Here is a 144,179-nt window from a genome sequence, read left to right on the forward strand (position 1 = left end):
GTTTTATTGTCTCTGTAAAGTCAACCTTCGTACTTTAAAATTGTTGGGTAATAAGAAATTTCTGATTACATCTTTAAAGTCTCTCTAAACTAAGAAGCCAAACTAAGCTTTTTTATACAAAGAGAACAGATTCTTATTGAACCTAGGTAAGTACATATATTGTCATGAAAACAAGAATATTAAGAATTCCTGAATTCTGGAAGAAGAAAAAGATAAATGTTTCAACTTCTGTTTACAAAGTATATTTTAACAAATTGCTGTAAGTTATAGAAAGCTTTAAAAGAGGAGAAATGAGGTCCTTTAAATCTGGAAAAGAAAACATTAAAGAACCAGCAATGAAAAAAAAAAAAAAAAGAACCAGCAATGTTTTAAATGAAGTAATAAATATTATAATTCTTCTCATCAGTTCATTCAGTCTTCTGTAATTCTTCTTTTGCTTCATCTTGGGTTAGCAGCTTTATGAGTCAATTGGTTTCATTTAGAATTTCAGAAATTCTTATCTAGTTCAGTGTAATGATCTTAAAGTTATCAGAGATCTATATTCTAAATACTTGTCAGGATCCTTTCCATTAATCTTGAAGATGAAGCATTTTTATATGTAGTTCATTGTAAATGCTTTCAGAGAAGAATTGAGAGTAACACGAGTGTCTATGAGTGACAAAAGACTTAAAAATAGCCCTGATTAAAGATCTGTTGAGTTCATACACACACATACACACACACACACACACACACACACATACACAATGATGCAATTGATAGTAAATTTGGTTGTTTTGTGTTCTACAGTATTTCAAAATAATAACTGGAATTATGACTGGTAATATTACATCAGGACATTGAAAGTTGAAGAATTTCACATAATTTTTAAATTATATTAGTAATATGTACTCATCTAAATATAATCTAAGGGTTAAACATTACTTTTTATTTGACAATGTTTCCCATGCAATTCAATGTATCTACTAAGTGTAAATAAATCAATCTCTATTTTATAAGGAGAGAAAGCAAATCTTTTGAGCTTTTCCAGAGCCCCTCTGGAAAGGTCTAGTTAGTTTGAGGTCAAGGAGATGTCATCCAGAACTTGATTTGGGGAAGGTTGTCAAAAATTTCAAAAGATTGAAGACCTTTGATCAAACAGAAGCATAAGTCACTGTAAAACAAGACTTAGTTATCCAATCAGTGACAATAAAAAGATCTCATAGGCAAGTACAGAAACCTTTCACATAGTTGTAAAAAAATCTTAACTCATTTAGTATTAAAAAGATTTCATTTTTCTAAGTAATCAAAGACCCGATAAAGACAATGTGGAGCACAGGAAATATTTTCTAAGGCACAGAATCTTTGTTTCCTGGACAGGTTACCTTAAAAATAAAGAAAAACTTTCTCTAAATTTCTAGTGAGTAGACCAATAATGTAAAAACTGCATGGCTTTAAAAGAAAATTAAATTCTAGTTTTGTATTTGCACATTATTCAGTTCATTTTAAAATGAGCTTGAAAACCCTTATAAAATCTGTTCAATTTAACCAGCTTTGAACTCACAACATAAATTTCTTTTCCACAAACCTGCAACTTTCTGTATTCGTTTAGGATTTGTCTTATTTTCCTTCTTATTTTAGAATAAGGAGACATTTTATTTTAGAACTTACTCTCTTTTTCCTTAACAAAAATACCTCTTCTCTTCCTTGAATACTCTTCATATAGAAACACATCTTGTTTTCTTACCATATTTTGCATATAAAGTTGTTTCCCTTCACTCATTGTTTCTAGTAGTTCTATTTTTACATGTTGATCATAAATTTTAAATATTTGTAATCTTTACTTTCCAGTGAAAACTAGGAAACAGGCAATTATCTGTTTATTATATATTAGCATCTATCTACCACACTCTAGCAACATATTGTAGATTAGTAAATATATACATAATTAAAAATTTGTTTTAAAGATTTTATTTATTTATTCATGAGGACACAGAAAGAGAGAGGCACAGACACAGGCAGAGGGAGAAGCAGGCTCCATGCAGGGAGCCCGACGTGGGACTCCATCCTAGGTCTCAAGGATCACACCCTGGGCTGAAGGCAGCACTAAACCGCTGAGCCACCTGGGCTGCCCCATAATTAAAATTTCTAATACTTTTAGAGCCATGTTTTTCATAGTATAATTTCTTTTAATGTGGCAAAAGACATTTAAAGAGACCCAAATATTTTTGTTTCTATGTAAATATTAGGAAGCTAAAAGAAAATTTAAATTTATGTTTAGCAAACAATGTCTCAGTATATTATCATCTTAGAAAAGATCTGGATATTCAATGAATATTCATTATTTAGTTTGTATAAGCTTTCATTTCCTTTCTCTCTTTTTTAAAAGATTTTATTTATTTATTCATGAGAGACACAGAGAGAGATAGAGAGATGCAGAGAAACAGGCAGAGGGAGAAGCAGCCTCCATGCAGGGAGCCCGACGTGGGACTCGATCCTGAGTCTCCAGGATCACACCCTGGGCTGCAGGCGGCGCTAAACCTCTGCACCACCAGGGCTGCCCATCATTTCCTTTCTCTAAATTATCTGTTTTTAACAATTATGCTTAGATTAGACATCAAATAGCTAACCATGATTTTTTTTTTTTTTTTTTTTTTTTTTTTGCTAACTATCATCTTAAGTTCTTTTTCTGGCTGATAAATTTTGAAACAGAGACAGCATGAGCTTATTTGACTAGTAAACCCAGGTAGAAAAGTTGCATGTTTGCACTATATTTAATGTTGACAACTCAGAAGTCATGTCTGCTTTTATTAAATCAACAGACTTAAACTAGGTTTTATTTATTGGCAATTATCCCAGATCATGTGACCTTGAAAATCATTTGGGTCTGTTTCTATATTTGAGCATTTTAGGAATACTTACATAAGTGATTATTTTCCTTTAAGCCAATTAATAGAATTTTAAAAAATATTACGTATATATGATAGACATATGGACAGACACAGAGGTCTTGTAGCTCTCATTTTTAAATTTTAGCTATGCCTCAGGTACAATAATTGTAAAACTCAGCAAAATAGCTGGATTTAAATTGTTTCTGGCAGATGGACTCTGTCAAGGTTACCTGCTCAGAAGGCCAACATTCTTTTTAACTGAAGATTGATTATTTGCATGCTGTAAAAATCCTTTCAGAGCTATTTTTGCAGTTATCTTGTTTTTTAAGAGTGGCTACATAGCAAATAATGTGTTCCATTGTTTGCGAGGTTTGGGATCCTCACTTTTCAAGGGTGCCCTGTAAGGTTGACTATCTTATCTAAGTTAAATGTTTCCCAAAGTAGCTGCTACAATTCCAAATTATCCAAAATTTTACCCATTTTGCTTACATGGCTTATGTGGTTTTGTCTGCTCTGAGAATTCTCCAGTCCCGTTTCCTTTTGTCTTTAATACTGCTTAGACCAGAGCTCCATTTTCCAGCTCTTTGCCTCTGGGGAACCATGGCCTGTTTGGTTAAGAAGCTTGTCACTGGGAAAAAGCATTTAAGTAGGAGGTGTTCCTTCTTTTTCTGGGGCTAGATGCAAAGGACCCTTAACTATAAAGTATGGAAAGCTTTGATTCCTGGATCACAGTCTGGATAAAAAAACTTCTGCTGACCAGGAACAGCTGTAATGGACTGTTATATAAATAAGAAAAAAACTTTGCATAAACTGCTGATGTTTAAGGATTTAGTTGTTAAAGCAGCCACCATTATTTCAGTTGGAGGTATTATCTGCCAATAAATTCCCATTTGTGGTATATCACTGGAAAACTGGCTGGAAACCTCCTTCCCTCTTACAATCTTTTCATCTCTTCAGGAAATTGCAGGGGCTTCTTCAGATCTTTTTGTGAAGTAGCTCTAGTAGTTATCCTTTTAAGCTCCTTTAATCTTCTTGCTGCTGCAATCTCCAAAGACCCCAAAAACTCAGGGAACACCTTTACTAAACTCTGAGACTACCAAATATTTCAGATCTTTGCCTTGGGACCATGGGAAGAGACTGCATTATGGAATTATAGATTGGAGGAGGAAGTGATACTGTTTTTACCTCCTTAATGTTCAGATGCACAAAGTCCCAGGATTAAACATTTACATCAAGCCTGCTTTTCTGGTCTCCTGACACCCAGAGCCATGTCCTCACACTGTGCTGCTGAGTCTTCATCATTCTGGATGTTTCAGAAAGTGTGTGAATGTGAGCATTCATTAATTGACTACACTGTGATTGGGGGGCAGCTCTACAGGAGGTTGTGATTCAAACAATTAATTTAAGACAAAATACTGGGCTCTCAAAGCAAGCAGTCAGCGTATAAGGACTTGTGGCTAGAGTGGTCTGTGAACACCATTCTCAGCTTGCTGTCTCCTTTAGAGCCAAAGTATGCTCTTGAAGATAACAACGGGAACTAAAAGAAGATGAGTCCTTTTCCCAACTAAGTTTGGGACATCCTGAATTAAACAAGTTAAATGCATTTGTTATGTTTGACCTTATTGGAACTTTGGTTAATATATTTCAAAGTGAGAACTGCAGTATGCAAGTTTCCCAAATATTTTGATAATGGATTTGCATATATACATGTATATATAAAATATATGAGATTGGCATATCCTAGAAGGGTTTTGAAAATTACGTGGCTCATGATGCTGTTTTTTAGGAGCTAAACTTCTAGCTGGTTTATTATTCACCTTGCTTTTTTTCTCCCTTTATTAAATGATTTCAACTTAATTGCTTATGTATTCTGCAAATGTTGTAAGCAAAAGGGAAAGTAGAAACACTCAGGACTTCTCCTGGTTTACTGTTTTAGCTTGTCGAGGGTTGCAAAAAATGTTTTAAATTTAAACAGTCATACCCATGTTTTCTTGAATCTGGCATCTCCTTGCACAATCCAGAGACTAAAATGAGAATTCTGGTACTGGGGAAAACTTCTTGGAGAAAAGATATCTAATGAGGAATTGAGTTATGTTTCTGTGGGGTGGTGTTTAAGAGAATTTTTTTCTATTATTTCCTTAATAAATCCTAAATAAGAAATTCATTACTCTAGATGTGTGTTAGCTCAGGCAGCTGTAACAAAAATATGGCAGTTTGGGTGGTTATCTTAAACAACATAAATTTACTCTTCACAGCTCCAATGGCTAGGGAGTCCAGCAACAAATGCTGACAAACTGGAGTTCTAGTTTGCAAATGGACACCTTTTTGTTGTATTCTCACAAGGCAGAGAGAAAGAGGAAGCAAGCTCTTAGACCCTTATCACCTAATTATCTCTCTAAGTCCCCATCTCCAAATACCATCACACTGGAAATTAGGGTTTCAACATGTGAATTTTGGAGAGACACAAACCTTCAGTCCATAGCAAGGTGAGTTGTACAGGTGCATCTATTTTGGCTTTATGATGATGTGATGATTGATGACTCAGGTTAAGCAGAGACCACCCAAAAAAAAACTCTCATATGGGTACTGCAGTAAAGATGGGCAGTATGCCAACATAGAAGTCAGGAGCTGGGAGTGCTAGTTTATATTCTATCAGCTGAGCATGCTGAGTGACTCTGGGTCATGGCTTTTCTTTCCATATTGTGGGAATCTGCTTGCTATAGTGATGTAGGAGATTTCTGATTTAAAGATCAATGTTTTTTTTTTAAAGCTTTGAGAATGAAACTGACATTAACATAAGTATCAGACTCAAAACCTATGATACACCCAATTTATTGGCAATCACGGTCTTATCATAAAGATGGATTGTTCTACTGAAAATATGAAAGTCCTGAATCATGCCGGTTGTACAGTTGCCAAAAGAACTCTTCAGAAAGAGTAGCCATGGAGACCGCACACCAGATGTCTCAAGGGGTGTATAGAAACATCTAAAAACTAACCATCAAAAGGATTGCTTAGCAAACACTAGAAAAGGTAAGAGTCTGTGCTTACCTTGTGGGTGAAATAAGAATCTTTTTGGTTGTTATTGCTAGTCTTGACAGTTTAAGCAGATGGCCTAAAGGCAAAAGTCCCAACCTCAGAGCAGGCTCTCTGTGACTAAGTTACAGCTGACATCTGTGGTCTGATCTGTGAGGATCCTGTAATGACCAAGAATCTTTAGTCTGAGTTTAGTGACAGTACCATCTCAGACATCCGTAGTGGCATGAAATGCTCTGCTGCCATCAGTTACGTTATTTGATGGTAAATCTATCTAGTATAACTTTAGAAAGACTGTACAGAGCCTTGCTAATAGTTTCATATGATCAGTATACAAAATATTTTCAAATGAAGCAACTGCTTCAATTGAAGCAACTGCAGATCTATACCAGAGAGATTTTCACTTTCTATATCCTTCATTCATGATTTCCATTATTGTCCAATCAATCTGGTTATATTAAATCTTGTTAAATTGAAAAATCCCAGCACTTATGAAATGATAAATATTTGTTGAACGAATTGTTCATCTATTAGAAACTGAGGCTTCTAATCTCTGGAAAGGAGAGTATTCATATTAAAAATCAATATTGAGGCATGTAGGTGAGTCAGTTGATTAAGCTTCCAACTCTCATTTTTGACTCTTGTCATGATGTCATCAGGGTCTTGGGATTGAGCCCATGTTGGGCTTAGCACTCAGCATGGAGTCTGCTTCAGAATCTCTCTCTCTGCCCCTCCCCCTGCGCCCATGCACACGCACTCTCTCTCTGATATAAAGGAATACAATCTTTTTAAAAAAATCAATATTAAAAGCTGTGCTACTCCTTGTCTCAAAATCCCATACTTGCAGTGTGCTCCTCCACTTCTATATAATTCTTCCCTACCATATTCCCTTTCCTTTATTTCCTTCCATTACATTGCTGATTTATTCTGATTTGTTCTGATTCAAGATAAACAATATCTGATTTGTTATGATTCAAGATAAACAATATCTGCTATCTAGTAGCAAGAAGCCAATGTGTAACTTCTGTGTCAAATGACTCCCTTCCAGATATTAAGGGTCCCCATTGCCTATTTGCTAAAATCAAACTGTCCTACTTATATGCGTAATCTGACTCCACCCTGTCCAAAATCCTCTCAATTCCTCTTTTTCTTCTATCACTAGCCTTGGACCATTCTAACCTTCCTCTTTATCAAATAACAGGTATGTTGGGAACTTTACTGCTAGAGTTCTTCCAGTCTTTCTCCTGGAATCACTTAGGCCTCAGCATAAATATTCTATCCTCCGAGAATATTGCTGTCTTTTCTGAGTTCTTATTCCCCTATTATTTTCTAACACTTCTTTCTCTTTGTTTCTTTCAAAGTTCTAAAGTTTCAAACTGCAAATAGGTCACAGTTCATAATTTTTTTGTTTTGTCTCCTTTGTTCATTTTTTGGCTTCAGTTTCCATGTTTGTCTCTTAATATTCTCATATACAGCTACTAGTGTGTGTTTTCGTATGTAGTTGATACTCATAATGCTTAATGAATAAGTTAGTAAAGAATGGTTGGATGTTCTATTAATTGTCCTGTAAATTTGAATTTATAGTTTCCGGGATATAACAGTTAAGGATTTTAGTTTTATAATGACAATAATTGAGATTTTGATGCTTTGAATCCCTATGTGTTATGATTTACTTTAGCAAATCGTCAGTTAGTTCTCATTTTTCCATTACGCAAAATGTTACTCTTTATTGATAGGGGACTTGTTTGCATTTAACCAAACACGTTTAGCCATTAGTCAATCATCAGAAGCCTAATCAATAATACTAATACGCAAGAAACTCTAGAGGACTTTCAGAGCCCACAAATTTTCGTTATTATATAATGCTATCTTTTCTTGCCAAATAGTAATTCCAGAACTCAGTGTCATTTTTAAAGACATTTTAAAGATAGTAGCTTATCTTTATTGCATTAAAGTAGAACGTTTTGAAATAGGACACTGACTCAATCAAAATTTAAATAAATGCACCAGAATATAAGGTTTTCAGTAATATGACATTATGCTAAACCTGAGTGGATCATAAATTAGTATTTAAACTGTCTTATTAGTACAGTTTAAATACTGATAAGACAGTTTAAAGGTACAACATTAAATTATCATGGATAAAGAATTGGATTCTATTTCTTCGAAGGTTTTTTTCTCATTGCCAGGAACTCTTAATTACTTTGAGCTCTAAAAAATCCCATCTGCATCAACATTTCCCTGATGGCATTCCTATTTTGAACATGTCTTCTGAAATTATTTATTAAAAGATTGTTTTGAGGGAAGTAAAATGCAGTCTCAATCACAGCATAAGTAAATATCTCTTAAGAATGTTTAATCATTTAAGATTTTTTTTTTGCAGAAAACAGAGGTTCAAAAGAATGCAATATGATTACTATATATCAGCATAAAAATGGATTCTACAATCATAAAAAGTATCCCTGATCAGGAGATGATCTTACCAACATATTTAGCCTTTTGCTCATTATTTCCAGAATGTGAAATAGTGCTATTACTGGAACCATTCTGGAAAGTATTTTGCAGGGGAAAAGGAAACGGGGTGCTACCAAACCTCTCATAATAATGATTGTGACGATAATAAGAGTCAATAGTTCTTGAGGGCTTGCAGTGTGCTAGACAGTGTGCTAACTAGTTTATATGCTTTGGTTAATTTAATCCATACCACAGTTATGGAGAAACAGTGATCCCAATTTGTGAATGAGAAAACAAAGGCTTTGAGAGGCAAACTCTTGCCTCACCACATCCCCAGCCAGTTGGTGACTGTAGCAGTCTGCAGCTAACCAGAGGAGCTGAAATGGTTGGGAGAAGGAGACATAACTCAAAGCTCCCTCACTCAGCAGAAAAAGACAGAATCCCTGAGGACAAGTAACAGAAAGGAGAAAGAGCAGCTCCAAAGATAATGTGGTCTTTTAGAAGAAAAAATAAATGAAAAATATTGCTTTTTAAAAAATTTTTAGACTTTATTTATTTATTCATGAGAGACACAGAGAGAGAGAGAGAGAGAGAGAGAGAAGCAGAGACACAGGCAGAGGGAGAACCAGGCTCCACACAGAGAGTCTGACATGGGACTGGATCCTGGGTCTCCAGGATCACATCCTGGGCTGAAGGCGGCACTAAACGGCTGAGCCACCCCCGTTGTTAAAAAAATTTATTTACTTTATAGAGAGAGAGCGAGCAAACATGGAGGGGAGGGGCCAAGGCAGAGGAAGAGAAACTCCAAGCACACTCCACTTGGAGCCCAACTCAGGGCTTGATCTCAAGACCTGAGCTGAAACCAAGAGTGGGTTCCTCAACTGACTGTATCACCCAGGTGCCCCAGAAAGCATATTGGTTTAGCAGAGGGATGGCCAAAGAAACCCAGAAAGACGGTGGGCTCTTAAATACTGAGAGAATGTGTCCCACCTACATTGTTTTTATTAGTATGTGGGGAAACAGCAGAGTAGAAATGGGAAAGGCAGGTATGCTTATACCCTGGTTGTATCCTGATATGAGGTGAATTCTGGGAAGGCATCCTTCTTGAAATGGTAAGAGAAAAATGATGGGGGAAGAAGGTGGCTCAAGGGTATAAATAGGAACTGTTTTTGATTTGACGATTGATCAAGACATAATGGCTAATTTTTACTGCACTATGGATGAAGTTATGTAATAATCATTATAAATTTTGCTGCCAGGACTATTATCATTATTTTATAAAGGAGAAAATAGAAGTGATTTACCTGAGCATCCACAGCTATTCTATGGTAGGACCAACAATCCAACCCTGGGAGGCTGATGTCACAGCAGTACTACCCATCATCATGTTACAGTCTGCCAGATCATGGGGAGTGAGATTCTGAGAAGAGGCAAAGATAATGTTGCTGTTTTTAAACCTGCATAAATGGCCAGTGTGTTTATTAAACTGGAAAGACCTTTATGTTCATTTTGCTTTGACTTTCATTTTTCAAGATGGGACTGAAGGACCAAAGAGGTAAAGTAACTTGCCTGAGGTCACATACGGAGCTCCTGCTGTGTGATAGAAGGAGCAGAGATTCCAACTTCATGAGACCAGCCAGGTCCAAGGCTTAGCTTTACCAGGTACCAGCTGGAAGCCACTTCTTATCCTTGGATCTCAGCTATATCATATGAAGGTAGCAATTCTGATATCTACCTGATCAGATGTCATTCTACCTGGAGCAGAATTTAACATGATACTAAGAATATAAGCTTCAAGATTCCTCACTACATAATTCCCTTTTAGGGATCCATGCCTAATTTTGTATTCACAATTTTAATTATTTTTTTCCACCAGAAATATATAAGCTTCACACAAAGGTTGGATCTGTTCTGGATCTCTTATTACTGGGGTGGTTAAGATGGCTTTGTTTATAAACCTGAGCTAAAAATCAAGATGATCTGACATCCAAGCCAGATTTCCTTCCATAGATAACAATGGATGCCTCTTCTCTCCTGTTTCCAAATTTCTGGAGCTCCTCTCACAATCCCTTCCTCTCACCCTACCTATCCCCTTTTCACTAATATCTGAGCACCCCAGACAACACACCTAGATAGTTTTATTGGCTATAAAAATAAACCTTTCCTACCATGAAAATACTGCAGGTGCAATCAAAATCTTCCTTTTCATTATATTTTCTTAATTTTCTTAATGTTAAATATCTTTTAAAGCCAACATGTGCAAGACAAATGCTGCCAAGTTTTAAATCCCATTTTTACAGCTTAGAAGAGGATATTGATTAAAACAAAGGACTAAGAAAATATGTAAAGGTGGATTTTGCAGCTGCTGGGCTGGCTCCTGACTTCCTGCACAGCCAGGCTCCCACTCTAGTCCTGTTTGGAATCTGAGGATGGAAGTTGTACCCCACGAAGCCTGGCAGACATTACTTGGGGAAGTGAGATCATAGTCACTAAAATTGATTTACTTCATAAATCTCAATTCTGAAAAAAATGTTTAGCCAAGGTTGTTAAAATGAAATATGGAATTATGAGCTATGTTTCAATTTTCATGGTGCTTCAGTTGAATTCAACAGCAGTTAAAATTTTATACCTTAAAAATATTTGCATATTTCACAAGTATAAATTCATCTCTGGACGGCATAAAGCAGACTTTCTAGTTAATGAAGTATTTCAAATGCATTTAGTCATCTCATAAAATAAAGAAAAATCAAATTGTTGAGTTTTAATCATCGTCAAGGATACTTGTCCAATATAGTTTCTTGCAGATGGTTAAAATCCCTTTTCCCGTAATGCCTATTGGCATTACAGCAAGAATAGTCTTAAAGTATGTTAATTATTTATATTAATTATTCAAATATGCTCCTCTCCTAAATAATAATTTGCCAAGTATTAGAGCAGTTACTCTGGATTTTCTGCTGCATATAAATGAGCGCATGAATGATTTAATTCCAACTCATTTAACTTCACTGTGATACTCATAGTGTTGAAAAGTTTAAAGAACAGGGTTTTATTTTGTTTCTTAAATCATGATGTGGAGAAGATGAGTGGGTAAGTAATATAAACATGATGCAGACTTAAAGTAGAGTGCTAGAGGGAATGTGTGTTGTGGTGCTTGCTGTTTTTTGGATGCCCCAGAGAAATCCGCATGTCTTCTGAGATTGTCTTCTCCTCTCTCATCGCTCATCTTAGCTCTGTGGGGTTCAGAGGTCAAACTACTCTGTGACTCCTGATTCTCACATCTCTTCAGGTCCTACTAAAAAACAGGGGACCAAAACAACAAAAAAACCTGTGCCTAGCTGGATAGATTTTTTTCCTTTCAGCCTCAAGCCATCTGGCTGAAAGTCTGACTAGCATACAAACGAGAAACGTTTTCAAACCAATCAGTCCATAATATACAAATGTGTTCTGGTGTCCAGAGATTTCATTACAAGTTCCCAAAGCAAGGCAGTCATGACTTTCCTGAATCCCCACCCCCAGCAGCCTATGACTTCAATAATGAAGGATAAGATAGTCTTTCTTCTAATCTAGGCACAGCCAGAGTGCTTCCTGACAAATGTAAATAGATCCTATTACTGTTCCCCTTAAAACTCTACTTTGTGCTTAGAACAGAATTTAACCTCCTTAGCTGTCTCATAAGTTACTTCTCTAATCATGCTCCTCTAGTTCCACCTCATCCCAACTCAATTCTCTTCCTTGCTCACTTTATTCCCTTTCCTTAGCTGCTACCATTTCTGGGGAGTCAAGCTTTCTCCTTGCCAGAGGTCTTTGCAATTGTACTTCCCTGGGTCTGGAATCCTCTTTCTTGCCTCTGCACAAGTGGACATGCCCAGCCAGCTTCATAGCTCTTTCTTCCCCATCCAGTTAGTCTCCTTGGCAGCATCCACTTTCCTTCTCCTACACCCACCTCTGATTTATCACAAATATTCTCTTGTTTTTGTGACTTGTTTGTACTTTATTGTCCATCTCCCGTTGAGGTTCTCTTTAGCACTTTGGCACCCAAAACAGCTCCAGGAACAATATATGTATTCACAAGTTTGTGCTGAATCAATTTAAAGAATATTTACAAATGGAGAGAATAAAGGAAAGAAGAAAGGGCATCAGTGAATGACATGGTGAAGATTAGCCTTATCCCAAAAAACTGTAATATGGACACAGCAAAAAGCTCATTAGAAAATCAGAAAATATGCATTACATAATAACACTGAAGTATCCTTTTCTACATTTATGTTATTCTATTCACTTTTTCACAGATCTTTTTTTTTTTAATTTTTATTTATTTACGATAGTTACACAGAGAGAGAGCTAGAGAGAGGCAGAGACATAGGCAGAGGGAGAAGCAGGCTCCATGCACTGGGAGCCCGACGTGGGATTCGATCCCTGGTCTCCAGGATCGCACCCTGGGCCAAAGGCAGGCGCTAAACCGCTGCGCCACCCAGGGATCCCCTCTATTCACTTTTTTAAAGCAATCTAAATATTGAGTAAATAAAATGGGTTTTAGGTGGGCTCTCTGCAATGTTTTTCTAAGAAATAATTCATTGTAGAACTTGGCCAAATTGAATCTTAAAATATTATAAACTCATCTCTTTGTTTCTGAACAATACAATTTTGGTCCAAGTTTTAAATATTACATTTATTTCAATTTTTTGGTGATGGATGTTACATGTACTTTTATATTTTCCTAAGTTTTGACTTTTAACAAAGTTCGGTGCCATATTCATGCTCGGAGGGAAAAAAAAAGTTAAATATCTTTTTGTTTTGTTTTGTTTTGTTTTTCAAACTCCATCCTGTCTTCTTTTTAAAAGAACTTGGTCAAATAGGTCTTGTATTACTTATGACATAGGCCAAGCTGTTCCAACAAAGAGATAACACAAATTCAGCTGCTCAAATAAGATAAATGTTTGCTCTTCTCTCATTTCATGGTCCAGAAGTAAGTGGTTCGAGGCTTAAAGGGAAGCTCGGAAAACCTCAATACATCCAAAGCAGCTTCTCCAGTTCTTTTCATCATGAAACCTGAGTCAAAGAAGGATTATATAGATGGAATTAAATAGACAAGGAAGACTATGTTCAAGTGAACAATGCTGATTGTATATTGAAAAGTTGCTAAGAGTAGATGTTGAAAGTTCTCATCACAAGAAGAAAAATATGTAACTATGAAATGATGGATGTTAACTTGCTGTGATGATCATTTCACGATATACACATATATCAGATCATTGCATTATACACCTTAAACTTATATGTTCTATGTCAATTATATCTCAATAAACCTGGTGGGAAATGCTATTGCATTAGGAAAGAGAGAGAGATTGAAGGTGAATTTTTAAACACTGGGGTGAACTATTAGAAAAGTACTGGAGGTTAGAGGTGGGAGTGTTGCTGATCAATGTGATTAGACCATCTGTGTGTGCTAATTGGTGCTTACCCAAGTTAGGCTGCTACCCTCCCACAGAGCCTGGGGAATTGGGAACTATCTTTCTTGATGGTTACATTTCTAAGGGAAAGTCTTTGAGAAAGACATTCCTAAGTACTAAAGCTGGCAAGAGGCTGGGAGATTTACAATTCAAAAAGGCAGAGAATTTACAAGTTTTTAAAAGAAAATGCTTCATATAGTTTATCTTCTATCACTAGAAGAGCATAAAACTTCCAGCTTTCTAGCCACCTCTTATCCAATCAACATGATGTCATATAATGGATTAATGCAATGTTCTGAGAAACTCAGACAGTCTGAATCTCTTCAGACTGTATTATGACAGAGGGCAGGAGAGTTAACATAGCCCTGAAGCAAAAGCATAAATGAATGTGTTTGTGCCAGTCACGTAAATGCAAACTATGTCTGATCCTCTTATCTGACCAGAATAGGAAAAATGCATTCAATAAATCAATGGCTGCATACCATGAGAACATGAGGCTTTTTAAATCTGTTCTAGCGATGATACTACATTGAGCACAACAACTGCACTCAGGGTTTCTACTTGTATGAGCTTGAAGCAATCTGTACTATAGTCATTCTCTAGTGTCTGTCCATTTCTGCAGGAGCCAGACTGGCAAACTAAACAAAAATGGTGTAGGAAACACCACTCCAGCATCCTTTAGGGAGTTAATGGTGACATTAATCTCTGCTAATCCCCACCTGAGTATAATATTAAGAAGAAAATGGTTTACAGCAATTACAGGAAAAAGATACAGTAAATTGCTAACTCATTCATCAGAGGAGGAAGTATAATCCATGGAAAAAATACAGGTCAGAAAGACCAAGGCTTGAATGTTTTAGCCACGTGGCCTCATTACTCTCTCCATGACCTGCTATAAATTATTTAGCTTTGGGTCTCAATTCATCTACCTGTCCACAGGCTTAGTAATTGTCTCCAATCAGTGTGAAAGTATGGGAGGCTATTAAATAAACAGAATATAGAAAGTTTCCTTAAGAATGGTAGATATTGGTGCCGTGGAAATATATTGGGTGGGCTACCAAGACCTGAAAAGGAAATGTATGTAATTCAGTAGGAGTGGATAGGACCTATTACTGACATTTTATCTGTGCATTTATGTGAGCTACTAAAATAATGGTATTAAAACCTTCAACCATGTGATTGTGAATATTTCCTTTTCTCTGGGCAACTTATCCAAATTCGCTTTATATATTTTGAGGTTATGCTATTAGATACATACAAATTTAAGATTTTTCTTATGAACTAACCTTTTATGATTATGAAATATCAGGTTTTTTTTTTATTACTCTCTCTTGCTTTTTAAAAAGATTTTATTTATTTATTCATGAGAGATACAGAGAGAGAGGCAGAGATGTAGGTAGAGGGTGAAGCAGGTTCCCCACAAGGAGCCTGATGTGGGACTTGATCCCGGATCCCGGGATCAGGCCCTGAGCTGAAGGCAGATGCTCAATTGCTGAGCCACCCAGGCAACCTCCTCTCTTGCTTTAAAGCCTATTTCATCTGGTATCTATATATCCCCAGACAATCTTGTCTATACCTAGTAAAGTCTTGTCTATTCAGTAATATGTCTTGCCATAAAGTCTAGTTTTCTAATATTATTTTACTATACTAGCTGTCTTGTGGCTAGTGTCTGCATGGTAATTACTGTGATAAGTGCTATGAAAGAAATAAAAAAATTTGCAATGAGATAGCAATCAGGTGCAACTTTAGATAGAATGTCAAGGAATACCTCTGTCCTAGGAAGAGAGAGCTAGATATTGAGAAAGTACCAGCCAATCAAAGATCCAGAGAAAGAACATTCCTTATAAAGATATCAAGAAATCCCACATGGCATAAAGCACTAGCTCTAGTCCTGTAATAGGAACAAGGCCTGTTGGTGAAGAGTTGTAAGTGAGCTAAAGGCAGAGTAGCTAGAGAGAAGTTCAGAGCTAGGTAGGAAGTAGATAGTGCAAGACAGTATAAACCAGGACCAACAAACATTTTCTGTAAAGGCTCAGATAGTAAATATATGCTTTGCACTCCAAATGATTTCTGTTGCAGTGACTCAATTTGCCACTGTAGTGCAAAAATAATCCTAGATTATGTGTAATTGACTGAGCATGACTGTATCTCAGTAGAACCATTTACAAAAACAGGCAGTGGACTCAACATGGCCTGCAGGCTGTAGTTTTCTAACCTTTAGTATGAACCATGGTAAGGATTTGGATTAGTCTAAATGCATTGGGACATGTTTAAGGAGGTATCTTTGTTGCTATTACCTTTGTTTTCTTGATTGTTTAGTATGAGAGTCTGGTATACATATTTTCAATTGATAAAATATGATGTTTCTTATTTACAGTCCTACCAGTGTGTCTTGATTAAAGAGTCTTACTTGGTAGCTAGAGATTGGGTAATAGGAGAATAAGTGGAAGCAGAAAAAGCAGATAGGGAATTATTATAGTGCTCACTTAAGATGTAAGATCACTTAGATTAGAGTAGCTGAGAGTGGACCTAGAAATCCAACATATAAACTGATGAAAGAAGAGAAAGGACTTGATGATGGATTCTATTTTGGAGGTGAGGAAAATGCATACATCAAAAATGACTCTTTAGTAGTGGAATTAAATGACAGAGAAAACAAAATTGAGCAGGATAAAAATTTTATCTTACACATGTTTTATGTTTGAGATGCCTATTAGACATCCAGTGGATATGTCAGGTAAACAGTGGATATGGAACTCAGGAAAGAGGTTTTGGTTAGAAATATTAGGCTGATATTCATCTCATTTTCACTTATTTACAGAGACCCCAGTTTTTACATGGTTCTATCTGGTATACCATTTGTAATTAGGCAAAGAGAAAGTTTAGGGGAGAGAAAATAAGAATAACAAGCACAGACACCGACCTGAGGCCCACCAACTTGTAAGGTTCAAAAAGAAGAAATGTCAGCAAGGGAGACTGAGAAGGAGCAGCCAGGGAAGTAGGAACAGAATCTGGAAAATGCCCCATAAGCTGGAGAAGAGAGTGCTTCCAGAGAAGCCATGACATATGCAGCTGAAGGACAAATGGTTGAGTAATACGAGGAGGAAGGCCACTGACAGGGGAAATGGAAGAAACAGAAGCAGATCAGAATAAGTTAATGAGTGAGAGGTGACATTGAAACAGTGTGTATCAACAATTCTCTTGAGATGTTTCACTGTGATGTTCAAAGCTGGAGGATGATGGGGATGTTATACTTGGTTATTTGTTAACATCACAGATACAAAAGCATAGCTTAATGCCGCTAGAAGTCATCTATTAAAGGATGTAATGTGGATGATGCAAAAATAGCCAGGTGCCTGAAGGGGGAGAGAGTATTAAGTAGGTGAAAGTGAAGGGGGCCAAGCAAAACAGAGTAGGAACTGAGTTATCCTGAGTTATCCATTCTCTAAAATCTGGATTTCAGTTCTTAAACTCCCAGCCCTGACAGATGACATTAATTTTGCCATTCACCAACAGGAGGATAAAGCAGCACATATCTAATAAGAAAGTTTTAATTCTGAAAGAAATGAAAATATAGGACCAGGGAGCACAGAATTTGGAATATATTGTGAACTTGGCTCCTGTTAATATTGGCTCCAAGACGAAATAAAGAGTTCAATGTATTCTGGTCAGTAAAGCTAGACAGGGAAGAATTGCTCCACTTTGAGAGGAGAATATAAATGGATTGTCACTAAACAAAATCATATTTCAGTGTGATCTAAGAGAAGAAGAGGAAGAAGAAAGAATTTGAGGCGGGGGGAGGGTTGTGTGTGCAGTGGTTAGAATTCCACTTATACCACTAACACAAGGCGCTACCAAGAAAGACTCTTTAACCAAGACACACTGGTAGGGCTATAAATAAAAATGTAAATATTTAAGGAACATATCATATTTATCAATGAACAGATCATGCCCTCAAATTTCTCTAGAGCTCTCCTACCTACTCTAGCTCCCTCCACAGTCCTTGTAACTTTCCATTATCTGACAATGAAGGGGTTAATGCTTAGCACAGAAGAAGATCTGGGATCCCAGCTACCTTTACTGTAATGTTTTTTTCCCATATCCTTCTCAAACCACCACTGCAAATTAAGCAGACAAACACTAAGGTAACAAGAAGTAGCTCTCTTTCCTCATTGTCCCATAACACATCCCCCCTCCTCTACAGAGCTTCTCCCAAGGCCTACTTAGTGCCTTGGTTTAAATGCAGGCCGGCACATATCCCTCACGGAGAAACCAGAGTCCAGCAAGCTCAGGGGGGCAGTGGCAGTGCATGACAAGGAGGTCTAGATTAAAATGGAAAAACCGGGAATGTGGAGAAATACAAAGTCATCCAGTGTCGACTGGAGCACAGATGACATGGAAGCTGCCAGGAGCTGATGGCTGGGGCAAGAGCAAGCCAAGAAGGACTGAGACTATTGCAGGTAATTTGGTGCCAGATTGCTTGGTTTAGGATTCTGACTTCTTTGTGTGACCTGGAACAAGTCTTTCAGCTTCTGTGCCTCAGTTTGCTTCTCTGAAAAATGGGAGTAATAATTATGCTCATTAAGAAGATTACAACATACTCAGCAGAGTGCCTGACCACAGTGAATGTCCAATAAAAGTTAGCTGCTATGATTTGGTGAAGAGTGGTATCTTATTTTAGTAAAGGAGAGCCCATGGCTGGTTTCATGGGAAATATGTGTCTTTTAGTGACTAAATATAACTACTTCTGATGTCATCAAAGCATAAGAAGTGCATGCTGCAAACTACTGCAAAATGATCCATGACTCCTCAACAGAGAGTGGGAGGTTTGGCTGAGTCACAGGAAATGCAAAAATTAAGGCCTTCTAAAAGAAGTTCATTAACATCCAGCTGGCCCGGTATCAGTACGGGACAGTTTGTTTATGGTTTATGACATTGTTTTCATGCTTTATGACACAGTTTGATTGTGCTTTACAGTTTATGACTGTGTGATGCTGTTTGCAAAGCTCTTTGGTAGAATCTCTTTTCATTTTCTATTACAAATCCCTCAGAATAACTTTTATTTGGGATACAGTCCAATCCATAAATAAATTTTGCTGCTTGGAAAATAAAAGTTCATACTATTGATGGTTTAATAGGAATGACATTTTACTATTTGGCACAGATTGATGAATATCGGCTTAGAGAGATAGGCATGGTACACCCTTTCCAATAGCAGTGGATTCTTTTAACCCCCAAGATAATTTGGTAGCAAGAACTGCAATGCTAAAATTTGTTCAGTGCTAGAACAAGAATCTATGAATGGTGACCAAGGCTTTTTAGAAGATGAATGTAAATAGGGGCACTTGGCTGGCTCAGTCAGAGGAGCTTATGACTCTTGATCTTGAGGTCATGAGTTCGAGCCCCATGTGGGATATAGAGACTATTTAAATTAATAAAAACTTTAAGGGACACCTGAGGGGGCTCAGCAGTTGAGATTCTGCCTTCGGCTCAGGGAGTGATCCCAGGGGTTCGAGATCAAGTCCTGCATCGGGCTCCCTGCTTCTCCTTCTGCCTGTGTCTCTGCATCTCTCATAAATAAATAAATAAAATCTTTAAAAAAAACTTTAAAAAGAAAAAGAAAACGAATGTAAATACAGTACGTATAAGTATCCTACAAAAATTAATTCCATAGAAAGTCCAAAAGCAAAGCCAGATCAATCAGTTTATTTTTTGACACTAAATAAAAGAGAAATTAATACAATTTTTCCACTTTATCCCATATCTGATTTTTTAGTTTCATTGTAATAAGAAATCGGTTTACTTCTAAAATTTTGATTGATTTATCATAGACACTCACTGAGTTTATATATTTAAAATATAACCTAATGCCTTAAACTTACCCAGTCAATATTTAGGTGAGTTCTCCAAAATTTTCTAGAGAGAAAGGGGAAAGATGAGTATCTATACACAAGCTTCCCTATTCACAAACTGATTTTTATTGTTGTAAGATCGGAGGACCAGCTAATTTGTTGTCAGGGTCTCATCAGCCTGGGCTGGTGTCCTATGATTTCTCTGCCATTACAATCTCCTGAACAGAATGTTAGATAGGCGCTGATAAATAGTCCCATGAAATAGAAGAAAAAGAAAAATCATTCACTACCTCTCAATATTTGTAATCTCTGTAACATGTGGCATTTAAAACAAATGAACAAAAGATCATTTTATCTCCATCTTGTACTGTGAACTTATCAACATTGCTTTAAGAAGGAGTAGTCAATATCCTACACTACTGTGAGGATAGTAAAAACATACTGAAAGAGATGACATGCTAAAGGCAGCATATGGATCTTCGTTGAGAATTCAGTGGTGAGGTTATTAGCATTGTACCTATGTGTGAGAGGAAGGGAAAGATTCAACTAAATCCTCTGTTTACAAATCTTAGAGTACACAGCTAAAATACTTGCTAGAGTATAATGTCTACAAACTACCAGATTTTTTTAAATTGCCAGAGAAATATTTGGACATTAAAGGAAATTTATAAAATAAAAAATATCCATATGTTAATTTTATTTACTTATTCATGAGAGAGAGGCAGGGGCACAGGTAGAGAGAGAAGCTGGCTCCATGCAGGGAGCCCGATGTGGGACTCGATCTCAGGACTCCAGGATCACACCCTGGGCAGGAAAGGCAGGTGCTCAACCGCTGAGCCACCCAGGCATCCCTAGTTTATTTTTTAAAGTCCACATTGCTTTATATTCTCCATAAGTCTATTTTAACTGTTGCATAATATTCTGTCCAATTAAAATTCTCCATCATCTCTTCTGTATTACTAAATTATAGATTGTTTTCTCTATTTGTGAGGCTAAATAATAAAATGACTTAGAGCATGAAATCTACAGTCTGATGTCTGCTGCACTGTGGCATTTCACTTAAACACTTTGCACCCCAGTTTCCTCATCTGTACAACAAAGAGCAGGCCTGTAAGGATGAAATGACTACATAAAGCATCTAAAGCATCACTGGCACAGGGTAAATATTACATAAGTATTGGTTGTTATGAGTACTATTGCCCTTTCACTACATAGAAAATGTTTAACACACATCTCCATATGGAGATGGCATAAAAATTATGTTTTTAAGAATACCTTTTGAAAATTTTATTTGCTTGATCAAGGGAAGACAAATTTGTGACTTTTGACCTACACATAAACTACTCTCTAAAAATTCCATACTAATTTCCAATTTCATAAAAATATATTAACAATCAGTTTTGAAACTAGTGTCAAAGATGTCTTATCATTTTTAAAAACACCATTCATAAAAATAAATTTTATTTTTTGTCAAGTATGAGGTTTTTAAAGTATGTTTAAAGTATGTTTTTCTATATAATCCTGTGTGAAGTCTTTCATAATATTCTAAACAATCACATAATCAATGCATCCCACTTTTGATAATACAGAAGTAAACCTACAATTCAAGAAATACATTGAAATTGGCAAACTCATTAGGAACAGATTTTTCTTGGTCTCTAGGATAGAATTATAAATTACAAATTTTCAAGGAGCCCATTGAAATTTAGTATGTATACGACTATGTGTGTCTTCCTCTAATTCAGTTAAAAATAAAGCCAATGACTTGGTAGGTCATTTAATTCCCTCTACTAAAGAAAAATACCATGATTTGGGAAGAACACAGTATATTCTGTTTATTAGCAGTGTGAACTATTGGTAATATTTTGTGCTGTAAGTTTAAAATCTGTTTCAAACTTTAAGTTAATTTTCATAATAACGACTCACAACAATCATTATGATGGTGATAATGAAACACCTATTAGTTACTGAGCATCAAATATATGTGATACATTTCACCAGATAGTTGACATTAATTATTCCTAATCCTCATAAATTCTCCACAAACTATTTGGCAGATAAGGCAATTGAGCATCTGAGGGCAAAATGACTTGCCCAACACTAAATGAAGAGTAAGTGTGTATATAATAATTCTGCACTAGGAGCTGCCATTTTTTAAGGTAACCTCCAAAGATTCATTTCATATAAAATAACAAAAAATGTGAAATTCTATTTTGCTCTACTGGGAAATACTGTAGTCCATTTCCTGTCTCTTTAAATACTTAAAGTTATTTATTCAACACAAAATAGAGACATACCTATTTTTTCACCCTGTGAAACAAAATTATCCTTCTTTGGAATTTTGTTTTTTATTTATATTGGATGTGAGCACTAAAAGTAAATTTCCATCACTACCTTATGCTCTGTGTGCCTTCAGAAATTTCCCAACTTAATAAGAAGTTGGATAATTTATTTTCTTTCATAGTTTCATCATGGATTCAATACACAGGAAGACTATGTCTCTGAACATCATTATTTACTCTGGGTAAATTAATCCCTAGGAATTAGTGGCTAGTTTTCCCAGATAAACATCAAGATTCTGAAAATAAACACATTGTTTGTAGAGACACATAAACTGGGAACCTCATACAACCTTAGAGCTAGCCAAGTATCATTTTCTTCATTCATTCACAAACATGTATCAAATGTGCAAGCACTGCACTTGACTTTAAAAAGAAATGAAGATAAACGGAAAATAGACCCACCTTTGATAATACAGGAGTAAACCTACAATTCAAGAAATATGATAAAATTGTGTTATTATGGAAGCATTGAGGAAGGAAACCGAGCCCAGCAGAAACCATAATCTTCTTCCAAGACTTAGGCACAATCACGTGTGGAGAGGAAGCTTCTGAGTCACACCTCAAGTTCCAAGACTCCCTCATTTATCCCCAAATGCTGCACAGTGTGTTGTGAAATGGACCACAAAGCTGAACAAGGCACAAACACCCACTGCCTCGCAGCACGTATTCTTGCAGGGAATAGAAACGTGTATACAAGCGTTTGCTACAATGCACTGAATCTAGTCATACAGGCCTTGGTGATGCCTCTGTTCCTCAGTGTTTAATCACTCACATGCAAGAGTTATTTTTTGCCATGTATCAAGTCGCTAAATATTTTTCTCTACTACATACCAATTCTTCATGAAGAGCACACCTTTATCTTCTATTATTCAAACTTGTGACAGAAAAGTTGGTTACTATCCCCCACTGACTTGAACCCAACTCTATGGCTCTAAATAAGGAAAACAAAGACTTACAATATAAGATTCTGGGGACTGAAACTAACATCTACACACTGTGATTCTAATGGGAATGATCCTTTCAAATTTGGAGTGTGAATATAGCTGGGACCTCAGTGGAATAGAATATTGTTTTTGTATTTAAATTCTCTGTGCATCCCTAGAGAAAGAAAATATATGCTTTAAGGTACCTAGGAGAGGACTTTCTGCTGAAGATGACTTACTTGGTCTCTGTATAATGATCTATTCTCATTGAATCGGTATGTTAACATCAACCAATTTTTTTTGAGCACCTACAATGCATACTGCATTCCTCTCAACATTTTGAGAAAAATTCAAAATCCAGCTTGCAATCTAATTTAAGAGGTTATAAGTGTGTGTGTGTGTGTATGTGTGTGTGCATATTATATATTTGGAGTTACATATGAAGGTACAGGGTGATCTAAACTCTGATACAATACATATATCTATATCTATATCTGAGCAGTATATAGATAAATATATGTGTGAAATAGAGATAAGCTATATCTACTTTTATATTAAAAATTCTATATAATTTGAATTATACATACCTTTTTAGGAATATATCTGATCCATAAATCAGCAAACCTATACTAAGAATAGTCCTGTACATTTCTATACATGCTTTTCCTCTCCAACATCAATGCTTTATATAGCACCTGACATTTAGGAGGTATTTATTCAATGTTTCAGAATTGATTAGTATTTCTCTGACCAAATATCAGCCAAAAGTGATAACAATAAACAAAGCCAGCTATTCAATTTTTTTCATATTATTGTAAAAAAACATTTAGGGGGAAATATGAACATTTTGTAGATTCCTAAATTGCTATTTTCAAAACTGGGCTTAACCTTCACATCCTGGAGTTAACAAGCATTTGGTAGCCAAAGGAAATATTAGCTCATCTACAGTGGAGCTAAAGCCTTCTTCGTTGCTTTACAAATGGTACAAAATTTACAAAACTGAAAAACAATTGCTTATGTCACTGCTAAAGCCCCAGAGAATATCTCTTCTAATTGACTAATCTTTCTTGCTTCTCTGGGACTATCCAATGAGGCTAATCTCACATGCTTTCCATTGACATAATTTTTCATATTTGTTTCTGGAAATATTGGAAGACTTAAAACCAGCCAGGAAAAAAACTTTTCAGCAGCATTCAGGCATTTATTTCTTGTAAAAAAGAAAAAGAAAAAGAAAAAGAAAATCCATTGGAATTTGTATAACCTCAAAACAGATTGAGACCTCTTTTTATAAGCAGCATCCTAATCTGTCCTGAAAATGCTTAGATCTAGCAAGAGTGCTGGCCTGTTATTAGGGCTTACCATTTTTGTTTGTTTTGTTGTTTTCAGATAGTAAAGGAGGAAATAAATCTCTGGTGAGTTAGCATGTTTTCATGGGTGGCTGTCATGCTTCCCTGCACATTGCCTCTGAGCAATCATACTTAATGTCTGGGCAGAGAACCAATGTCTCATGAGCAGCAACCTGTAGGTCTGATTAAAGAATGGTCTGACAGTTCCCATAGAGATTTCTATCCAATTTCCTTCAGCCTCCTTGTTGGTGGATTTAGAGGGGAAAAAGCATGATGGCAAAGAAGGAGGCTGTTTGGGGGAACATGGAAAAACACTATAGAATGATGAGTGGTCTAAAAGAAATACCAGGAGGCATTTTTTCTCCAGCATGAAAATAAATGTGAACTTTGAGTTACTGTAACAGGCTGTAGGAGTTTTCCAAATAGAGGAGGCTGTATTTACAAATGAGAACCACAGACTGCTTGATGATTATGAGAACCGGGAATTCAAATGTACTTTGTCACTATTGCCAGTTTCATGAGAGAAAGATGGCCCTGGTGAAGCACAGATGGCATGTTTGAACGAAAAGCTGATTATGCCAAGAGGTTAGTATGCCTGAGAGCAGAGCTTATTGATCTGTGAGTAGGACGCCAGAAAACTAGCGATGAATATTGATCTGTGAGTAGGACGCAAGAGAGCTAGTGATGAAGAAGAATGCGTGACTCTCTAAAGCACCTGAGAGAATCAAAGCAACTTGAAATACACATCTAATATAGGAATTATTTTTAATTCCCCTGGTCTCTTCTTTTCTCTGTCTTAAAATAGCTGGAAGAAAGCCCATCTGTTTAAAATGCAGCACACAGAAATTAAAAACATGGAACATTAGAAACTAGTGTCTACTGGAGAAATATTTGCATGCAGAATTAAGGAAAAAATATGCAAGAAGCACAGGAGTAGCAAGGAAAGGAAATCCAAAAGAAGATTACAGCCAGATTTGCTTCAGGAGCAAAATCAAACTGTGATACACTAAGTGTGGGCTTTCACTGGGCTCACTTCCCTTAAAATGACAGTCTCTATTTTTAGAAGTATTTGGCCCGTTTCAACTCTGTCTTACTCAGTACTTGATGGAAACTCAGAATTACAAAGAATAGAAAGAACTTTTGCTGTAACTCTGCCCCACCTGAATCTCTGATGTTCTCCAGGAAGCAAGTTAAGGCTCTCTGTCAACAAACCTTACTTTGAGGGCATATAAACTTTAATAATATAAAATTCCTGGGTTTTTTTTTTTTAACTGAGCTTCCTAAGGCCATAAATATTTTTAGATTTCTTGTCATTAGTAATTAAAATTCACTTCACAATTCTGGATATGTTGTTACATAAGATAAAATATAAGTTCTTGATCACACATACAGTAAAATCAACTGACTAGAAAAATGAATCTGAGAAATTTCATTTAACTATACCTGCAAGGGAAGTTTGTTTATTTAACTTTAAAATGTGAATTGGGATATGTATTTTAAAATATTTCCAGGGGCATCTATCTGGGTGGCACAGTCAGTTAAGCGTCTGGCTCTTGGTTTCAGCTCAGGTTATGAGATCAAGCCAAGCCCCACAGAGCCCTAATGCACAGAGCCTGCTTGAGATTCTCTCTCCCTTTGCCCCTCCCACTCATGCTTTCTCTCTCTCAAATAAATCTGAAAATATTTTCAAAGATTATTTTTCATTCAAATCTCCCTATCTTGTAAACCGTTTCCCTTTTGTTGGCTCACTGAAACAGCAATGTCAAACCATGGAGCTATGATTATGTAAACACCATGGCCATCCAATGGAGAGAGTTGTGCTGAAATATTTCACTATGAAATATTTGTCAATTTCCGTATTTAGTTCTGCCTATTTTCATTTTATAAATTGTGAGGCTATGTTGTTAGCCTTCTTAACACCTTTTTTAGGATCTATATTACAGCATAGCTACATCATTTCCTTTTGGTTAGTAATCGTGTAGTAGATCTTTTTTTCTGTTCTGCTTTTAACTCCTGTGTCTTGATATTTGACGTATGCCTTTTGTAAGCATTATATCCTTAAGTTTTGTAGCTGTTGTTCTGTTTTTGTTAGTAATCCAGTCTCTGCCTTTTAATTGGATAATTAATCAATTCCTATAAATTAATGGCTGGCACAGTTGGATTTAACTCTACCATGTTACTGTTTGCCGTTTGTTCAATTGTTTTTCGTTCCTTGTTCCTCTCTTTTGCCTTCTTTTTGGTTAATCAAGTGTTTTTATTTTATTACATTTTTCTCCATTAGCTTGTTGGGTATATATTCTTTTATTACCTTTCAGTGATTACCCTACATATTATCACATATCTTTGACATTTTAGAATATGTTACAAATGAATACTTTTACCATTTCCCAACTAGGATTTGATAATATTTTTATGCTTCCTATCTTTTGTGGCATTATTTGATTCTACATTTACTTAAACCTGCAAGTTATTATTGCTATTCTTTTCTGTAGTTAATATTCATTTATACTTAATCACATGTTTACCTTTTCTGAACTCTTCACATATGTAAATTTTGTCTCTGTAACTGGATTGCCAGCTTCTCTGGAAGGCTTATTTGTTGTTTTCATATCACTCTCCTCTCTGACAAGTGCTATGAACAATTTAACTTCCAGTCATATCAAATACTTACTCCCAACTCCTAGTCCATTATGTGTTAACAGGTTGGCTACTACTTTGGCATCTTTGCAGATGTTACTCCTTTTCTGTACAAACCCTGTTTCTGTCTTCCAAATTAGCTCAGTGGTCTCTATCTCAAAGACAAGATCTCCATGCCATGATCAGATCTGGAGTGTATTTCCTTCCTCTCCCTCCTGTGTGACATAAATTTAATTAGCTGTATACATTGAAAGTTTACAAGACTGTTTTTCTACTAGACATTGAATTTTTTGGCATTGGGACAATACTCTTTACCTTTGAATGCTTTGTCCTAAATTCTGTGTTTGGCACATGTTTTAGATATCTTTGGCTACTGTTACAAAGTACCACAAAGTAGGTGGCTTAAATTACAGAACTTACTGTCTCATGGTTCTGAAAGCCAGAAATCCAAAATCAGTGTTAACAGGTTTTATTCCTTTGGTGGGCTATGAGAAAAATAACCTGCTGGAGGGCTTTCTCCTTGGCTTGTAGATGATCTCTGGAGGTTCATGCATTCTGTTTCCAAATTTCCCTGTTTATAAGGAAGCCTATAGTATTATATAGAGACAAACCTAATCAATTCATTTTAATTTAATTAAGACCTTATCCCCAAGTAAGGCCACCTTCTTAAAGTACTGGGAGTTAAGGCTTCAAACATGAATTATGGAGGGATGCAATTCAACCCATAACAGCACATAATAGGTATTTAGTTACTACATGTAGAATAATTGATTTGGGGAATGAAGAATTTGTAGCACCTGTATGGACACAGAGTTTCTGATTGATCAATTTTTATGTTTGTGGTAAAGGGACTCATCTCTTAGTTTATACTGTACAACTTATATATAAAAGTTCTAGGCAATACATGAAATGACAAAAAGATTAGAAAAACAATATAGATGTTTTGACCTCTGTAGTGATAAAATGATTTTTAAACTTAGTTTGATATATATATAACAAAAAAATTTATATGTAACACTTAAATTCATCACACTGAGCTATAGTTAAAAATAATTTTTAATCCCAAAGTATTGTTACGAAATACATTCAGAAACAAGTGATTTTTAAAATACAAAGGTTTGAATTTAGTCACTAGAGGGAGCTATATGTCATTGTACATAGTAACTTAAGGAGCAGATGTCAATATTTTCAGAATTATCAACATTGATAGAAACTAAATTTACAAAGTGAGAAAATCAGGGATAGAGACATATTAAGAATAAATTAGATTTTAACAGATTTTCCTAATTGACACTCAATGGACATAGTACCCAAGAGTAGCAGAATGCAGTCTTTGCAAATTAGAACAATTACCAAGATAAACCATATTATAGGCCATTAAAGAAATCTCAGAGAACTTCAGAACAATTTAAGACATGTGAAATATGTCATCTGACTACAATGAATTATATTAATAACAGTAAGTTTCCCAGAAAAAAAAATCCCTAAGTATTTGGAAACTAAATACCCTTCAAAATAACTCCTGGGGGGAAAAAAAAAATCAAAAAAGAAATTGAAAGATATTCTTAAATAAATGAAAATGAAAACAATAGATATCAAAATTGATGAGGTGCTGATAAAGCAGTACACAAGGTAAATGTATAGAACTAAATGCTTTTATTAAAAAAAGAATGAAGTTCTCAAGTCGATGACCTCTGGTTCCACCTAAATCAACTATAAGAATAGAAGGGAAAATTAAATCCAAAGTAAGCAGGAAAAACAATTATGAAGATCAGAGTGAAATCTAGGAAATAGAAAAAAGAAAAGCAATAGAGAGAATCAATGAAATCTAAAGCTGATTCTTTAAACAGATCAATAAACTTGATAAAACTCTAACCAGACTGACCAGATGATCAGAAAAGAAAAGAAGGAAGACAAAAACAAGCAAGAGGAGGAGTGATGACATTACTACAGACTCTACAGAGCTTCTGTTAAACTACAGCTGAAATGCAGTTTTAATGACCTATGGACTCAGAAAAGAATACCTTTGTGTGGTGACTGGTCTTCCCCACCTTGACCTCTGTAGGCAAAGTTTGAGACTTTGGAGTATCTATAGCATTTCTCTACTTACCCCTTTATTCTAAATTATATGTATGTGATTCCTATCCTAGACAGAGCTTCTGAAGACATTCAGACAAATACTTGAAAGTATGAAAGTATTCTAAATTATATGAGTTCTAACATAGAATAAGAGTGAACATTACCAGAGTCAGCAAACTCACTTTGAGTGACTTCTTGGGGTGACCACCAGGGGCCCCCTCTGGAAGAAAAGACCCATCAGAAATAGCATAAAGGATCAGCTGGATCTCTTTCTTGCCTGTCACCTCTAATTTGATTTTTCCTAACTATTCATAAGGTTGAGCATCTTTTCATATGTTTTTGGCCACCTGTATTTTTGAGGGATTGAATCTTTATATTTTTTGCCTGTTTTTATTTTTTGTCATTTTTGCTTCAAAACTTCATAAAAATAAATAATTAGGATATTAATCCTTTGAGAGTTATATATCAGTTGCAAATATTTTTCTCAAGGTAAAACTTACTTTTTACTATTGCTTATAGTGTCTTTTACTTTTATTTTTATTTATATTTTAGGTCCCCAAGTATTGTAGGTTTCATTTTTCTGAGTTTTCCACCTAATAAATGAAAAGTTACCCCAAATTTGAAATATACAATCTACTAAGTTTTTTCTGTAGGCTTAAATCCTTAATCCATCTGGAATAAATTTTATATATGATATGGGATGGAATCCACTTTACCTTTCTTCCAGATTAAATGTCATTTTAACTACCATCTTTATTAAGTATAACCATTCTATCTCCTGCAGTATTGGAATGCCAATTTTTCTGTGTAATGTTTCCATATACATTAAAAAATATATTTTAGGATTCTAATCTTCTATCAATATTTTTATTTATCCCAGTACTGAGACCATGCTGTTAATTTTATAGTGAATTTTTAATATGTTAATATTTAACAGGTTCCTCACTAATTTTAAATTCATTTTGATGAATATTTTAGATTTCCTGGGTGTATAATTATGAGAGAGAAGTTTTGCTTCTCTCTTTCTAGTTTTTGAAACTTTTTCCTTATTCCATTTGCCACAATCATCTTTAATATTACATAGAGACATCATTTGGGATATTCCTGTTTTATTCCTGATTTTAATGGAAATGACTTTATCATCCACTATTTGGTATAATATTTGCTTTTGGCTTTAGCAAATAGTCTTAATAATGTTTAAATATGTCCTTGTGTTCTTTTTTAACTTGAAATATGGATTTTAAAATTTATGAAAAGATATTGAGAAAAGCACAACTATTATAAATACGACAAAATTAACCATGGATGATATTCCATTCTTATTCTAGTCAGGGTTTTCACTGGCAATATTTATTAAATTTTATCAAAGCCTTTTTATTATCAACTTACATAAACATGAAATCCCTTTCTATAGTTTGTAGATGTACTTAATTATAGTAAGATTACATATTTCTTAATGTCGATTTAAATTTATTTTCTTGGAATGAACCCTATTTGGTTATGTTGAATTAATCTCAACTCATTGCTAAATTTTATGATATGAGAGTTTTTACATATTTATAAATAATTTGATCTATGTTTTCTTTTTCATATTAAATGTAATATTTGTATTAAGTTTATGCTTCACAAGAATTTTATTGTCTAAAATAGTTTAAATGCCTGAGAAGTGTATTCTCTGTAAAAATTAGTTCAAACTCAGCTACAAAATCAGGCTTATACCTTCTTCAAGTGATGAATTTTCAATTACCTTTGTAGGATCTTTAATAGTGATTGATCCATTTAGATACTTTTTCTTTCCTTGGGTCAATTTTCCATAGTATTTATTTTAGTGAGAAATCATTTTCTCTAGATCCTTAAATTGCTTGCCATATATTCTTTTAAAGTTACACAAAATTGCATAAATAATCTCTCAGTTTAAAAATTACTTCCATATCTGTGATTTTGTTACCTCAAGGTCAATGTCAAAAAATTTTATGCTCTATTTCCTTATCTGATGCCATAGTTTTGTTTTACTGTACCTTACAAAGTACCAGTTTTTATATTTCTTTATCCTTTCCACATTTTTTTTTGTGTGTGTTGACTTTTTTTCAACCTGATCTTTAAAATAATTACCTTTAGGTTGACAACAAGACTCTTACTCAAAGGCTAGCTTTTTATACCTAAAATGTTGATACATCACTATCAAAGCAAAGGCTAGAGTCTCACAGAGGAATCAACTATTTATTAAATACCTTCTGCATAAACGAACCTACGAGTACTGACCATTCCCAGCCTCCCTGGGAAAACTGAAATATTCCAAAGAGGAAAGCAAATAAGTAAAAGGCACATGTAGTTCTGCAGGTTGTGTGAACTCCCAGTACATTTTTTGTACCTTCCCATAGCATCACTAGATTCCTTCACCCAACTAAAGCTGGAATCAAGGAACATAGACAAAAGCAATCCTTATCTATTATGGTAAAAAGAAACAACACATAAGGACTTTAGGCATGACCAAGGTGAAGTACAAATCTCTTATCTCTAAGAATCTTGTCTCTTGTCTCTATGTGTCTTCACATATTTTATGTTTTACTGTTAGCAGTATTTTTAAAAAGAATTTATTTTAAACAGAGTTTCTATTCACATGAAATTTATGACAACCACTGTGGTAGTCTGAAACAAACAACCAAAAAAAAAAAAATCCTTAAAAATATACTATTCACTTCCTAAGCTTCAGAACCTGTGAATATCACCTCATAGTCAAAAGACTAAATGCCACCATATTTGAAAAATCAGTCTTTGCAGATTTTATGTAGTTAAGTGTTTTGAGATGAGATCCTCTCATCCTCTAAATGCCACTACAATTTTTTTTTTATGAGAGAGAGCAAAGGGAGATGACACACACATAACATGTGGACACACACACAACGTGAAGAAAGATTCAGAGATTGAAGTCACGCAGCCACAAGCCAAAGAACACAAAATCATCTCTACAGCCACTAGACGCAGTCAGAAGCAAGGAATAGATTCTCCTGCTGGAGCGTAGACACTTTCATTTCAGACTCTGGCCTTCAGAACTTTGGAAAAATACTAAGTTTTTTGAAGCCACTAAGTTTGTGGAAACTTGTTACAGCAGCTCTAGGAAATGACTGAAGCTGCTTTATGTCTTAAATTCAATTTTCTAAAATATGTTAAGAAGAAACTTTTAGAGTCTATTACTACATTTTATCATTTAAGGTAATAACTGACATTTTTCAATTCACAAAGATTTGTTTGAAATGGCATCTTTCAGCAAGACAAAGGAAGGCCAACGGCAAATTATTAAAAATGATATGACTCATGTTCTAAGCCCCAGAGTAGTTCCTGCTCAATGCATATTGATTATGAACCAACAAAGTCATTTTTTATTAAAACCCATTAATAAATAGGAATACATTTGAGTCTCACTGATTTTAGTTGCATGGAATTTCTTTTAATTTCTTTTATATATCTATAAATTAAGGTAACACTTGATTGGAGAGAAGCCATAATAAACCCAAGTCCCATGGGAGTAAAATTTTACTTAACCATATCTTCTAATTTTTTTAAAAGATTTGTTATTTGAGAGTGGTGAGGGTAGAGGAAGAGGGAGAGGGAGAATCTCAAGCAAACTCCACATTGAGCACAGAGCCCAGTATGGGGCTTGATCTCATGACCCTGAGATCACAACCTGAGCAGAAACCAAGAGTGAGGCTCTCAATCAACTGCATTACCCAGAAACCCCTACACCTTCTAATATTTTATTCATACTGAAAGTTAAAGTGCATGTATGTAATTAAGCAAATCAGATTTCATAAAATAAATACCAAAGAATCATCTTGCTTTAATAATAGTTTGAATAATTACTATCAGATTTTTTTTGAAGATTTTATTTATTTATTCATGAGAGACACATAGGGAGAGAGACAGAGAGAGAGAGAGAGAGAGACACACAGGCAGAGGGAGAAGCAGGCTCCATGCAGGGAGCCCGACTTGGGCTTGGATCCCGGGTCTCCAGGATCACACCCTGGGCTGAAGGTGGTGCTAAACCGCTGAGCCACCTGGGCTGCCCTATTATCAGATTTTTATAGACATTATCTCCAATCTTTACAATGGATTTGAAAATTATATTTTAGATATTTCCATTTTAGAAATGAGTAAAGTGAGAATTAGACTGTTACTTGCTGATGGTTATACAGCCAAAAAGATAGAAACTAAAAAGTTCTGACTTTCTAGCCTATGTTCTTTCCACTATACTGCACTTCCTCTTAACTCTGATACCTGCTACCATGTATTGCTTGAAAAAGGAGAAAGACCTTAAACTAAAGCTTCACTTTCTTTGTTCTTTTCTTCTTCCCCCCTTTCTTCTCTTTTTTCTCTTCTTTCTCCCTCTCTTTCTCATGAAGAGGGTCTTTGAATTGGCTTGAAGATATAATTAAAATTGTCATTTTTTCTATAACAAAATATGTACAGAGTTACTATATCTGTGTTTACCAGCTTAGTGTTAAAGCTAACATTAGCACCTAATTTTCTTGTGCTTCATGTATTGTGTGCTGCATTGGAAAGTATTCTGTTCTAAAACTCTCATAAATATCACATTGACTCTCAGAAATTTATGCACATAAACAGACCTGAGTGATCTTTGACAAAGGAGCAAAGATAGTCTTTTCAACAAATGGTGCTGCAACAAATGAATGTCCCCATGCAAAAAGAAGAATCTAAAAAACAACGTCATACCCTTCACAAAATAGATCACAGATTTATAGTTAAACACAATACTTATAAAACTCTAAGAAGATCACATGGGAGAAAACCTGGACAATCTTGGATTTAATGATGGCTTTATAGATCCAACACCAAAGGCATGATCCATGTAAGAAATAATTGATAAACTGGACTTCATTAAAATCAAAACTTTTGTTTTTTCTGCAAAAGACACTATCAAGAGAATTAGAAGACAAGCCACAGATTGGGAGAAAATACTTGCAAAAGATAGATCTGATAGAGGTCTGTTATCCAAATTATATGAGCACTTAAAACTCAATAAGAAAATAACCGTACTTCTAAAAGAGCCAAATACCTTAACAGACAATCATCAAACAAGATATACACATGGGAAATAGGCAAGTAAAATAATAACATATATCATCAGAGAAATGCAGATTAGACAATGAAATTCTGTTACACACCTATTAGAATGGCCCACATCTGGAACACTGACAACACCAAATGCTAGCCAGGGATGTGGAGCAGCAGGAACTCTCCTTCATTGCTGGTGGGAATGCAAAATAATACACCCTCTTAGGAAGACAATTTGGCAGTTTCTTACAAAACTAAACATATTCTCACCATATGATCTAACACTCATACTCCTTGGTATTTACCTAAAGGCACTGAAAACTCATGTCCACACAAAAACCTGTGCTCAGATGTTTATAGTAGCTTTATTCATGATTATCAACACTTAGAAGCAGTCAAGACCCTTTAGTAGGTAAATGAGTAAACAAACTGTGGTACAATCAGACAATGCAAATAAATCAGTGCTAAAAAGAATGGGAGCTAACAAGTCATAAAAATACATGGTGGAAACTTAAATGCGTATTGCTAAGTGAAAAAAAATAATTTGAGAAAGCTATATAATGTATGATTCCACGTGTATGACCTGGAATAGACAAAACTATGGAGATAGTAAAAAATTCAGCAGCTGCCAGGATTTAAGGGAGAGATAGGATAGATAGAGCACAGATTTTTAAGGAAGTAAAACTACCCTGTATCACACTCTAACAATGGATACAGATCATTATACATTTCTCCAAACCCATGGAATAAACAACACCAAAAGTGAACTCTAAACTATAGGTTTTGGATGATTATGATGATGTGTAATCTCATCAGTTGTAAAAAATGAATCATGAGTGAGGGACATTAGTAATGGGGGAAACTATGCATGTGTGGGGACAGAAGGTAAATGAAAAAATCTCTGTACCTTCTTAATTTTTGTTGTGAACCTAAAACTTCTCTAAAAAATCTTTTTTAAAAAGATCACATTTACTAGTGTGTCCTGGGTGGCTCAGTCAGTTAGGCATCCAACTTTTGATTTTGACTCAGGTCATGATCCCAGGGTTGTAGAATCAAGTCCCATGTTAGGCTCCGAGTTGGGAATGAAACCTGTTTCTCTCTCTCTCTCTCTCTTTCTCTCTCTCTCTCTCTCAAATATCACGTTGATTTAGGGTATTTAATCCTTGGATCTTGGCCCTGTTTTTCACTGTCTGTCTCAAAAATGGTCTAATATCTTTCCAGTTGCCCAAGTTACAAATCTCCAAATCATCTTCAATTTTACTCTGCATTATCCGAGTTCCTTTCATACCACATATAACCAGTCAAATTCTGTCAAATTTTAGGAGTGAGAGTCATAGACCAGTTGAAAATCTAATAAAAACTTATAGCCGGGGGTGACTGGGTGGCACAGTTGGTTAAGCATCTGACTTGGTTTCGGCTCAGGTTGTGATCTCAGGGTCCTGGGATCAAGCCCCACACTGGGCTCCCCGATGAGTGCAGAGTCTGCTTAAGACTCTCCTTCTCCCTCTGCTCCTCCCCTCCATGCTCTCTCTCTTTCTCTCAAATAAATCTTTTTATAAAAAATGCACTCCCAAAAGACACACAAAAAAAGTACATGCGGTTTCAGGGACTTCACAGATGTCTCAGAACCCATCCTTACACTCTGTCTTATAAATCCTGCCTCTTCTGAGCATTTTCTCCTTAATCTGTCTCAGCTTTGCATCCACACCCTGCACTTGAGTTTTCTTCATCATTCATCTGAATTATATATATAGTTTAGTGTCTCAACTGGTTCTCTGACCCCTGTCTCTAATCTATTCACTAACCAGATGCCATGATAAACTTTCTAAAACAGGTATCAGAGTACGCCCGCTCCTCTCAGTGGTGCCTGGAGGCAGCTCATACTGGCAAGCAAGGGCTGATGATAGGCATTTTTTTCCCCAGCTCTGAATTTAGGGATAGCAGGTTGGTACCTTCAAATCAGTATTGTGGGAATATTTACACTATGAAAATTGGTAAACACTACAAATCAGGCATTTTATTTAGAGAACAGGTTTAGCAGCATAATACAGCCTGTATTCTTAAATTCTGGTGTTTCCCATTGTCTAAAGGTCAAACTCTTAGCATGTTAGGCTTCTTTAATATGGTCTTCAATGTCCTTTCCAGCTCCCTCTGTTCTCCATGGTCACACCAAGTTACTCATAGCCCCCTGATTATATTAGGTGATTTCCCATGTCTGTAACCCAGAATATACCCATTCCAATACCAAGAGTCCTTCTTCTCAGAAGCATTTGGTTCAAAGTCAATCATAAATATTCCCTTTCTGACCAGTCTTCCCTAATATTCCCACTCACAACCAATCCCTACTCTACTCTAATACCAGTCCTTTACCCCCATTCCATGACATTTAACAATTGTTTAATAGATATTTATTGAGTGCCCTCGAGACAACAGCAATATATTTCTGACTGTTCTAAATGTAGTATAAGTTCCTTCCAGTCAAAGATTGTATTTATCTTTTTGATTCCCAAGATTGACCCTCCATCCTAAGTATAGAACTTTATCCACTGTAGATGTGATGTGCAATAAATTTGTTGAATTTAATTAAAAACCTTTATGGTTCTAGTACAATTAACATCTCATTTAGTTTGTAATAGGGTTCCAGATAGTGAAGCTAGACCAAAGGCTACATAGGTGTCCATATAACATGAGGCACAGTTGAAAATGGGTATTAACTTTTAACGAAATAGAGGAGAGGATCTACAATAGGGCACATTTGTTTTCAAAGCACACAGAAAAGTACTTCTGGGTAATTTATTTCTTGTTCCGAAGGTTAATTTACGACCTTCCTTTATAACATTTAACTATGTGCTGTGAACTCCTGTTGAGGACAGTCATTGGTAAAACTACTCTCAGGAGCCGGTTTGAGAATCTTTGGTTTTGCCTAGCTTTGGTGGATATTAACCAAGCTAGATGTCACATCTTTCCTATGACTCATTCCTCACAGCAGTCAGGAAGAGTGAATATTTCTATTCCTAAATTCCCGAAGAGGAAAGTAAGGCTAAAGAAGACTGTGTGGTTTGTTCACATTTAGCATGAAATGTGCATAGCATATGCACTGACACAAAGCAACCAGACAGCATTTTAATTGCTCATCTAACCTCCGGAAAGAGTCACCATCTGTTGAAATTCTGAAGATTAAAAGATATAAAACCTGACAAAAAACTGAAAGCACATAATAACCACAGAGCCTAGTCACAAATCTTGGAAAACATCCACAGTAAAATGTAATTTATCTACAAATAAGAAAAGAATAATACCTCCAATTAAAAGAGAGTGCCAACAAGCATTCATATGGGGATAGAACACAAAATGAAATAGTGTTATAACCTTTGAAAGGCAGCACACAATGAAAGCCTTGTCATCTGTGGTTAAGGTAATGCTCTTCCCATCTCCCCAGGAATCAAACTTTGTCCCTAAACAACCTGTATTTTTATCACTGAAATTAGTTTCAGTGAAATTATCCAAGGCTATATGGCATTTGACCATTGTCACAGAGACAAGCTCTTCATCTCTGGAAATGCCAAAGTTTGCAACAGGTCAGCTATTAATATATATTTTTAAAACCCCATTTTGTAAGTAAAAATTGTAAATGTGAAAACTGAACTTCAGTTCCCATGTGCTTCTCTGTGCACAACAGAGTTCTTAAAGTGTTGAAAGTGAAACAGATGTTAATGTACTGACCTTATCTCAGATTTTTACTCTGCCTCATGAAATCTTAATTGATTATACAGTTGTCAGGTGAAATTTCAACCAAATCCCTGCCTTAACTATAATCCCCACTCAATAGACATTTGTTAATAACAGTGGCTAATACTCATTGTCAGCAGTCTCAACGTTTTATATTATTAATCCCCTTAATCCTCAGCACACCCCTCTGAAATCAGGGCCACCATTAGTATTTTATATTTGAGGAAACTAAGGCATCAAGTTTTGTTTTTGTTTTGTTTAATATGTTCAGTATCATCCAGTAATTGAGAGTTGGAATTCCAGCCTAGTCAGTCTGACTCCAACACCCACCCTTAACCACTATTTTAAACCAAAAAAAAAAAAAAAAGTTCTGATAAAATTGTAACAATATACAACATTATTTATTAACTTACATGTGATGGACCATTCTAGATGATGCTTATTTTTTTGTCAGCATCTGAGTGATGGCATTCCCAATGTTCTCAAAGAAATTAGACATATTAAGTTGTAACTAATAATTATGAAATGCCAACAATGTGCCAGGTACCATGTGCTCCTGGAATCTGAAAATTAACCAGGAATAATCTTGCCCTCCAGAATTTTAGAGTTGGAGGGGGGAGATTCATAAACACAGCATAGCGATATGGTTCAGGGCTATGGCATAAGAACCTAAGAGAGGACACCAGGTGCCATGTCATCCCCATAGGAGGAACTAGGGAAGGAAGTTGAGAGGAGATGTTGCATGGTTGATACTGTGGTAGACAAAATAATACCCCCAAACATGTCCATGCTCTTTCTTATGCGTAGAACCTGTGAATATGTTACCTTTCATGGCAAAATGAACTTTGCAGATGTGATTAAATTAAGAACGTTGAGATGGGGAGATTATCCTGAATTATCTAGGTGGGTCCAACCTAATCACAAAGTTGTTTATAGGAAAGAGGAGGGTAGCAGAGAGAGAGAAGATGTGAAAATAGAAGCAGAAGTCAGAGTGAAGTGAATTTTGGCTTGAAGATGAAAGAAGGCTGCAGGTGAAGGAATGAGGGCAACCTCTAGACTTTGGAAAAGGCAAAGAACAGAGCCACCAGAAGGAACACAGCCCTGCCACCCTGATTTTAGCCCACAAAACCCATTTCAGACTTCTGAGCTCCAGAACTGTCACATAATAAATATGTGTTGTTTTAAGGCACTAATTATGTGGTAATTTGTTGCAGCAGCAATAGGAAACTAATACACACTTCGGGTTTCAGTTCTCATCCTTAGTGTCAACTCTGCAGGCTGCTGGGCACTCATACAAATGTTTCCCTCTTATTCTCTTTTATATCACCGGAGGGTTTTTTTTTTTTTCTGCATGGAATTTAATGACATTTCAACTAGGCAATTATCGTTTCACTTATTTAATGTTTCTTCTCCTTTGAGCTGTAAACTCCATGAGAACAGTAATACGTGTTGCCTAGCACAATACATGATACATGCGGAGCACTCAGTGATGTTTGATGATGAGGGAAAGAAAATAGGAACAAGCTGAGGCTTGCTATGCCTCACTGTAGGTGAAGATGTGCACAGTGGGCCCATTCAGGAAACAGAAAGTTCTCTAGGCGTCTGGAGCCAGAGGAGAGGGAAGGATGAGAAAATTGGAGAGAGAGGGGTTCTGCTTAGTAGCTTGGACTTCATGACTTCATTCTACAAAGAATGCCATGCCAAGATTTTTTTTTACTTTATCAGATTGGTTTTCTTTAAAAAAAATCATTCTCAGAGTATTGCAAAGAATAATTAGAAGGAACAAGACTAGAAGCAGGAAAACAGAAGACTTTTGCATTAGCCCGATAAGGAAATTAGGAGAGCCTGAGTCAAAGTGATGAAGAGATGAAGGGGAGGCAACCAATTTACACAAGAAAAAGGAAGTCACTTTTGTTCTTTTAAAAGGCACACTCTTGGCAAAAATAAAGAACACATGTTAATTGAAGTAAACAATTTTGTTAGTCTTTCAGTTGTTATTTTGGCTCCATAATTTAGATTTTTAGAGAACTTTGAGTCCTCAGAGTTCTAATGACATTTTTACTATAAAGCAGCATTTCACAAACTTTACTCATAGTTTCTTACTGCAGGTCGATCATCTGCACTATTGTGTATATAGTACTTTTGGTTAAAGCAACATTAAATCAACAGCTTGAAGAAATCAGCCTCACCCTAGGCAAGGTCAATAAAATCACAATTCAGAGTGCCACTTGTATTTTTAAAAAACTTATTAAGATAAATACTTAACTACTAAAGTAAGTGTTAACTGTTTACTATCGAAAATCATTTCACCATGTCGCCACTAATGTAGCCCACTGTCGTTGACATGGAGAATAGCTAATCTATGGGAGCATGCCTCTCAAAAAATGGAACAAAAGGAGTTTGCAAAAGAAAAATGAAACTAAGAGTTAAGAACACATTCATTCAATTCTCACAGCCATCTTTGATTTGGTTCACACTTAACCATTGAACAGTGTCTAGCCTGTTCATCTAAGGAACTAGAGCAATTGCTGGTGCATCTAAAGGGTCTCTTTTCTCACCTCTATGTTCTTCTACTGCACTGGCTTCCAAACTTTGTGCTGAACTTTGGAGTTTTTGCTCCAATGGAAATAATTTTCTATGACCAGCAAAAATGATAGAGATGCCTAGAATTTGTTTCTTAGTTATTAGCCTGTTGGCCAATACAAAACAGGATGTTTTCTATAAGTAAAATCTGAGTCTTCCACTATCTTCAGGGTTAGTTACATTTTTCAACAACTTTATAAGAAGATTTTCTCTTCTGGTGTTTTGCTTTGCTTTGTTGTACCATTCTGTGCATTTGGCTACAAGATGGGGAGCTACAACACATCATCCAATCCACTAAAATATTCTGGGCTATAAAGGGTAGAATAATCTATCGCAAAATCAAGGTGAACCATCTTAAATCTGGGTAAGCTAAAATTTAAAACATTTCATAGACCATATTTCTCAAAATATCCCCTCAGGTCAACATAGTGTGAATTTAATTTCATATATTTAAACCACTAGTTTTGGGTATGAAATTGTAAATATGAAGTAATCAAGTGGAGGGCAGCCTGGGTGGCTCAGCACTTTAGCGCTTGCCTTCAGCCCATATCCTGGAGTCCTAGGATGGAGTCCCGGGTTGGGCTCCCTGCATGGAGCCTGCTTCTCCCTCTGCCTGTGTCTCCGCCTCTGTCTCTCTCTGTCTCAAATAAATAAATAAATAAATAAATAAATAGATAGATAGATAGATAAATAAATAAATAAATAAATAAATAAATAAATAAATAAAATATTTTTAAAAGATGAAGTAAACAAGTGGAAAGTTTTGCCTTTGGAATTTCTCCTTTCGGTCTAACTTTATGGCACCGGCATTTACTGCATATGCAGGTGATAATTAATTGAATCAAGTGTCCCTTTAAAAAACCAATGTAGTGTAACCAAGTCATACATAATTCAGCCAAATCTCATTGTTTCCTGTTTGTATTATTTGGGGACATGGAGTTGAGCAGGTTGCACCTCAATATATCTTCATATAAATATTTTAAAAATTGCTAAGCTTCAATAGTGCAAGTAAGGGAGCCATTTAATCTGCTTAAAAGTGAAGAACAGCCACCTGCCTCAGGAATTTGAAAAAAAATTCCTTAAAGGCAGTATTTGCATAGAAACAGGGAGTTGTCTAATTAAACTTTTTTTCAGCATCTATGCCTAGCTACTACTTTATTTAATTCCACACAGACATGTTTAAAGTATAGTAATTATAATTACTTACATAGTTATAACAAATTAAAAATACTTATAAATTTAAATATACTTAAAATACTCATAGATGTGCATGTGTGTGTGTATATATACTTAAAATATTCTCCTAAGATTGTACCTAAAAATATTTTATGTGTGTTTCTCATAGCTTACCTTTTTACCATGAGGATTAACTTTCTTCTTCCAAGTAATATAAAAGCAGATAAAATATGGATACTATATGAATGTTATTTTGCTGTGTAATACTATAAATACACAGTTTTAAACTAGAAAGAGATGTCAGAAATATAATTTAAAGTTAGATACAAAAAGCGAATAGTATGGAATACCTACTATATCAAAATAAAAGTAAGATGTTAATTTATATCTTTATGCATACATTTATCTTATCTTTAGAGGTAAAAAAAATACTCTTCTTCTCAGTAACTTTAATGGATAAATTCACATAAATATATCTTTAAAACTTTGAAAAATAAGATGTTTTAGAATTATTTTAAATATATGTAATACTTTAATATCTATTAAATATGTTATAAACACACGCATACATACATATATAATTTCCTCTTTTTTTCACATAATGAAAATATACATTACCAACTTATCATTCCTACAATGAAAACCCAGCCCTGTTTAAACTTTGGGAAAGCCTATCTCATGAAACTGACCTTCTTTGATATTTAAGATAGAAATTCTATATTCGCTATACAATCAGCTTAATCTTTTCACTTCTATATTAAGAACAAAAGTATAGTATTCACATAAACAGAATTGTGGTTTATTAGACTCCCACTCCCACCAGTGTTTCTCTTGCTGTTTCTGAACCTTTTACAACTGAAGTATTTATGGCAATCTATACCTAACCAATAATAAAATGTAGGATTTGCTTAGTTTTCCAGAATTCCAGCCAAGCAAACTAGAAATGATGATGGCTTTTAAACTCATGAGGTTAATTAAGATCTGCCTATACTTCTGGGAATTTAAGGGTTTTTTTGTTGTTGTTTTTTTTACATATTTAAAGGCTTAAAGAAAATAGTGATTAAAATAACTCATAATCAAAATACAGAGGAAGGAATATTTAAAATAAAGAGAATAAAGCTAATTTAGCTAATTTAGCATTTGAATAAGCAGAAAAAATTCTCTGACAACTTTTATCCTATGTATTTAAAAATCTCTGATTAAAATAGTAATTTGTAGTCACTAGAGAAAACCTGAAAACTACAACAAATTATGAGAAGGGAAATGACACATGATCACTCCAAACAGAAAATAACTACTTGTTTTGGTGGATCCCCACCGAAAGGTACACATACATGTTCTGAGTCATACATGCATACACACACATTTTTTTCTTTTCTGAACCTAGGATTACAATATATACTACAGACTTTGAAAATGTTACTATGTTTCTAGGCATTCTATTTTTTTTGCTACCTTTATTTTAGTGTTTAAAAAATACAAATAGTATGTCAAAGTGATATATTAAAATTTATTTTCCAGATCTAAATGATTTCCAGTTTTACCCATTTTGATAACGCTACAGCATAATATGTTTGTGAGTTTTTTCCTCTGAATCATTGATTATGTTTAAATCTTTTCTCTTTCAAACAGCACAGCCATCATGGTGGGTCAGTCCATCCTTGAGTGGCTATGTTGCAAGCCTCTAAACCAAATGTTCTACATTCACTTTCACCCTTATAATTGAAACTCCACCTTATTGCCAGAGTGGTCTTCTTAAAACACCAATATACTGGTGTTTTCTGCCTTATTTAAACTTTTCAGTGGCTGTTTATTGCTTCTGAGATACAATTGCAGTGCTTATGCTAGAAATCTGCCTTCCTGCCTTCCCTTCAAATATCATCTTGAGCTTGGTTCCTCTTCCCTTATCAAGTTCGTATTGTTCTAGAATTTTTTTTAGGTTTTCCTTGGTGGCAACTGAAACTCTTTCCAAAATGCAACCTTTTCATGTGCCATTCTGTCCATCTAGAACAGTTTTCTCCTTCTTCATATAGTAGACTTTGACATATCCTTCATATCTTATTCTAAATGCTACTTCCTTAGGGAAAACATCTAATATGCCTTCCCAGCCTCCTGAAATTTTTCATAGCACTTATCAAAATACTAAGGGTATATATATATATATATATATATATATATATATATATGAAATTATTTTTCCTTTACAAGCTTTAACTTGTCTTTGCACCTTTCTGCATCTTGCTGTTCTCAGTAACTAAAGCCATAGGAGAGTCTTCTAAGTCAACTGATACCCATTTTTTTAATGACCATATTGTATGCTATGGTGCAGATGAATCCTAATTTATTCAACTATTCACCTATTGTTGACCATTAACTCTGTGGTCACTTTTTAGTTACTATACCTAATGCTTCAATAAAATAAAATAAATATATATAATATAAATATAAAATAAATGTAACATACTAATACTTTTATTTCCAGAAATCAAGTTCCAAGGGTTGCATGCTACTTATAGGAATACAATATATTTCACATTGTAATATGTATGATCGATCAGATGGAGTTCTTAAAAGTTGCAAAATCTTATATTTATACAAGTAATATATGGAATTTAATTTTCCCCATGTGCCCACCAGCAATAGGTATTATAATTTTTTCCAGTCTAATTAGAATAAAGTGATATATTATGGTCATTTTAATTTGCATTTCCCTTATTGTTAATGAACTTGGAAATCTTTCTATGAGTTTATTGGCTATTTGGATTTATCCTCCTGTGTAATTGCCTATCCATATATATTGCCTATTTTCCTTTTCATTTATTTCTGTGAATTTGTGAAAGATTTTTAGTATATTATAGATTTTAGTTCTTTGTGTGCTATATGCATTACAATTTTTTTCCAAATCAAATATTTATATATAGACATTTTTTGTGGCATTTGTGCCTTAATAAGGTTATACTTTTTAAGCAATCAAAAATGTTTACTTCCTCTTATATGTGTCTTTTTCTCTGTTTTAAGAAAGTGTCCCTACATCTTGGTTTTATATACAGTTTCTAATGTTTCTCATAAGATATTTATTGTTTAATGTTCTTACATTTATGTTTTGTATTTAATGTTAATGTTTGCATATGGCACAAAATGTGGGGTCATTTTATTTCTTCCAAAATGAATAACCTGTTAACTCAGCATGAATTAAGTAATCCATTTTTCTCATTGAACTAAGCTATTATTTTGGTATGTTATAATAGGTATCCTTAATAGATATATTTCTAAATTTCTATATTTTCTACTATTTGTCCATTTCTATGTTGACAATATGTTGATATGATTACAAAGTATTTATTTTTTTTTTTTTTAGCATTATGATCTGTGATAAGGCAGAGCCATACTCTCATTCTAATTAATATATTTTGGCCTCATCTTGACATTTTATGTATTATATATATTTAAATTTATTTTATCCAATATTTTCCCCCTAAAAATAACTTATTGGGATTCTAATTGGCATTGCATAATATTACATATTAATTTTTGGAGAATTTATATTTTTATGATAGTGAGTCCTATCATTCAAGAACTTTGCAGGTCCCCCAAGTATTTTATTCTGATGAACAAATAATAGCTTAGTTGGGTTTGGATTTTTGTGTTGTTCTTTTCTCTTAGTAATTTATAGATACTATATCACTGCCTTTCAACTTAGTTGTGAATAAGATGTCCAGCATCAATCTGATTTTCTATTCTTTTGTAGATTATTTTTTTTCTGCATGGATGCTTGCAAACTTGAAAGTCTTGCCAGAATTTGCCTACGTGAGTACATTTTCTCATTCATCCTGTCTAGAATTTATTAAGTCCTCTCCTCTCAATTGGCAATGCAGATATTTCTTCAGCTCAGGAGAAAATCTTCTATTATTTGCTTGATTATTCACTCTCTGACATCTGTCCCATTCTCTTCCTGCAATCCCCATTTTTCACTTTTAATTTTCTTGGATCTATCCACTAGCTCCCTTATTTTCCATTTTATACCTTCAATCTATTTATATTTCCCTCTGTTCTTTGGGATAGTTCTTCAATTTGATCTTCAAGCTAATAATTCAGGTTTCAGTGGAAATCATCCTCTCCTTCATTTATATACTGAATTGAATAGTTATGAAAAATCAAGTTTCAGCTCCAAAAAGTGCTCTTATTTTTCTCTTCAATTTATTTTTTGTCTCCTTCAGAAGCTCTATTTCACTTGGGATGGATTCCATTTATTCTGATCAATCTTCCTATTTGTGGCTTTTAGTCCCCTTAGATGGGTGGTTTTTTCCCTTTATCTACTTATGAGGGCTCTGCCAACATTGAAGTTCCTATGTGAAAGCATTCTCCTAGGTAATGGAAGGCAAAGAGTCCTACTCACATGTGCTGATGGTATAGACATAGGCAGCCTGCCAACTTGTTGATGAGGCCTCTGCAGGAAGATTCTAAGGACAATGAGAGCCTTCTTAATGAGCATCTACACTTCTCTAAGGGCCAAGGTCTTACCAGGACCCACTACTCTAAGACTTTACACTGAGACTCACATTATTCTTTAGCTATTCTCCCAGTCTCTAGGGAAGAAATCCCAGAACCAATTTTCTCCAGCAAGATTCCAGAAAAGCCTAGAGCATTGTTTGTACCCACCTGCCCATAAGTCCTGTAGCCATTTGTATTAATAGAAGCAAATACCATAGATTTAGAAATAGAAGGACGGACAGAGAGTTGTGTTCTGTCCCACTATGTTCCCAGAATCTCTCTCTCTCAAGTATTTTTTTAAGATTTTATTTATTTATTACAGACACAGAGAGAGAGAGACAGAGGGAGACAGAGAGAGAGGGAGGCAGAGACACAGGCAGAGAGAGAAGCAGGCTCCATGCAGGGAGCTCAACGTGGGACTCGATTCTGGGTCTCCAGGATCATGCCCTGGGCCAAAGGCAGTGCTAAACTGCTGAGCCACCTGGGGCTGCCCATCTCTCAAGTATTTTTCAAAGTTTGTCCCTTCCTTCTATTTGTTCTTTCTGTTCTAAGAAGCACAAATCATGCCCATCTTACTCATCATTATATATTCAGGGCCCAGCATAACACCTGCATCAAATAAAATAAGGCCTTAATTTATAGAATAAATGAATGTTTCTGACAGTAATCTTCAAGGAATATTTTTATTTTTAAAAGATTTTATTTATTTATTCATGAGAGACACAGAGAGAGAGAGAGAGAGAGGCAGAGACATGACCTGGGCCAAAGGCAGACACTCAACCACTGAGCCACCCAGGCGCCCCAAGGAATATTTTTCAATTAACTATTCAGAGCTATGCTCACTTCTTTTCATTATTCTTTTTTAAAAAATGTATTTATTGGGATCCCTGGGTGGCGTAGCGGTTTGGCGCCTGCCTTTGGCCCAGGGCGCGATCCTGGAGACCCCGGATCGAATCCCACGTCGGGCTCCCGGTGCATGGAGCCTGCTTCTCCCTCTGCCTGTCTCTCTCTCTCTCTCTCTCTCTCTCTCTCTCTGTGAGACTATCATAATAAATAAATTTTTTTTTTTAAAAATGTATTTATTATTTGAGAGAAAGAAAGAGAGAGAGAGAGAGAGAGTGTGTGTGTGTATTACGGGAGTGAGGAGGGGCAGAGGGAGAGAGAAACTCAAACATACTCAAACATACTGAGCATAGAGCCCCTGAGGGGCTTGATCCCATGACCCTGAGATCATGACCTGAGTTGGATGCTTAACCAACTGTATCACCCAGGCTCCCCTTTTCACTATTCTTTATATTGCATTTATACTTAGAAAGATCTTTCCAGAGCAGATACTTGCTAAACTTTTATATAGAGGTTTATCAGGATTTTGCCTTTACCAGACAGTCCAGATCTTTCTTCATCTTAATGACACATTGACTTCCCTTGGGCCTATCAAAGATGAGTTAGAGCTTCCTTCTTCAGCCACCATATGTTTCCCCTTAGAAAAGGACATGTTTGCATGTATCTCAGGAGCAATCTCAGTTCAGTTTCCCCATAGAACTAAACAGCCCTCAGGAAACCATGTCATTAGAATTAGATGAGCAACATATGACTATGTATTTAAAAATATAATGGAAAAGCACCCTAGAGAACTTGTTTTCTGTCTTCTTCCTCTTCTTCTTCTTTTTTTTTTTTTTTTTTTTTTTTTTTTTTTTTTTTTTTTTTGACTCAAGGAGCTTGAGAACATTACCTGCTTTGCCAATAAAAAACAGAGGCAAATCCAGTGATCAGGTGACACTGTTGCCTTGACAGAGGATAACCATTCTTGTTCAAAACAGACATATCCAAAGGTGAAATGACAATATATGTTCTGAATTTACCAGTAAATTTCCACATACATTAAAGAAGAGAATTTTTATGTTAAAACTTTTCCAACAATACTGTGTTCCTGTCACACACATCTTGCTCAGTTCTTCTACATCGATGGGTTATGAGGAGATTTTACAAATCCCAATGATGAGACCATACCCCATACTTATTAACTAAAAATATCTTGGGGGCACATGGGTGGCTCAGTTTAGTAAGCCCCTGCCTTCAGCTCAGGTCATGATCTCCAGGTCCTGGGATCAAGCCCCACATTGGGCTCTCTGCTAAATGTGGAGTCTGCTTCTCCTTCTCCCTTTCCTTCTGTGCTCTCTCTCCCTGTCTCCCAAATAAATAGCCTTCAAAAAAAATCTCTGGAAGTGAAGCCCAAGCATCTGCACTCCCTAAAGCTCCCCAAGTCATTCCAATGTGTGGCCATGTTTGAGAACTAGAACAATAGATACTTGCTACTCCGAGTGTTGTTTGGGGGCTAATATCATTGGCATGACCAGGGAAATTGTGTGAAATATCAAACATCAGGCATCATCCCCAAACTACTGAGTCAGCACCTGTAATTGTGATTAATATGCACTCTCAAATTTAAGAAGTACAGAGACCACCTGGTTTATCTCACTGGTCTTAACCTTTACAAACAGGCTGGTTCCAAGATTTGATTCATAAATTGTTAATTCAGTGCTGATTCTGTGTCAAGCATCTTGTTAATAGTACAAGATACACTGTTTGGATAGGTGTAGATTTTTTTAAGTCACTGGAACAATGTAGAGTAACATACATTTTAAGATATATTAGGTTAACCTCAGTTCCCTTTGGAACATCAAAAGTAATGACTAGTGTTGGATGTTGTCCTCAGACAAGCCAACCTCTGAGCAGCCACAAGGACATCATAGACCTCTATGCCCTCTCCTTGGTTGGTTGAAATTTAAGACATCCTATTCCAAATATATCACAAAATATTTGCATAGCCAGACTGCCTAAACTATCCTTTTATATTCTGAGTGCCAAAGGTAGTTTTGCCTAAGAAAGCAGTAGTCTGTGCACAAAAACTAAGGTAGTTGGCAAGATTCTTGCACATATGCTAGTAATTTGGGATTGCATCTGGTAGGTAGCCTTTTGGCTTATTTTGTGGGCAGCTTTTTATTATTTTTTAAAATCAGTTAAATTTACTTATTTTAAAAAACAGATATTTTTGTCTATCTTGATTATCTTTTTCCTTGCTCACTAGCTAAATACCCTTAAGATAGAAGCCTGACCTCTAGAACTCCCCATAATCAGCTTCCCTTCTCCCTTTAGGCAAATATTAAGGGATACCATTTTGACTTGGGCTTAATCCCAGTAGGAAAAAGAGAAAAGTGTAACTACCATATACCTGATAGTAAATTGTTTCTCTGGTGGAAAGTATGCTAAAACAGTCACACAAGAAAAAAAAAGAACTTTCAGTAAAGCTTGCTTCTTCAGTTAATCAACAAATTTCTCAAATGTCTAATCACAACATTCTAAGAAGGTATAACATTGTAGAAAAAATGGCCACCAAAATTAAGGAATTTACAGTCTGGATGTGATAATTTCTACATCTTATATCAATTCACAATTACTATAGACTATACCTATGTATATACTGTGTGTATATACGTATACACACATATGTACACTGTATATTGTATCCAAATAACATCTATGTTATTTATCAAGCATTTATAGAAAATATCACATAAATGAATCTATATACTCTCCAGTCTATTGCCAGGATATGGTTCCTAAAATCCCATGATATAGGAGAATCAGTTTCTATATTTGATACTCGAAAAGTTTCAGCTTCAAAAATAAGCAATAAAATTGCTCCTTGCTCCCTTATCTTTCTATAAATATTTGACTAATGCTTAGAATCCTACAAGGTGCTGGAGTACAGTTATGGGCAAACTGGACAAGGTCCTTGCCTTCACAAAGGATATTATATTCTAATTTAAGGAGACTAGACAGATGGATAGAGATTAAAAGATCAGCAATAAAAATCAAGGAAAAATAAAAGTTGTAGCAAAAAAAGATAGTGACTGGTACAAGAATAAGAGAGAGCTCTAGAGCTAAGGCCTGAACAAAAAGGAGTTCCAGCCATGAGAGAAGACATGCAGCAGGGCTCTGAAATAGAGATGAGCTTCTCATGACTCAGAAGCAGACACAGGGTCAGTATGTTTGGAGAGTAAGGTGGGATCTGTCTTCTCAAATGAGTGATTTCATAGGTCACTTCAAAAAAAAAAAAAAAAACCCTAAAAACTCATGCATGGGAAGTTTTTGTGTGTCAGGCCTGGGACGAGCATGATCCCTCTACTCATATTTCATCAGCTAGAACTCCATACCATGGCCATTCTTAACTGCAAGGGAAACTGGAAAATATGGTCTGTGAATTCAGTAAGAAAACAGATTTAGTAATTAGCTGGGTAGCATTAGCTCCAAAAGTCTGACTTCAATTCCTAAGACTCATAGAAGTCCGAGCTACAAGAAGACCTGGTCTTCTCCAGTGCCGGCTGCTCCCAACTCCAAATTCCGTCTGGAATGTTCATCTAATTCCCACAAGTGGAATTTCTTAGTACTCTGTCATGTAGTACTGAAACTACTAAAAGATTCCTACTACGTAATTCAGTGACTGAATTACAAAGGTACCAGAAACGCTACTTGTCTACTTGCCAATATCTATTGTCCCCTTCACTGATATTCAGCTTGGAGCATGTTCATATTGACTAAGAAATTTTACAGGCTCTCATCACTAGTTTAACTAATTTGGGCTGAGGAAACTGAAAGAAAAGAAGGTATATAGAACTTTCAAAGGGTCACCAGTGTGGCTAAATGGTTCAGTGTCTGCCTTTGGCTCAGGTCATGATCATGGAGTCCCAGGATCAAGTCCCGCATTAGGCTGCCCATAGGGAGCTTGCTTCTCCCTCTGCCTATGTCTTTGTCTCTCTCTGTCTCTATGAATAAATAAATATAATCTTAAAAAACAACAACAACAAATTTCCAAGAAGTGTCCTTATCCTCCTTCCTGCTGGCTGGAATGCAGAGTGATGGCTGTAGCTGGAACACACATCTTGAACCATTAGCTGTAAAAGGGACTTGGGTCCTTCATGATTTTAGAGCTGCTATTCCAATCCTGAGCTTGCCTACATTATAGTAAGAGAAAAACTAATTTCATTTTTTATTGTTTGAAATTTTGATTCCATTACAGTTACCATACAACTTTATATTAGTTTCAGGTGAACAATAGAGTGATTCAACAATTCAATATACTACTCAGTGCCCATTATGAGAAGTGTACTCCTTAATCCCCATCATCTATTTCCCCCATCCTCCCACTCACCTCCCCTCTGGGAATCATCAGTATGTTCTCTATAGGTAAGAGTCTCTTTCTTGGTTTGTCTCTTTCTCTCTCTTTTCCTCATTGTTTGTTCGTTTTGTTTCTTAAATTTCACAAATGAGTGAAATCTGATGGTATTTGTCTTCATCTGATTTACTGCACTTAACATTATACTTTGTAGGTCCATCCCTGCATTTGTCCTTGCAAATGGCAAGATTTCATTCTTTTTTGTGGCTGAATAATATTCCATTATATATATATATATACACAATCTTTTCATGTGTCTGTTGGCCATCTGAATGTCTTCTTTGGAGAAATGTCTGTCCAAGTCTTCTGCACATTTTTAATTGGATTATTTGGTTTGGGGGTATTGAGTTGTATCAGTTCTTTATGTGTTTTGGATACTAACACTTTATCAGGTAAGTCATTTGCAGATATCTTCTCACATTCCATAAATTGCTTTTTAATTTTGTTGTTTCCTTCAGTGTTCAAAACCTTTTTATCTTGATAAATTCCCAATAGTTTATTTTTTATTTTATTTCTCTTGCCTCAAGAGACATATCTAGAAAAATGTTGCTATGGACAGTGTCAGAGAAATTACTACCTGTGCTCTCTTCTAGGATTTTTATGGTTTCATGTCTCTTTAGGTCCTTAATCCATTTCTAATTTATTTTTGTGTATGGTGACATAAAGTGGTCCAGTTTCATTCTTTTGCATGTGGCTGTGGCTGTACAGTTTTCCCAACACCATTTGTTGAACAGACTTTTTTCCCATTGCATATTCTTTCCTTCTTTGTTGATTAATTGACCATATAATTGTGGGTATATTTCTGGGTTTTCTGTTCCATCGCTCTATGTGTGCCAATACCATGCTGTTTTGATTACTACAGCTTTGTAATATAAATTGAAATCTGGAATTGTGATACTTAGTTTTGTTTTTCTGTTTCAAGATTTCTTCAGCTACTTGGAGTCTTTTGTGGTTCTATACGAATTTTAGGATTGTTTGTTCTACTTCTGTGGAAAAAAAAGCTGTTGGTATTTTGATAGGAATTTCATGAAATCTGTAGATGGCTTCAGGTAGTATAGACATTTTAACAATATCTGTTCTTCCAATCCATTTGCATGGAATATCTTTCCATTTCTTTATCATCTTTAATTTCTTTCATCAGTGTTTTGTAGTTTTCAGTGTACAAGTCCTTCACTCTTTGGTTAAGTTTATTTGTAGGTATTTTATTATTTTTGGTATAATAGTAAATTGGCTTATTTTCTTAATTTTTCTTTCTCCTGCTTTTTTATTAGTGTATAGAAATGTAACATATTTCTGAACATTGATTTTGTATCCTGTGATGTTATTGAATTCATGTATCAGTTCTAGTTGTTTCTGGTGAAGTCTTTAGAGTTTTCTCTATATAGTATCATGTCATCTGCAAATAGTGAAAGTTTTACTTCTTCGTTACCAAGTTATATGCCTTTCATTTCTTTTTGTCATCTGATTGCTGTGGCTAGGATTTCCAGTACTATGTTGAATAAAAGTGGTGAGAGTGGACATCCTTGTCTTGTTCCTGACCTTGGAGGAAAAGCTCTTGGTTTTTCCCTATTGACTATGATGTTGGCTGGTTTTTCGTACAAATCCTTTATTATGTTGAGCTATTTCCCCTCTACTCGTGCTTTGTTGAGGGTTTTTATCATACATGGATGTTGTGCTTTGTCAAATGCCTTTTATGTATCTATTGAAATAATCCTATAGTTTTTATCTTTTATTGACGTGAGGTATCACATTGATTGATTTGTGAATATTAAACCACCCTTGCATCCTAGAATAAATCCCACTTGATTGTGGTAAGTGAATTTTTTAATGTATTGTTGGATTCAGTTTGTTACTATTTCTGAAGATTTTTGAGGATTTTTGTATCTACATTCATCAGATATTGGCTTGTAGTTCTCTTTTCTTGTAGTGACTTTATTTGGTTTTGGTATCAGGGTAATGCTGCACTCATAGAATGAATTTGGAAGTTTTCCTCCCTCTTCAATTTTTTTTGGAATAGTTAGAGAAGAATAGATATTAACTCTTCTTTAAATGTTAGGTAGAATTTGCCTTTGGAGGCATCTGATCCTATACTTTTGTTCATTGGGAATTTTTGATTCTGTTTCTTTGCTGGTAACCTTCAAATTTTCTATTTCTTCCAGCTTCAGTTTTGGGAGGTTATGTATTTCCACGAATTTATCCATTTCTTCCAAGTTATCCTATTTGTTGGCATATAATTTTTCATAATATTCTCTTACAATTGTATTTGTGTGGTGTTGGTTGTTACTTCTCCACTTTCATTTATGATTTTGAGTCCTCTCTCTCTCTCTCTCTCTCTCTCTCTCTCTCACTCTCTCATTATGAGTCTGGCTAGAAGTTTATCAATTTTGTTGATCTTTTCAAAGAGCCAACTTTTGGTCTCATTGATCTATTCTGTTTTGTTGTTGTTGTTTGTTTTTAGTCTCTATATCAATTTATTTCTGCTCTAATCTTTATTATTTCCTTCCCTGTGCCAGTGTGGAGATTTGTTTGTTCTTCCTTCTCTAGTTCCTTTAGGTGTAAGGTTAAGTTGTTTATGTGAGATTTTTATTGCTTCTTATGGTAGAACTATAGCTATAACCTTCCTTCTTAGAACTGCTTTTGTTACATCTCAAAGATTTTGGACCATTACATTTTCATTTTCAGTTGTTACCTTGTAATTTCTTCTTTAATTTCTTGGATGACTCATTCATTATTTAGTAGCATGTTATTTAACTTCTATTTATTTGTGCTTTTTCCAGATTTTTTCTTGTGGTTGATTTTTAGTTTTGTAGTACTGTGGTCAGAAAAGATGCATGGTATGACTTCAATCTTTTTTAATTTGTTGAGACGTGTTTTGTGGCCTAATATGTGATCTATTCTGGAGAATGTCCAGAGAAAAACTACAAAACAACCATAAGACAGGTAACAAAATAGCAATAAATACATATCTATCAAAAATTACTCTGAATACATATGAACTAAACATTATGATCAAAAGACATAGAGTGACAGAAAAAGGAAAAAACAAGACCTATGCTACCTACAAGAGACACATTTCAGACCTAAAGACACCTGCAGATTCAAAGTAAGGGGATGGAAAAACATCTATCATGCAAATGAATATCAAAAGAAAGCCAGGGTAGCAATACTTATATTGGACAAAATAGACTTTAAAACAAAGACTGAAAAAAAAAAATAAAATAAAACAAAGACTGTAGCAAGACCCAAAGAAGGACACTACATAATAATAAAGGGGACAATCCAACAGGAAGATATAACAATTGTAAATATTTATGTGACCAACATGAAAGCAAATAAATAAATAAATAAATAAAGCAGTTAATAACAAAGGTAAAGGAATTAGGTGATAGTTAATACAATTATAGTACAGGACTTTAACACACCGCTTACATCAATGTATAGATCATCCAAACAGAAAATCAACAAGGAAACAATGGCTTTGAATGACATATTGGACCAGATGGATTTATCAGATATATTGAGAACATTCCATCCTAAAATAGCAGAATATCCATTCTTTTTAAGTGCACACTGAGAAAATTTAATTTCTATCATATTTAAGCTATAATTATCTTGGGTTTTTGTCACTTGCTGCCAAAGTAATTCTTCCTAATACACTATCTTTGTGCCAAGTTCAATACTAGATGCTTTTCATGCTACATAGCATAATGTATACAGTAACTAAGGAAGTGTGGGTATCATTTTACCCATTTTACAGGTAGCAAAACTGAGGCTCATAGAAATGAAGTGACTGCTCGCAGCTAGAAAGTGGTGAAAATGGCATTCCAAAACAGATCTGTCTATTTTGAAGCAAGTACTTTCATCCAATATACCATATTGTTGCCCATAGAATATAAAAATTAGTCAACCCCCAAGCACTACTTATAGGCATAACAACAACCTTCCTATACCACAACTCACCATTGTTGTTTCTCTGATGTATTCTTTTCTAGACTTGAGTTTGTGTTTGTTCCTGGTCATTAATTCTTGCATTGAGCTCCAGTTCCAGTAAATGGATTTCTGGTTCCTTTTGTAAAGCCTATATCCCCACCTTAGATTCTTTTTTTAAAAGAGTTTGTTTGTTTGTTTGTTTGTTTGTTTGTTTGAGAGATAGAGAGTTAAAGAAAATACAAGCAGGAGAGGCAGGGGGAAAGGGAGAAGTAGACTTCCCCACTGAGCAGGAAGCTCAACATGGGTCTCCCTCCCAGGACACTGGAATCATGACCTGAGCTGAAGCAGACACTTAACCAACTGAGCCATCCAGGCACCCCCCACCTTAGATTCTTCTTATCCCTTTCTCCAACTTACCTTAATCCATGGAGGATCTAATATCCTAACCCTCCATCCAATTCTTGTGGCTACATCTCTACTAACTGCAAATTTCTCTGATGTGTACTTGTCAGCCATGGTGTCTTCCTGCTCTCAACCACAGCCCTGATTTGTCCCCATAATCGTAGCGATGGAACATGATAAAATAGGTCACATAGTGTGATTTCAATCTCAGAGTTTGGCATTGGCTTGGCTGCAATCAAACATCACCTTGATTCTAACTGCCTTGTGACTTGGATATATCATCTAATATGCCCAAGCTTCAGTTTCCTTCACACAAAATGGAATAATAATAATACCAAAAATAATATTAAACCTATAAACTTTTTGTGGGAATTAGGTAATTAGATAACGTGAGCAATGCATGTAGGGCTAATACGTAAAATTACTCAAGAAATGTTAGCTGTAATCATTTTTTCATCATCATTGATTCCAAGATAACTCTGATCTAACTTCAAGTGTCTTCCCTGTTGCTAGGTGATCCTTTAATTTTTCCTTGTTGACTCTCTAGGCTAACAAATTTTTCACAGAGGCTGCTTTAGTCTAGTTATTTGTCTACTTGTTCCTTTCTTCTAGTAGATTGAAAGCCCCTTAAGGGAACATACTGTATTTTATTCATTGTTATTTCCTCTAAAATGCAATGTAGATGCAGGTAGATTTGTTGAAATAAAATCATAAAACCAAAATGACTCATTTTAAAGATAGGAAAATGGAAGCTCACTTGGGTAAATAAATATTCTGGCCAAGCCAAAACTGTGTCATGTTATATCTCTGTGTTTTCCCTTATATTGTTCTTATAACCTGCAATCTTTGAAATCAAGATCAGATATTACTTTCTTTAAATATCTTTCCATTAAGTTAATCATTTTATCTGCTTCTTTTGAACTTTATTCATAACTACATCATATTTTAATGTATTTTATTTTCACACCCAATTTCATTATTCCTTGTGAAGTCATAGATGTTACAGTGACTTACTCAATTATTTGTGACCCCTACAGCATCCACTGTAGCTCCTAAAACATGGAAAGTGACAGCAAATGTGTATGGGATTTATCAGAAAGAGTCAATCACGTCAACGTTTTTCTAAATACTTTGTGTACAGGTAGTCCTACTGTGCAAAATGCATAGAGATTATAACCAAATTTCACTTGGGAGTCTTAACTCCATGAGAGTTCAACTCTCCCAGATGAATTGATCACATCCAGAGCCTTATAGGGTATTAGCCCACCATCCTCTACCCCAGGAGACAAATGCCACCATCCAGCCTTCCTGTTGCCTTACAATAATTGAAGAACCGCATTTCAGTTAACCACTGCTATCCCAAATTATTCAGTTGAGTTCTGGGAATCTGTGGGCATATTATCAGGCACTCAATTACACAGTCTCAGAAGATTCAAAAACCCGATCAATCAACCCACTGTTTAGACATTTGCACTCAAGAAATTCAAGATTCTGTAGTGCCGTCTTCAATCAAATGCATTGTATTCAGGATCTGTGAAGTGAGTTGGCAAAAAAAGAGAGAAGGAGTCCATTTGAAGAGTAGGAAGATTATAGGAAAAGATACATTCATGTTTATTTTGTATCTAATCCTTTAAAATATCTTTTAAAAATATTTTAATGCCAAAATATATCATTGATAAACTATAAATGTGCATATATTGGAGATGAAAACTCAAACATTTTTACTGATAAAATATACTATCAAAAGTTTTATAAATTACTACATGATCTGTCATTGTATGGAGCTGACTTGGAATAAAAGAAAAAAGCTGTCTTCTCTGTATATGTTAGTCTTTCTCTTTTCTTTTGCTCTCTTCTACTATCTGACTCTTCGGTTGATTTGGCAATCAATGAAAACATCTTTTAACAGACCCAGATCTTAAAGACTCAGATCTAAAGTTTAATTCAGACATATCTCTATACTGCAAAGTCTGATTTGCTACCAAGCAAATGCATTTTCTGTCTTTTAGTTTGATTGCAGTGCAGAGGGAAGAGAAGGAAAGGGAAGAAAAGGAAGGAAAGAAGAAAGGAAAGAAAGCAGGCAGGCAGGCTCACTATGTCATTGATCCTCTTCTTATTGCTGTTCACCACTAGAGACGATGAGAAGTGACTGTCAGCGTAGTTAGGCAGGCTGCCAAGCAGGATCAGAAAAATAATCAATGGCAAGACAAGTACTATAGATTTCCACTCCCCATGATCCTTGTAAAGATGAAACTCAGCAACTCTTCTGTTTCTTGTCATTTGCGAAGACAATTGTAAGGACTGAGAACATAATGATGAAAGAACAAAATGCTAAATGATAGAGTTTTAAGATTTCTAATGTCTCTACTAATTGTAATATATTTTACACAAATTGATGAATATCAACTGACTCATTACCTTTAGGATGATAGGGAACTATGACCAAGAGGTAGTGAAATAACATGTATGAAGTATAGTAAATGAGTTCTTCTCCTGACACAAATTTTCCATGTATAATTGATAGAATCCAGTTCTTAAGTATTGGTCTAATACTAATCATTTAAATTTGAGTCACAACTTTAACATATATTTAAGGCAGAAGATGCTAGAACATACAAAATATATTAATCCCTAGGAGCTAATACTTTTTATTATTATTATTTTTTCATGAGAGATAGAGATAGAGAGAGAGAGAGAGAGAGACAGGCAGAGGGAGAAGCAGGCTCCATGCAGGGAGCCTGATGTGGGACTCGATCCCGGGACTCCAGGATCATATCCTGGACCGAAGGCAGGCGCTAAACCGCTGAGCCACCCAGGGATCCCCCAAGCTAATGCTTTTTGCTCATAATCTCAAGTTAACTACTAAGCTGTCTTAACTTCTATATTATACTAAATGAATATATGTAGAACAAATGTTTTCAACTTGACAATTACATACATGAGGTTGTCACTCTAGAGCCAGTATTCAACACCTCCCTCAGGAACTGACTCACTATCCAACAGGATGTAGGCAACCCTGGTTGTCCTTTCAAAGCATTGGTGATCATACTTAGAATTTTGAGACCACACACACAAGAGTAAAAGTGAGGATGGCACCAAAGAGGGTGTTAACCAATTTGTTTTTAGAGAGGGATGGTGAAGAACCCTCAATCCCACTTTGAACATAGAGCTAGCATTCATTTGTTTCCTGGTTAGACTTCTTCACTCTTTTTATATCATCCAGTAGGTGGCCTCCTTATTAACCATGCTTATGAATATTCCCTTCCAGAGCAAAGAATAGCAGGTACCACTGTGGCCAAGACTCGTCGCTGAGTTTAGTAATATAGACTTCAAATTTTAGTTGAGCATTTAAGCATCTGGAAAAAGCCAAGTATTTCTTAGTCTATTTTGTAGCTAGATATGGCAATATAACTAAATTCTGACCTGACTAAATTCTGGCAGAAGTTCTATGTGGCAAATCTGGGGGACTCTCCCAAATAACTCTTGCCTACTTTCTTCTTTATGCTTTCTTCTGTCATACTGTTTGGAATATAAACAAAGAGCCCAATTGAGCTGGACAGAGCCTAGATCTCTGAGGAATTCACAGAGCAAAGCTGCCATGCTAACCATGGTTTACAGACCTCTAGATTTTTAACTGAGAGACAAATAGACTTCTATCCTCTTTAAACCACTGTTTTGTTATTGTTATTGTTTGTTTGATCAATCACAGATGAAGTGAATCCTATCTCATTTACCACACAAGATACAGCCTTTATATTAGACCAGAACTCATTCAGATTTTTGACAAGTACACTGATGATGCTCAAAGCTTTAATTCAAATGCCAGGACCACTCAGAAATCCATTCCCTACATGGAGTAAAAGGCATGAAAATTTTTAAGGGTGATAGTACAACCCTACTTTAAAAGATTTCATTAGCTGGAATTATTCATTGTAAAAAAATGAATATAGTCCATTTAGATATATAACACTCCTAGGGATACACTGACTATTGTAACTAGGCTATTTGTCTAGAATAATATCATCTGACTTTGATCTGATCTATAGAGAATTGTCCTTTTAAAATGATGTATGAGGAGACTTGATTACTAGATGCATTGACATTTTGGGAGGAAACAGTTTGCTGGCTGCCTGGCCTGGAGCTGCTCCTGTTCCTGTCTCCACATGCACTCACCCAGGGCTGCTACAGAAAACTCTCTGCAGAATGCCATAGGCAGAAAATAAACTGATGAAAGGCTAATTGCCACTTGGAGAGGACAATCTGATTGCAATGGCTATTGCATAATATACAGATTCAAGGTGAACAACTTCCAACTTTCCAAGGTGAAAAAAAAGCTATAAATCCATTTGGGGAGTATGATAAAGTGAAATATTCTGTCTCTATGACATATCTACACTCCAAAAAATCTGAAAGAATTTCAAAGATAAGCTAGCACCCTCCAACCTGTTCTAGAAACATACAAAAAAGAGATAATCTGAATTTCTATCCCCCATGAAACCCTAAACCACTACCAGAATCCTTTTCTTGGCAGAAAATTAGAACCCCTATAGCTCAGAAATGACTGAAGTCATCTGATATGACTCTTTTCTCTTCTCCTCAAATGTTATTTCTTGAGAAGGATTTATGCACTCAAGAGCTCTGTTCCTATGGGAACTTACAGTTGTCCCTGACTTCTCTACAATTTCTCTGTCAGTCTATTCCATTTCCTTACGTATTCACATTCTCCCTTTCGACTTCCTTCCTTCTTCAAAACTACAAAGAGCTTCAAATCTACCTCTTCAACTCCTTTTTCTCTCCAAGCTAGCTAGCTTCTTTCTTTCACAACAAAATTTCTCGAAACAACGTCACTATTTGTTGCCTCAACTTCTCTCTCTCATTCTCTATCTTGCCCTATAATCTGGGCACTATCCCCACCTTGAATCAATCTCCTTTATTAGGATTCACTAATGTCTTAATTTAAATGGACTTTTCTCAGGACCCATTCTGGTCACCACTGATGTCTCTAACTACCATTGGCTCCTTGCCTCTCCTTAAGCCAATCTCTCCCTTCAGCTTGTACTGACCGCTGTAGGATCCGTCATTATTGGACATCCTTAAAATTCTTTCCTCGACTGGCATTCTTTCCATCTGTAGTGGCCTAGTTTTTCTGTAGTTTCTTCTGACTCCAGTTTTTTGACATTTTTTTAACCAACATTTAAATATAATGCTCCCCAAAGCTTATAACAGCACATAATGTTTCTCCCTATGATCTATCCCTCAAAAATACCATTTTAATAATTCTCATGATTAACTTCATGGCAATAATTCTCTCTCTCTCTCTCTTTTAAAGATTTTATCCATTTATTCATGACAGACACAGAGAGAGAAGGCAGAGACACAGGAAAAGGGAGAAGCAGGCTCCATGCAGGGAGCCCAACGTGGGACTCGATCCCAGGTCTCCAGGATCACGCCCTGGGCTGAAGGCAGGTGCTAAACCGCTGAGCCACCCGGGCTGCCCACAATAATTCTCAACTAAATTGCGTGAAGCCGAAACCTCTTTTAAGCTCCAAACTAGACACCCTGTACATCTTACATGGTTGCAGTATAAAGCATAAAAATTAAAGTATTCCAGACAGAACACATTATTTTTCATCCTCCTTCCTTTTGCACTTTTCTTCCCAAGTAATGACCACTTCATCATTTTGATTTTTAAGATTCATCATACAAGTGTTGTTGTCTGCCCCTTTAACTCATGACCTATTCCCAGCCTTGGAACCATTGACTTAATCCTATATAAGCACAAGGAATTCTCACATGCTATTGCAGAGGCAAAGATCAGTAGAAGCTTCTTGAAGATACCTACAAAGTGATGCCAGCTGTTACAACTCTGTCCATGCATTGACTCTTGTGTTCATTTCTTATTTTCATTCTCATGGATTCCAGTTCAAGCCCATAGAACTCTTTCACAGTCTATTGTTCTAGCCTCACAAGAAGTCTCCCTCCCTCCACTCTCCTCTGATATCCAAGTAACCCTTTACATTGTTTCCATAGTTACCAATTCTAAAAGAAATCCAATCCAGATATTTGTCTCATTACTTAAGAAAAAGGAAAAAGAAAAAAAGCCCTTGTTGCCTCTTCACTGCACCCAAAACAAAATCCATATTCCTCCCGGAACTTAAATTTAAAGACAATTTACTTGTATGCGCAACAAAGATTATTGAGTACCTATGTACCTAAGGTATATCCTAGATGTTGGGGGCACACATCCATGCCTGTAGTTCTATATTTATTATCACAGGACCAAAAATGATTTTAAATACAGAATATCAAAAAAATTCCGGACACTTACTGACCAATATATTTTTTTAAGTCAAGCAGTTGACAGTAATTCAAGAGTAATTCCAGTCTTTACATGCTCTTCTTGAAAAACATTACCAGGAATTCAATTTATATCCTATAGCAAAATGCTATGAAAATATTTCTTCTCATGTCCACTAAAATTCCTCCCTTCTCTACAAATGCTTTACAGCCTATTTTATTAAATCTTTAAAAATTTGTCCCCATTATAGCCAGGTTGATTTTCAGTTTTTCTCTGTGTCTTCAAATTTTGTTGTTTTTAACCAATTATAAGAATTTTTTATAATGAAAGCAAACCTAGGAACTGATCCTTGCTGCAGCCTTTCTACTTTTGCCTGTCTCTTCCTTTCGTCACAGTCATTCCCACAAAAACCTCAGGGAAAGGGTTGCCAAAGGAAGAACCCTGCTTGAATTGAAAAAACACTGTGAAGACAATTTGGGAGTGTTCACATACTAAAAAACCAAATCCTCGAATAAAAGAAATATGAAGGAATTTCCTTGCTGGAGTTATCACTGCTGGGAGAGTGAAGAAGTCAGTCATATCAGGTAGAAATGGTTCCCCTGAGAAGGATACACCCAAGCTGAACAAGAATGAGTTAATCTGTGGAGAGCTAGGTCAGAGAGCATCATATTTAAGGCAGTTAACAACAGGGTAGACATGGACGTCAGTGACCTTAGCCACAAGACTAAGGATATGGAACCAAGTTCTAGACTTAGAGCCACAGGCTAGCAAATAAATGAGAAAGCAGACCATGCGTGAAGGATAAGAATTTGCTAACAAAGACTAACAAAGTAGCCTCTGTGTGTGTGTGTGTGTGTGTGTGTGTGTGTGTGTGTGTGTGTCTGTGTCTGGAGGCAAAAGGAGTGGTGACCTTTGGGAGCACAGAAAACAAAACTGGAGAGGAGCACATAGAAGCTACATATGCTTGTGGAGTAACCCCAGAGAGCTGAAGATTTTAGTAGTATCAGGTAATTAAGGGGTCCTGTGGTTCTGGCTAATCTCCTGTATCCCAGATAAAGGTAGCTCATAAGTGGAAGCCCTTCTAGGAGTACTGGGATGCCAGTATTATTGGAGTACTTTCTGCTAGAAAAAGGATGGACCCAAAAATTCACTGAAGCTGCAATCTCTTTCTTAATGTTTTCAAATGAAGTTAGCAGTGAGTTCAAAGGACAAGAAGGGGCAGACAAAACAATAGATTGATATCTCTTACCTTCCCAGCATCATTTCCCATTGCCTATTCCTATTTTCTTTTAAATTTTTGGTATAGCCCTTAGAGATACAGAATTGTCAGATACATAATCATAAGTCTTTGCTCACGATATATCATTATCATTAGTATAGTGAACCTACTTTATTATTTTGTGAATTTAATTCTTTATTTTATAATATATAAATATCTTTAAAACCACTAGCCAAATCTATAATCAAGTGTAACCCTTAACATCTACCTATTTTATTCTCCCCCAACTCCTGCCAAGTGGTAAATACTATACTGAATGTTTTTTATTCTGTTGGTTTTTAGTGTATGTGTGTATTTGGCAACATATTGTTTGGTGTTACTTGTTCCTCATTTCTTTAATAAGGTATGATATTGTGAAAAGGCTTCAGTGGCTTGCTTTTATTATTCAGTATTCAATTAAAAATGTGTCCATCCTATTGTGTTTAGCTCTAGATTGTTTATTTTCATGGCTGTATACAAATTCACTGTATACATGGACTATTCAACTCTCTTGTCAGACCACTCCCTGAACACACAAACGTCCAGCCTCTTTGCTTTGATTATAAAGCTGTTCCTGTGTCTTTTCTCCAAGACCACAAGATAACAAAAATGTTGGAGTTAGCAGACAAGGACATTAAAACGGCTATTGAAATATGTTTTAAAATGTAAAATAAAAGCATGAGTGAATTCATGAGAAATCAAAACAGATAAATAAAACTATCAAAGCAAGATGAAATTTTAGAACTAAATAACAAGTCTGAAATGAAAAATCCATCAATGGATATAAAAACAGATTGGCACTGGAAAAGAATGGATTTGTGGACTGTTAACAGAAGACAGATAAATAGAAACTATTCAAACTGAAGTACGAGGAGGAAAACGGGACCAAGCCCCGTGACCTGTGGAATATTAATGAATTCCATAATATATATTTATATGTATTGGAAAATTGGAATCGCAGGACAAGAGAATAGAGGACAGCAAAAAAAAAAAAAAAAGGAAGAAGAAATCATGACCAAATTTGGCAAAAAAACATATATTCAGAAGCACACAGATCCAAGAGGCTGAACAAATCCCAAATAGTGTAAACCCCAATGGGTAAGGGCTAATGGGATTAAATAGTTACCCTACAAATGGGCAGTATAAGAGCTCAGAATGTGGTCTTCGGAGAGAGATTTCTCCAGTTAAATCATAGCTATTTCATTTACTTGTGTAAACTTGAGCAAGTTACTTAACTTGCAAGTTACTTAGCAAGTTACTTACTCTGCCTCGCTTTCTTCATATGTAAGGACAATAATAGGAACTGTTTTTTAATATTGTGAACATTATGTGAATTAATACATAAAAAGTATTCAGAGGTTATCCTTGCACTTTCCTAGCACTCAAAATTCTGATTTTTAAAAAGACTTTATTTATTTATTCATGAGTGACAGAGAGAGAGAAAGAGAGGCAGAGATACAGGCAGAGGGAGAAGCAGGTCTATGCAGGGACCATGATGCGGGACTCGATCCCAGGACTCCAGGATTACACCCCAGCCGAAGGCAGGCGCTAAATCGCTAAGCCACCCAGGGATCCCCACAAAATTCTGATTTTAAATAAAAGGGGAAGCTTTAGGAAAAGAGAAGGAGGGCATCTGGATCGCTCAGTGGTTGAGCATCTGCCTTTGGCTCAGGTCGTGATCCTGGGATCCTGGGATTGAGTCCCACATCGGGCTCCCAATGGGGAGCCTGCTCTCCCATTGCCTATGTCTCTGCCCCTCTCTCTGTGTCTTTCATGAATAAATAAATCAAATCTTTTTTAAAAAGAAAAGAAAAGAGAAGGAATACAGGAAAAATAAGTATTTATGAAGATAATGTACAACAATGTTGAATTATATAAAATTATACCCCTTTTAAGTTTCTGTTTATCCATGACTATGCTTCCATACCCTAAAATTCAACAAATCTAAATACTACATACAAATGTGATGAATTTCTAGATGTTCAAACTACCAATGTTATTCATATTAAATATGTTAGTCATAACTATACTTTTTTTGCATAGCCTATTTCCCCCCAAAAATTGGATCTTAATAATATGGGTATTTTTCTTCAATCCATATGTCATTTTAATCTCTGGAGGAAGATTTCTTTATATATAAAAGCATCCAAGTAATAGATTCTCTGTAATTTAACATACACAAAGTATATCATGTATATTTATAGCATATTACATCTTTTTTTTTTGCATATTACATCTTTAATGCAGTCTATATTATTACACACCAGGGAATTATTTTCTCACTATTCTAGTTTAATTTTAGAATAGTCCCTAACTCAAATTATCAATACAATTGCGGATAATGCAAGTTGACTCTGAAGTTAATGGGCCAGTTGCAATCTTTTATTTTTTAATATAATTTATTCATTCATGAGACACACACACACACACACACACACACAGAGGGGTGGGGCAGAGACACAGGCAGAGGGAGAAGCAGGCTCCATGCAGGGAGCCCAACGTGGGACTGGATCCTGGGTCTCCAGGATCAGGCCCTGGGCTGGGCTGAAGGCGGCGATAAACCGCTGAGCACCGCTCTCCCCCACCAACCCGGGCTGCCCACCGGGGCTGCAATATATAAAAATTTTTTGATCTAACTAGAAATTAATTTAATTCTATAATAAAGACTCCAGTTACCTTTTCCAAAATCATGATTCAATTAAGAGTTTTATTTATCAAAAAAATACTCAATTAGACACATAAGGATGACTTTGATTCATTTATTCAATGAATATTTATTAATGTTCTGCTTTGTGCTTGAGGTGCAGGGTGAACAAAATTCACAAAAACATTCTTTATTCTTTTAAAACTTACATTTTTAATGTTCTCAATTGACAGGTCACTTCTGTGCTCCTAGACAACACAATATGAGAAAGATTTCATAACATTTCATGATTAATTTCTGGAAAAAGAATTTTCCTGCCTCCCAACTCCCTAATCGCCCATCTTCCTCATATGCTGCTCTTCTTTCTCCACACACAACTTAATTATAAATGTTCCCCAAAACTCTTAAATCAGCATTCTTTTCCTAAATTAATTCTCTAAATTCATTTTTCCCACTCCTCTTTGATTCACTTGGTTCACAGTTTTAGTGATCTTCTCCATCCTGGAAATAGTATGATGGCATGATAGGAATATTGAACTCAGCTTATGGCCAAAAAAATCTGGGAGCTAGTTCTAACTCTTACACTAAATTGCTTTGTGACTTGGGCATGTTATTTAAGCTTTTAAGACTCAATTTCATAATCTGTAAATTGAGAAGTTTGTACCAGATGCTGTCTAAGATCCCTTCAAGCAATGAAATGCTGTTTTTCTCTGATTCTCAAATATAAATCTTCATTATGAATCTGTCATTCGTGGTCTATTCCTACAATCCCAGTAGTCCATAGGGTATTTTAATTTAGATACTCCATAACCTAAAATTTATTGCCTAAAAACTCAAGTTTAGATAATAAATTAGCTCCTCTCCAAACTTTACTTCCAAATTAATAATGTCTTTCTTGAATACGTATGAATGAACACCAGGCAATAACTGGTTAGTAAGAGAGCACCATCTTAATGTCATGAGACAAGCTCTAACCCCAAAGAAAGTAGTTCCTCTTTAGCAAAAGAAGTACAATTTGGGGAAATTTCTAGAGTAGAGAGTTTTGCAGGCAACCTTCAAGTCGATTTTTAATTTTTTCCTTTTTAAAGATCATACAGGTTGGTATAACCTTTCCCCCTGTACAAAACATTTTCAGACATTTTCAGGCTGTGAGAGCACTGAGAGAATTTCACAAGAAAGGTGTAGTTTGGACTCCATAACACTCCAGTAAGTAATTACTTTTTAAACAGGCAAATGCATCAGTTTCTGCACACAGTATATTTGCTATTTCCTCCTTATCATTGGTTATGCCTTTTCCCATCTGGAATGGTGTCCCCACTTCCCCCTGCCTCAAGAGAGGTAGTATTAAGTTGTAGTTGAGCTTTAAGGATGTGGGCATTATAGTCAGGAAGTGCTTGGTTTATTCCACCTTCACTATCTGCATGGCCTTGAGCATGTTATGTTAACCTCCCAATCTTACTTTTTCCAGTTGAAACACTTAACACTGAGGCTGTACATGGTAACTGATATATAAATTTTCATTGCTGTCATTATCAACATCATAATCCAGTTCTAACTCATTCACTCTGTTCTTTTAAATCCACAATAAATTGCCTTCGCCTCCTCTCCACTCTGACCTGCCTAATCAATATGTCAAAAAAGACTACTCACTCATGTCTAAATCATCCTAAAACTTTGATGATATTTATGAAAATGTATTATATTTTTCCAATCATTTAATTTCTGGATTTGCTTTTGGGAGAGGTGAAGAGTGAACTCCATTTCTGGAAAGGCCCTCTCCCTTTCTCCCCCCTACCTCTTTTTCACTTTGTCGTTCTTAATGCCATTGAAACTGACAGAAGTAAAAAAGAGGGTAATGCAAATAATTTTTGTTATCAGGGGACTTGTCCCCTGAGTCCACAAATAGGACAGCGGAGGTTGAAGCAGCAGGAGAGAGCTGGAGAAGAGTGAGCAGTAAAGCAGAGAAGAAGGAGGCGCTTCCAGGGTCCTTCTTTCTGTTTGGTACATTTATTTCTAAAGAAAACTAAACAAAGTCCTTAGAACACCTAAGAGCATTTACTTGAAACATTTTTAATGAAACAAAAGAGAAACCCAAGTTTGCAACCAAATGTCAACTAACACTTAACCTTTTATATATGGCTCCCCAAATCTTTGCTTCCAGTTTGATCTACATCAGTAGCAAAATGCCTGTGAAGGTAAAAATAGATTCATCAAGCCACCAAAATACCAGAAATAGATATTTTCTGTTATCTGATATGCAGGGGAAAGAATGGAGACAGAAGACCAAAGCACATTGCTATTATTCTATAGTCCACAATATAACTTTCATCTGGAAATAGTCCTTGGCTGTTCACAGTTGCCTCCTACACAAACTTATGAAAAGAAATACTTAAAAAAAAACCTGATTTTTTTTTGTAACTCAAATCCTAGACCTGGTAAATAGGATGCCCCCAAACAACTGAAGAGTTGTATCTGACATTCGTCTCATCTTCTTATAACATGTGACAGACTTTCACCATTGTTTAGTGGGGCAGTATCACTTCTAAAGAGGATTGCAGGTAGGCATTGTCTTATAATTGTTAGTTTGCACCAGACTTAATGTGGGCAAGTAAATAAATAGTTATGCTAAAAGATGCCATAACAATGTAAGAGTGTTATATTTCTTATCCTTTAAGTGCTGTAACATTTTCCTTCTTTTCTGAAATAAACACATTTATCCAGCCCCAAAGAAATGCAAACAAAATTAACCTAATACTTCACAAACATTTGCTGCCTATAAATGGAAATAGTCAAACTTACACCCACTTTTTTTACACGCAGTTGCTTTTCTGGCTTTGCACTCAGCAGGGGAGTCTCCTTGAAGACTCTCCTTCCACCATCTCCATATCTCTCTAAAATAAATAAATAAATCTTTAAAAAGAAATCTCCAAATCTGATTATGGAATTGTTATTTTTTCCTTTTAATTAAATATATACAATTTTAATTATATATTCATTTTGAAGAAACTGAAACTTTTAAAAAACATTTACCCCCTCCTGTAGCTGCTGTGTTATCACATGCATATTTGTTGTACATATTTTGTTGTACACAAAATTTACAAAACATTTCTTTTTTCTTTTTTTCTTTTTCTTTCTTTCTTTCTTTCTTTCTTTCTTTCTTTCTTTCTTTCTTTCTTTCTTTTTTAGAGAAGGCAGGGAGGGTAGGAACAAGGGGGAGAGAGAATATCAAGCAGATTCCCATGATAAGGCTAAACCTCCTGACCCTAAGATCACAACCTGAGCCAAAATCAGGAGTGGGATGTTTAAACAACTAAACCACCTACATACCCCACAAGACATTTCAATTAATGTTTTATATAGTCAATATTTATCAACGTTTATACACAATATAACCTTTTAAAATTTCTAATTTTCTTTCTGAAATTATTTTCCTTCTGATTGAAGATTTCTCTTTAGAATATTGCTTTTTTTTTTTAATAAGTTTTGTTTTGTTTCTAATGCAGGACTTCTGGTGACAAATTGGTTGGGTTAGTTCATCTGAAAGCATACGAATTTGACCTTCATTTTTGAGAACTATTTTCACTGGATATGGAATCTTGGGTTGGCAGCTAATTCATTCAGTACTAGAGAGACTTCTGGCACTTGTGTCTATCCTCCTACTTAGAAGTACAGGTACTATTTTAAATAGTTGGAAAAATTCTCTGAGGAGACAGAATTTATGTCATTTCTTAAATGTAATCCATTCTGGAATATTTATTAAAAAAAACATTGCAGAAAGATGGAAAGGTAAATTCAGAGATTCTAAGGTTTTTATGTTCAAGAAACTGTCAGGGAAAAAAAATCAAATGTCAGCATGTCTGGACTATAAGAAACATGAACAAACATAAAAGAAAAACCTGGATAACTATCTTTGGTCCAAATCACATAGGAACTTGCAAGCCAAGATAAAGTATCTGAATTTTAATCTAGTTATAATTGGAAATCTTTAGATTGTTTTGAGCATTGATATAACTTGATCAGAATTATTATTTTTACATCATTTATCTCATTTGCCTTCACAGCCATACATTCTAATTCTCACAAATCCAGAAAATTTCCTATAGGAAGTGCTATCCTTATTTCCATCTTAAAGTTAGGGAAAATAAGGCTAGGAGTCCATCTAATGACTTCTCCAAAGTTACAGAGTCAACAAGTGACACAGCTTAAATATTGATCTATATCTATATCCAAACAGTCTGTATTAAATTTTATTTGAGGGATCCCTGGGTGGCGCAGCGGTTTAGTGCCTGCCTTTGGTCCAGGGCGCGATCCTGGAGACCCGGGATCGAATCCCACGTCGGGCTCCCGGTGCATGGAGCCTGCTTCTCCCTCTGCCTATGTCTCTGCCTCTCTCTCTCTGTGTGACTATCATAAATGAATAAAAAATTAAAATAAATAAATAAATTTTATTTGAAACTTTCTGACTGATCCATAGTACTAACCATCACATACAGTATGTGAAAGTCTTTTTTTTTTCCCAAACGGTTATTTCTGAAGGCATTTCTAAGAGTGATAAGCTTAAATAAAGCTCCTTTTCTATTTGAGTTTTTGTACCTTGCTATTATGCATATAAAAAGTTTTTTCAATAGAAATGGAATCTAGTCCTACTTTCTTTAGGAAAAAATCTAAAATAGCTTTTTAAAAAACTTCATTATATCTCAATAACTTTGCCACCTGTTCTCCCAGCTAAGCAGTCTTTTTACAGATTGATCCAAATGTGGTCGGAAAGCAACTTGGAAGTACTGAATTAATTTAAAAATTTCTCTAGGAGCTTGCTTTCCAAACCACCTGATTCCCTTTATGTAGCTTTTAAATTTGAAAAAAAGAAAAAGAAAAAACAGACAAAATCTGAAAATGTTTCATCCAATGCTAAAGGTTTAATAATAATCCACTCACCTAGAATATGGCATAAGCAAGCAACAGAAAAAGGAGACACTCACAACTACAATTATCAAGTCAGGTGCCCTGTAGTTGGTTGACAAAAGTTGCTTTTCAGAAAAGGAAAAAAAGAGTTAGGACCACCCACTTCCCCTTCCCACTTGATTCCCAAGTGAGAGGAAGGCCTCCTTCCTTGACTCCAAGAATAGAGACTGAAATATGTATATGTTAAATACCCCAATTTAATTTGGAAATAAAAAAAGGGAAAAACAAGAAGCAATGACAACCCAGATAAAAATATGTCTTATTTTAAATATATGAAATAAGAAAACATAAAATACACAGAATTTAAAATGCCAAAAAAAGAAAAAGAAAACAACAAGTCTTCCTACTTCCTAGTCTAGACCAAACCTGAGAATTGATTTTTTAATATTATCCCCTTAGGTCTTCTGTAACATAGCCAGTCTAGCTAATTTTTATCCACTCCCCAAGTAACAAATCTAACTGTAACTGATATCATTTAGAAGAGAGTTTATAGCTTTCTATGAATGCCATATTTATTCTCTTGATCTCACAAAATGTGTACATTGATGCTATCGTGTCTCAAGTCACAATAAGAATGATTGGAGGCATAGAAATGGAGACAGCACATAACTATTGGTTGCCTGAGAAGAAAATAAACCTCTAATCTGAGATATTTGAAGTGTCCCAGAGAATGAAAGCAAGGCTTCTATTTAGCAATTAATTAAGCTAATTATTAGATATGCAAAACAACATTAGGAAAAGTACCCCCTTCCAAGGTGAAATTGCTAGAGCAAGAGGGAACCACCCACGTTAGATTTCATATTAAAAGGTCATGAGCTTTATAACGGGTGGAAACTACAGGGAGGGAGCTTTTGGCTCCTTAGAAAAATCTTTTCATACAGTGCAAGACCATTGAAAGATGCAATAGGTTGCCTCAGAAGATTATGAGTTCTCTGTTGCTCTGAGAACAATTCTATAATATTCTGTTGCAACAATTTTGTTGCTACAATTCTATAATAATACATCCAGTGGGAATATAGCAAGATTTTAAAATACGTGGGTATAAAATGATTCTATCCTGAGAACTGATCAAGAGAGGGGATAAGTGAATAAAGCAAAGAGAAAAGCATTGATGTTTCTTTTGTGGCAATTTAAAACAGGAATGATATATCATTTATCATCTATTAAATTATCAAGATTAAGAACAATGATATCACCCACAGTAGGCAAGCATGGGTGAGGAAACAAGCATTCTCATACACTGGAATGAGAAAGCAAATCAACACAATCTTTTGGGGGACAATTATCGAAATTTAAAATAATCTTTTTATTAAATAATTTCACATCTAGGAATCTATCATACAGAAATATTTTCAGTACTATTTATGCATATATGTAAAAATATTTATTTCTGAAAAAAGAAAAAATAGAAAATTTAGAAAATATAAGTGGTTTTCACAAGAGGATAAATTAAATGAATTATAGTAGATTGATATTACAGAATATTTTGTAGTCATTAAAAAGAAGAAGATGTTTCTCTCTATTCTGACAAGGAACAATTTCAAAGCTTATGTTGTTCTGGGAAGAAATGAATACCTAGTTTGAATCTATTTTGAGTTTTGGTAACAACAACAAAGCTACTGTATATGGTTGGATTAACACTGAGAATACTTCCTAAAGAATTCATACCACACTCTCAAGAGAGATGAGGAGATTAAGGACAAGATTTTCACTTCTTACTGTGGATACTTCAAAATTGTTTAAATTATTTGTAAGAAACATTTACAACTTTGTAAATGTTGTAACTTTTTTGGAAACCTATCACAATTTAAAATTTTTATCTTTTTTGTAGTACTTCCTAATTGATAATCCCTAAGGGTCCTGCAAACTGTCAGATTAAGGAAGTTTATGCATTCTCGAAAAAACTAACATCCCCTTGGACCAAAAAGCAATAATGAGAAGACAATAAAATTAAAAAATTCTTATAGGAATACACCTTAAATAGGGTGATTTATTATATTCTATTCCTTTGTTATAGCTTTGAGACATCATTGCTTTATACTCTTAATAAATGCACTCCCAAACATCAAAATGAAGAGAACAGAGAAAAATGGGTTTCATTTTAATCTTAATTGTCACTTATGTGATCAATATAGTGTCAAGTGAGTCTTGCAGAGGAGACCTGGGAGAGAATCCTCTCAAAATAGTAAACATTCCCATGGGGTCCCAGATGCATTTCCATTACTTCCCTAGTCTCCCTTGCTGCACATCAAAAGCATTTAGGTCAATCATGCCAGCTTCCCTTGGTGACTCACAAGAGATTATATAAATTGTTGGTTATGCTGCAGAACTGTGCAAATGCCTGCTTAAAATAAAATTTATTTAAGGGAATAGGATTTTGGGTTGTTTTTCCAACTTCTTCATAGTTTGAATTTGGCTTTAAAATACATCATGAAAGGAAAAGGAAGCAATACATGATTCTATTGAAGATTAAATAGCAGATTAGATTTCCCTGATTTTCTTACAACTTCAAGTACAATTTGGCATAAATGGGGTTTATTCTCCATGACAGTGTGATGCCACATTGCGATGATGTCATTCTCTCATTGATATCAATCTCTCCTTGTTTTCTCTCTGAAGGACTCACAATCAACAATCCCTTGCTCAAAAAAAAAAAAAAAAAAATCCCTTGCTCACCAATTTTTGGTCCAGTGGAACTACCGTACTTCCATATTATAAATGCCACCAATGCAAGCCTTAGTTTCACAATAGAAACAAAATTAGATGCTTTTGTTATCAAATCCCAGAAGAAGGAAGTTTTGCTGAATGATTAACACATAAATTTTCTGAATTAATTATTTCTGATTTTTCTCTGCTCTTGCTCTGGAATCTGACCATATTTCTAGACCAGTTTTTCACATTCTTTTTACCTTTTTGACACAGAAGAGTCAGTAAAACTTCAACATAAAAACCCCTGAGTCAAGGCCATTTCCTTGTAATGAGAACTCTAACAGCAGGGGCATGTGCAGACTAGAAGCTCACCACAGGTTTCCAGTGTAGACAGTGGAACACTTTAGAGTCTGCTCTGCTCTGATACGGCAGTCTGTTCTGATATTATTGTCTAAGGATTTTGCCTTTTGAATTCTCTCTTTGGGCCGACTCTCCCCTATTCTTAAATCCATCCTGCGATCCAGTTTCTATCAATTTCTTTCCCTTATTCAAAAAGTACTCCTTCTCCTAGAGTTTTTGTGAGTTTTCCTTTCTCCTTTCCCTCTTCCTTATTTGAGGCTATAATTAAATTGCTCAGTGCACTGGCCTCATTTCCTGGGGTGGATTTTTCAGACAATTTTCTCTACATTAAGAAAGTTTTTAGCACAGATATTTTCCTCTTGTTCACTGTTTCTGAAACACAAGTAAGGCTGATCACTATTTGAAAGCCATACTCGAGAGACAAGTGTTGGTTGGAAAGGGAAAGTTGCTTTATTCAAGAGGCTGGCAACCTGGGGAGATGGGGGACTGATGTCTAAAGATCATCTTCCAGGTTCTGAGTTAAGGAGCAGGCTTTTTAAAGGGGAAGTTCAGGGTAGGAAATTATATACATATTGATGAAAGGGGTAGGGAAACTTATTACTCATGAGGAAAAATAGAGCATGTGCATTGAGCAAACATATATATAACATACATCCCATGTGCATTTTGGGGTGGGGATTTAACATCAAAGGAGGCAAAAATTAGCCCCTGACATCAGGAGGTTATCTTAGGATAAGGATAAGGATCTATGGGCATGCTCTGAGAGCTGGTATAAATGGATAGGGTCTTGGATTCCTTGTGTTAGGTAAGGAATGCAGAGCCTTGCTTGTTCCTGAGCTATCACCATATCAGCACCATTATCAATTGACCTTGAGTCCTGGCTTCTGCAGAGACAGCTAGTGAATTTGTTAGTGGGGTCTGGAAAGATGCAATAGCTGATTAGGGGGAAACAGTTCTCTGGAAGATGAACTTCAAATTTTCTGCTAGTTTCAACCTCATTATCCTTATGGGGCATGGTTTTGATACTGTAGGATTCCATATACTGGAGTATTACATTCTTGGGATGCTGTCAGTCTTGTCTTAAAGTAAAAATGCCTCTCCCATATCCTATTGATGGGAGAGGCACTTTTCCCAATGTCAGATCTATAAATGAGGCAGATAGTGTCATTTTCCCATCAGTGAAACTGCTTATTGGAAATCTACCAATACTGCTTAGCAGCTAGTGGGCGCCTCCTGATGCCAGGAGCATTCACATATGCTCTCTCACTTAATCCTTCTACAAACTCTCTACATTAATTGCATTCTCTCCAGCATACAGATAATGAAATACAAGCCCAGAGAGGGCATATAACTTGCCACCTTTACACAGCTAGTAACTGGCAGAGATACGATTCAAGTTCAAGGCTCCTAAATTTAAGTCTAGTACTCATTGTTCTTACCCTGTTTCCCATATTCTGTCAAACATCAGAACATCAAAAGCAGAACAAGGATATAAAAGTAGAAAAAAAATTCAGTTTCTACCTTGAAAAAATTTCAAGCTTTGTGGTTTTATGCTAACCTTAACCCCTTTATGGATTCTTATCCATAAAATTATTTGCCACTTGATGAAGGTATATCTTCTAAATTAGTGAAATTATGCTTAGAGATAAGTATGGAAATATACTATGGCGCAAGTGTCTTTGTCTTATAAAGAATCAGAATAAATATAATGAAAACTAATAAATCCTGAAGAGAATCTAATGTATATTATTTTTTACTAAGCATCTGGGAGGGTATTCAGAATGAAGTTACAGTAGGCAGGAAATTATATACATCCTCTTTAAAAAGATATTGGGCAGCCCGGGTGGCTCAGCTGTTTAGCACCATTTTCAGCCCAGGGTGTGATCCTGGAGACCCAGGATCGAGTCCCACATCAGGCTCCCTGCATGGAGCCTGCTTCTCCCTCTGCCTGTGTCTCTGCTGCGTGCTCTCATTCTCTCTCTCTCTCTCTCTCTGTTTCTCATAAATAAAATAAAATAATAAAATAAAATAAAATAAAATAAAATAAAATAAAAATCTTTAAAAAAGATACTGTGATTAGTAGATGCAGGTAAGCCTGGTAGGTTTGAGTCCATTTGAAATATTTCAAAACAAACTGTATATTTATGATCTAATAACAACTATAGAGTATGCTGTCATTGACAGGAGATTTTTAGGAAGAAAAGCATCATCTCATTTATATAAGGATTTATAACAACAGTGGGGAAAGGAAGAAATGCAAGATCAAATTCTCGAGTCAGAATGGGAAGAAATAATATCTCATGGGTGCCCCTGAAAAACTTTGGAAAAGGATGTGTGGTAAAGAAGAAAACATAGCAGTGGTAGTTTGCTTGAAATAAACCAAAGTACATTTTTAATGTCTAGCCATATGATGTAGGTCGACTGTGGTGATCCTAGTATGCTTGTATCAATACCTCATTTCAGAATTGTCACTAATGGATTTTTAGGTGCCCTAACATGGGCTTGCAGGGTTAAGTTTGATCCTTTTAAAGGAGGATAGATACAACCAGAGACCAAATATATAACAAAATGGCTTATCTAATCAGGTGCATGACACCTTTCCATACCTGGAAAGTTTCTGGCATTTGTTGTAGAAATATGTGTTTGGTTCTCCCAGTGCTCTCTGGAATGCTGGACATCCCAATATGTAACCCTGGTATTCTGTGAAGTTACACAGCAGATTCTACAAGCAACTTAGATGAATACCTTCTCTATCATCTCCTGTGGAATGTTCACTGCTTTGTCTCTGGTGCACTGAAATGGGGAAAAAGTCGGTAAACCAAGGGGAATAGGGAGGAGGAAATTTGAAATAAGCCTAATCTAAAAGATTTACCATTGACCTAATTGAAATGTAATTGCCAATCATATAATTGGATGCTTTGCTCACATATTTTTAGGTGAAGATTCAGAGGACTACACATATAATCATCCCATACATTAAATACAGACATTGAGCTATTAAGCTATTCAAATAGCACAGATAAGGCACTTGGACTTGGGATTTGATATTGTAATAAGTGGATCTAAGACATATTTCTAGTTGGTTACAATGGAGCTATTTACTTATCCTCTTCATCTCTGAAAGGGAATTAATAATTATACATACCTCACAGAGTTTGGGGAAGTAACTAAGATTACCTTTCCTTGGAATATGTAAAGTTCTATTGAATTTTAACTACTATTGTCATTGATAGAAAATAAAATAAGTAGATTTTTCAAAACAAATCAAGATTAGAGGGTATAGCACCCAAAAGCATAAGATACCTAGGAATAAACCTAACCAAAGAGGTAAAGGATCTATACCCTAAAAACTATAGAACACTTCTGAAAGAAATTGAGGAAGACACAAAGAGATGGAAAAATATTCCATGCTCATGGATTGGCAGAATTAATATTGTGAAAATGTCAATGTTACCCAGGGCAATTTACATGTTTAATGCAATCCCTATCAAAATACCATGGACTTTCTTCAGAGAGTTAGAACAAGTTATTTTAAGATTTGTGTGGAATCAGAAAAGATCCCAAATAGCCAGGGGAATTTTAAAAAAGAAAACCATATCTGGGGGCATCACAATGCCAGATTTCAGGTGTACTACAAAGCTGTGGTCACCAAGACAGTGTGGTACGGCACAAAAACAGACACATAGATCAATGGAACAGAATAGAGAATCCAGAAGTGGACCCTCAACTTTATGGTCAACTAATATTCGATAAAGGAGGAAAGACTATCCACTGGAAGAAAGACAGTCTCTTCAATAAATGGTGCTGGGAAAATTGGACATCCACATGCAGAAGAATGAAACTAGACCACTCTCTTATACCATACACAAAGATAAACTCAAAATGGATGAAAGATCTAAATGTGAGACAAGATTCCATCAAAATCCTAGAGGAGAACACAGGCAACACCCTTTTTGAACTCGGCCACAGTAACTTCTTGCAAGATACATCCACGAAGGCCAAAGAAACAAAAGCAAAAATGAACTATTGGGACTTCATCAAGATAAGAAGCTTTTGCACAGCAAAGGATACAGTCAACGAAACTAAAAGACAACCTACAGAATGGGAGAAGATATTTGCAAATGACATATCAGATAAAGGGCTAGTTTCCAAGATCTATAAAGAACTTCTTAAACTCAACACCAAAGAAACAAACAATCCAATCATGAAATGGGCAAAAGACACGAACAAAAATCTCACAGAGGAAGACATAGACATGGCCAACATGCATATGAGAAAATGCTCCGCATCACTTGCCATCAGGGAAATACAAATCAAAACCACAATGAGATACCACCTCACACCAGTGAGAATGGGGAAAATTAACAAGGCAGGAAACCACAAATGTTGGAGAGGATGCGGAGAAAAGGGAACCCTCTTACACTGTTGGTGGGAATGTGAACTGCTGCAGCCACTCTGGAAAACTGTGTGGAGGTTCCTCAAAGAGTTAAAAATAGACCTGCCCTGCGACCCAGCAATTGCACTGTTGGGGATTTACCCCAAAGATACAGATGCAGTGAAACACCGGGACACCTGCACCCCAATGTTTATAGCAGCAATGGCCACAATAGCCAAACTGTGGAAGGAGCCCCAGTGTCCATCGAAAGATGAATGGATAAAGAAGATGTGGTCTATGTATACAATGGAATATTCCTCAGCCATTAGAAACGACAAATCCCCACCATTTGCTTCAGCGTGGATGGAACTGGAGGGTATTATGCTGAGTGAAGTAGGTCAATTGGAGAAGGACAAACAGTGTATGTCCTCATTCATTTGGGGAATATAAATAATAGCGAAAGGGAATATAAGGGAAGGGAGAAGAAATGTGTGGGAAATATCAGAAAGGGAGACAGAACATGAGAGACTCCTAACTCTGGGAAACGAACTAGGGGTGGTGGAAGGGGAGGAGGGCGGGGGGTGGGGGTGAATGGGTGACGGGCACTGAGGGGGGCACTTGACGGGATGAGCACTGGGTGTTATTCTGTATTTTGGTAAACTGAACACCAATAAAAATAAATTTATTAAAAAAAGGAAAAAGAAGATTAGAGGGTATAATAATAATAAAGTGGAAAGTTTGATTATGAATTCTACAAAAATCCCTAATAACCTTCTCATACTTCTACATTATGCTAGTTTATAAACAAGCATGCCCTTTCTTGCCATGAAAACTAGTTAACTTTAATTTATAGCTCATACCATACACTTTAATCTCCTTGTTGTTATTTATTGTATATACTACTTTATGTACTATTAGTAAGTAAAATAAATATGTCCAACATCTAGTAATATTACCTTGCCAAGGGTTGTTTTTTATAAACACGTCTCCAGTAGATTTAAGCATATAGCTGTCATGTCTATGATACAAATAGTATCTAAAAATATGCCTTTCAGACCCATGATTGTGCTTCACTGATTACAGCAACCTTTTCTATTTTAGGAAAGGAAAATTCATGCTTAAAGCAAAGGAATCAGGGCCAGAAAAAAAGAACAGGGAATGCACAGTTAAAACTCTAAGGAAGTTCTGTTTTTGCTCATCTCAATGAATCTGACTTACAAGAACTATTTCCTCCTGATTTTTTAGAGAAGCAAAGGAGGAATCAACTTGAAAGGATAAAGGCTTAAATAGCTTTTTGCTTTGTGTTCCATAGCAGCTTTTCCCAAAATATGCTCAAATACAAAATAGTTTCCAGAGCTATGGATGAGAAAACATAGAGGAGGAGGGTCTATTTTCAAATAAAGATCCAACATTCTTCTCAGAGATTAATAGCTATTAGCAAATTTGTGTCTCTGCAACATGCTACAAGAAAATTGTTCAACTTTATTGTGCCCAGCATTTCCTAAGTGCATTTGGCCTCAGACTGTTTTTATTACTTAACATTTACTATAACCACATGTGGGGGCTCTCTGAATTACTGAAAACCCATACATGAAATAGGAAAAAGAAAGGCCTGGGAAGAAGGCAGGCTGGAAATGCAGTGCATAGAATTTGATAGGCAGAGCTGCAGAGATCTAGGATCAAAAGACTCAGATTTAAGATATTCCAGTTTTCAGAGTTTTTCTAAACAGAATCTCTCTTTTCAGATGAAAGATTTCTGTCAAGGAGAGACACACATGCTCATGCACACATGTCCATAAACAATCTACTCTAGAAATCACAATCAAAATGATGTCTCAGAACTATGCCCATGGTTGCTGGCTAGAAGGCTATGCCAAATTTCTATGCAGTCTTTTAAAAACATGACATGTTGGGTTTGCTTCATGTTCAATCATTTACTGATGTTTCACTGACTTACGTAGCCTAGGTGAATAATACCAATATTTTTCCCAATCTTTTTGCCACTTTCCAGCCCAACAAATAATTGAAAATATGCATTGTATCAAGTATACTAGTGCATGTTTGGCTACCAGCCCAACTACTGTCTCCTGCCCTCACTACTGAGATAACTGATCCTGTCTTATGCCCCATTTATATTCCTCACCACAGGAGGGATTAAAGAAGATCCTTTCAATACTCAGGCAGGATACTCAGTATGGATAAAATATGCCAGTAATTCTGCCTAGACAGAATCATGTCCAGCTCTACCAACTGGAATATCACCTTAGTCCTTAAAATCTTAAAATGATTCCTGCCCTAGATCATGGTTCCTGTTACTGTCTCTTGGCCCTCACTTTTATTTCTATGAGCAGATATGCCACAGGAACTAGTATCTTTAGAACTACAGTGTTAAGTGGGGGGCTTATTCACAAAGACTACATGGAAAATTTAAGTTCTGGAGCTGGAGATAGTGTCAGAGCAGGCCTATCTATGAAGCTGGTTGAATTCTTATCCACCGAAATGCTGAGCTAGAGTTCCTTAAATCACAACAGAGAAATAGTCTCTGAACCTTGTTTGAAGCTAAGCCCAAGATGGGAATAATTGGGGTATCTGTGAAGATACAGAGTTCAAAGGTAAAGAGCATGTAAATCTCTTCCTTTTTATTTCTCCTATGCTGCTAACCTGAAAACTCTTGCCCAGCCTACATCTGCAACTCTGGCGTCAAAGTGGAGTGGAAAAGTAAGTAGATGAATTATATCATTCAACTTGCTTAAGCTATCGGATAATAATCAGGGAGCAGTGAAGTTGGGATTTTGTTGTATCTTGGATCTCTGTTATAGTTTTCTACTTTTCGTAGACATCTTATTAGATCACATTAGACCAACCACTGCCATTTACTTCATCAACAATCAGCATTAATTGGTAAATCTTCATATTAATAGTGTGTTGTACTAGCTCTACATGAATCCATTTCAAAGATATAATTCCTGCCCTTGAAATTTACTGTTAATATCCCAAGTTCTTCCAAAAAACTAAAATGGAAAATCTGCTTGGCTATTTGGTCTGTTGCCCTTCAATTGAGGCCTTGGCATATGTGTCTAAGCTTATTTTTATTCTAGAATGAGTAAGGATCTACAATCCAATTTCTGTTATTGTCTGTCTTCCACGACAATAAATTAATAGTTTTAAATTAATTGATCTTCCCATAAGCATTAAATTTTACAATATGTGCACAGAACTTCCTTTGGAACATTCTAATTTTGTCTTTCAAAGAATTCTTGTGGCAAGATTCTCGTCTTAAAAACGTTTTGTAAATTTATGTATGACAGAAATAAAAATTTTTTGAATTCTTAAGGTATCTGACGAGGACCCTTGATATAAATACAGGAATAAATGGAGGAAGAAAACAGTAATGCTGGGCACCAATCTGCCAGTTTTTATCTCCTCTTTACTGAATATTACATTATGCCAAGGGTAACACCTTGGCTCCTTCCTGTGAACATGTTCTGTTGAAAATGCTACCAAAAAAGAATAATGTTCCAAAGGAGCCCAAAGTTTATGTGAAAACTTTAACCTACTTTTAATTTGAGTTTTCACGTTTAGTTTGTTCAGGAATAATAACTTCATCATTTTTCAGTAGTTCAATCCCTGTTTGGGTCACACAATTCTTAGCCCTGGTTTGATCAGCTAGAATTGCAATTTCCTATCTTCCCTGATAATCACAGGGATTTCCATGGTTCTTTGGAGGTGACTCTTGACCCTGAACACCAGAAGAATGACCAGGGAGCTGAACAGTCAGCTGATAACCCGGGTTTGTGGCTTTTACCCTACCATATGGTTTCAAATATCTTTTGTATCATGTTCTACACATTACCAAGCAAAATACCTTCAAACTTGTTTTCTATAGCACTGCCTTCCCACCCATCACTCGTGTGCCACTGACTGCTGGATTTTCAGATGCAGACAGAATGGTCTCTTCCTTCTCCCGTGGGTAGGGCTTATTTCTCACTTGATTTGCCTCATACAGTCTGAATAGTCTCTAGGTTTTGGCCAAGCTTCCTTTATTCTACCATTTTGCTAAAAAAAAACCAATAACCTTAGTTATAATAATTAATTAAGCAGAGAAGGACAAATGCATATATTTGAGGTTAGCGACGTCATATACTTAGGAACTTTGGAAAAGTATAGAAAAGATCAATATCGCTAATGATTGATTATTTCATTCATCCAATGTATATGTATTAAATAGTAATGCTCTACAAGTCAATATGTCAGGCACTAAATATTCAATAGTGAGTAAAACAGGCATACTTTCTACTTCATAGTCTATGGCCTACTTTAAATCTGCCACATGTCTCCAATAAAGCTGGGTCAACTTGGATAAGTCACTTAATTACTTAAGCCCTCATTTCCTTTTTTAAATCTGGTAAAATAAAGAGGTTAAATTAAATTGTACCAAAGATTGTCTTCAGCGTAATCTTCCAAGACACTTAACTCTCTCACAATCAGAGTAAATGATCTAAACTATAAATCTTTCCATATATATCTTGCCAGGGAGTCAAAAGCAGCCTTGGTTCTTATTAAGCAATCAATCCTTCCTCAAACATGGATGTCAATGAAGAGTCTTCAGTGATAACAAGTAAATTATAGACCGGCAAACCAAAGAAAAGAATATTCTTTCCACTTCATTTGTAAATGTATGTAAAGAAGAACTTTAGCAAATTAAATAAGAATTTCAAATAAGAACTTTAACAAGTTACCTTTATGTAAGTCATGAAATTACGAGTCAAACAGTGATTGCTTCCAATTTCTTGCTATTTCTCTATATTTTGCCTGTTGAGAATCACATTTTGAAAGTAGGGTTATTCTTCCAGTCATTTATTAGGCTTTACGATTGTGTTTTCATCTGTATGGATAGGCCTGCACAACACTGGGCCCTTAAAGATACATTTTTTAAAGCTATTTTCATGGAGACACTTTAGGAGCACCTGTCCCTTATTGATACAGAGTAGCTAAACATTTTTTTCTGTGATCTAGTCTGTAAGAAGCTACTGCTAAATATCCATATAATATTAGAAAAAATAGACACTTAACAATCAACATAATTACTAATCTTATAGAAATAGATGATCTAGGCAAGATCTACAGATGCTGAAGATGTAAACTGAAGATGACTGCAAATGGCAAAGTTTGAATACTGAAGACAGTAGGGGTGGGGGAGATGATAAATGCAAGGAACCTTCAGAGGAATAGTGCTCTGAAGAACCATTCATGTTTTGTTTTGTTTTGTTTTGCTTTGTTTTGTTTTGTTTTGTTTTGTTTTCAAGAAAGCCTTAAGACATAGATATTAGTGCTCTCCTAATCTGCATTAGGATCTGGAAAATCAATGATATTTAAATCAGAGCACAGAAATGGAGATTGACAAGTAATGCATCAGTGACAATATGATCTGATTAGAACCTAGTAGCACACTCCATAGACTGCAGCAGAAAATCAAGGAATACCTGGTGAATCTTAGGAGACCCACAAGTATTGTAGAGAAGTCAGCTTAGCTTTTAAAATGGTGGGTTCAAGGTGCTCAGATGGAAATGTGCAATAAAAGCAGCTGGATTTATAGTGGACTACTGGGGAGAAGTGAGCTGGAAATAAATATTCAAGAGTCATCTATTCAGACAAATTAAAGGCGCTCCTCACATTTCTTTCTTATTAACTACACCTAAAGACTATGAGATAGATGGATGATTAAAAATAAACAGATAGTGCTCTGTAGGTTTTAGAGAGAATGAGTGGAGTCATTAGGGAAAAGAGTGGCACAAATGCACTTAAGTAAATTGAGGTGGTGTCAAGCACTCTAGATAATGAAGAGGATAGGCTGAAGAGGTGATAGATTTCCAAATGCAACAAAGATGACAAACTTTTTAAAAATTCTGTCTGGGTATCCTACAGAGAACACTGTCCTCACAAATGCAACATTCTAAGATTTTCAAAGTGTGAAATAGGATTAAAAAGGAAGCAAAGGTATAATTTCATTCTTTAGGGGTTCTTACACAATTTCCTTTGAAATTGGGCCTGACCTTTTAAATAAAATTTTAATTATAATTATTTGTGTTATTATCCATATATATCCAGAACATATCCAGATTCTGTGGCCTGAATCCCACAGACTAAAAGCTCTATGAAGTCAGGAAACAAGTCCTTATTTTCCACCCACCAATGTACACCTAGAGCTAGTCCAGTACTTGGAATATAGTGCACAATAAAAACTTGAAACTTCAAGTAAGGGAGGGAGGGAAAAAGAAAAGTTCAGTTTCTTACTGAATTTGGAGGTAAATCTTTGTGATAACTTTCCGAACCAATGTACTTTGTGACTTCATTCCCAAGCTTGACTATTTGAAGGTCTCAGGATTCAATTGTTCTAGGTTTGAATTTGGATCTTTCCTACTGAAGATATTTTCAAAGATTAAAAATGTTAATGAGTGAGTTTTGTAGATCTTTCCATTTAAAAAAAAATTCCTGTTCTAATTTTCAATCTTAGAAATATTTTTAATGATGAAACGCAGAAGGTAAAAGGTGACATTATTAATGGCTAATTATTTTTACTCCCACATGGAACATTCTATTCATGGTTTCATTTCATTTGAATAATGTTCTTCAGTGCATTTGCCATAGCAATGCCTTACTTTCATGCAGAAAATATTAACCCACAATTAGAAATGAAATACATATATAAAAATCACATCAAATATTGTTTCACTTCTCAACGTCATTTTGACAGCAAATCTTAAAATAATTCCAAGACCCAATCTGCTCAGCCAAATTATTATATACAGAGAATCTTTGTTCTGAGGATTTCCTCCCTCTAGTGGTGGGGAAAAAACTTTCTTTTCCAGCCTCATATTTTCTTCTAATAAAACCGCTCCTTTAGGTACAGGCATCTTTCCATTCCTGACCAAATCTGGTTTAGGCATGATATGATATTTACCTAAGTGAGTTTTCCATGCATTTTTGGATATCTCAGTAAATCCCTCATACATAATATACATAAACACTAAACAAATTCACAGCAAAACAGCTATCTGCCTTGGTTTTTTTCTAACTACCTAATTGATTCTCTTGCACGTACTATATTAAAATCAGCTGCAAATTTTTACTCATTCTCCCCATCGAGAGGTAGGCTTTGTTTCTTTTCTGTTTGAATACAGCTGGTCCTGTAATTGTTCAATAATAGAGCATGGTAGAAATGACACTGTGCCAGTTCTAAGCCTATCTTTTAAGAGGGTGGCTGATTCTACTTCCTCCTTTTTGGGATGCTTGTTCTGGGACATTTTATCTCGGTATCTAGTTACCGTACTATGGGACACTCAAAATACATTGAAGGTCATATGTAAATATTCCAGTTGAAAGCCCCAGGTAAGCACCCATCTGGGAGCCAGCATTAACTTCCAGCCACATGAATAAAAGCCTTAGACGTTGCATCTAATAGACTCAGATGACTGCATTCCCAGCGAATCTCATGTGGAGCAAAAGAACCACCTAGCTGAGCCCAGGCAACCCACAGAATAAAATGGTAGTTATTTTAAGCCACTAAGTTTTGAGCTATATTATGCGGCTATAAATAAAGGAGATAATATTGACACTGAAAGACCTCATCTATCTTTGCCTCCCTGTTTCTAGTCCTAGTTTTGCATATTTCCCATGGTTCTATTTTCTACTCCCATATATCAATTCTGTTAACTCCCACCAGGCTGAGAGCTCCAGAGCAAGGATGATCTGTAATTTTGTCCAAGATCCTAAATTTCTAAGTTAACATTTTCAAAACAAGTAAATATAGTAATTAGAAAAATCTATTCCTTCTGTATTTTTTTAAAGATTTTAAAAATTTATTCATGAGAGACACAGAGAGAGAGGCAGAAATATAGACAGAGGGAAAAGCAGGCTCCTCATTAATGAGCCTGATGCAGGACTCCATCTCAGGACTCAGGTATCACACCCTGAGCCGAAGGCAGATGCTCAACTGCTGAGCCACCCAGGTGTCCCCCTTTTGTATTTTGAAACTATCAAGAATGAAATAAGGATGAATTATGAAATGGCTCCTGTTGTGAGCATAGTTAGAGTTGCATTATTAATTACTATGCTTATGCACATCCCCAGTGGAAGGGATCCACTTTGAAATTTAGCTTTTTCCTTAGTGAAACTGGTCTTTCAAAGGTCTTTTCTCCATTTGTGTATCTCTTGTATATATTTATTTGCAACAGTTCACCACTGCTTGATTATTTTCTGGCTCTTTTTCCTCCTTCCAATACCTAAATGCAACTATCCTCCAGGGTCCTGTCTGAATATCTCTCTTTCTCTAAACATAGACTAAATACCAGCTAAACTGGATCTTTTATTGCTTCTCAAGACAGTCAAGTCTTTATCCAAATTTAGGTATAATGCATACCTTTCTATTTGAAACAAATCTCTGACCTATTGTCTTTGAACTTCTTGAAATAAACACAACTCAGTAATAGAAACCCACACAGAGATCCAAAGAGAGGTCACCACAAATATCTATCCTTTATTTTTATCTAGACCCCCTTTAATCAGCTTACTACCATACTCCCTACTTATTTCTCTGGTTCCTTCTTTTATTCTTCTATCATGACCCTGATTTATCACCTAGCCTTAAAAGAGATGGAATTTGCTATCTCACACTCCCACTGCATACTGTCCAGCTCCTCATGCTCATTTGCTCCTGCCTGCTACCCCACACTTCATAGACCAGCATCATGATCTAGCAGGCAGACCCTGCTCAAGGGATTCCTTTTCTGTGAAGACCTCCTTGTTAGCACTATTATATATGAACTCTCTTTATTTGAATTCCCATAGCTCTGTGCTTATATTTTGCAGAACTTATCAATATTTACCCCGCATAGAAGAAGCTCTTGAGTATGACTCACTTCCCTACAAATTTCCAACCTGCTTGATTAAAGGGCAGTATCTGTGACATAAGGACCACATAATAAACACTCACTTTTTCTTAGTAGTGATTATTTAGCCACATTAACCGTTTTAATTTTTTTGTATGTCAGTATTATGATCATCACTAACCCATATGTATAAACATTTCACAAAAATCACAATTTAGGCATTACTCTCAAATCATCTTCATCAAGAAATTAGACTACAGGAACGTTTTATACTTAGAAATAACAGAGAATACAGACTTTTATATCATATAATCATGAAAGATTTTATCAGATGAGAAGTAGATTGAGTCTCTGAAAGCTAATTATGTGAGCCAAGTCTTCTTTCTGAATTCATTTTCTGTCCACTTGAGTTCTCCTCTTGTTAAGACATTTTTTTTCATTTAATACAGATGAGTCACTGCTTTATCCATCTTGTCCCCCTAATTCATGTCATTTTAAAACCTTCATGAAAGCTTTCAAGGTCACCACCAATCAGACCAATCATCTTGATAAAAATAACATTGCTTCATCATGCCATTTTGGCTTTTAAGTCATTTACTTTATTTGGCATAACCCCAATCCCTTACTTCAGCCACATCCATTGAAATGAAAGCAGAAGTGTTCTTTCTAAAACCTACACTGTTAAAACATATACCACTTTAAATATGTCACCAAGAATGCAGAATTTTAGAAGACAAAGGAGTTGTCACTGACTTTTTTTTCCTCTCCTATTTCATTAGAAGGTGAAACCCCAAGGAATAATATCTTAAGGGAACTGTGGCATATGCATCATTTGATTACTCAAAGTACCCAGGGCCAGGCTTGGTAGAATAAATGAGTCAACAAATGTTTTATATTGGGATTACCTGAGAAGGGTTCAGCAGGGAGCAAAATGAAGAGATCCATTTTGGTGGAGATAGATGATGTTAGAAGCCTATGAGATTTTCAGATCTACATATTCAAGTAGAAGTTGGGTATAAGGTTTAATAATGGGAAATAAGTTTGGGCAGAACATACCAAGATGAAAGTCATCAATGTAAGTGGAGTTTAAAGACTGGGAATAGGTGAACTTATTCAGGAAAAGCCTGTAGCATGAGAAAAGAGATAGTGGAAGAAATAATCTTATTTAGTACATGTCTGAATGCCTCAGTAGGGATAAAAAATGGAACTGTGTCTCAATACACCATGTGATTACACAAGACCAAAGAGGTAATTAATGTTATACATAGAGAAGAACGAGATACAAGTATATTCCTAGATTATAGCTGAAATAGTCTATGGTTCGTCTATGCTAACAGGATTGAGTACAGCTAAAGCAGAAGGAGTAAAGGGGTGAGTTTGAAATATTTGTTGAATGAATGAATGATAAAATGTTAAATTTTATTTCTAGAATCAAGAGGCCTACATGATCAAGCCTATTTGTTAAAACTTTCTTCCTTCTCCCTTGGCCACTCTTCTGAGGAAGCCTCTAGACAATTGAATTGGAGACTCAGTTCCTCCGTTTCTCTACCTGTTTTCTCTCTTATCCCACTGCTAACTTTTATGCCAAGGTTCTAATAGATAAAACAAAATAGATACTCCTTTCAAATGTACCTGTTCCATTTCCTATAACACTGTCTATGCAGAATCCCTGCCATTCTGAGCATGATATGAAGTGAGAATCACCCATCTTAATTTTACTTTCTCCCCTCTGAGCCCAGCTCTGACCCTTATGATTCTAAAGAATAAAAATATTGCCAAAGCTGAAATTTCTCATGTCCCAGCCTAGCAGGCTTTCCTGAGGCTTATCGGCAGTGCTACTCTGATAAAAGTGAAGGCATTTCATAATCTCTTCAGTCACTTCATTCCCATAAATAAAATATTTTCGATTCTATAGTTTTAGGGTATTTAGTGAGAAGCTGGGGGATATCTGGGAGCAGGAGTTTGGGGAAAGGAGGGTCCAATAAGTCTTTAAAAAGAAACTTTCTCTTCTCTATGAATATCTTTATTTCTACAGTAGTATTTTTATTCCCCTGTGTGGTGCCTGGTAAGGCCTATAGCAGACACTATGGAATGGATCCCCTCACCTCACCCTTCCATGGTGACAGAGCCTGTTCTAATATTTGCTCTCCACATAACTTTGCACTCATGGAAAGTGTTATGATTCCCAGCCCAAAGAGTGTGGATCTTGATTAGTCCTAGCCAATAGAATCATGGCAATTTTATTTCTCTTGCCAATCATTGGCTTAAGAAAAGGCATGAAACCCAGTTCTGGAGAATGAGACAAGAGAGGAAGGCTGGTAAATGAGCTACACTTTCTGAAAAAGGATTTTTTGCGTTGAAAGAGAACTAGAGAAGGAAAAAAAAATGTCTCCTGCCTCTGGAAATTGTTTGCTGAGGAGGATTATTAAAACTGTTGCAGCCATCTTAAAACCAAGAGGTGCTAAAGAAGGGCAAAACTGAGTTATTGGAGAGCAAACAGATGGAAGGTGTATGAAGAATTTACTCTACCTCACAGCTCCTTGTTATATGACATTTTAAATTTGCTTTATTTTTGCAACTTCAAGGTAAGGTTTTTATTACTTGCAGCCAAAATCTTACCAAATGATAAAAGCCCTACTAAAGTGGAGTGAGGGAAAGGACAGACATTGACTTCCAGCTAGCAAAATACCATCCTGCACTTCATTCTGGAAGAAAAACCCTGAGGAAATAGATCAAAGGGAAGGAACTGGGAATTCATGTGTTCCAACTTCTGCTCAGTGTCACATTAAAACAAAACAAAACAACCCCACACACCAGTCTTAATAATCACAAATAAAAGTAATTCCAATATTTCTTTGGCTTCTTAAAAAAAACACCAAAAGGTTTGGGGGAAAGATTAGCATGTGTCTAACTTATATAAAAAAGTAAAAGCTTCTCTCTGTTTCTGTGACCTCAACATTATTCATAGAAATACCAGCAATTCCCCCTGGCCTCTTTTTTTCCCAATTTTACCTCACAATCTACAGCTCCTCACAGGCACAGATGAATCTCTTTCCCGTGCTTCTTTTTTTTCCCTCTTCTGTCTCTTACCTTCATTCCTTCCTCCTTGCACCAGGACAAGTATATGTTGTCAATTTTAGAGGCAAATTTCCCATCCTCATTGCTCTGTATCATTGCATGGACTCTGTGGCACAAAATCCCAAAGAATTTACATGGCTCAGTCAGACTTCTCTTAGGGGCCAGGAGCACAGAACTGGGAATAGTCACACTTCCTATCTTGCTATTTTTTGTTTTCAGAAATTCACAGCTCCAGACTGGGAAACTCTACAGGACAAATGACCTGATTTCTTCCACAAATAAGTTGTGGAGGTTGTGGGGGAACAGAAAAACAAAGATAAATGGGGAACTTATGGCCTCTTTTTTGGCTAGAACCATGAGGGTGCAGAAGAGAAGAAAAAGAAGGTTCCTACTATGCCAGCAACCCTTAAGAAAAAGCGAAGGAATTTCATAGAGTTGAAGATCAAATGTCTGAGAAAAAAAGTTTGCCCAAAAGATGCTTCGAAAGGCAAGGAGGGAGCTTATCTATGAAAAAAGTTGAGCATGGGACACCTGGGTGGCTCAGCGGTTAAGCGTCTGCCTTTGGCCCAGGGTGTGATCCTGGAGTCCTGGGATCAAGTCCCATGCCAGGCTCCCTGCATGGAGCCACCTTCTCTCTCTGCCTGTATCTCTGCCTCTGCGTGTGTGTGTGTCTCTCATGAATAAATAAATAAAATCTTTAAAAAAAAAAGAAGCTGAACATCACCACAAGGAATATAGGCAGATGTACAGAACTGTGATTTGAATAGCGAGGATGACGAGAAAAGCAGGCAACTTCTACGTGCCTGCAGAACCCAAATTGGCATTTGTTGTCAGGATCAGAGGTATCCATGATGTGAGCCCAAAGGTTCGAAAGGTGTTACAGCTTCTTTGCCTTTGCCAGATCTTCAATGGCACCTTTGTTAAGCTCAACAAGGCTTCATGCTAGTTACTTCATGCTAGTTAACATGCTAAGGATTGTAGCATGGGGGTACCCAAAGCTGAAGTAGGTGAATGAATTGATCTACAAGTATGGTTATGACAAGATCAACAAGAAGCAAATTGTCCTGACACATAACACATTGATTGCCTGATCTCTTGATAAATATGGCATCATCTGCATGGAGGATCTGATTCACGAGATCTATACTGTTGGAAAATGTTTCAAAGAAGCAAACAACTTTTTATGGGCCTTCAAATTATCTTCTCCATGCAGGGGAATGAAGAAAAAGACCACCCATTTTGTAGAAGGTGGAGATGCTGGCAACAGGGAAGACCAGATCAATAGGCTTATTAGAAGGATGAACTAAGGTTTCCACATGATTATTTTTGTAATATGGTCAGTTAATAAATGACTACTTTCAAATGGGAAAAAAAGGGGGGGAACTTATGGATGGAGAAAGACTAGAGAAATACATCAACCAATCGTAATGCATGAACCTCATCTGGATTTTGATCCCACTACCTTCCAAGAGAACATGCTTATATTTATGACATCTATGAGATTATTGGAAATTAAAACACCGACTGGATATTTAATAATGCTAAGGAAAGGGCAGCCCAGGTGGCTCAGCGGTTTAGCGCCACCTTCAGCCCAGGGCGTGATCCTGGAGACCCAGGATGGAGTCCCATGTCAGGCTCCCTGCGTGGAATCTGCTTCTTCCTCTGCCTGTGTCTCTGCCTGTGTGTGTGTGTGTGTGTGTGTGTGTGTCATGAATAAATAAATAAAATCTTTATAAAAAATAAGTCTAAGGAAATGTTCATTTTATTTGTAATAATGGAATTTCAGTCATTTTTTTAAGTTGTTAACTTCTAGAGATATGTACTAGAACATTTGCAGATCCAAGTACATGGTTAGGTATTTGCTTCAAAATGATATGAGAAGGGTGGAAATGGTCACATATTGATCCTTTTTGAAGTTGGGAAATAGGTGCATGAAGGTGCACCTTCATGAAGGTGCATGAAGGTAAATAATATACTTCTTCTGTTTGTGATTAATTTCTTTGTAAAAAAAAATAGTAGAGAATCTTTTAAAGAATAGATAGTACACCAACTTGAAAGTGTCACTGGTAGGTGAATTTGGTGAGGGTTGCTTGTCTGGGCCAGGATGATTGAAGAATCATCCTGGAGACTCCATGGTCTCTGGAGCATGTTTCCTGCACATCCATGTCTACTTTGCATATTTCTTGTTAGAACCCGTATTTCAGACCCCCTCTTTGGTGTTTGCAATTGTTTGGACAGGCACCATGACCTTTCCAGATTTGCTCAAAACCCAACCACCCACTTCACATATCCGTACAGAAAAAATTTCCTACCTATAACCTTCATTAACATATGTCTTTGGAATAGGATGATGAAACAAGTCCAAGTCTTTTTGATAAGTCTGTGGCAATTTTCTTTTAGTCATTAATGCCATCAGTCATGGGGTAAAAGGAGTCTTTTAAACTTACTGTGTCTGTCTTCTGTAATGTGTATATTCAGGTTTTCATGTCTTCTCTGTATTTAGTCAAGGCTCATCTGTGAAAAGGAAGCCAGAGGCCAAATTATATTTAAACATTTCATTTGAAGTTGTCTCAGAAGATGTAAAATTATTTTTCATTTGGTATGATTCACTCTTTTGTGAAAGACCTTCTGTTCAGAGTCTAATACCTTCAATTCAAAATATTCACTCAGTTTTATGAATCTGAATTTGTTAACTTCATTTCTAATGGTTCTGACGCAATTCTTTTTCATAACTCATTTGTATGCATATAATACATTGCCAATTTCTAATACTCTGGAACTGATTATGGATTTTTAGTTACTAAAACAAATAACTCTCAAACATTTGCATGTTTCTGTAACTTAGAGTTTCTTTTGTACAAATTTCTTTATTTGAAAAAAATGTAATTCTTTTTTTGTTATTCAGCTTTGTAGTTCATCAGAAGTTCAGTTAGCATGTTCAAGTTAAGGAAATGTATTATCTCAAATCCTATCACAAATGAATTCCCGAAGAAAATGGACATAAAATATAATGGGAGATGTGTACCAGGGATCAAGAGAGCAGAGGGATCTTATACAGAGGCCATTTGTCTTTTGCTTCCCTAATACCTGACCTCCCTTCTATGTTTCAGAAATTCTCTCTAAACAGGAGTGTGAATAGGAACTGGAGTCCTTCTCCTATAAAAGCCAAAAAGGCCAGTTTGTTGCTTTCTGAGCCTCTTGTGGAGGCTACTGTTGAGATTGTGAACCAGGCTCAGACAATCAAATGTATCTGACTCGGATTTGTAGTCTGGAACTAGTGACATCAAGAATAAGGGGAATTATTTCTGCTGTAGACACGACAGCAAAGACATCAGTGTCTGGAAGTAGGATTGGCAATATCACCATGGTGATAGCCAGTGCCCAGTGCCAATAACAGTGTGGGTGTAAGCTGCAGCGTTCATGTCTGGTGGCATTATTACTAGTCTTCTCACTGGTCTGCTTCTCAAAACTGGTTTTATTTTTTGATTCTGGCTATGCCATCCCCTTTCATACTTGCCCATTTTCTGACTGCTTCATTAGTTTTTGTTTTGCCAAAATTCTTCAGCAATCTATTATTTATTCAATAAATTATTTTTCAGTTTAATTCAGCCAATGTCGATTAAGTTAAGTAAGAATCCTGACTTTATAAAAAATGGTACCAGCAGGTTCTATAGCACAGAACTGTCAAAAAATCTGGGAGGTAGGGAACATGCAGTCACTCTTCAGGAACAGAAAAGTGGTCGCCCATGACCTGCCATGACAAAACATCTAATAAAACTATCTCCTGGGTTCCCTTGGAATGAAATATCTACCAAAGGCAAGGTTTCAGAAGTGAGTATCACCAATGGCATATGAGGGGCATGAGGTATTGAATGACTGTAAGGTGAAGTAGATTGTAGGCTGTTAACAACACTTGTCAGCTGAAAAAACAAATGAGATACTCAAACCCCAAGTTCTTGTCTAAAGGCATGGACATGTGTGTCTCCTCCTGGAATACCACCTTCTCTTCCTCCACCCACCACCATGTAATTTAGAGATAATTCTGCTCAGTTTGCTGGTAACAACTGAAAGTGGGCTGCTGGAGAGTTGTACCCACACTAAGCATCACTTTAAAGGCAATGGATAAGGTAAGTCTTATCAGTAGGCAAAACTTTAGGCAGTAGATATCTTTGCTCTCTTTACCTAAATGGACAATTGTTCCAAAATCAAGAACTACACCATCTTGCGAAGAATTAGTGGTTTGACTTGGTGGTCTTGGGCTTGGGGGCAAAAAAAAAAAAAAAAAAAAGGTGAGGATCAGCGACCAACAAGTTTGGGGAAATGTTATGGCCAGATCCAGTGTATGAAGAGTAATGTTTGTCACTAAAGGCTCCAACTCTGGAAAAAGTGTTTCATAATTAGGAGGAAAGATGATTCACTCTGGGTCTTCCCCCAGTCACCCCTGTGCTATTCAGTGGGCTTGTGCACAAAGTAGCCAGAGTAGCTGTGTTAGTTATCTTTTGCTGTTACAAATTGCCCCCAGATTTAGCAGCTTAAAACTAAGGACTGGGAAAAACCCAGAAGAATCATAATATGCACACTTGCTGGGGTACATCAAGGTCCTTACTTCTGGGAATCAAGTCTCTTTTTTGGCCAGTAGTTTCCAAGTCCAGCAGCTACTTCAGATCTAGGCAAGGTATCGTAACTTTGGGGGGCCAACTGTCCTCAGGCTCCCAATCATTCATTTTTTATTTCCTTTAATTGCACAGCTTAAGTAGTACTTTTACTAGCTGTCCATTTATTTGCCCCTAGAGATACCATGTTCTCTCAACCACTTGCATGACTCTCGACAGTCAGACCCCACTTAGGAGCCCTTCCAAATCTTCCACTTATTAAAATGTATCTGATTTCTAATCATTAAGTGCTGCTATTTAACTCTGCTGTGTTAAGGCCCTTGCCTCTCCACCACAAATCTTGCTATTCAGCCTCCCTCCTCTGACCTTGGCACTCATGCTGGTACCCCTCTCACCAAGACAGTCTGTATTGCTTCAGCGAACAGTATATCCTCTGGGCTCTTTCGTGGACGATAGTCCTCTGATGAGACTTTGGCCCTTGCATAATGTATTCATAATAGATTCCTTCTACCACACTCACGTCTCTGAGCTCTCTCATTTCTTCTCACACTATGATTTGGAAATTCTGACATTCATACCTCATGTGTGCTCAGTGACTAGTAGTTTGTCCTCACCACACCATCTCCCCAAATCCTTGCCAAGGTATTCAATTGTCTATCTCAGCAAAGTGATCTCAAATAAATAAATAAATCCTCCATTTCCCAGCCTTTATGTTTTGCCTACACTGATCAAGCACTCCCAAAATCCAAGGCCTCTGTACTCTCCAGGTTCCAAAGGTGCATGTTAGCAGACCCTGTAGCAATTTGGAGATGCAGCCCCTTTCCTTATTGGGCTCGGCAGGTCTCTGCCTGAGTTTATGTTATAATTCAACCCTTGTTATAACCTGGTGGACAAATGGGAGCTTATGGCAGATCCTGGGGAAATGGAGGACACATGTCTTTGTGGGGAGAGGTTCTGCATCATTTCCAAATGGAGGAAGGAACATAGTCTTTAACAGAAATAAGCCTTTCTTTGAAGGCCCATAGGATGCAAGGAGATCTGGGAATTCAAGATTTCTAGGACATCAATCTCATCCCATTCACAGATTGAATTCCTTAATTCTGAGAAGAGATCTGCATACAGGAGGTTTATTAGGAGATGTTCTTTGTCTCAATACCACTGAAAGGGTGAGGGAAGGAAACAAACAGAATTGGGCATATGGAGAATTAGAATAGCAATGTAGCCTCAAACAAAGCTTCAGTTGATCCTATGGGGAGTCCATCTCCTATGGGGAGATGGAACAACCCTTCACAGTGTCCCAAATTGGAAAAAGACAACTGGCTCACCACAGAAAGCCAACTGTGCCAGGAGGCTGTCTTCAGTTGAAGCCATCTCTAAAGAGGCTTGACAGGTAGAGGTTGTCTGCTGGTAGTGCCACCAGAAGTTAGGTGAATAAGGCCTACTCTTCGTGTCTCATAGAGTACATCAAAACATCCCCTGAAATGTATCTGTTTCACATTGGGAACAGGGAAGAGTATAAATGGAGCCAGGCAATCTCTTAGGGGCACCTCTAGTTCTACTGGGAGTGATGGGAAAAATAATGGAAGACCAGAGGAAACTCATGAGACAACTATTTCAAAATAATGTTAACTAACGATATGTAAGTTTGCCTGATGATGCTATTTACTCAGTTTACTGACAAAGTCTACTGTGCAAAGGTATTTTCATAGGGGAAGCACATGGGAAGGGTAATTTTCCTGTCCTTAATGTAATCATGGAAGGCTTCACATTTATATTTAGGTAGATAAAAAGGAGAGGAAAGTATGTGAGACAGGGGTATAGCAGTGGCTGAAGCCCCATAAAGAAGTATGCCAGCATGTCATGTTCACTATGCTGCAAAGCATTTGATGCTAGTGTTTGTTTTGTTTTGTTTTTGTTTTTGTTTTGCATCAGAAACAAAGACTTGCAGGGTAAAGACTACAAATCCTATTTCCTTTGCACTGTGAAAAATCAAGTACCTATACTGTTTAAATCACTGCATATCTTTTGAATATGCTGACAGCAGTCAGTATAAAAGAATGTGATCTCAATGAAAGAATTCTCAATAGACCTTGGATTTGTTTGCTGGCATATTTTCAACCATGACTTCAAATCATTTGTAATCATCTTTTTTTGTTTGTCCATTACTTAGCATATTCAACATCTGACCTGAAAGATCTCAGGAAGAAATAACTACATCATTTTTTTGTGTGGTTGACACTGACAGTGGTTCAACTTAAGATATGGCTCTCTCAATGGCCAATGCTGGCATCCTCAAGCCATTATTTTTTACTTTTATGTATTGTCTCTTGGAAACAGGGGACAGGATGTTGCACTCTCCCCCCACTAATCATCCTCTCGCAAGCTAATGTGTCTGCTAAGATTCACAGGAGTGCTCAAGCTGCTCACAGTGGTGACGCAATGGCTTTCTGTGAATAACTTCAGACTCCCTGGGAAGGCATTGCATGACCTTACATGCCATCTGCCAAGCCATCTGCATCTTATTCTGGATCCTAAATAAAAGCAATTGTCCCTGTTAACTTATATGTGCCATTCATTCAACAAATATTTATTGAGTGACAGGCTACTCTGCAAGGTGCTATGGGTAAAAATGTGCCACAGAGAAGAACAATATGCAAGCAACCAACTACAAAACCATTTCATAAGCAATATGTGGAAGTATGTGCTAATTCTAAGGAAAGAAGATACACATTAGAAAGAATGTGCATAAAGATTTCCTTTATATGACATGCTAATAAGCACTTAATTTGGTTATGTATAAAAACAGAATCAACAATAGGGATATGGTATTTTAAATTGTTCTTAGGCAATTATACTGCTCATAAAGTGAATGTAGTGCACTGCTTTCAACTTTCAACCTGTGAGTGTTACCTATTATTCATTCTTGACTGAATAGACACCCAGGGAGAAAAAGATAGATGGGCTTGGTAGGGGAGAATGAGGATCTTAAAAGAAGCAATGCTCCTTGTTACACTTGCAGCCACTGATAATACTTCATGTTCCTTCTACTCCTGCATGTTGGGCTATATTTGCATCAGAAAAAGGCTCCTGCAAGTAGGTAAAAATGGGAAGAATGATCTTGGTGCACACCCTCCTAGGCTCATTATGTTTTCAGCTGTAATGTTTATAAGGTCTTATATTTATGGAACACTTACTGTGTGCCAGACATTGGTCTAGATGACAGAGGCAATATTATATAATCCCTCATGGGGACTCAATGGGGTAGCTATTAATATCCCCATGTACATGGTAAACTGAAGTCCAGAGAGATTTAAAAATGTAGCAGTTGAGAGGCCACAGGAAACAGATGATATATTTGAAAAGGACAATTTTCAAAGCTTGGAATGGCTAGGGAAACCTACGAAGGATGGTAAAGTAGAGAGAAAGGATGTACAATAATGGCGATAGGAACCAGCAACAGTGGGAAGTCATGTTTACACCTAGATCCGAAAGGAAAAGGGGAGAGATGGATGTTACTGGAGCCTCATGAAGATGTGAGGGGAGAAAGTCATCCTGTAGGAGATGAATTCCAGATCAGTGCGGCCAGTGGCAGAGCCACAGGGAATGAGGAAGTCTAGTAAGGGAATGAATAGCTTCTGACCTCTCTACTGTTACTGTGTCTCCTCCCACCCTCCAGCCTCCTGGAGGTGCCACCCATTGGCCAGACCCTCCCAGTGACAGAAGGAAAGGGAGCCTAGGGTGTCATACTCTGCAAAGTTCAGCACAGAGAGAGAGAGTAAGGAGGGTTGGGAAAGGTAAGGGCAAATAGGGAATTACTAACACAAATAGCTTGCCCAACGTCATACTGTAGTAACAGTAATGTCAGCAGATCATATAAACTGTTACCTTCTGCTTCAAAGATCTTGTAGTTTATACCGTAATAAGTTATTCTGTAACTTACAGTAATAACTATTTCAGAGATTATGCTATAAAAGCAAGAGTTTTAGGGGTGCCTGAGTGGCTCAGTGAGTGGGGCGCCTGCCTTCAGCTCAGGTCATGATCTCAGGACCCCTGGGATCAAGCCCCATGTCTGGCTCTCTGCTCAGAGGGGAGTCTGCTTCTTCCTCTCCCTCTGCCCCTAGCCCTGATCAAGTGCTGGCTCTCTCTCTCTCAAATAAAAAAATAAAAATAAATCTTTAAAAACAATAATAAAAAATATATCCATCATAAAATCAAAGTATTTTGGTTCATTAACAAAATGATTTCTATTAGAACTATTCAAAGATTAACTTGATAGGTACTGAGAACTCTTTTCAAAAATTTTTTTAAAGATTTTATTTATTTGAGAGAAAGAGCATGAGTGGGGGTAGAGGGAGAGGTGAGGAGGGGATGAGAAGTAGACTCCCACTGAGCAGGGAGCCTGATGCAGGACTGGATCCCAGGACCATGGGATCATGACCTGAGCCAAAGGCAGACGCTTAACCAACTGAGCCACTGAGGCACCCCTGTACTGAGATCTCTTAATAAAGGTATTCAAATATAGTAGCCACTCCAGAAACAGTTTATGAATTACCATATTAATGAATGACCATTTATCAGGGATCTTTTAGAAGGAAACTCCTGTACTTGTGATCTTTTCTAATTTAATGAGCTCTGAAATTTCCTTCCAAGATTCTATGATTCCATAAACATCTAATATGTTCCTCAGACTTCTCGGTTACAAATGAAGGTTGTTTTAAGGAATTAGTTGTATAAGATACTCAAGCAATCACACGACTAGAAATGTTCCATTGCCAAGAGGGGAATCATGAAGGATCATGACTTAGGAACGTTTTCAAGTGCTTGCAACAAAAAAAAAAAAATTCTGAGCAGAAATATTTAAATAAATAGAAGGAGTGTTTGTTGTTCAGTTGTTGATAGTGCTGATGTCTTTAGAGTTCTCCAGAATCTTTTGCTCATGGCGATACATTAGCTGCTGCAGCTCCACTGTCAGGACAGTGATTCAATCCTCCTTTATGATTCAGTCCTGAAGGAGGGAGTGGCAATGATTGTATCAGGAAAGAAAAGGCTTTTCCGGGAATCTCTGAAGGATTCTGCTTCTATTTGATGACAGTCCAGAAGGAAGTTAGGAGAAACAGTTTCATTTTGAAACATTTTCATGAGAGGCGGGTCAGCCAACCAAAAGTGCCTGCCCGCAACTTCTTCCTTAGCACTACCAATTATATAAATGGCCCTCTTGCAGCAGATGTTTACATCTACTGATAAAGAAGGAAGATGGCCAGGATCCATCTCACAAGTGCAGGTTCAGGCTCCTGTGGGTAGGTTGTGTTCCTTAACATTTTCTCTAGAAATGAAAACACAGGGGATGTTAGCCCACAACTATCTGGGTCACCGGTATTACTGTGACCGGTTAAGTGTGGGGAGTTTTCTCTGAATAGGTTTGGAAGGTGAGCTCAGCACTTAAAATTCAGCCTTACCTCTCTGGTTTTGGACAGCAAAATTAGCCAAACTGGAACCTTTGCTGATTTAGAGGAGAAAACTGTGAATTATTTTAACATCTAATCTGATGGGATTTCTGACAGTTTTATCCAACATCTGCTTTCACAGCTGGCAACAGAGAACTTACTGTTTGACAAAGCTACATCACTACTGTGTTAGCATGACCTTCAAAAACTTTTCATATTGAACTAAAGCTGGCAGCCTCTTAAATTCCAAGTGTTGACCCTAGGTATTTTTTTCTACAGCTAAATTAGAATAAGTCCCTATTTCATGTGATATTCCACAAATATTTGAAGTCGTTGTTCATGTTACCTCATTGGCCACCTTGTCTTGTTTTTATCATTGTTTTCAAGACGTGGCATTTAGTATTGCTCACCCTATTATACTACAGTTTGACAGTGTCCTTCCTATATTAAAAAAACAACAATGTCCTGATACCTAGGAGAAAGAACACACAATAGATGTGATAAGAACACAGGCTGATTTTTTTTCTTTTTATACTATTTTTGTAGCCCAAGATTACATCAATTCTTCCTGTGAACTATTGCTTGGTTAGCATAAAGTCAATTACAGAGCCCTGTGGCCTGACTCCAGGCACCTTCTTCAAGGTTGACTCAATCTCTTAATTATTTCATGCTTGCTATGTTCAAGGTAGGAGGACAATTTTTCCATTTTAAAACTCCTCAATTCAGATAATGATAATCATCTATCCCAGTGCTCTATTTGCTTATATTTATACCATCAAACATTTTGTCATGTTTCGTGTTCAAATCCATTTTATATATTAATACCGCTGTAAGTAGGTATTTGATAAATAAGAGTACAGGGAGGCCTAGGTGGCTCAGTGGTTGAGTGTCTGCCTTTGGTTTAGGGTGTGACCCCAGGGTCCTGGGATTGAGTTCTACATTGGCCTCCCCACATTGGCTTCTCCCTCTTATGCTTATGTCTCTGCCTCTCTCTGTGTGTCTCTCAAGAATAAATAAATAAAATATTTTTTTAAAAAATAATAAATAAATAGGGACACCTGGGTGGCTCAGCTGTTAAGCATCTGCCTTTGGCTCAGGGCATGATCCTGGAGTCCTGGGATCAAGTCCCACATTGGGCTCCCTGCAGGGAGCATGCTTCTCCCTCTGCCTATGTCTCTGCCTCTCTCTGTATCTCTCATGAATAAATAAATAAAATTATTTTTAAAATAAATAAATAAATAAATAAATAAAGGTACATATGTAGAAAATTTCAATGAAACTACATAAAGCTCCATTAATCTATAATAATTCTAGAAGTTCTTTAAGATTGCTGATATGAATCTTGAGATTAAAGATATTATCAAAATGACTACATATTTAAACAACAACAGCAAAAAACCTGGCATCCTTAGCTGGAAAATTTAAAAGGGTTATGTTGGAAATATTCTCTTCCTTTTTCCAAAAAAATCTAGGCAAAGTACAAAGACTTCACCTCATTCAAATGTAAGTGGTGTGGTATCAATGAGAAATGAAGACAAAAAGGACCTTGCAGGGACTGTAATATGAAAGCTGTGTCTTTATTTTTTCTTAAATATTTTATTTACTGATTTACAGAGAGAAAGAGACAGGGAGTGAGAGGAGAGGAAGAGGGAAAGAGAATCTCAAGCAGACTCTGTGCTGAGTGCGGCCTGATACAGGGCTCGATCTCAGGACCCTGGGATCGTGACCTGAGCCGAGAGTCAAGTGCTTAACTGAGACACTCAGGTACCTCAAAAGCTGTATCTTTAAAGACAAAAAAACAACCACTTGAAATTCATGCTATGCAGGGCCTATTAAAGGAAAATAATATGACAGTGAGTAAACAAATTATATGTCAACATTTTTAGGAAAGAAGTTAAGTCATCCACTCCCATATTGCTTTTGAAGTATACAGGTACAAGGAGCTTGGGAAAATACTGGCAAATGCCCAGGCTATTCTGGAAATTAGGAACAAACTAAATGCAGAAAAATCCATGAGACCAGATGGTAGCTACCTGAAAATTTTAAATTAACCCAAGGAGGAAATAGTTGAAATGTTAGCCAAAATGCAAAGCAAAAAAACAAAACAAAATCCTTTTCTTCATAAATACAATGATGCTAGAGGAAAAGAGTTTGCCAATGAGACCCTCTCCATGGGATGAGAAGAGCCTCCTCAGGAGACTATAGAAAGGATAGCCATTGCACCATTGTCAAAGGTTGAGCCACTGCACACAGTAAGCTTCTAACCTAAGTCCATCTTATTTCTGCAGAGGAAATCATGCTGGCCCAAGGAATACATGAGACAGTAAAGAAAAGAAACTCATTCGCTTGGCAAACATTTGCTAAGTCCCTGCTAGCTGTCAGGTGCTAGGCTAGGTGATAGGGAAAAAAGAGACATTTCCAAATATTCCCAAACTCAAGCACCTCAATTTCATATCTGGTGAAAAAAGGGAAACTGACATGGCTGTACTTAAATCCTCCTTGATTTTCTGGACTTGTTTGTATTCCCTGCCACAGCTATGCCTCAGAGAATGGTGGAGTCATGTACTTGTCTTTCACTTAATTAGGGCCAAAATTTAAGCCTGTTGAAACTGAACAGGAAGTCACGTATACTCAAGGACTAAAAGTAAAATCATTAAGAAAAGTTGTAAGTAGGAAGCTTGGTGAGAAGAAAGAAGACCCAATAGGCAGTGAGGGAGTATCCCCAAATGGCAGCAGTCAGCTTGAAGAAATTGTGTGATAGGCCAGACGAGGAAATGAATTACCCTGATACAGAAAAGAGGTGGCTAGGTTGATCTCTTGTAGGTTTCTATCCTCTCTCTGTCAACAGAGGCTAGAGATGTCTCTGAGGTAGAGGAGTATTTACCACGGAATGCCAACCACAAAGACTTGGAGAATATTTCAACAGAGAATGTTGATATAGGCAAAACAAGACAAGGATGTGATAAAGTATAACCCCATTAGCCTATTGAAAAATACATATATTGAAAAATTGAAAATACATTTGTCTCTAAGAACAAGGAACTGACTATATGCATAGAAAGTGGCACTATTCCAACTGGCCCGCCTTACCTGCTCACTGAACAGTTGACACACAAACAGAACCTAGGCACTCAAGAACAGATGAAACGCATTTGTGATTTTGTGAGCTAGCTCCTGTCAGACACGTATAAATAATGTTGGCTAAAGGGATCAACTAGGCAGTGATATGATTTCCCCTTTCTGATTCCATTTGATACAAATCCATAAAAATTTTTAAGTGGCCAAGTGTTTTAAACTGGTGTTTCTGGGATCCCTGGGTGGCGCAGTGGTTTAGCGCCGGCCTTTGGCCCAGGGCGCGATCCTGGAGACCTGGGATCGAATCCCACGTCGGGCTCCTGGTGCATGGAGCCTGCTTCTCCCTCTGCCTATGTCTCTGCCTCTCTCCCTCTCTCTCTCTCTGTGTGACTATCGTTAAAAAAATAAATAAATAAAAATAATAAACTGGTGTTTCTGTTGAAATCAAGAGGAAAAAAATGTAGAGATCTAGAAATTACTTAAAACTGTGATTTGGGGATCCGCTGTGGTGGTGGTGGCAGCGATAGTGGGGGCAGTGGTGCGTGAGTGTGTGTAAGAGAGAGAGAGAGAGAGAGAGAGAGAGAACAAACATATAAAAGAACATTTGACACAGTGATTTGGATACCATGGACACAAAGATGCTATTGTTTTGATGGTGCATTTCTGAAGCATAAAAATCCGAACATTTTAACACCAACAAAAAAAATATAGCATAACGGTTTATAACAATTTCATTCATTATTTAGCAGGAAACTGTTTATGCCTCTTTTTTAAATTTTATTTATTTATTCATGAGAGACACACACACGAGAGAGAGAGAGAGACAGGCAGAGATAGGCAGAGGGAGAAGTAGGTTCCATGCAGGGAGCCTGACACGGGATTCGATCCCGGGTCCACACTCCGGGTCGAAGGCGGCGCTGAGCCACCAGGGCTGAGCCACCCGGGCTGCCCCTGTTTATGCCTCTTATACAAAGTCTCATACTCATTCTGGCTGCCATAGTCATTAGTATGATCATTACCATCTTTAGTCTAATAAAAAGGGAAAGAATGAATAAACTACCACCAAAATTAGATTAGGTCTCCCTGTTATTCACTCTCATGGCATGTTATATTTTTCCTTTTAGTATTTATCACAATTAAATTTAATAACTTTTCATGAAATGTCTATGACTCTTGTATTAACTTCGAAGCTCCAGGATGGTCTAGACTTGTTCACTGCTATATCCCAATACCTAACACAGTGTTGAGTACATTATGGGTCCTCAAATATTTGTGAATGAATGAATGACAGGGTAAGTCTCAGGATTAGGCACATCAGTGATGACGCGAGGGAAGGTCACAAATGATATACAGCTCAGGAATAGGTAAGGGTCAAGAATTAGGAATGGAGTTCCAAGACACGACGAGGGATATCTGTAATAAACATGATTGGTAACATAAAAGAAAATGGAACACTTATACATTCATTTTAGTCATTTATTTTTAGAATGAAAGTATATATTAAACCATGCTTTTTATATTTGCAGCCCCAAATTCTAAAGAATATCTTGTATATTCTCCATGTTGAAATATTGGTAGCATTTTCTGGTAGCGTTACTTGAGAATGTTAACTTTGTGATAACTCACTGAGCTGTTCACTTTTGATGTGTGTACTTTGCTGCATGTATGTTGTATTTCAATACAATGTTTACTGTAAAGGTGTTGATATTTTGTCAACACATACCCTTTGTAAAGCTCTGACTTTTTTTTTAAGCTCTTACTTTTAATTCAAATTTAAGATCTCTGAAGATAGACTGTCCATCCTTGAATTGCACAAATTAGATATGTTCCAATAGTGTTTTTTGTTTCAACATAGTGTTTATTTGGCCCAGAACTTAAGAAAACACTGAACTTCTACTTTATTTTTTTTTAAGATTTTATTTATTTATTCATGACAGACACAGGCAGAGGGAGAAGCAGGCTCCATGCAGGGAGCCTGAGGTAGGCTCCTCGATTTGGGGTCTCCAGGACCAGGCCTTGGGCTGAAGGGGGCGCTAAACTGCTGAGCCTCCCAGTCTGCCCCTGAACTTTTACTTTGAAAATCCCTCTAGCTCCAAAACTCTGAGTAATCTTTCTTCCCAGCTGGCACCCTGGTAGGGACAAAGTGAACCATCCATGGGGCATAGTAAGCGTCGTCCCTAGGGCCATAGTGCCTTTAGGGGCTCACAAAGAGTTTAATTTATTTTTTAATTTAGAAGGGAAAAAAAGAATTTTTAGGTTGAGAAACTGTTTTAATATATTATACGAACATATTTGTCTTTTGTACCAGTTGAAAAACAGAGTTTTAAATATTTTATGGAGAAAAAGACCCACATATGCAAAAATGCTGAGCACCTACAAAAGTTATAATGTTGGCCCTGGGACTGAAGTGAAGTAGATAGATCAAATCTATTATCCTAAACAAGGTATGGTTTTGGAGGGATAAAATCCACTTGGTAGGTCTTCTCCAAATTAGTTCACACACCAACCTAGCCTGCAGTAGCAACTTTTTAGTTTATATAACTGTAAATCAGGGTTTTTTTGTTTGTTTTTTGTTTTGTTTTGTTTTGTTTTGTTTTGTTTTGTTTGAGAGAGAGAGAAAGAGAGAGCCTGCACATGTGTGTTGGGGGCTTAGGGGCACAGGGACAGGGAGAGAGAAAGTCTTAAGCAGGCTCCACACACAGCACAGAGCTGGAAGCAGGACCTCAATCTCATGACCTGAGATCATGTCCTGAGCTGAAATCAGGAGTGGGACGCTTAACTGAGCCACCTAGGCGCCTCAAATCAGGCTTTCTAAATGGAAAATTTCAGTAAAGATTATAATTTCAACTTTGTTAAAATCTTTAAAGCCTTTTTAGAGCTAAAGACTGAACTTTCTCTGATGTTGCAAGAGTGAAGAATGCTTAAAAATGAATTAACCATAATTCCCTTTTTTATTTGGTTCTCTTATTATTTTTTCCTTTATATATGTCTCAACTATGTGTTTCCTCATTAGTAAAATACAGCATGTGGGGGTTTATATAAATGTGAACTTTGCATAGGTGGCAATTTCAGGAAATCCATATTTTAATTTGTGGCTATGATATCTCTGTCTCTGTCTCTCTCTCTTATCCTGTCCTATCCCCACTGGAAGGAAGGTATGGCAACTGTATTATAATAGTTTAAAGAACAGTAGCAAATACAAAGGATAGACACAGCGTCCAGCAGAATGTCAAACAGAAGTCATAAAGCAGAGGCCTAATTGACAGATGCTCATCATCAACTATTCATTCAGTGCCCATGCAAGAAATATTATTTTAATGTTTTCTGTATGCCATGAATCGTAATGAAGCCCATAGGAATGGCAAGTGTTCAACATCTAGTTCATTTCCTTCACTAATAACCTGCTCGAAATAGGATGTAGTCAACAGTCCTAGGAGATTCCACTCAATCGAAGGTGGAGACAGCTATTTTGAGAAGATGCAGTGTTACTCAGCCACTGGCAAATTAACAAGGCATGCCATCGCTGAGAAAGATTTCCTCACTATGGACAGTTTTAAATAGCCTAAAATAATCATAAACTGCTTTAAGCTAGTAGGCAGTGCCTGAGAGCATTAGAGAATTGGCTGTTTGACTGGTTAACATTACCATAAGGATTTGGAATGAAATAAATGGAAAGTCTAGAACATGATACTATTATAATATGGGCTTCAGTAACTGGCTGATGTTTTCTGATATATAATTACTACAGAAATGGATCTTTTCAAGTTGAATTAGAATGATAGAATAAGGCATCTCTTTTCTATGTAATGAAGGCATACTATTCCTGCTCTTGAATGCAGGATACCCATTTTTACCTTAACCTTAATTTGGACTCCCAAATTTACAGTTATGTGCATACTTTTTAGATACTTATAGATGATTTTTTTCAGGCCTGTCAATATCTATCAACTTAGAAGCCCAGAGGAGTCTTTGGTCCCACCACACCAAACACTGAAATATACATAAATATCTGTGTCTGTTTCACAATTAACATTTACTTTCTCTAAGGTCATTTTAATGATCTTAAACCTGTATTGGTCCTTGGAAATGCTGACTGAGCTTCTCCAGGCTCCCAAAGCATCTTCTGAATTTGGCTGCATATTTTTGCCTAGTGGGACCACTTTGAATTCTGTGAATCCAATTTTAATTAAAATAAATTAGCTTGACTGTGTGCTTTCTGATACTCTTAGTTGCATAGTTTTAATTATTCATATTAAGCAAGGAGCTGAGTCAAGGAAAAGCTGGTAAAGAAGATAGATACTTTTCTTGAACAAAACAGAAGTATCAGGAACAGGGAGAAGTCAGAGGTAGCCAAAACTAAAGATATCCAGTTAATCTGACTCTAGATTAAACAAGCATACCTTTAGGGTTCAATGTTGGATTCCTCTTTGTCCTAAAAAAGTGATAGAGAATGAGGTTTTCCTCCTGTCTCCAGTCCTACCACCTACTAAAACTGAGTGAAAAACAGCATTTAGAATTGTAAGCCAAGGCAGGGGAAGAAAAAGACTGTTTTCATATCATGAGAGACCATCTTGAGGCTCAGTGTTGGAAGCATGATTATTTTGATAGTCCACCGGCAATATTCAATGATCCCTGACCCACCCTAGCTTTTTCATCTGATGTGCCCTGAAACTGAAAGAGCAGAAAAGCCACTTCCAGACCCTATCATATCTTTTCCCCACCTCACCAGTCTGCGCAATTCCTGTACACCCAGTATGGGTTAATAATGTGGTTTTATTTTTTTAAAGATTTTATTTATTTATTCATGAGAGACATAGAGAGAAAAAGAGAGAGAGAGAGTGAGGCAGAGACATAGGCAGAGGGAGAAGCAAGCTCCCTACAGCGAGCTTCATACAGCAAGCTTCATCCCAGGATCAAGATCTCAGCCACCCAGGTGCCCCTAATAATATGATTCTTGAGGCTGAATTAAAGGTTTGCATGTTCTTCTAGACTTCATGTGTGTGCATAACTTGGAAACAGGCAAAGTGGTTTAATAATCAACCCTACTAGAACTCTTTTCCAACTTTAAGGAGGAATGCTAAGGTAAACAAATTTCAATTTATCCTATTTAACCTAAGCAGCCTAAGGAAAAGGATAAATAGCTCAATTTTCTTTTCTCCATATATAGTATCGACTCTTTCTGGAAAGACACTACTCCTATGCCAGAGTCCAGCTATTTTGGAGAAAAAATATAAATACAAGAATTTTAGAGCCTTAAGATACAGGTTCAGAGGAAGCACTAATTCCAGGATAAGTGTTGGAAGCTGCTGGAGATGCAGGGATTCTGAGTTTGAATTATACTTTTTTGTTGTTGGCTGTAGAGGATTAGAGGTATTCCCTGGGGTGGATATACCTCTTTTTTAGTGTGTGCTCATAGTAACATGGCAGGAAGAGGAGCTTTGGTTTGAATGTATAACATGGATATTGTACAGGATAACAGGATAACAGCATATGAGTACCCCGCCTCCCCCCACCACAAATAAACTGTACCAGGACCCAGAGCAATTGAAATCACAGCTAAAATTTGAAGAAGAAAAAAAAAAGGAGGAACTGGGTTATCCATCCAACTAATGCTTCCCTTAAATAGCCAGTTTGGTCTAATATGAAGACTGATGGGTCCTGCTGTTGAAAGCTAAAGCTAAATGAGACTGTGGCCACTACATGTGTCCTGAGCCTGGCATTATTTCTGATATTAAGATGGTATTTTAAATCTTGATTGAGATTTCTCATCAGGAAAATAAATTTACATTCTTTTCTTTATTTTTTCTAACTGAATTTATATTTTGAATAGATGAGTTATTTACTAGTTTCAATATTTAAAACATACAAAAAGACATGTACTAAAAACTCTCTCAGGATCTCTGGGTGGCTCAGTGGTTTAGCACCTGCCTTCGGCCCAGGGCGTGATCCTGGAGTCCCGGGATCGAGTCCCACATCAGGCTCCCTGCATGGAGCCTGCTTCTCCCTCTGTCTGGGTCTCTGCTTCTCTCTATCTCTCTGTATCTCTCATGAATAAATAAATAAAATCTTTAAAAAAAATAAAATAAAAACTCTCTCTTCTCTCCTGCTCCTCAGCTCCCCATCGCCTTACCTTTGAGGCCACCAGTGTAACCAGTTTCTCCATAGCTCACCAGAGATGTTTTATGCTTACATGAGCAAACATTTATTAGCTTCACCCCTTTCTTGCATAAACAGTCATATACTACACACACAGTTTGGCATCTTGCTTTAATATCACATATCTTGAAAATCATTCCATTTCAGTACACAAAAATCTTCCTCATAATTTTTAAATGACTGCATGTTGCTCCATTGTATGAATGTACCATTCCACATTTCATTTTTCTCATACTAAGTGACACTTAAGTTGTTCTAATCTTTTACTACAACAGCACTAATACTTTAATGAATATTCATCTACACACATCATTTTGGGTGCAAGCACATCCATAAAATAAATTTCTGGAAAGAGAAGTGCTAGGTTATAGTATAAATGCATTCATAATTTTGATAGGTATTGCCAAATTACACTCCATAGAGGTGGTAAAAATTTATGCTCCATCCCTCATTGACAAAGTTATTAACTATTTTGACATTGCCGGTCTTGTATACAAACAATAGCATCTCAATTTGGTTGCATTTTGCATGTGTCTTATCATGAATGAAGCTGAGTATATTTCCATATGTGTAACAATACGTGCATGTCTATTTCTGGGACATATTATGCCATCCACATAAAAAATAGATTTGTGTGTCATTCTCATTCAGGTTATGGGATTACTTTTCTGGTTAATGCAAACAACATTAGTAGTCTTATGTAGAATGTTGTTCAAATATTAGGGATCTCTGGTCCCAAAATAACTGCTTAGGGAATAGATTTCACAACTAGAATTGTCTATGAGAGGGAGCATAATCTGAATATAAAATGAAACTTCTACCTTACTCTCACCTCCAAGCAATGGACATATGGAACTATTGAATAAATGGCTTAAGACCCAGATCAAAATCTTCACCAATCTGAAATGTTGGCAGGTTTGGGTCTGTTCATGAAAATTCCCTTTTGGGACCAGTCTTAATGGACTCAGCCTTTATGGTGCTATCTCCCTAATCATCTGCTTCCCAGCAGATAAGACCCAGGGATAGGGAAAAATGAGTTGAAGGAAATAAACTTGATCACCCCCTCATTCCAGTTACATACTCTGTCACAACTACCAGGAAGATACTACAAATGAAAGACTTAGACATTTCTTTGTTGAAGCCCAAGTGGACATAAAATTTAAGTTTACTTGTTTACTGGATTTATTTAAAAATATATGATTCGTGAAAATAGAAGCAAAGATTTTGGAAAAATAGTATAAATATGAGGTTCCTCACTTATTAAATCAAATCAAAGACCCATGACTTTATGATTCACCAAAAATATTAAATAAAAATGAAAATTTCCTTTGACCAAATAAAAGGCAAATTATTGGTTAATTCTGGGAGGGGGGGAAGGAATGCTTAAGAGTCTAAGAAAAACTATATTTGGAACTGAACAAGTACAAGAAAAATATAACTTTAAATTACCAAATTATTTGATACCAAGAATTTCTATTTGATAAAAGTTTTACTTTTCCAGTTTGGGTCCCCAATCCTGTTCGTTCTTATGATAAGCTAATCTTGATCATGCTGCCATTAGGATTTAATTTATTAAAATTTCCCTGGTCATGGCTATCTACGGAACCTGGAAAGCAAAGCCATTCATCCCTATTTAGGGCATATCTGGAAATCACTCACAAGGCTCTCTGAACAAACTAAAAAAACTTAATTCCCATTACCAGAGACCAACTATAGAAGTCAACATTTAATTGTGAGTCAGACTTTGTCCATGTTCAAGGATGGAGGTTTTTAATTGATTAGAAATAGCTAGCAAAATAATAAAACTTGATTTAACGGACTTACAAAGTAGAAAAAAATTCCAAAATACATTAGTAAGACTTTACCCTGAAGACTGTGTCTTTAGTTCTGGAGTATGATTTTTTTTTGTTTTTATTCAAATATGACATATCTACAGAAAAATGCACAAATTAGAAGTACATACTTTGATGAGTTACCAAGAATAGAGTACATCTGTGTAACTACCCTCAAGTCAAGAAATAAAATATGACTATCGCTGAAGGCCTCATGTCCTTATGCAATGTCTAGCCTCTGCTCCTCTACAAATACAATCAGATTTCTAACACTATAGATTACTTTCACCTGGCTTTGTACATTATAAATGGAATTGTAATCATGTATTCTTTTGTATCTGGCTTATTTTGTTCAGTATTATATTTGTGAGTTTCCTCCATATGGTTTCATGTTCTTATTTATTTTATTTAGGGTAAAAATTTTTTTAGCATCTCAAGTGTGTAAAAAGAAGTGAGATCTGCTGAGAATGGTACAACAGCCACTTATAAGTCTTGGAGGGCCAATACATTTTTGATCTTCCAATAAATACACTGTCTCACTTATCAGCGCTATGTTTACCTATACACTAGTCTCCAGTGACCTGTTTTACTCTTCTGATTGGAAGTAAAAAATCACTGCAGGCTAGATAGAAATATCTGGCTTTGCTCTAGTAGGCCAGACTCTATCTATGGGAAAAGATTTACCAATTCTAATTGCTCAGGAAATGAGTGACAACGTAATTAAAGCACCTAATGTTAATATCAGTAACCCTCAGAGGACCACATCTTCAGTTATAGAGACCCGTAACTTATAACTAAAGGAAATGTTGCTTTTGAGACTGAAGTTACAGTATTTGGATAGAAATCACAGAGTATCACACTTGGAGTATAGCACTTGAACTTAGTGGGCTGAGAAAAAAAAATAGGACTTGTTTCAGTTTGTAAATCATCTTAATCTGTATCTTACATTAATATAAAATGGAGAGGACATAAAAATGAATGTTAAATGAACATAACAATGAAACAAATATATTTAACAAATTAGTAGGCAATTTAAAACTTGTGAATGGATGACCCTAAACTGCTAAGGAAAGTGCACTCTTGCCTAGCAACCCTCAGCCTCGCTGTGATTGGGCTGGGTGCCTATTTTTAGTTGTCTCTGCTACTGAGCCAGATGAATGCCACCTCCTTCTTTCACTTTGCTTTGGATAATGGCCAAATACCAGGATTTACTATTCTTTAAATAGATTGCTCCCATCTGTTCACAATCAATAGGAAAAAAATTGAGATGTGGAATATGCCGTGGTCTCTTGGCCATTCCTGCCATATCAGACTGAGAGATTTAAGCTATTTGTCATGTGGCTCTATTTCCTTCTTTTTTGAACATATGGTATTGGTAAAACACCATTAAGATGGTCTATTATAGTAGAAAATAATTTAGATAATCTATAGCAGGGGAAATAAAATAAAAGCATAGGATATTTTTAATGTTTCTGTCTTTCACAATATCCTAAGAATTTTTGCATGTAACTATTTTGTGCTCTCTCTATTATAGAATAGAAAACTGTCTCTAGTGCCCCAAGTGAGAAAGGAAAAAATGATCACTGGCTATACTATATTCAGCTTTCCCTGTTTCCCTAGGGTAACAAACAATTCCAAAGTATCAGTGGCTTACAATAACAAAGTTTATTTCTTGTCTGCATTATATGTTGCCTGGAGGTCAGCTATGGCTTTGCCCAGTGTCTTTCCTGCTCTAAGTTCTAGGGTAAAGGAGTAGTTTATACCTAGAACGTGCCATTCTCATGGCAAAGGGAAAGGAACAATGACAGAACTTTAAAATTGTTCTTAAATTTACTTCTCATAATCTTGCATACATCATCTATGCTCATATTCCATTGGCTAACACAAGCCATGACAAGTTTGATAGCCAAGAGGCAGGAAGAATAGTCCCTAACTGTTGGAGTGGGTGGCGCCCAACAACACCTCAGGGCTAGAAGAGGCAGCGGCAGGCCTTGCAGGGTGGCCAAGGGCAGTGGGGACAGCAGGGCTCAGGTGGAGAGTCTGTACTGGGGGCAGGGGGCAGAGGGCAGAGTTCTGGGCTGGAGGGTGGTGCAGGGGCCCAAATGCTGAACCTAGAAGCCCATTCTGAGGGAGGGGCTTGGCACCTCTTCAAGTGAGGAGCTCCTCTGGATGGTCTCCCCACTGCAGCCAGGAAGGCTGAGCTGGCAGGAGCCTGCCACCCCACCTGGGGAGAGTAGCCAGAGGCATCCCTGCTCAGAGCCAGAGGAACTGAGGAGCATGGGGGTGGAGGTCTCCAGAGGCAAGGAAATCCCCTGGAGGCCATGGTGGCCAGATGCTGGCTTCCCACTTGGGGATCAAAGCTGGAGAAGCCCCAGGGCCAGACTGAAGGTGCTGGGGCAGCTGGAGGGGGATGCCCTAACCAGAGAGGACTGCCAATGGGCACCTATGGGTAATTCCAAGGAGCTGGGTACCCCATGCAGGGGTGGACAGCACAGGGGGCCCCCATGACAGGCCAGAGGGTTGGGTCAATTGCAGGCTGGGCTCAATAGGCAGAGTGCACAGGTGCTCAGGGGGTGGCAACAGCTGGAGTCACCTGGGCTTCCTCAGGGATGGGGGATGCGGAGTGGATGCTCTGCCTGGCTGGTTCTGTAGATGCATTTGCCCCTGTCTCCGATGAGAACCGCCCTCCAAAGCCAGACAGCCAGGTGTTTCCCTCCTGGGCTGATTCCTACAAGAAGGAACACCAAGGAAAAGCCTGGTGGACAAGAGCCAGATGGAAAGAGTCACCAAAATTTGAGGGGGGGGGGGATATATATAACCCATTAGACTAAAATCTTTGTCAATCATCTTGAGAATGAAACAGAAAGATAGTTTATCTCAAGAGGGAGATTCTGTGATGGGAAACACCCAGAGCATGTGACGATAAATATTCTATTTTGGTCCACCCTCTCCTTCTGAAACAGCTAGTTGATGAGACAGTGAGGAAGTTTTAACTGAATGCCAACTGAATCTTTCAAACAAGAGAATAAGCTAGCAAGTAGAATCTGAGAAGCTATGAGCAAAGAATTAAATTATTGCATTTTTTTTCTCAAGACAATAAAAGGACTTAATAAAGTTTTAAAACACATCTGACTGGGAGTTATCTCTTGTATTATATTTTTTTAAAGATTTTAGTTTACCTTAAGTAATCCCTACACCCCACATGGGGCTCAGACTCAAACCCCGAGATGAAGAGCCACATGCTCTAGTGACTGAGCCAGCCTGGCATCCCAAGAGTTATGTTTCAGTATGCTGACCCTTTCACTTGCTTTCCTGTAGCAATAACTCAGAAATTAACTTGGAGCCTCTCAAGAAACAAATAGCTGCTCCTCCATTTTCCTGAAATCCCTTTATATAATATTTCCCTTGACAGAACAGTCATACACCCACAACTTCTGGACTTTTAGAACTACAATTTCCAGTGGGGGAAAAAAAAACTGATCTCATGTTCTCTTTCCCCCCTAGTCTCTTGAAAAGGATTCTTTCATACAACTTGGCTTATGTGTCCACTCATAAACCAATCAACTGTGCCCAGGAATGAGGAAGATGTCACAGTCATAGGAACATATAACTGCCTTTCAACTCAGTGCCTATCACTGGCCTTCCAGCTCCCCTCTTGGCTCTTTTGAAAAGAATTTATTTCAGATGTTCTTTTCTGTTTCTTCCTACATTGTATTGCCTCAAGTGATTAACAACAACATCAGATGTGATTGCTGGAGATCCAGTTCTACTTTCTTAACCAGGGTGTTAGTATGAGGACATATCCAATCCTCATAATGAACAATTAAAAAAAAATCTCAGAACATTTAATATACTGAGAAAATATCAAAACTAAAACAAATGACTCCATTTACTCATTTTTATATTTCTCCACTTACTTATTCATTACTCATTCATTTATGCATTCATTCAGCAAGTATTCTTTGAGCAATTTAATATACCAGACACTGAGTTAGGTAAATTTTGATTCTTGTGAACATACAAAAAATGTGACCTCATATTCATGGTCATTACCACAGATCAATGTATCTCACTCCTTTTGAAATTTGAAGTCCTAATTTTGGAGAAGTGGCTGAGAACATTGTCTAACAACTAACTTGTTTGAGTGAAGTAGTCATTTGGAACAACTTTTTAATACATTATTTTGGAAAAACATATCAAGAGTCAAGAAACTGTCTTATAATTTGACCTAATGATTTATATTTAAGGGTTTATTCTAAAGGAAAAAAGCTCAAAAGATATTTGTTGTACCACTATACTTATTATATGACACTTCAGAAACCACCTGACTGTATAAAAGTAAAGGAATGGCTAAGAAAATTGGGATATCAATTAAATAAAAGATTATGCAATTATTAAAATGATATATGTGAATACGGGTAATGTTTCTGTTAAGTGGCAAAACCATAATTCAAAAAGATCAAATCACTCTGTTGAAAATTACTTAAAATTTAATATACAATCCAAACTGAACGGCAAACAAAAATACAAGTAACTATGTTTACCATTAATATATTCGATCACAATGTGTTTAATCATATTGTTTCCTTAAGTGACATTTTGTGAAGCATCAAGCCAAACAACATGTAGTTTGTAAGTATATTAATTTTTTTTGGTTTTGCCCCTTTCTATAAAATGACAACAATTTTTTTTTTTTGGTGGTGATAATGCAATCAGCTATTAGACTTATATGAGCTGCTGTAACAAATTTGACCCCCAAATTTGTCAAATACAATAGAAGCTCATTTGCTGTTCATGTAACAGTCTGGCTCAAGTGTTGTGATTGGTGGGATTAACTCCACACACAGCTATATGGTGCTCAGACTGTTGGCTGACCTGCCCACTCCAAGAGTTTCAAGATTGTTTTGGTGTTGCCATCTTAGCCATAAAAAGAAGACTGGGGAGTGAGGGAGACCCATGGGGAAGGTTTTTATTCAGCAAGCTTCACTCATCAATTCTGCCCACATTCCATTGGCTAAAATCCAGGCATTTACACACACCTGACTGCAAAGGAGACCGTGAAACAGATTTGGGGGTGTGCCTAGAAAGAAGAGTAAAGTAATTTTCTTGAGGATTTAGCAAACCAAATTCAAAGCTTCTTTGATTCCAGATAATGGTTCCCTTACACATTTTCTTGATAATGTGTGTGTGAAATAATTGTTTGTGAGTTGAATTGCAGTAAGAACTAGCCATTTTAGAGAACCTACTATGGATCAGGCACTGTTCTGTGTATACATGTGCACACCTGTGTGTTTGTGTGTGTGTGTGTCCACAAAAACCTGGACACAAATGTTTGTAGCAGCTTTATTCACAACTGCTAAAACTTGGAAGAATTAAGAGAATTAAGATGCCCTTCAGTAGGTAAATGGATGAACAAACTGCAGAACATTCCTAATGGAATATTCTTTAGCAATACAAAGCACTAAGCTATCAAGCCAGGAAAAGAGATGGAAGAAACGTAAATATACATTGCTAAGTGAGAAAACCAATCTGAAAAGGCTATATGCTATATAATGCCAACTGCATGATATTCTGGAAAGGTCAAAACTATGGAAACAGTAAAAAGATCAGCAATTTCCAGGAGTTTGAGGGAAGAAAGGAGGGAAGAATAGGTGTAACACAGGAGATGCTTAGAGCAGCGCAACTATTCTGTATGATACTGTAATAGGAGATAGTTGTCATATATTTGCCGAAACTCATAGTTGACACAACATAGACAATGGACTTTAGTTGATAATAATGTGACGATACTGGCTCATCAATTGTAACAAATGTACCACAGGGATGCAGGAAGTTCATAATAGAGGAAGCTGTGTATGAGAAGGGGAAGGATGGAAAGCCACATGGGAATTCCCTGTACTTTTTTTATATAAACCTGAAACGCTCTTAAAAATTGTCTATTAATTTTTAAATATGAAATGACAATAGGTTGACTCCTTTTAGCTCTGAGTCTGTTTATTAAAAAGTCAATTAAATGTTTCCCATTGTCAGGGCACCTGGGTGGTGAGTGTTGGGCTATTGATTTTGGCTCAGGTTGTGATTGCGGGGTCTTGAGATCAAGCCCTGAATTGGACTCTGCACTTAACATGGAGTCTGCTTGTCCCTCTCCCTCTGCTCCTCCCCTAGCTCATGCCCTCTCTCTCTCTCTGTCCCTCTCTCACTAGAATGAATGAATGAATAAATAATTAGGGACACCTGGGTGGCTCAGCAGTTGAATGTCTGCCTTTGGCTCAGGGCATGAGACCGAGTCTGGGGATGAAGTCCCACATTGGGCTCCCTGCATAGAGCACACTTCTCCCTCTGCCTATGTCTCTGCTTCTCTCTCTGTGTCTCTTCATGAATAAATTAATATTTTTTTAATTTTAAAAAATAAAAAAAGAATAAATAAATACATTCTTGAAAAAAGTTTCCCATAATGTATTTTATATTTTCTCTAGTGGACAATATTCTCTCCCCAGAATTGGCTGAGCAAATTCCATCAGGTAATAAATAAAGGGGATGTCACTTTGATCACCAGAGCCTAGATAAGGTAACTTCTCTTGAAATTTGAAAAAGTAATCTTAGAAAAATTTAAATATATACCTATTTAGATGGAGCAAACTCAAAATGTAAGTAAAAAATTAAAATTTTCAGGTAACAGGGATCCCTGGGTGGCGCAGCGGTTTGGTGCCTGCCTTTGGCCCAGGGCGCGATCCTGGAGACCCGGGATCGAGTCCCACGTTGGGCTCCCGGTGCATGGAGCCTGCTTCTCCCTCTGCCTGTGTCTCTGCCTCTCTCTCTCTCTCTCTCTCTGTGTGTGTCTGACTATCATAAATAAATAAAATTTTTTTAAAAATTAAAAAAAATTTTCAGGTAACATCAATTATGTATTTACTATCTAGGAAATTAAGAGAAAAGCTCCATTGAATTTAACACAATTATATAAAACTGAAGCAAAATAAAACCTGTTAAATGATTCTGTGGCTATAAACACAACACTAGTATTTGATGAAATATTATCATTGCTGGACCCTTTTTTAAAAGTCATTTTTGGAAGACTCTGCCTTTATTCATGCTAAAATTGGGTCTAAAATAGATCCTCTCATGTTTGCTGCTGCTTCTAATAAAAGTGTGGAATTTCTGTTGAGTTAATTAATTAGATCTGGGTGAATTTCTCCAATTTTAGATTTTCTCACTGATGAAAAGTGTAGGAAGGGGACTCATTTCTCTAAAGAATGCATTTGGCACCAATATTTTTAATATCTTACAGTGATATAACATCATGTATTTTTAGGGACATCCCCTTGTACTGTTTGAAAGACTGGGTTTCTTTCCAGTTCTAAGCTCATTTACCTGCCAGAAAGAAATTTCAGATTGTGTCCATTCTTGGTGCAACCTCTCTGTCTGAATTCCTGCAACATGCCAATCTGTTCCTATATTTTCCTTTGCATTTTTAACATGATCTTTTAGACTCCAAACTCCTCCAGGACTATTTCTTATATACTTCTACAGCTCAAGTACTAAGACAGAGTATGTGTTAAAAAAAAAAAGTATATATATATATGTATATATATATATATATATATATATAGTTGATAATAACAGTACTCAACTTTTTGAATTCTAAAAAATATACTCCCAAAGTATTTTAAGAGTTGATATTATCATTGAAAAAAATAATTTCTTGACTTACTGAAGAATCTTGGCATCTCTATGACATTGAGATTTGAGGATACTGGACTCTCTTAAGAACTAGTTCCTTAAGGTTCAATTTAACTAGGTCATAATTGGTCATATTAACATGTAGAATTGAAGGCTCAGAAATAGCAATACAAAATTCTAAGAAATTTCTTAGAATTGATTTCCCAGATTTAAAATACTTTGATCAATTTAATCCATTATCGTGTTGATAATGATATAATAATGAATCACCACTTATTTGCACTTGCTAAGAACCAGACAGTATGCTACTATATTATATTTATTGCATGCTATTACATAACAGTCACTATTAAAGATAACTATTAATTTTCAATGGCTTCCTCTTTTACCTGAATAAGACCCAAACCCCTTGCCATGCACCCCTAGACCCTCCTCAGTGTCATCTCATACCCTTCCTCCCTGCTCTTTGTGTATTAGCTAAGTCACCTTTTTAAAATTTAAATTCAGTTAATTGACATATAATGTATTATTGGTTTCAGTGATAGAGGTCGGTAATTGATCAGTCTTATACAAACCCAGTGCTCATTGCATCATGTGCCCTCCTTAATGTCCATCACCCAGTTACCCCATCCCAGTACCCACCTCCCCTCCAGCAACCCTCAGTTTGTTCCTTATAGTAAAGAGTCTCTTATGGTTTGTCTCCCTCTCTGATTTCATCTTGTTTTATTCTTCCTCTCTTCTCCTATGATCCTCTGTTTTGTTTCTTAAATTCCACATATGAGTGAGGTCATATAATAATTGTCTTTCTCTGATTGACTCATTTCACTTAGCATAATATCCTCTAGTGTCATCCATGTCATTGCAAATGGCAAGATTTCGTTTTTTGATGGCTGAATAGTATTCCATCATATATATCACATCTTCTTTATCCTAAGTCACCTGTTTAAGTGTCTTCAAACATTGTACTGAGCTCCTTTGCACATGCTGTTCCCTGTGCCTGGAATTCCCATCCTCTACTCTTCAGTAGTTCACTCCTGCTTCTCCTTTCGGTTTAGTGTAGCAGTCACTTCTCCTGAGTGGCCTTCTGTGACACTTTCCTATATCTAAGTTTAGTCCCTCTTTTTATTATCTTTCACAAAGTATCCATTATTGTTCCCTATTATCATTCATCAAAACTGGTGATTATTCATAGTTATATATTGGGATGTAAATCCCTATCTCCTTGACTAAACTGTAAGCTTCAGGAGGGCAGGAGCTACCTCTGATTCATGAAAGACACTTACTAGTATCTATTGAGTGGACAAATTCAAATATCAAAGAGGAATTAGAGTTATTTCATTAAACATGATACTTTCTAACTTATAATAATAAGTAACTTCATTATAAAATAATTATCCTAAAAATGTTATTTAAAAGCTACTGTATGTCCAACTACTATAGCTTCTTGCCTGTTATATAACTTAAACAATATCTAAAACGATCTCTTATTTCGTGGTTAAAGTGGTGGTTATTTTCCCATAGAATTAAAAGCCATCTGTGAAACAATCCTTTGACTTTGTCATGAAGGAAATTGAAGAAAATATTCGGAATATCAAACCTGGAATACTTCAAAACATTAAGCTGGAAACAGAAAACAGAAATAGTCTTGTGGGATCATTTTATCATAAGCATCCTTTTGTAGGTGGTTAGCTTTCAGCTAGTTCCAAAAGGCCTTCTCCAAATATTCCTACACTGAGAACTCTAGTCTAACCAAAAAAATTCCACAGCACTCATTTTTGCAATTATTATATATAACTTTGAATTGATATTCTGCTGCTTCATTTCTTACCTAACCAAATACGTGAAGTACTTCTTCTAGAAAGTAGAGGCCATTTCTTAAATTTCTTTATACTCCCCCTAGGGCAGTGCAATGCACAAGGATTCTGCATTAAATACTTGCTAAATAAATTAGTTCCTAATTGTTTTATTGCACCGAAGAGTCCAATGCAATGACTAGCAAATAGTTTTGACTGCTATTTTCACTGGAAGTAGGAAACAATTGCAGAAAAGTGTATGGAGTTTGCACAGGAAGAGAGAGTTTTCCATGGAGCTTGATATGCATTGAATACCAATTTTGTGCGAGTTTTTTAATAGATATTTATCTCATTTGATACTCCCAGCAACCTTATGAAATTCGTATGATCATTATAATTCTGCCATAGAAGGAACAAATTCCAAGTTATTTTCGAAGACCAACTAGCTAGTAAGAGTTGTAACTGGAATTCAAGTCCAGACCTGATTCCAAGGCTGCTCTGTTTGCTAACCTATCATACCTTTGAAGAAACAAAAAACAGAAATGATTATATCATGGCGGAAAAGAGTAGATGGTTGAAGAGGAAGGAACTTAAAAAGGAGGAAATAAAATCTAAACTTATAAGTGAAATGGTGATCTAGAGAGACAGAAGCCGTGACTTTTCCTCTCATTTCTGCTGAGAGTTAAGAGTACGTGATGAGCAGATAATACAATAATCCTAGGAACAGAATAATTCCTAAGACCATGTGCCAACTGATGTAACCGGCTGTGAACACCTACACATCAGGAAGAGATTCCCACAGTGAGATTCCAGAGAAGGTAAGGCAGAGAGGAGTGATCCATCAGCGGCATGCCAAGGAACTGGTTAGCAGGCTGGACAGGATGGGCAGTATTCTCTCCCTCTCAGGCAGCTGTAACCAAAGGAAGAACTTGACTGAAGACTGGGATGTTAAGGATAAGAGCTGTTTGGGATCTTCTTTTGTTGTTCATATAACATCAATTTACTTGAAGCTTTGTAAATGTACAATTTTATATTTATTAAAATTTTTTTTAATGTAGTAGTAAGGCCACAAAAAGATTGTAAGTGCCTATTCTGTAATTCAGAATTCTCAGCTCACAGGAGGAAGAGGAAATTATGCTATCACTAGTTGATAGAAATGATTATTTTTGAACTCCCAAGAAGGTATACTAATAAAACTTTCATTCATATTGCATGTCATTACATATGAATAATGAATATATGAATAAATGAAATGTAAAGTAAAATTCCCAAAAAGTGCAACTATCTGGCAGCGGGGCTTATATTTGTAAAGATGCAAAGATCATTTATAGGGAATTCTCAGTAAGAAAAAATCTAACTCAAAAAGTTACCTGGGTAGGTATTCTTTCTGAGTTTCACTGTGAAAATGCAGATTTTTTTTATTTGACTTGTTTCAAAAATCATTAAGGTTGAAAATATCAATTCACTCTCTACATTCATCATTAGTGGGAATATAAATTAAAGAGCTATCATTTCTGCTCTTTGTATAAACCATTGTGAAACTCTTCCAAATATACTTTAGAGATCATAATATTACCACAGATATTACCTTCATGATTTCAAATAACTTGCAAATAATTAAGGTATATTGTTTTTAAAATTTATATATATATATATATATATATATATATATATATATATATACACATACATACATACATATACATGTTTGGTTTTTTTTCAAGTTTTTATTTAAATTCCAGTTAGTTAACATGTAGTGTAATATTGGTTTCAGGAGTAGAATTAGATGTTTTTGAAACTTTATTTCTCTTTAAATATTTCTTAGCTACTTCAAACTTAAAAATGTGTATAGTTTTACAAGACTTTTTCTGAACTGCTTTAAGCTATTAGAATGTGACATTTTGATAATGACTTTTTTATATGGAACTTTGAGCTGGCAGTAAACAAGAAAGTGGAGCAGATGAATTTAGAAATTTAGAGCTGCAGAATTTATTTACCTACTGGAGAATCTAAATGTCTGAACCAAAAGAAAACAAGCATGTCACTGTAAGTCCTGCTCTACTAACTCTCTGAAGGCCTTACAACGGCCTTTTCCCACAATGTGTTCTAAGGAAGAGTACTCCTGTAAGATGCCCATTATTCAAACTCTGGTGATAAAAAGAAGCCAGGGGAATGCTGCACATGAGATCTACCCTCTATGAGAGTCCCCATGCACAGTTAGCCTATTAGAGCCTCCAAAAGGTGCTGAAGTAAAGAAGCCTCTTTGTCTTGTGATGCCTGGTGTTTCCTAAACTCATTAAACAACAAAACCTTTTCTTTTCCAGATAGAATGTTATAGTTTCCTTCAGACCTCAGAGGCTAGGGAACAAATTTTGTGGAAAATTGCTATACAGTTTTCATATTAGTCAGAGTTGTCCAGAGAAACAGGGAGAGAGACAGAGGGAAAGTGGGAGGAAGGAGAGGGAGATGGAGGAAAGGGGGGAGGGAGTGGGGAGGGAGGAGAGAGGCAGAGAGAATGAGGAAGTAGCTCATACAATTAGGAAGTTGAGAAGCCTCATGATCTGCCATCTGCAAGCTGGATCCTCAGGGAAGCCATTGGCATAATTCAGTCTGAGTCCAAAGACCTGAGAACCAGAGGAGTCAATGAAATAACTCCTAGTCTGAGAGCAGGAGATGAGATGAGATGAGATGAGATGAGATGAGATGAGATGAGATGAGATGAGATGAGATGAGATGAGATGAGATGAGATGAGATATCCCAGCTCAAACATTGAGGCAGGAAGAAAGGGCCAAGTTCATCTTCCTTTGCCTTTTGTTCTACCCACCAACATTGGGGGGCAGTCTACTTTATTGAGTCCAGCAATCTTAAATGCTAACCTCATCCAGAAACATCTCACAGACACTCTGAACAATGTTTTATCTACACATACCATGGCTCACTCAAATTGACACATAAAATCAACCATCACAGAGTTTATTTATTTTCTTAAAGATTTATCCATTTATTCATGAGACAGAGAGACAGAATGGCAGAGACAGAAGGGGCTCTTGGGACTCGATCCCAGACCTGGGGATCATGCCCTGACTGAAAGGTAGATGCTCAACCGCTGAGCCACCCAGGTGTCCCACCTTCACAGAGTTTAATTTGAGGTCTATCGCATGAACAACCAAAACAAAGAATCTTAACAAAGGTAATAAAGTGTTAAAACAACAATAACACAAACTTCATTTAAAATCCATTTGTGGCTCAAATACTTGCATGATTTTATGTCCAAAACTGTTTAGTTTTTGAAAGAAAACAAGTCCCCCAAATGTGAAAGAATATACAGTTATTCTAATGGGCTTATTTTGACTCATTATTTAAAAACTTCACTGTCATTATTAAGCTATGCTATGGGTTTAATGGGTGCCCCACATATCTTTTCACATAGACATAAATGGGTTTCATATTGGGTATTTTCAAATATGCGAAGAGTGACCCATAGAGTAAAGCAGCATTTTCTTTCCAAGTGTCAGTTTTCCCAGATTCTATTTATTCTCATCAAGCTTTTGACAAATTTTCACACGAGTGTGAAAACACACATCACAGCCAGTATCATCTGAGAGGAATGAGCAAGCAAGCACTGCAGCTGTCCAAGGCCTTCATTGTTACCAAGCAAGATAAAATTTGACCTAACCTTTCATACTCTGTTCCACTCTCCTCTTCCATGATGTCAGTCAGGCTCTGAACATACAAACATGCAGAAAGCGAAATTTTGCTACCAACAGTGAACCTAACAAAAAAGAAAGCCAAGAGAAGATATGCTACCTTTATTTTTTTTTCAAAGATTTTGTTTATTTATTCATGAGAGACGAGAGAGAGAGAGAGAGAGAGAGAGAGAGAGAGAGGCAGAGACACAGGCAGAGGGAGAAGCAGGCTCCATGCAGGGATCCCGATGTGGGACTCGATTCAGGGTCTCCAGGACCACGCCCTGGGCTGAAGGCGGTGCTAAACCGCTGAGCCACTGGGGCTTGCCCAATATGCTACCTTTAAGATCGTGACCCTAAGGAATGCCTGTTATTGAAAATATTTACAAAAAGGTCGATGATTATTTGTGTTTAAATTTGTATTTTTAAATATTCTTTTAGATTTTTTTTTTTTTTTTTTAGCATTTTTAGATACAGCTCTGCTTTGGTTGTATTATTGTTCTATAAAGAGTAAAAGCAGGGGGCACCTGGGTGGCACAGTCAGTTATGCCTCTGACTCTTGGTTTCTGCTCAGGTCGTGATCTCAGGACCCTGGAATTGAGCCCCACATCCAGCCCTGTGCTCAGCTAGGAGTCTGCTTGGGGTTCTCTCTCCTTCTCCTTCTGCCCGTCCCCCCATGCACGTGTGCTCTCTCTCTCTCTTTCTCAAATAAATGGGTGAATCTTTAAAAGAGAGAGAGAGAGAGAGAAAGCAGAAGGGAGAAAAGAAGAAGGAGAGGTAGAGAAGGGAAAAAGAGGAAGAAAAGCAATGGAGGAGAAGGAAAAGGAGGGAGAGAAATGAAGGTTTCCTTTCCACTAGCAAAGTAATAGTAATAAAAGTAAGTTTTAATGTCTACACACCATGTCCTAAAAAGAAGCAGTCTTTCCTCTAGAGGCTTATCCTTAAAAAGAGGGAAATATCTTTACAGAAACCCCCAGGAAACCTTTCATTACATCTCATTTTTTTCAATGAGTTCTCATGCTTTCTCATGAGGACATTTATTATCAGCTCCTTTGTTGCCAAGGAAGCGTTCAACTTCCTTTGTAGTACTTGGGCACTATTGGAGAGATAAAAGTGTTGGAACAGAAATCTAGGCATTATCAGGGAAGAAGGAAGCAGGAAAAAGATCCTGGCAACCAATATTTTCCCCGATGCTAAATTTTTTTCAAAGAGAAATCTTTATTTTGTAATACTTATGTTTGTATCCCTGAGTATTGTTCAATGAGTTAAACAAAGAAGCCATCGGACTGAGGTGGCTCTAATGCAGTGGCAGCCTATGTAAGCAAACCCAAACCTAAGCCTGTAAATGCCTCATGGTTATGAAATCAAAACCAGTCACAAACGGTACACTAGCTTTTAAGCTACAACCAATCAAATCATTTCCTTTCTTTGTTCTGGCACCTTCTCTGTCTCTCACTCCTCTCTCTGGAGCACTCCTAACCACTTCTGGCTTGATGCTGCCCAATCGGAATTAGGCTTTGCTCAAATAAACTCTTAAAATTTTTAATATATCTCCATTTATCTTTTAATAGTATCTATGTCCTTTCCTTATTGATTTTTTTAAAAGTTTTTATTTACTTATTTGAGAGAGAGAGAGCACTAGAGAGACAGAGCAAACATGAGTGGGGGTCAGAGGGAGAGGGAGAAGCAGACTCTCCACTGATCAGGGAGCCCAACATGGGGTTCAAGATCCTGGGGGCTCCTGGGATCCTGATCTGACCTGAAGGCAGATGCTTAACCTACTGAGCCACTCAGATGTGCCTTCTTAGTGTTTTTTTAAAGACTCAGTTAGCCTCAGCTATGCCAGAGAGACCCAGCTGACATTTGTTTGCTTTTAAAAATATATATATATACTTGAGCCAGAATGTTAAAGAAGGAACAGTGGGGTGCCAGAAAGATGGTGGCAGTGACCAGGGAGACAGTACAGCGTTGCTTAGTCTGCTGCTCTCCCCCCCATGATCTGGAGTTTCCCTTTGGTAATGGAATACTGTGTGTTCTTGCTACCCCAACATTCAGTCATCCTTCTACTGGTCATATAACCCTCGCTTTTCCTCGTGAAACGCATTCTCAGACTATGGTAACTAATGGGTTACCTTCGGCTGACCCATTCTCAGGCTCTATGGGGTCCTACATAATATAAATTTGGTCAGTCAAAACACCACCTTCTGCTAGCCACAGTAATTGGCTTAGGGACAGGACTGAAACCCAAGCTTGGCTAAACAGAACCCCCCAAATCAGCTCCAACACCCTTTTCCACCATAGTTGATTACCTGACTGCTTATAGCCTAGAACAACCAGCAACCAATATGACCACTATATAGAGTTTCCTGATTATAAAACTAATACTAAAGAAAGTACAGTCATCAGGCTGAGATATGCCCAGTGATCCTGATGAGATTGTTTGGATCCAGTTATGCATAAAATTAATGTCCCTCTGGGCTTTACAGTTATATGGCCCAATGTATTGCCTTTCTTAAGCTATAGTTGAGTTTCTGACTCTTATTACAGACTTAACCAGTTCACCTTCCCACTGTTAAACTTTGGAAGTAAAAGTATTATTTCATTAAATAAGTTTCCTTGAGCTTATCCTTTGGCATTTCACTATTTATTTCTTAGACATTACTGAATCTTTTTGCACAACAAAATACCAATTAATAATGAAAGAAGAAAAAGGCAACACCTCCACAAAAAAACTTTCTCATTTCCCCAGCTAGAAATAATCTCCCTTTCCTTTAAATTTCCACAAGATATATTCCTCTAACATTTCTCTTTTTATTTATTTTCTAGCATTTTTGCTCTTTATTCAGTATGTAATGCTTCTTAATACAATCTACATCTGATTCAACTATGCACCCATACAACATCTAATGCATTTCCTTCATTAAATGCTTACTTAAAATTGAATGGCTAAAAAACCCTCAAAACAAGAAACAAATGCACTGAGCCACAAACACTATCTTAGATACCACTTTTAAGGCTCTTCTGTCTTTTAAAATTTAAATAAGGTTTATCTTTCATTTTAGGAATGAATAAATTTCAGAAACTTGCTCTCTTTTGAGGAAAAGAGCTAATAGAATCCAACAACTAAACAAATAGTGAGTTATAAAGTACTAACCTTTAATATTATCATCTTACTAACACTTCTTCCCTTGGTTCTGACTCCAAAATAGCTTTTAAATTACTTCCTATGCTCCTTTGGAGAGCACAGTCCTGAACCCTGCCAGACATCACTGCCAGGGTAATTTCCAGAGGCCAGAAGAACAAAGCCAATTGTTGTGGGCAAGCACATGGCGAAGTCAGCAGGAGAAAATAGAAGGTAGTGAAGGGCAACTGAAAATTTGGAATTGAGATGGAAAGCACCAAATGAGATCACAGGTAGGTTATGAACAGAAATCAATGTCAAAAAATAGGTAGCAGTAAATCACATGTTTGGGAGAGAGCACTTCACAGAATTGTACTAGTTTTAAAAGGCTCTCCTCAGAACTCTTCAGGTTCTGAATCTAGTGGTATCTGAGAGGAAAAATCCAAAGAGAGGAAAAATATACAGAGAAATCCCAAACCTCTGAATAGAACTCATAAATTAGTTTCTCTTTTACTTTATATTCAAGAAAGCATTTAAAAATTCCAAATATGTACTTTCTATGATAGTTTTTGTGACTAATGGAGTATCTCTTGTATCCCTCCCAAAAGTCCTAGCTTGATTCTAGTCTGTTCCTCATCTTACTAATGAGGAAACTAAAACAGAGTGGCTGTCATTAACACCATTTGTCTAGGAATGCACCTGGGGATTGGAACCCAAATCTTGATGCTGAAACTGTGTTAGCCAAGAAGAAAGCTTCTTTCAACTCAGAACAATAATGCATAATGCAATATGCATTTAGTATATATTATTTGTGTGTTCCTGAGATCCTGAAAATAGGAAATTTTAAGACTCAATGTCTGCTTCAAAATGGTAACAGTCATAAGAAAAATGTGCAAAAGAAAATGTTAACTTACATAGAGTAAGTTAAATAGGTTTCTCTGTGTTTCATTCCAGCCTCTCAATATTAGAAAATTGTAAATACATATTCCCTTATTCTTTGTCTTCCTCTACATTTTTTCTCTCTGATGGATTAAAAAGACACTGAGGTAACCAGGAAAGCTAGATGAGATTACACTGTATGGGCAAACTAGCTCATTTTTAAAAAACTTAGATTTCTTTCATTAATGAAGGCATACCTAGAGAAGAAAGAAATGTTTCATAAAAAGTTTCATAAATTGATAACTCAGGGGATAAAATGAGAGAGCTAGTCAGTCAGTTGTGTTGTGGTATCACTTTGATTTTTAAACGAGGTAGTATCTCTCAAAAAACTTTCGATAGGGCAGATTTTGTTGAAACAATTTATGAGATTTATACTCTCCAAAACATAATAGCACTGAATTCTGTTGTGTTTCCTATATGTATAGATGTTGAATCATCTCTCTTCCTGTACCTGAGAAGAACTTTTCACACATCTGTCTACCTGACATTTCAAATTTCTAATTTGCTTTGTGAGAAAAACAAAAATTCTCTGACATACCCACTGAGTAATCTGTGTAGGAAGGAAGAAATCTGTCTGCTTTCATTTGGGGGAAAGGACTGAGGATACTGATTAAGGACATATGGAAAAAAAAAAAACAGATAAAGGAAAGGAAAGTAAAAACATGTAGAAGAAAATTTAAAGACACTGAGAAGGGATGATAATAAAACTAACACCAACTGATTTATACTTAATATTTGTTATTGGCTCTATCTGGCTGATTATTTCTCCATATGGCTATCCTTTCTTCCCAGCTGGGTTGTGACTTCCTTTCAACTCCAGCACCTAGCTGAAGCTTTGCTCAGCACTGACTGCCAACAATCCTTGGCTGTCTACTCATCATAAAGAACAAAATAGAGTGGAGGTTTTTTGTTTTGTTTGTTTGTTTGTTTGTTTGTTTGGTTGGTTCCAAAGACCAGATCTCTTCCTACCTTCTGTGAAAGCCTTAACTAAAAGAGATTTATCCCACAGGGGAAAGGGAAGAGAGGTAAGTGCTTTGAGGCACTTCGCGGCATTGGTCATTTGAGCAGTAGCAGTGTGGATCAATGAAAGATGGGGCCTTCAGATATTGTACTGTTCATACAACATCCAGTCCTTTGCAGGACTCTGTGACAGAGAGTTCCAGGATTATCTAAGGCTACATTTCCCATCAGCCTGACAGGATGGGGGCTTTGGTTAGATTAGGTAGACTAAAAGGGAAAATCTCCTGCACAGATGTATTTTTGGAATAAAAAAAATCATTGTTGCTACATGCTTCAAGTGTTCTGAGCCTTTCATAACATCAAAGGGGAAATACATTTTTATGATAGTTTGTCTCTCTTTTTGATTGCATTGAAAAATACAGAAAAGCATGAAATAAATAAGATATAATTTCACCATCCAAAGATTAATTCTGGTTTATTATTCTTTTTATTCCTTCTGTTATCTATCTAAAAGACTAAAATTTTCTGAGAACTCTTTCATGGAAAATAGGACATTTATATAATTGTAATCACTGGTAATATTTCTACTGCATGTTTTTAAAGTTTTTTTTTTAATTCCAGTTAGTTAATATACAGTGTAATATTAGTTTCAGGTATGCAATACAATGATTTAACATTTCCATAGAACACTGGTGCTCATATTGTATCTTTCTAGTAAAAAAAACATATTTATAATAAACTTTGTAACCATATGTAAGACAACTACCTAGAGTTTCTATATGTCTAGACAGGTTTAATGCCCACTCCTTCCAACTCAAATTTCATCATTCTTGAAGAATTGTTGTCTACTCATCATTCTTTTGATCTATGGCACATCTTCAAATAGATCATTTAGGCTTTGTTAGCAACCAGTTAGTCTTATAGGAAACAGCATCATGGCTTTTAAAAATATGCATAATTGAGGTCATGCACCTTAGGCTTTCTATTCCAGTTCTACAATGAATGATTTTGTGACTTTAGAAAATTTATTTGACATATCTGAGACATAAAAATACCTCCTAAGGTAACTCTAAGGATCAGATAAAATAATTTCCAGTAAGTATCAAACTAGGCTGGGGCCTCATAAACTTTCAGTGAATGGTAGCTGGCATTAATATTAATCAAGGATAAACTATTCCAATTACAAACTCTGTTGAAGAGGTAGCTCTAGTCAGCAATATTTGGTCCTGTATAACTCATCCTCAAACTTCTTCCACAGCTGATTAGGTCAAGAGTGGATTCTATAACCTAATGGTAGCTAATCCATAAGCTGATATGAAATTAAAAAAACAGTGGATCTAATGATGGTAAGCTGGACCAAAATCATACTGTCATTTTTGGGAATTTGACATAGAAAATGTTGTAGATAGAAATATACTATGGACATGGCTATCTTTTAGGCTAAAAGAAAATGATGTCAAATAGAAAATTAGGCCTCCAGAAAATAGTGGCAAATAGGTAAATGTAAAAGACTGAGGTTTTTCCCCCTCATTTTTCCTTAAAAGGCAATTGACTTTCTTTGTTGAAAGCAAAACAGTAACAGTGTAAGGTGAGGTTTATAACATATATAGAAGCCAAAGACATTAGACAATAACACAACGTAAGTACAGGAGATTGACAAGTAATTTAAGTTACATTGTTCTAAGGTTATTACATTTGTGAAGTGGGAAATATCAGGCAAAAGTGAAAACTTTGAAATAGGAAGTAGGAAGTGTAAAATATCCAGTATAATGTAAAATGTACAATATTGATGCAAATTAGTTTCTGATAGGTTAAGGATGCCCTTTATTATTTAAAATAATCACTTAAAATACAATAAATTAATAAAAGGAGTATAGTGCTATAGCAACCACTAAAAATAAAGAAATATAATTAAGAAATCAGTAGAGGAAATAAATGTTATGTTAGAAAATATTTGGTTAATCCCCAAAAGGACAAGAAAAGGAGCACCAGAGGAACAAAACCACAAAATCACAAATGGAGGGGATCCCTGGGTGGCTCAGCGGTTTAGCACCTGCCTTCGGCCCAGGGCGGGATTCTGGAGTCCCGGGATCCAGTCCCGCGTCGGTTTCCCGGCATGGAGCCTGCTTCTTCCTCCTCCTGTGTCTCTGCCTCTCTCTCTCTCTCTATGTCTATCATAAATCAATCAATCAATCAATCTTTAAAAAAATCACAAATGGAAAACAAATAGGAAGATGGTGGGCTTGAGCCAAACCATACGAATAATTATATTGAATAAATATGAAATTTATGCTCAAAATTACAAAAAAGCTAGATTCAACTTCAAGTTGTCTACAAAATATGTATATTAAATATAAAGACACACATAGAGTAAAAGCAACAGAAAGAAAAAAGACCTGTTACATAAGCAGTAAATATAAGAAAGGTGGTATTATTCTATTAATGTTTATATTAAAAATAATAATACTAATATGAAACAGAGGTAAAGAAAATCATTACTTGATAATGAAAGGGGCAATTTATTAGTAAGACATATCAATCCTAAATGTGTATAGATAAAAATAGAGCATCACAATTGATGAAGCAAAACCCTTCACAACTTGAGAAAGATATCCATAGTATAATAGGAAAATTTAACACTCCATTCTCATTAATAGTAGACAAAGCATTTTTTTTTTAAAGATTTTATTTATTTATTTATTCATGAAAGACTGAGAGACAGAGAGAGCCAGAAACAAAGGCAGAGGGAGAAGCAGGCTCCACGCACCGGGAGCCCGACGTGGGATTCGATCCCGGGTCTCCAGGATCGCGCCCTGGGCCAAAGGCAGGCGCCAAACCGCTGCGCCACCCAGGGATCCCTAGACAAAGCATTTGTAAGGATATACAACATCTCATCAATACTATCAACCAACTCCATGTAGTTAGTATTTACAGAACAGTACACCAAAAATCTGCAGAATACACACACTTTTCAGGTGTACATTAGACATTCAACACAAGAGTCAACATATTGGTATACATAATGTTTCAAAAAATAAAATAAATTAAATTAGAAATCAGTAACAAGAAGACTCCTAAAAAGGGTACAAATATTTGGAACATGAACAACACACTTCTGAGTAACCAATGGGTCAAAGAAGAAATAGAGAAATTTAAGAATATGTTAAACTCAATAATAATGAAAACACAACATCAAACCATATGGGATACAGTTAAAGCTGTGCTTAGTGGTATATATATATATAGCTTTAAAATGCCTATACTGGAAAAGAGGAAATGTTCAAAATCAATTGTCTAAATTACCACCTGAAGCCAGGAACATAATTAAATTCAAAGTAATTAGAAAGAAAGGACTAATAAGGATAATGGCAGAAATCAATGAAATAGAAAATAGAAACAATAGAAAAAAATTTAAAAGGCAAAAGATTGTTAAGAGTATGTTTAAAAAAAAAAAGAGTATGTTTTTAAAAGGAGTTTTAGGCTTGAGAGGAAGGTATAGAAGTTTCTCATATAATTCCTATCTATATACATGCTTAGCTTCCCATTATCAACATCCCCCACTGGCGTGGCACATCTGTGATGTTTAGGTGTGTTGAGGGTTTTTATCAAGAATGGATGCTGTACTTTGTCAAATGCGTTTTCTGCATCTATTGAGAGGATCATATGGTTCCTATCCTTTCTTTTATTAATGTGGTGTATCACATTGATTGATTTGCAAATATTGAACCATCCTTGCAAACCAGGAATAAATCCCACTTGATCGTGTTGAATAATTCTTTTTTTAAAAAATATTTTTTTTATTTATTTATGACAGACATGGAGAGAGAGAGAGGCAGAGACATAGGCAGAGGGAGAAACAAGCTCCATGCAGGGAGCCCGACATGGGACTCGATCCCGGGTCTCCAGGATCACACCCCGGGCTGAAGGCGGTGTTAAACCGCTGCACCACTGGGGCTGCCCAAATAATTCTTTTCATGTATTGCTGGATTCTACTTGCTAGTATTTTGTTGAGAATTTTTGCATTCATATTCATCAGGGATATTGGTGTAGTTCTCATTTTTCGTGGGGCCTTTTTCTGGTTTTGGAATCAAAGTAATACTGGCCTCATATAATGAGTTTGGAAGTTTTCCTCCATTTCTATTTTTTGGAACAGTTCGAGAAGAATAGGTATTAACTTTCTTTAAATGTTTGGTAGCATTCCCCTGGGAAACCTGACCCTGGACTTTTGTTGAGAGATTTTGGATTACTGATTTAATTTCTTTATTAATTATTGATCTGTTCAAATTTTCTGTTTCTTCCTATTTCAGTTTTGATAGTCTATATGTTTCATGGAATTTATCCATTTCTTTCTGTTTGTCTAATTTGTTGGCATGCATTTTTTTGTAATATTCTCTTATAGTTGCTTATATTTCTGTGGTGTTGGTTGTGATCTTTCCTTTTTGTTCATAATTTTATTTATTTGGGTTCTTTCTCTTTTCTTTTTGATAAGTTTGGCTAGAGGCTTATCGATTTTATTAATTTTTTTAAAGAACCAGCTCTTAGCTTCATTGATCTATTCTACTGGTGGTTTTTGTTGTTGTTTGTTTCTATATCATTTCTTCCAGCTCTAATCTTTATTATTTCCCTTCTTCTCCTGGATTTACTCTTCATTTGCTCTTCTTTTTCTAGCTCCTTTAGGTGTAAAGTTAGATTGTGTACTTGAGACTTTTCTTGCTTCTTGATGTAGGTTGATATTGACATATCATAATCACCTGAAGTTCATAGTTTACCTTAGAGTTTACTTTTGGTGTTGGATATTCTGTGAGTTTAGGCATATGAATAACGACATATACCATCATTATAATATTATACGGAGTGTTTTCACCACCCTAAAAATCTGTGCTCCGCCTATTCATCCTTCCCACACCCCAATCCCAGCAACCACTGATCCTTTTACCACCTTCATAGTTTTGCCTTTTCCAGAATGTCATAGAGGTAGAATCAGACAGTATGCAGCCTTCTCAGATTGGCTTCTTTCAACTAGTAATATGCATTTAAGATTCATTCCTCTGTATCTTTTCATGACTTGATAGTTCATTTGTTTTTAGTGTGAATACTATTCTATTTTTCTGGATGTACCATAGTTTATCTATTCACCTACTAAAAGACATCTTGGCTGCTTCCAAGCTTTGGTGATCATGAATAAAGCTGCTATAAACATTTGTGTTCATGTTTTTGTGTGGACATGTTTTTCAACCCCTTTGGGTAAATACCAAGGAGCATAATTGCAGGATCAGATGGTAAGAATATGTTAAGTTTTGTAAGAAACTGCCAAACTGTTTTTCAAAAGTAGTTGTACCATTTTGCATTCCCACTAGCAATGGAGCAAGAGTTCCTGCTGCTCCACATCCTCACCAGCATTTGGTGTTGTCAGTATTCCAAATTGTGGCCATTCTCATAGGTGTAAAGTAGTATCTCATTGTTGTTTTAACTTGCATTTCCCAGATGGACATATAGTGTGGGGCACCTTTTCATATGGCACCTTTCATATGCCATGTGTGTATAATTTCTTTGATGATGTGTCTGTTAAGGTCTTTGGCCCATTTTTAAACCTGGTTGTTTTTTTTTTGTTGAGTTTAAAGAGTTTCTTTGTAGAATTTGGATAACAGACCTTTATCAGATGTGTCTTTTGCAAATATTTTTTCATCTTTTGCTTGTCTTCTCATTTATTATCTTTTGAAATAGAAGTTTTTAATTTTAATGAAGTCAAGCTTATAAATTATTTCTTTTATGGTTTATGTTTTTCCTGAAAGCTGAATGGGTCAAAATGCTACTGATTCTTAGGAGAAAGATCAAGTTCAGCTGGTAAGCCTTCTAAACCCATGGTCAATCCTCATCCTTGTTTCTCTGAATTAAAGAATGTCATCAGGAGTCATCAGATCCTTCTCCCTCAAATCTGAGAAGATGTTCTGGTCAGTGAAGATGATGTCAAGTGTCATGTTTTGTCTCCTTTTTTATTCAACCTGTGTTTATCGGTGGCTGCTTTGTGCCTGGACAATTTGAGCGCTGGGGATGTTATCTGAAACAATATATAACCCCATTCTTCAATTTGGGCATCAGATGAAAAAATATGAAACTGCAACCATTAAGTATTACAAAAAATGTATGATAGAATATGACAAGATGAGAGTGCTTGGGAAGAGTGCCCAGTCCAACTTTAAGTGATGGAAATGGGGTGTCAGTGAAGTGGCATCTAGGCTGATAGTAGACATATGGCAGGAGGCAGGTAGGTAAAGCAAATTCATCTGGCCTGCAATAGCAAAGTGCGGCATGTAGATTCTTGGTTTCCTAAATAGATATTTATCTTTTGGCATAATATATTGGTTATTTAGAAAGAGGTCTCTGCTCATTCCAATATTTTATTCTAGAAGTTTAAAGCAATACAACTTAGTTTTCAGTAAAAAGACAAATTCTTTACTAATTCTTAGTTGGATAAGCAACAAATATTACACATTCCCCCCCTTTTTAAACAAAATCTGATATGAAATCATTTCTTAGTGATGTTTCATTTTTGCTTACTCCTTTCTTTTGTTTCCTTGACCTCTTGTCTTATTAAATATGCACCATTTTCATATTTCACAAAATGTTTGCTCAATATTTAATGGTAAAAGCAAACAACAAACACACATTAGAATATCATAATTGCCCTATAATTGCCCTATGTGACCAATATTTTCCTAACATTTATTAAAGCAAGTAATTATTCTGTTCTTTTCCATAAATGAAAGTTTTTTTAAATACAAATTACCAAGAGTTGAGGAAATTTATAATGTTTATTACCTATTCCAAACCATGCTTTTTCCATAAAATGATTTCACATTAAATCTTGTTTTAGCAGAATTCAAAACCTATCTGAATTATAATGCCAAGCACTAAAACCCTCATCTCTACTGGAAGAAGATAGCTGTAATAAAAGTCACCATTCTTTAGAAAAGGGAGCATAGTAAAGAACACACCTAAAGAATACTTATTTATTTTAGTGCCAAGATTGTGCTGAGAATATGGTGGTGAATAATGCAGACAGTCCCTGATGTCATGGAACGTACATTCTAATCAAAAGGAGCGACATTAAATAAATAATTGAATAATAAGTATATATATATGTGGGGATCCCTGGGTGGCTCAGCGGTTTGGCGCCTGCCTTTGGCCTGGGGCGCGATCCTGGAGTCCCAGAATTGAGTCCCGCGTTGGGCTTCTGGCGTGGAGCCTGCTTCTCCCTCTGCCTCTCTCTCTCTCTGTCTATCATGAATAAATAAATAAATCTTTTAAAAAAGTATATATATGCATATATTCTTACATATACAGAATTTTTACCTGTGTCCTCCTGTCAACTGTCTTAACAAGGCATCTAGTATACCTACTATTTTCTTATCACCAGATCATATTAGGACAATGAGATCAGTAAAGTTGTTTGTCATAAAACCTGGGGGATGGTGACATAATCAAGGTGCCTCTGGATTATATATTATGACCTAGAACCAGAAAGTTGATTTTGCCCTGAGACAAGACAGTAAATTGTAATGCTTTTTTTTCTATCAGGTAAAGGTGAAATCAAATACCTTCTGGAGTTCTGTGTTTATGGATACAATGAAAAACACATCTGGCCAATAAATAGCTGTGTAGCTGGTGTCAGGGGCTATCTTGAGTTGCTCCAGTAATGAGGTCATCTTTCAAAAATCAACTGCAATTTGTGTAAACACCTAGCTAAGCTTTTGAGAATCTTCTGTCTTCCTGCAGAATTCATATAGCTTATGCAAAAATTAAACAAGTGAGTTACATGGAGGATATGATTTCAGGCACTACCGTTGTATATTTCAAAGATTTGGTGGTGATACTTTTATTCCCTAGGAATGTGATTTTACTTTGGCTTATTACTTATCACTTTACTGGGGACTTAGGACTAGGTTTGGAGGAGGTTTGTTTTGAGGGGGTGTCTTTCTACCTTGAAAGCATTTTGAAAATGTCAAGGAGTTAATTAACAGTTGTTGTGTATACCAACTCTTCACTCAGGGATGGGGAAATTAAGCACAGAATTGGTTTGCAGAACCACGGAGGCCCCCGTGACACTAACGCAGCACAGAATTTTTATTTATCACTCCTCAGTGGACCACAGCGGCACTCTGAATCAGAATTAGAAGGTAACAATCCCCAGAAAAGTCTGGGTACTTCCCAATGCCCAATATACAGTCACTCTGATAAATAACAACAGGTCCTTTGGGGAAAGAGTAGGAGAAAAAAAATCAAGTATCTATTAGCAATGTAAGTTTCCTCTCTGAATGTACACAGGCTCTGGTGTTAGTTTAGGCCTGGAAATCAGGTGAGGTTCCATGACTTTCTTTGTGATAGCTTAAGTCAGAACTATTTTAATCACAATGAAAGCTACCCTGGTTGTATATTGTAATTGACTAAGTAGGACCTTAGTCACTCAGGTAGTGCAATCCTAAGGAACCCACAATTTTTAGTCACTTCCAAGGATCTCCGTGGGTCACACTTTCTATAACCATTTCAGCCTCATCATCCATTATGATAATCACTCACTTTGTGCTAGTTAAGTTGTTACCTGGCCTCTTTCACCCTGACAATTATTTATTTCCATTAAATCTTAGAAACCATTTCAATGTCAGCATCTCCCACCTTCAATCCTGGGCAAAGAGGAGAGTCAACATAGCATTTAGTGTTTTGGTGAAAGAAGAGTCTTCTGGGTCTTCTCAGGGGCCAATAGTTTGGGAATAGTTGAGCCAATCATCTTGGACAATGCCACTCCAATAGCCCTATTTTCATAACCTCTCAGATTCCTTTTGTATTTCACCTAGGAATTTCTAGCATTTCAACTTCACTCCATTTAGACCATTTCACCATTAAGACCAAGATTCAGTTAACCAAGTGAGCAAGCTATTAAAATCTTCCTTAAGTTTTTAAGCTAGTACATCAAATACACTTTCCGATAAGCATTACCGCATTGATAAATTATGTCCCTCTTTCTTCCTGGTCTAGCATTTTCACAACACACACACACACACACACACACACACACACACACCACTGGTTCTTGCTCATTTAATTTTAAAACAGCCAAATATTGTATACTTGAAGCATTTAGAATTCCTATATGGGTTGACTTTGTAACTGTCCCCCTTCTTTACCTTCTTCCTCAAGCATGCTAGGATTTCACTCATGCTTTAGGTTTAGACTAAGGGAAGTTGGTAGAGGTGGAAGAAAGAATAGTTATTTTTCAAGGCAAATAACTCAGACAAGGTAACTATAGGTAAGACAATCAAAGGAAGGCATTTCTGCAGACATGTAAGGTTTGGAGTTTTGGGCTCAGGAAATACAGAATAATTCTTCCAAACGTCAATATGTATTAGTCACCATTTTAATTCTTGGGTCACACACTTTCCCAATCAGTCCCTTTGTTTTTGGGCCATGAATTCACACTACATTGTAACTCAGGATTCATAGGATTAAATTCTATGTATGATTGTTTTAATATAGAGGCCCAGCAAGCTAAATATAAGAGATGAGTGGTTTGTTAAAGCCATTATAGAAAATGGTTCACTTGGACTATCCTTTGAGCTAAGATTTTAAATCTTAAGATATGTAATTTTCTTCATTATGCTCTTACAAGAGTTATACACGGTCAGTCCAGATTCTTTACATTTCCCACTCCCATCATACTGTGTCATGACAACAGCCACGTGGATCACTGATGTTGCACCTTCATTGGGCACTTCATTTTGGTTAACCACAGGTCATAATCTAAATAACCCCAGGTTGTAATGTAACATTTGCCCAGTGACTATTATGGACTTCTAGTACCTCACACCTTTCCAACCAAACCAGGTCAGCTAACAGATCCCAGATATAATTTCTTAATGGTGCAAGCACGTGTGGCACCAAATGCTGCCTAATCCATGGCTCAGTAGCAGATAGAAGAAACTATTATCATTATACTGTGGAAAAGAAATTATTCAGAGAGCTGATATTTACAAAAATCATTAGAATAGTTAGAAGAGCATGCTATATACTGAGTCTTCAAAAACCACTTTCAGAACTCTCCCAAAATAGCCCACAGGAGAGCAGTTGCCTCTGCTATAAGGGAGGTGGGGTTTTACATAGATGTTGTGTCTTTAGCTCAAGCATCACACCACTGTAGCCACGCCTGGGGTACTATCAGATCACTATCTGGTGTCCCAGGATCAGGAAGACATTGACACATCTGCAATTACTGTTCAGTAAGTTTCAAGTTCAGCACGTCTCTCCCATGTACTTAGTTCCAATTTCAAAAGTCTAACAGGAGCTTCTGATTGGTGGAGCCTAAATTATGTTAGGATTCCAGGTACAAGGATATTTGGGAAGAGTAGATTTTCAGCCTTTCAATTTCTGCTTATAGTTAAAACCTTTAGAAAAAAATCTAAACATATGATGAGCTGGCCATTTGGAACAATATCTGTCAGGTTGGGCAAAGCACCTAGTGTAGTGCCTGGCATCACTTCTTTATGCCATTTCTGTCCATTCAGACCTGGTTAAATTCCCTGGTCATATGCTTATTGAATTCCTACAAGTTTTAAAGTCTTACCTCATTTGTAATTATATAATAAAAGCTCCACAAAAGCAGGAATCAGTATATATTTTTGTAATACGTTGCAAGGGCCTCCGTATGGCCACTGGCCTATTACACATGTACAGTAAGTGATTATGAATTAAACTGAATTGATGGATGGTTTGTCTCATTCTCAGGTTATATTCCAATAGCATGTCATGGTGTCTTAAAGAAGTGAAACAATAAATGTCCATGTTTCCTATTTTCATAATATCTCATTAAACTAATGAGGTACATGGCTAAGAAAATTTATTTTTAAAATAAATCTAGTTTCTTGCTAGCTATTTAAGCTGAAATGTCAAAATGAGTTCTCTAAAATGGAGTTTTATGACATTTCATGTGTAATACATGTAAATAACCTAAAGCCTAGTCCCTGACTGTCCTAACTTCCCAGATTTCCATCCAATTTTATTAGTGGTGATAATTTTATTAGACTAATAAGCTCTTAGATCAAATTTGCCATGGTTTCAATTCCAATCTTGTTTTTGCAGGTTGGGTTGATGTAATTAGCACTGACGTGATATGGTACTATGGCCAATATGAAGGGAAGGCTGAAAGGAATGACATCCAAAGGTTTATTTTAATTTTATTTTACTTTTTTGAATCCACACAATAGAGTGGTTAAAAGCCTCAGTTTGAATGCTGGGTCTATCATTTATTACATTCAAATTACTATGTTTCACCAACTCTAAAATATAATTGATATCACTAAGAAAGAATAGAAGAATTTCAGCCTCGTAAAGTTTAAAATGTGGGCCATTTTATCTTAGAATCGATGAAATATAATACTCACTCCCTTGGCTTTTAGCTTTTCCTCTGTGTTCTCACCAACTAGACAACTGCCTGGCTAACTACCTACTTTTCCACCTCCTCTCCCATTCCCTGGAAATGGCTGGACTAGCAAATGTGGGACCCAGGGCACATCTTCCTGCTAGATGACTTTGCCTACTCCTCAAAGTTAGCTGGTCTTGGATGGACACCTAATCCAAGTTGGTGGGATGATGGTTTTCCCCCAGTTTTTCCCCCAGAAATCTTTTTTTTTTTTTAACCAAAAGTAGCTTTATTTTCTATATTTTAAAATGTATTTTTAAATTTTTGAAAAAAATAAAATAAAATTTTGGAATAATTTTAGGCTGATGGAAAAATTGTGCAGATAGTACAGATTGACCCTGAGCAGCCATCACCCAGTTTCTTCTATGGTTAATGCCTCACATTTGTCAAAACTAAGAAATTAACATTAGTACATTATTGTTACCTAAACTCCAGATTTTACTAATTTTTTTTCATCAATGTTCTCTCTCTGTTTCAGGATCCAATCCAGGGTGCAGCACTATTTTGTGTCTCCCTGGTCTTCTCTGGTCCTTGACAGCTTAGTCTTTTCCTGTTTTTTACAACCATCAGTTTTGAGGTATACCGGTTGGGTGTTTTGTAGTGTCTCTCAACTTGGGTTTGTCTGCTGTTTTTCCTGATTGGACTACAATTGTAGTTTTTTGGAAATAATTCCACAGAGATAAGGTGCTGTGATCATATCATATGAAGAGGTAAAAATATTCACATGACATCACTGATGATGTTCACTTACATCACTTGTTTAAATTGATACTTGTCAGGATTCTCTATCAATAAGTTGCTCTTTTTTTCCTTTCCCATGGTCTTTCCTTTGAAAGCAAGTCACTAAATTCTCTGGGCATTTTAAAGTGAAACAAATGGAATAAATTCAGTCTTTATGTAATGAGGGGTTGGAAATCCTTGGACTATGCGGTTGTAGAGGAAGCCTGTCTGCAAGCTAGGAAAATAAAGTTGACAGTAGAGAGAGATGTTGATGAAAAGTGGGCAGAATCATGACAGCATTTCTTCCGTCTGAGGATCAGAGATGTCCCTGCCTTCTAAAGGTTATATTTTGCATCAGTAGTGTGCCAGAAAATCTCCCTTTTATCTTAACAAGCTTAGACTGGATTTCTTTATGTACAACCGAAAAGATGCTAAGCAGCATACCGCCTCAACGGATTGCTGTAAGAATTGAATGATAAGTAGTGTGCAAAATGAGTCTCTATCCAGAATGAGACACATGAAGGTACGTGATAACACTTGAGAATCTGAGATCAGACATTAAAAACATATGTTATTAGAGCACTGGACTCAATGAGAAGTGAAGAGCTGCAGCTGCATCAAGACCTTGCAGCTTGTTCAATAACTAAGTAATGTTTGTGTTAGATTTACAGGCAAGTAAAGAGAAGCCTGATATTTGAAGTACATAATTACTCACATTCTTCTTCCCTGAGGAAAGGGCCATCAGAGCTAAAGTCTTTTAGTCAAGAAGCATCTTTGATTCACAAATACTATGAACATTTTTAACGCCCCATGACTATTTCCTAGAGCAGTTTTTGCCTTGAAGTGCAGAGAGAGGGGGAAATGAACATTTATATCTTTAGTACATACATATTAGTTGATCTGTTATGACATTTATCTATAAAATGAGAAAATAATTTGAGCATTAGTGACTTTGAATTACTCTCATTTAATTCTCCATTATTAAAAATTATTTTTTTTACAATGGGAAAGTAGCTATCAAGAAGATAGCTTTTAATAGCTCTTCAAGGAAGACATCTTCATATTTCCTTTCTCTTAAAGAACCCAGTTATGAATTACTTTACATTCTTAATTTAGTTCTGATTTTCTAAACGTTTTCAGTATGAAAGAAGTATAATGGAGAGATAGCCCAGTGCCCCCACAGTCTAAAATGTGTTTTCTCTATGTAATAGGAGCAGAATATGCTCAGTGGTCAGTGCTTTTATCTGGAAAAATTGGGGATACTTGGTGATGTGGCATAGATCTTATTTTTTTTTATTTTTTTTTTATTTTTGCATAGATCTTATTGAAGGAATTCCAAGTTAGAGAAATTTGGTAAGAAAAAGTAAAGGGGGGAAGGGGCTATAAAAGAGCTGTCCTCAGACCAAATGGTGACATATGCAAAGTCTGTATCTCATGCCATCCCACCTCGAGCATCAGCCCTGGCCAGCTTCTTTTCACTTCCTGAAACCAGAGGACTTAATGCTGGCCCCATGGGTCTTCTTGTTTCGGATCTAAATATTCACCTTCCCTTATAACCTATTAATGCTTCAGCAAGCATCTACTGAACACCGAAAACAATGCAAATGCATGCATACATACAAAAATCTGCCAAATTCCTAATCCTCCATGAAATTCTGGTTCAGCGGTGGAGGAAAAGAAGGCATGTAGATAAGTAAAACAAATGGGGGAGTGGTATAAAAGAAGCACAAAGAACTTCAGGGTAAAATAAAAGAAGAAGAACTAGGAAAAGAGAGGAGGACTAATCAGAGGTGTGGATTAAGGTATGCTCTGACAAATGCTGAATTCCTAGAAGACCATGTGCAAAAAGTTGATGAGGAAGAGCTTAAGGACAGATCCCAGATTTGAGGATTTTAATAGAACTATAAAATGAGCTTTACATGAAGTGATTCATGGATCACCTTCATTTATTCATAAACAAATATTAAAAAGATTTAATAAGTGAATTGCACGGATTTGGGGATAAGTAAAGAGAAAAGGGGTGACAATCCATTTATTTAAATAATTCTAACAGTATTATGAAAGACATAATACACTTATTATAGGAAGAACAGCATTTCCCCCCATATGTTCAGACTGGAAGCAGAAGAGAAAAGGCACACTGTTACCAAACGGTTTACATAATGATCAGGTATGTTAAATCAAAAAAGAAAGAATGGGCTTTAAGAATATGGAAAATGTTGGGATGCCTGGGTGGCTCAGTGGTTGAGTGTCTGCCTTTGGTCCCAGGGTCCTGGGATTGAGTCTCACATTGGGCTCCCTCCTGGGGAGCCTGCTTCTCCCTCTGCCTCTCTCTTTGTGTCTCTCATGAATAAATAAATAAATTCCTTAAAAAAAAGAATATGGAAAATGTTAAGTCAATATATCATACACCTGAAACTAATAGAACAGTGTATATCAATTATACTTCAATTAAAAAGAAGTATATGGAAAATATCCTTTTCCTATAGAGACAGTTTGTGGACTGGAGGCCTCCGCTGACTGGGGGCTCACTTGAAAACTTTAATGACTGGCAGTACTTTGGAAACA

General features: G+C 36.4%; 1 long non-coding RNA gene and 1 pseudogene across 1 annotated transcript; both read left to right on the forward strand.

The window, feature by feature from the left end:
* Nucleotides 1–6,943: 6,943 nt before the first annotated feature.
* Nucleotides 6,944–62,878, forward strand: LOC144282835 (uncharacterized). Its single transcript, XR_013351247.1, has 3 exons — nt 6,944–7,107; nt 45,299–45,357; nt 60,939–62,878. It is a non-coding gene; the product is annotated as an uncharacterized LOC144282835 (long non-coding RNA).
* Nucleotides 62,879–88,103: 25,225 nt separating this feature from the next.
* Nucleotides 88,104–91,820, forward strand: LOC144283819 (large ribosomal subunit protein uL30 pseudogene; annotated as a pseudogene).
* The last annotated feature ends 52,359 nt before the right edge of the window (nt 91,821–144,179 follow it).

The sequence above is a fragment of the Canis aureus genome, chromosome 14 (genome assembly GCF_053574225.1).
Source record: "Canis aureus isolate CA01 chromosome 14, VMU_Caureus_v.1.0, whole genome shotgun sequence".
Taxonomy (NCBI): Eukaryota; Metazoa; Chordata; class Mammalia; order Carnivora; family Canidae; genus Canis; species Canis aureus.